Source organism: Felis catus, chromosome E1 (assembly GCF_018350175.1).
Source record: "Felis catus isolate Fca126 chromosome E1, F.catus_Fca126_mat1.0, whole genome shotgun sequence".
Lineage (NCBI taxonomy): Eukaryota > Metazoa > Chordata > Mammalia > Carnivora > Felidae > Felis > Felis catus.
Window position 1 is genome coordinate 39,963,023 of NC_058381.1, and position 104,054 is coordinate 40,067,076.

The window sequence follows — 104,054 nt, forward strand, 5'->3', positions numbered from 1 at the left end:
GTTTCTACCTTGGATCACGTCCTCTAGCCTACAACCGTGGCAGACAATTATCTGTATGGTTCCCATCACTGCCATGCTTCATGGTTCATGAAGTGTTAACCTTGGTGTCATGTATGTTTGGTTTTATTTCTCCAGATGCTCTTATCTTGTGGAAGACATTGCTTTACTTTTGTTTCTTACTCTTTTTTTAATATGAAATTTGTTGTCAAATTGGTTTCCATACAACACCCAGTGCTCATCCCAACAGGTGCCCTCCTTAATACCCATCACGAACCCACCCCTCCCTCCCATCCCCCACCCCCCCATCAACCCTCAGTTTGTTCTCAGTTTTTAAGAGTCTCTTATCTTTTGGCTCCCTCCCTCTCTAACCTTTCTTTTTCCCTTCCCCTCCCCCATGGTCTTCTGGTAAGTTTCTCAGGATCCACATAAGAGTGAAAACATATGGTATCTGTCTTTGTATGACTTATTTCACTTAGCATAACACTCTTTTCACTTCGCATAATACTCTCCAGTTCCATCCATGTTGCCACAAAAGGGCATATTTCATTTTTTCTCATTGCCACGTAGTATTCCGTTGTGTATATAAACCATAATTTCTTTATCCTTTCATCAGTTGGTGGACATTTAAAGGCTCTTTCCATAATTTGGCTATTGTTGAAAGTGCTGCTATAAACATTGGGGTACAAGTGCCCCTGTGCATCAGCACTCCTGTATCCCTTGGGTAAATTCCTAGCAGTGCTATTGCTGGGTCATAGGGTAGATCTATTTTTAATTTTCTGAGGAACCTCCACACTGTTTTCCAGAGAGGCTGCACCAGTTTGCGTTCCCACCAACAGTGCAAGAGGGTTCCCGTTTCTCCACATCCTCGCCAGCATCTATAGTTTCCCGATTTGTTCCTTTTTGCCACTCTGACTGGCGTAAGGTAGTATCTCAGTGCGGTTTTGATTGTGTTTCCCTCATGAGGAGCGACGTTGAGCATCTTTTCATGTGTCTGTTGGCCATCTGGGTGTCTTCTTTAGAGAAGTGTCTATTCATGTTTTCTGCCCATTTCTTCACTGGATTATTTGCTTTTCGGGTGTGGAGTTTGGTGAGCTCTTTATAGATTTTGGATACTAGCCGTTTGTCCGACATGTCATTTGCAAATATCTTTTCCCATTCCGTTGGTTGCCTTTTAGTTTTGTTGATTGTTTCCTTTGCAGTGCAGAAGCTTTTTATCTTCATGAGGTCCCAATAGTTCATTTTTGCTTTTAATTCCTTTGCCTTTGGGGATGTGTCAAGTAAGAAATTTCTGCGGCTGAGGTCAGAGGGGTGTTCTCCCGCTTTCTCCTCTAGGGTTTTGATGGTTTCCTGTCTCACATTCTGGTCCTTTATCCATTTTGAGTTTATTTTTGTGAATGGTGTAAGAAAGTGGTCTAGTTTCATCCTTCTGCATGTTGCTGTTGAGTTCTCCCAGCACCATTTGTTAAAGAGACCGTCTTTTTTCCGTTGGATGTTCTTTCCTGCTTTGTCAAAGGTTAGTTGGCCATACTTTTGTGGGTCTAATTCTGGGGTTTCTATTCTATTCCATTGGTCTATGTGTCTGTTTTTGTGCCCATACCGTGCTGTCTTGATGATTATAGCTTTGTAGTAGAGGCTAAAGTCTGGGATTGTGATGGCTCCCGCTTTGGTCTTCTTCTTCAAAATTACTTTGGCTATTCGGGGCCTTTTGTGGTTCCATACACATTTTAGGATTGCTTGTTCTAGCTTCGGGAAGAATGCTGGTGCAATTTTGATTGGGATTCCATTGAATGTGTACATAGCTTTGGGTAGTATTGACATTTTAACAATATTTATTCTTTCAATCCATGAGCAAGGAATGTTTTTCCATTTCTTGATATCTTCTTCAATTTTCTTCATAAGCTTTCTATAGTTTTCAGCAGACAGATCTTTTACATCTTTGTGTAGGTTTATTCCTAGGTATTTTATGCTTCTTGGTGCAGTTGTGAATGGGATCAGTTTGTTTATTTGTCTTTCTGTTGCTTCATTATTAGTGTATAAGAATGCAACTGATTTCTGTACATTGAGTTTGTATCCTGCGACTTTGCTGAATTCATGTATCAGTTCTAGCAGACTTTTGGTGGAGTCTTTCGTGTTTTCCATGTATAATATCGTGTCATTGCAAAAAGTGAAGGCTTGACTTCATCGTTGCCAGTTTTGATGTTTGATGTTTCCTTTTGTTGTCTGATTGCTGATGCTAGCACTTCCAACACTATGTTAAACAACAGCGGTGAGAGTGGACATCCCTGTCGTGTTCCTGATCACAGGGGGAAAGCTCTCAGTGTTTCCCCATTGAGGATGATATTAGCTGTGGGCTTTTCATAGATGGCTTTTATGATGTTTAGGTATGTTCCTTCTATCCCGACTTTCTCGAGGGTTTTTAATTAAGAAAGGATGCTGAATTTTGTCAAATCCCTTTTCTGCATCGATGCACAGGATCATATGGTTCTTGTCTTTTATTAATGGGATGTATCACATTGATTGATTTGCAAATGTTAAATCAGCCCTGCAGCCCAGGAATGAATCCCACTTGATCATGGTGAATAATTCTTTTTATGTGCTGTTGAATTCGATTTGCTAGTATCTTATTGACAATTTTTGCATCCATATTCATCAGGGATATTGGCCTGTAGTTTTCTTTTTTTTTTTTTTTGCTGGGTCTCTGTCTGGTTTAGGAATCAGAGTAATGCTGGAAGTTTCCCTTCCCTTTCTATTTTTTGGAATAGGTTGAGAAGGACAGGTATTATCTCTGCTTTGAATGTCTGGTAGAATTCCCCTGGGTAGGCATCTGGTCCTGGACTCTTATTTGTTGGGAGATTTTTGATAGCTGATTCAATTTCTTTGCTGGTTATGGGTCTGTTCAAGTTTTCTATTTCTTCCTGTTTGAGTTTGGGAAGTGTGTGGGTGCTTAGGAATTTGTCCATTTCCTCCAGGTTGTCCAGTGTGTTGGCAGGACATAGTATTTTTCATAGTATTCCCTGATAATTGCTTGTATTTCTGAGGGATTGGTTGTAATAATTCCATTTTCATTCACGATTTTGTCTATTTGGATGATCTCCCTTTTCTTTTTGAGAAGCCTGGCTGGAGGTTTATCAATTTTGTTTATTTTTTCAAGAAACCAACACTTGGTTTCATTGATCTGCTGTACAGTCTTTTTAGATTCTATATTGTTTATTTCTGCTGTGCTCTTTATTATTTCTCTTCTTCTGCTGGGTTTGGGGTGTCTTTGCTGTTCTGCTTCTGTTTCCTTTAGGTGTGCTGTTAGATTTTGTATTTGGGATTTTTCTTGTTTCTTGAGATAGGCCTGGATTGTGATGTATTTTCCTCTCAGGACTGCCTTCGCTGTGTCCCAAAGCGTTTGTATTGTTATATTTTCATTTTCGTTTGTTTCCGTATAGTTTTTAATTTCTTCTCTGATTGCCTGGTTGACCCATTCATTCTTTAGTAAGGTGTTCTTTAACCCCTATGCTTTTGGAGGTTTTCCAGACTTTTTCCTGTGGTTGATTTCAAGATTCATAGCATTGTGGTCTGAAAGTGTGCACGGTATGATCTCAAGTCTTTTATACTTATGAAGGGCTGTTTTGTGAGCCAGTATGTGATCTATCTTGGAGAATGTTCCACGTGCATTCGAGAAGAAAGTATATTCTGTTGCTTTGGGATGCAGAGTTCTAAATATATCTGTTAAGTCCGTCTGATCCAATGTATCATTCAGGGCCCTTGTTTCTTTTCTGGTCCTGTGTCTAGATGATCTATCCGTTACTGTAAGTGGAGTGTTAAAGTCCCCTGCAATGACCACATTCTTATCAATAAAGTTGCTTATGTTTGTGATTAATTGTTTTATATATTTGGGGGCTCCCATATTCAGTGCATAGACATTTATAATTGTTGGCTCTTCCTGATGGATAGACCCTGAAATTATTACATAATGCCCTTCTTCATCTCTTGTTACGGCCTTTAATTTAAAGTCTAGTTTGTCTGATGTAAGTATGGCTACTCCAGCTTTCTTTTGACTTCCAGTAGCATGATAGATAGTTCTCCATCCCCTCACTTTCAATCTGAAGATCTTCTCAGGTTTAAAATGAGTCTCTTCTAGACAGCAAATAGATGGGTCTTGTTTTGTTTTGTTTTGTTTTGTTTTGTTTTGTTTTGTTTTGTTTTGTTGTTTTTATCCATTCTGATACCCTATGTCTTCTGGTTGGAGCATTTAGTCCATTGACATTTAGTGTTATTATAGAAAGACATGGGTTTAGGGTCATCATGATGTCTGTAGGTTTCATGCTTGTAGTGATATCTCTGGTACTTTGTGGTCCTTGAACATTTCACTCACAGAATCCCCTTTAGGATCTCTTGTAGGGCTGGTTTAGTGGTGATGAATTCCTTCAGTTTTTGTTTGTTTGGGAAGACGTTTATTTCTCCTTCTATTCCAAAGGACAGACTTGCCGGATAAAGGATTCTCGGCTGCATATTTTTTCCGTTCATCACATTGAAGATTTCCTGCCATTCCTTTCTGGCCTGCCAAGTTTCAGTAGACAGGTCTGTCACTAGTCTTATCGGTCTCCCTTTATATGTTAGAGCGTGTTTATCCCTAGCTGCTTTCAGAATTTTCTCTTTCTCCTTGTGTTTTGCCAGTTTCACTATGATACGTCGTGCAGAAGATCGATTCAAGTTACGTCTGAAGTGAGTTCTCTGTGCCTCTTGGATTTCAGTGCCTTTTTCCTTCCCCAGATCAGGGAAGTTCTCAGCTATGATTTCTTCAATTACACCTTCAGCCCCTTTCTCTCTGTCTTCCTCTTCTGGAATTCCTAGTATACGGATATTGTTGCGTTTTATTGCATCACTTAGTTCTCTAATTCTCCCCTCATACTCCTGGACTTTTTTATCTCTTTTTCTCAGCTTCCTCTTTTTCCATAATTTTATCTTCTAATTCACCTGTTCTCTCCTCTGCCTATTCAATCCGAGCTGTGGTCGCCTCCCTTTTATTTTGCACCTCATTTATAGCATTATTTAGCTCCTCCTGACTATTTCTTAGTCCCTTGATCTCTGTAGCAATAGATTCTCTGCTGTCCTCTACACTTTTTTCAAGCCCAGCGATGAGTTTTAGGACTATTATTCTAAATTCTCTTTCCGCTATATTGCTTAAATCGTTTTTGATCAATTCGTTAGCTGTTGCTACTTCCTGGAGTTTCTTTTGAGGAGAATTCTTCCGTTTCGTCATTTTGGATAGTCCCTGGGGTGGTGCGGAACTGCAGGGCACTTCCCCTGTGCTGTCTGGAGTAACTTGTGTTGGTGGGCGGGGCCGCAGTCAGACCAGATGTCTGTCCCCAGCCCACCGCTGGGGCCACAGTCAGACTGGTGTGTACCTTATCTTCCCCTCGCCCAGGGGCAGGACTCACTGTGGAGTGGAGTGGCCCCTGTGTGGGCTACTTGCACACTGCCAGGCTTGTGGTGCTGCTTTCATGGGATCTGGCGTATTAACCGGGGTGGATCCGCAAGGTGCACAGGGGCGGGAGGGGCGGGCTCAGCTCGCTTTGCTGTCGGTGGTCCCCTGAGGGAGGGGCCCTGAAGCACCAGGGAGGGAGGGTGACCCGTCCGAGGGATGGATCCACAGAAGCACAGCGCTGGGTGTTTGTGCGGTGCAAGCAAGTTCGGTGAACTGGTTCCCTTTGGGGTTTTGGCTGGGGGATGGGAGAGGGAGATGGCGCTGGCCAGCGCCTTGGTTCACCGCGGAGCTGAGCTCTTGTCTTCCAGGGCTCAACACCTCTCCCTCCCGGTGTCCTCTCGCCCTCCCTCTCTCCGAGCAGAGCTGTTGACTTATAACATGCCGGATGTTCAGTCCCGCTGGCTGTCAGAACTCATGCAGTCCGGCCCCTCCGCTTTTGCAAGCCAGACTCGGGGGCTCTGCCTTGCCGGGCGGGCTTCCCCTCCACCACCCCGGCTACCTCTCGCCAGTCCGTGCAGCCCGTCCCGCCTCTCCGCCCTTCCTACCCTCTTCCGTGGGCCTCTTGTCTATGCTTGGCTCCAGAGAGTCCATTCTGCTAGTCTTCTGGTGGTTTGCTGGGTTATTTAGGCAGGTGTGGGTGGAATCTAAGTGATCAGCCGGACGAGGTGAGCCCAGCGTACTCCTACGCCTCCATCTTCTCCCTGTTTCTTATCTTATTCTTAATAAAATTATTCTGCATCAATTCTGGAAAAAAACAGACAAGTTTGAATATTCAGCAAGTTCCTCTCCTGAGGATTTACCTTTTGCTGGCAAATCTACAGCAAACAGTTTTTGGATCTATTTCAAATGTGAATGGAATGTAGTCAATTCGGGTTCTTTTAGTTACTATTTCTGCTTATTCTCCATTTTGTGATAGTCCAACATAGCACACAGCAAGTCTTTTGAAAGACTTATTACATATGGTTGAGACACATCCGGGAAGACCACACATAGAGACCTACTACTTTGTTCTGTTCATTTTAGCATTGGGGAAGTGCCTCTCTCAAATTACTGCCAGGTTTTAAAGCATGTATGTTGAGTGGATTTGTTGAGATAGACACATTGACAGTTACTGGCATTACAGATGTGATGTGGAGTCTCCTACCCAGGTATTTACAGTTAACTGAAAAGATTAAACACACACACACACACACACACACACACACACACACACACACACAACTTTAATAAAATTTGAAACAGTTACATCAAAGGTGGGAATAGTAGTGTAATTTAAGTAAAGAGTTGTGTTTTAGGCAAATTAGCCAAGATGACAGTTTAGTAAAGACAGAGATTTTATTCATAAATAATTGTAGTCACCATTTCTCACTTACTTTTACGATTTAGTATAAATTTTAGATGAAATTTACACACATTGGAATGCACAAATCCTAACTGTATTCATCCAGTGTATTACGTTTTCAAAAACTGATGCACATCCATGTAATCCCCACATTTATCAAGAAGAAGAACATGCCCTTAGACCAAAAGGTCCCCACTTGTCATTTAGTAAACTCCCTGATGCCAGAGGCAATTGCCGTCTCAATACATTTCTCACCGTCACATTGTTTTGATCTAGAACTCCAAACAAATGATAATATAGTATAATTTCTGTTCTGTCCTCCACTTAGCTTGGCACATGCTAATGTTGATGCAGGTGTCACTAGATCAGACCTGTCCTAACAAAGTACCAAGGTTTGTGATAGCTATTACCAATTACTTTCATGGTAGGGTAACCAACTTTCATTTAAGCTCATCATTTTTAATAACATAAACAGAGTAAGAAATTGAGTTCCTCCTGGTTTTCAAAAAAATTTCATATTGTGGAAAACATACATATACTAAAACGTGTAAAACATATAAATACAAAAATCATTATGGAGCAAATCGTCTCTATACACAACACTTGAGTCGAGAAATAGAACACTGCTCTCAAGATGGCTCTTCCTATGTCTTTTCTTGGTCATAATTCTCCTTCTATCTTATAGATGGCTACTATGCTGATTCCTCAAGTAACTATTTCATCTATTTTCTTTACAGTTTTATAACCTAGGTATGACCCCGAAACAATAGAGTTTGCTTTTAAATGTTTTCACATTTTATATAAGGAAATCTTAGTATATATGTGTTTGGATTCTTTCACTCAATTATGGTGGCCCAATAATTTCAGCCTCTTGGTGTTCAGAGTCTCATGTAATTTCCTCCCCTTGAGTAACTTGCTTCTACCCACAGGATAGGACAACATCGAGTGACTGAGTTACAAATGATTGTGATTTTCATTTTAATGCCAACTCTTTCTCCCTCTCTCACTGGCTTTGATGAAGCCAGGCGCTATGTGGGAGAGATCCTTGCAGCAGAGACCTGAGCGCAGTCTCATTCGACGACCAGCAAGGAAGTGAGGTCCTCCCTCCTGTGGACTGCGAGGAATTGAATCCTGCCAATGACCACATAAGTGACCTTGGAAGTGGATTCTTCCCCAGACCATACCTAGATGAAACCCTGGTGCCAGCCAGCACTTTGAGTGCAGACTTGTGAAACCCTACGAAATGGAGAGTCTGGGTGGGCCGTACCTGGATTTTGGATCCACAGAAAGAGAGAAAATAAATTTGAGTGTCACTCTGAGCTACTAAATTTTTAGGTAATGTTACATAACAGTAGGTAACTGGTATAGATTTATCTAGGGCCACGGCCCACACAGGTGAGAAGGGAGGGATCAGAAGGTGCAGAGAGAAATAGAAATGCTAAAATGGGTATAGTCATAAGGTCACAAAGCCCACGTAGCCATTCCCTAGGAGGGTCTGGGGCACTCTCTTTATCACGCTATTAGGGACTCATGAAGTACCGGTGTCAGCAGCATCTTGGGAGAGGAGTGCCTATTGTCTAAAGTTGGAGGTTGTGGTAGGGAATACTGTGACCAAACTGTGCTCCCTGGGAAGAATGGGGATGGTCATAGCTCTGAATGACTGAGTCATGTGCAGGACTTAATTGTAGGAAGTAATGTGGGTATCATTATGTGATTGCCAACACGGTTGGAATGACAAAGGGGGCAGAATGATATGTGACCCTCAGGGATCTATCAATATGGATAATAGAGCATGGTTTCCCTCATAATAGGATATAGGCAACGAACTCAGTTTCACCCTCATGTACCCAAAAGCCTACACGCACGTGCGCACGTGCGCACACACACACACACATACAAACACACACAGACATGTACACCTACCCCTGGTTCTGCCCATGTCTGTGCATTTCTGTCATTAACCTTGCTCCAGGTGGTTTGTCACAGTTTCTATAAAAACCTACAAGTAGAGAGTTAATGGTCAGCTTCTCTGCTCCTTAGCTGACTTGCCTGGCACAGTGACCAAGGTCTTCATTCCTTATATTTCTTATATTCCTTATTCCTTATATAGGGGTGTGTGTGTGTGTGTGTGTGTGTGTGTGTGTGTGTGTGTGTGGAATTAAAAGAAGATAAGAATAAAGAACAAAGGCTGAGGTCATTGATCCAATGGAAAGTCATGTTCCCTGACACAGTTGGCAGAGTCAGGCTATTAGCAGACCTAGAAGCCATTAACCTACAAATGGAGAGGCCAGTCCTCTGGGTTGAAGGGCTGCACGAGTACATATCGTAGAAATTCTTTCATCCTTCTTCCAGAAGTCTATGGCCATTGGTTCAGCGGAAGCTAGAATACTCATGGGTTTGCAGGCTGTTGGACATGGGATCTCAGTTGAACTCACTGCTGGATACCCACGATCCTTTATGTCCCCTATTTAAATACCTTGATCTAGGTGTGAGAGTTAAAGGAGAACTTTCCCCATTACCTTCATCTGAATGGTCCACTAGGGGGAATTTGTGCCTCCTCCTACGATAATTGTAGGCTGTGTGCCTCTAGAGGTCTCAGGTCTGAGACAGGAAAGCTCATTGGAAGGCACGTGGGTAGTTCTGATTGGAAGTAAAATTCTGGCTGCCACCTCATCCCTTTGGGTTTCTAGTGCCAGGAAGGCAGCGGTCAACGTTAGGAGCTACAGGGGCCACAGGGAATATTTTTAGCATTCAGGTGATCTGCAGGGACATTTGTGGCGTTCCTATTCCCGGCATTCACTGCAGATGGGCCAGTAGTGTAGCCTGAAGAGGACATAGGACCCATGGGTTCAGAACTCTCAGGGATGGGGACCTTGGTCACAACACCAGGCAAGGAAGCTAAAGGAAGAGAGGACCTGCCCTCTAACCCTCATGTTGTAGGTTTTTACAGAAACTGGGACAAACCACATGGCGCAAGGTTAATGAGAGAAATCCACAGACATGAGCAGAACCAGGGGTAGGTATACAATATCCCATCCTGATGCTCTTTGCCATATGTGCCCTCATCCACAAGGTAGTGTGAGTATGGACTATGAGTGGCTCACACTGATCACACACTGTAGGTAAGGGTCTCAGCCTCTGGGGTGGGGGACACCTGGAGTTCTTCCTCTCCATCCTTTCCACCCATCAGAGGATGTCAAAACGTAGTGAAAGTGATGTAGGAGTACCATGGCCTAACCCCTTAGCCCCTGTGACGAGCAAGTCCATGGCCCAGTACACACCCCTCATCTGTGGGTCAGAATACGGGGGTGGAGTTGAAACGAAAGCACCCTTTGTCTTAGCTTCTTTTACTACCCTGTGCTGACTCCGCTTTGCACTGGGTCTCCTGAGAGCACCTCCTTCCTTATGCAGTACTTATGCAGGAATACCCGTTGTAGGCTCTGGTGTTTTGAATGCAACGTGAGAATCGCAGTTTGGTGCGGTCCACCTCAAGCATAGCCTCCTTGAGAGAGACACTTCCTAACATGGTGAGCTGTTTTATTCGTGGGAGTGTCTCCTGTCCCTCGGGATACATGATCTTTCAGGAATTGGACACAGGAAGTCTAAAACCAAGTGTGTACAAGCTGTGAGAAGCAACAGCATCCTATGAAAAGATTCAGTGGTTCAGCGGAGAATAAGGTCGAGAGCCCACGGTGTCACCCAGTGACCGTTCATATCATAGGGAAATGTTTGAAGGCACTGTTACTGAGACTTGGAACACTGGTGTCAGGTCGACCTCAGGGTCGGAGCTCAAAACAGGCTTGAGACCAAGTAGATTGTCTGGGAGGTGGTCCCAAGTAGTGCTCTAGGGATACTGTGAAGTGATCCAGGGAAGGGTGGAAACCAATCCAGGTTGATTTCAAGAGCAGGTGAGTCTTGTGGGCATCAGGGGTTCGTTCAGTGCTACTGAGGCCCTCTGGTCTCACATGTCCCACTAGAGGGGATAGAGGCTAGAGCACTTATCCACCAACTACTGGCTACCTTTCGAACGCTCCTCCCAGGCACGTGCCTTCCATATTGCGTCCTTCGCGATCTGCTCCTTCATGTAGACCGAGCCCTCCGCAGAGAGTTCCAGGTGCTTGCTGCAAGCCACCGTCCTACACTGTTAGCATGGGAAGGACTGAGGTGATAGAAGTGAAAATCCTGAAATCGCCTGCTATGATCTCCTCGTTGTGCAGGTCTTCTATTGAAGACCTGGCAGCTAAGGGTGACCACTCACGAAGGAAAAAAGAATGAGACACGATTCTTTACATTTAATGCCTGGAAAGTTAAGATTTATTTGGTATATAGAAACATCTCCATATAGAACATTTGGCAGTAACAGATACATCAGGTAGGATGATATGTTATTGTATATCAGGGAAAATACAACCTTTGTACTGAATTGGGATGGACATCATAAGAAAGAGGTGGGAGGGAATTGGGCGGTGGGGTGGTATATTCCAAGGCCAACCAGTTGAAAAATCATTGGGAACTGAGGATTTACAGTTGGCCTCACATGATTCAGCTGCCAGTTGGACGACATGAAGGAGATTGGCTGATGAAAACAGCAGGGTGCAGGTGAGGGCACTCAGCAGCAGCAAGAGCCACTAGAGCAGGTTGGGTGGTGGCAGGGGGTCTAGCAACAGCTGGGGCGGCAGCAGCTGGACACACAGCAGGTGGGGCGGCAGCAGGTGGTCCGGCAGCAGGTGGTCTGGCAGCAGGTGGGGCGGCAGCAAGGCTGGCAGCAGCTGGAGCCACAGCAATTAGAGCCACAGCAGCTGGAGCCCCCACAGCAGGGGCGGCAGCAGCTGGACACACAGCAGGTGGGGCGGCAGCAGGTGGTCCTGCAGCAGGTGGTCTGGCAGCAAGGCTGGCAGCAGCTGGAGCCACAGCAGCTGGAACCCCCACAGCAGGGGCGGCAGCAGGTGGTCCTGCAGCAGGTGGTCTGGCAGCAGGTGGGGCGGCAGCAGCTAGAGATGCAGCAGCTGGGCCTGCAGCAGCTGGAGCCACAGCAATTAGAGCCACAACAGCTGGAGCCACAGCAGGAGGGGCGGCAGCAGCTGGACACACAGCAGGTGGGCCGGCAGCAGGTGGTCCTGCAGCACGTTGTCTGGCAGCAGGTGGGGCGGCAGCAAGGCTGGCAGCAGCTGGAGCCACAGCAGCTGGAGCCACAACAGGAGTTGACCATGGTATCAGAGGGTGGAGGTTCTGGGCTGGTTTCCAGGAGAGTGAGGGGCTGGACTTTGGAAGTCTCCTTGTGCCCTGGCCTCTTATATACTGCTCGTACCGGGTGATTTGTCAACACATCTTCCTTGTGTTTGTTTACCTAATATTTAAGTAATTGTCAGATTACAGAATAATGTGTGTCTATGTACTGGTTGAAACTGATGGCAAAGAGGTTTTCTTGTTGGATGTGAGAAACTCTGCGTGGTCTGCTTTTCCTCCTGACCTACACCCACTGGCATCCTCTGGACCACTCTCCTCTTCTTCCTCCACAGCAGGCTGTCATGTGGTAGGTGGCATTTGCAATTACATTTCTTGTTTTCCTCTCCTACACCCCTAGCAGCAAGGGGTTAAGGCAAACCTGTTTTGGATTGTGCATTTCTTCCAATGGTCAGTGGGAGGGAACCCCATCTGCATAGTGTGGAGGTGGCATGGGACAAGAGGAAAAGGTCCTATTTTATGGGTCAGTTTTAATGAGGAAGGGAGTCAGTGTCTATGAACACGTGATGTTGGTAACCTCTGCCACTGGAATGGGTTTTCTTGTTTCTAACTTTAATGTTTCTGCCTTTGGATCACGTTCTCTACCCCAAAGCCACGGCAGACAATTGGGTGCATGGTTCCCATCACTGCCACGATTTGTAGTTCATTGAGTGTTATCATTGCCGTCATGTATCTTTGCATTACATTTCTCTGGAAGGTCTTTAGACTGTGGAAGACACCGCCTTTACAAATTCTTATCTCATTCTTAATAAAGCATATTCTTCAATGGAGGAGAAAAAAAAAGTTGAATAATCAGAATGCACTCTCCTCTGATCTTATCTCCATAGCTGGGAATTCTAGAGTGCACATTTGTTTGGATCCATTTAAAATGTGAATGGATTTTAGTGTAGTCAGGTTACATAGTTGGTCTTTATACTTATTCCCCATTTACTAATAGTCCAACTTGAGGATGCAGCAAGTATCTGAAGGGCTCATAAGATATGGTGCGACAAATCTCAGAAGTTCTGAATATGGCGCTAGGGGTGTGGGCTGAAATTTGGCATTTCTGCCAAGTACCCAGATGATGCTGAAGGCCCCAGGATGACACTTAGAGGCCTGTTCCTTTGTCCTGATCCTTTAAGCTCTGAGAGGTGCCTCTGTGTAGTTCCTGTGTGCTTTTAAAGCCGACTTGTTGAATGGCTTTAAAGAGATACACACATTGCCAGTTGTTGATGTTCTATGTACCGTTTAGGGTCTCCTCCCCGGAAATGCACAGGCTACTGAGAAGCCCCACCATGAACACACTTACAGATAACTGCAATGTAGTATTGAAAGAACCGTCAAAGGAGTTCGTAGTAGTATGATTTAACTAGAAGAATTGTGTTTGAGGCAAATCAGCCAAGAAGACAGTTTGGTAAAACCATAGAGTTACTCATAAATAAACTACTTAGTGTTTCTTGTTTACATTTTGTGATTTATTTCGCAACGTAGAAGGGATTTACACACAGTTGAATCTATTTATCCTAAGTGTACTCATCCATAGTGATGAGTTATGATACACAGAAGCAGGTCCATGTAATCCCCCCATCTCTCAGTAGAACATTTCCATTATGGCAGAAAGTCCCCACTTGTCCCTTACTAAAGTCTGAACTACCATAGAGGCAATCACTGTTTTCATGTATTTTTCACTGTAGAATAGTTTTGATCTAGACCTTTGAATAGATGATATGTAGTATATATCTCTAGCATATATACTGTTTCTAGAGAATATGTTATTTCTCCTCTGTTTTGCACCATTAACATGCCTATGCCTATGCGAATCACTAACACTGGTGCATATATTAGTGGTTCATTTTGTGCTATATGAGAGAAGTATCAAGACTTATCCTAACTGTTTCCAATGTATGTTATGGTAGGGTAACCAGGCATTCCTTAAGCCCATCTTTCATTTTTAATCTTAAATAGAGATGCATTTCAGTTCACCCTAAATTTTTTGAAAAAGTCTTTCATATTATTTAAAATGCACATATGCAGTGTGTGCAGCATGGTCTTGGCTTTGGGAGTTGATTCCCTTGGTTTGTCACTTGCATGCAGCACTTGGTGCTTGTCCCATTGGGTGCCTCCTCTGTGCCCATCACCCATTTTCCCCACCCCACTGACCCTCAGTTTGTTCTCTGTATTTAGGACTCTGTTGGGCTTTGCCTCCCTCTCTAGAGACAGAGGCTGTTAAGTGCAGAGAACTAACTAAGGTCCCTGGAGGGGCTTGAGTGGGGGGATGGGCTAAGTGGGTGATGGCATTGGGGAGGGCACTTGTTTGGAAGGGCACTGGGTGTTGTATGTAAGTGAGGAATAACTAAATTCTATTGCTGAAACCATTACTACCCTGTATGTTCACTAACTTGGATGAAAGAAAAGAAAGGAAAGGAAAGGAAAGGAAAGGAAAGGAAAGGAAAGGAAAGGAAAGGAGGAAGGAAGGAAGGAAGGAAGGAAGGAAGGAAGGAAGGAAGGAAGGAAGGAAGGAAAAGAAAGGGAGAGAGAAGAAAGGGAGGAAGGAAGAAAGGAAGGAAGGAAGGAAGGAAGGAAGGAAGGAAGGAAGGAAGGAAGGAAGGAGGAAATCTGAGACTCGGCAATGAGTGGGTGGCCCCTCGCTGTTTCCATTGCAGATCCTAGATCTATAGAAACTATACAATTCATCTACAGAGGGAAAAGAAACAAAAAACCAGTATGATCCCTGATGTCACAATATAGGTCTACATGTCACTAGTTTGTAGACAACCAGCCTTGATTTCCATTTCTGGCTGCACTCTGAAAGCTGGGTTCCTGGCCATGTAAGAGGAAGTGCTTAAGGAGGCCAAGACATGGCCAAGTAAGTACTGGGAATTCATCTGCGCATGGCAAACAGAATAAACCCATTATAAAAGGCATTATTTTAGCTTAAGAGCAATATATTCCCATGTGTTTAAGTAAGAGTAGGTGGTATTTTTACTTTACATTTTGGCAGATTTGTTGTGAAAAAATTCAGGCCATACCACATCATCTGAAGAGCAGAGAATACGTCCGATAGTTGGGCGAGGATCTGTCCCTTGGTACTGAGCTAGAGTTAGAAGGAAAGCATAGACATTGAAGAGCCCATCAAGAAATAGAAAATTTGAACAGACCCATAACCAGTAAAGAAATCGAATTAGTAGTCAAAAATGTCCCAAAACACAAGAGTCCAGAGCCAGATGGCTTTCCAGGGGACTTCTACCAAACATTTAAGGAAGAGTTCATACCTATTCTCTTGAAGCTGTTCCAAAAAATAGAAATGAAAGGAAAACTTTCATACCCTTTCTATGAAGCCAGCATTACCTTGATTCCAAAACCAACCCCATTAAAAAGGGGAACTATAGACCAATTTCCCTGATGAACATGGATGCAAAAATCCTCAAGATATTAGCCAACTGGATCCAACAATACTTAAAAAAAAAAAATTATTCACCTCGCCCAAGTGGGATTTATACCTGGGATGCAGGGCTGGTTCAATATCTGCAAAACAATTGACGTGATTCATCACATCAATGGAAGAAAGTTCAAGAACCCTATGATCCTCTCAATAGATGCAGAGAAAGCATTTGACAAGATACAGCGTCCTTTCTTGATAAAAACCCTCAAGAAAGTAGGGGCAGAAGGATCATACCTCGAGGTCATAAAAGCCATATATGAACAACCCAACACTAATATCATCCTTAATGGGGAAACACTGAGAGCTGTCCCCCTCCGGTCAGGAACACGACAGGGATGTCCACTCTCACTACTGTTATTCAACATGGTATTGGAAGTCTTAGCCTCAGCAGTCAGACAACACAAAGAAATAAAGGGCATCCAAATGGGCCAGGAGGGAGTCAAACTTTCACTCTTTGCAGATGACTGATACTCTATATGGAAAACCCAAAAGATTCCACTAAAAAACTGCTAGAACTGATTCATGAATTCAGCAAGGTTGCAGTATATAAAATCAATGCACAGAAATCGGTTGCATTCCTACACACCGACAATGAAGCAACAGAAAGAGAAGTCAATGAATCGATCCTGTTTACAACTGCACGCAAAACCATAAGATACCCAGGAATAAATCTAACCAAAGAAGTGAAAAATCTATACACTGAAAACTATAGAAAGCTTATGAAAGAAATTGGAGAAGACAAACCCCAAAAAGGAAAAATATTCCATGCTCCTGGATAGGAAGAACAAATATTGTTAAAAGGTCAATACTACCGAAAGCAACCTACATATTCAATGCAATCCCTATCAAAATAACACCAGCGTTCTTCACAGAGGTAGAACAAACAATCCTAAAATTTGTGTAGAACCAGAAAAGACCCCGAATAGCCAAAGCATTCTTGAAGAAGAAACCCAATGCAGGAGACATCACAATTCTGGACATCAAGCTGTATTACATAGCTGTAATCATCAAGACAGTATGGCACAAAAACAGACACTCAGGTCAGTGAAGCACAATAGAGAACCCAGAAAGGGATCCACAAACTTATGACCAACTAATCTTTGACAAAGCAGGAAAGAATATCCAATGGAATAAAGACAGTCTCTTCAGCAAGTGGTGCTGAGAAAACTGGGCAGCGACATGCAGAAAAACGAACCTGGACCACTTTCTTACACCATCCACAACAATAAACTCAAAATGGATGAAAGGCCTGAATGTAAGACAGGAAGCCATCAAAATCCCCAAAGAGAAAGCAGGCAAAAACCTCTTTGACCTTGGCCACAGCAGCTTCTTACTCAGCATGTCTCTGGAGGCAAGGGAGACAAAAGCAAAAATGAACTACTGGGACCTCATCAAAATAAAAGTTTCTGCACAGCAAAGAAAACAATCAGCAAAACTAACAGGCAACGCACGGAATGGGAGAAGATATTTGCAAATGACATATCAGATAAAGGGTTAGTATCCAAAATCTCTAAAGAAGTTATCAAACTCAACACCCCCAAAACAAATAATCCAGTGAAGACATGGGCAAAAGGCATGAACAGACACTTCTCCAAAGGAGACATCTGGGAAATACAAATCAAAGCCACCATGAGATACCACCTCACACCTATCAGAACGGCTAACATTAACGACTCAGCTATAAACAGATGTTGGCGAGGATGTGGAGAAAGAGGATCTCTTTTGCACTGCTGGTGGGAATGCAAACTGGTGCAGCCACTCTGGAAACCAGTATGGAGGTTCCTCAACAAATTAAAAGTAGAACTACCCCACGACCCAGCAATTGCACTACTAGGTATTTACCCAAGGGATACAGGTGGGCTGTTTCGAAGGGACGTATGCACCCTAACGTTTGTATATATGTATATGTGTGTGTGTGTGTGTGTGTGTGTGTGTGTGTACATATATATACACACACACACATCCACAATGGAGTATTACTCGGCAATCAAAAAGAATGGAATCTTGCCATTTGCAACTATGTGGATGGAACTAGAGGATATTATGCTAAGCAGAACTAGCAAGTCAGAGAAAGACAAATATTACATGACTTCACTCATATGAGGACTTTAAGATACAAACCAGATGAACATAAGGGAAGGGAAGAAAAATATAAAAACAGGGAGGGGGACAAAAACATAAGAGACTCATAAATATGGAGAACACAGAGAGGGTTACTGGAGGGGTTGAGGGAGGGGGGATGGGCTAAATGGGTAAGGGACATTAAGGAATCTACTCCTGAAATCACTGTTACACTATCTGCTAACTAACTTGGATGTAAATAAAAAAAAATAAATTAAATAAAAATTGTTTTTTAAAAAAGAGCCCATCTGTGACCCACTGGCAAATGCAATCTCTTTCTAAGCCTTTCTAAATCTCTTACCCACTGGTAAATGTCAGTGGATCTTACCATGAAAAATGAGAAATAGAAGAAAGCTTACCACTTCTCAAATCCTATTAGAAAAAACAACTGTTGTATATTGTATTTTTCCACGGAGGAGCCAGCTCACATATTAACATATGAATTCTTTTTCTTGCGAAGACGCCATGGAAGCATTCATTTGACTAACAACACCCTAATATTGCATTTTTACAATGAAAAAAAATGCACATACGGTGTAAAGCATACAAAGTACATGTACGTGATAAAAAATAGTTATAGGGGCGCCTGGGTGGCTCAGTTGGTTGAGCGTCCAGCTTCAGCTCAGGTCATGATCTCGCTTTCTGTGGGTTCGAGCCCCATGTCGGCCTCTGTGCTGACAGCTCAGAGCCTGGAGCCTGCATCCGATTCTGTGTCTCCCTCTCCGGCCCCTCCCCCGCTCGTGCCCTGTCTCTCTCTCGCTCCCTCAAAAATAAGTAAACATTAAAAAAATAGTTATAGAGCAAACATCCACGTATCAAAACCTGGAGTCAAGAAATAGAACCTTGTTACTACTAAGAAGGCTCTTCTATGCCCTTTCTTGACCACGAACACTTTTCCACCCTCCAGATGATTATTATGCTGATTTTTCAAGTAATCTTTTCATTTATTTTTCTTGCAGTTTCATTACCTATGTAGGCATCCCTATATGATACAGTTTTATTTCGCATCTTTCTGAATTTTTATAGGAATGAAATCTCACTGTAAGTGTAACTTTTTTACTCAATGTTATGGAAGAGTTTGGGTAGGTAGCTTCCAAGAAGGTCCAATGTTTTCCACCTCTTGGAGTTCATGGTCTCATGTAATTCCCACCCCTCAAGTAAACTGCCTATCAACAGGATATGACAACATCAAGTGATTGAGTTACAAAGGATTGTGACTTTCATCTTAATGCCGACTCTTTCTGTCTCTCACTGGCTTTGATGAAGCCAGGTCCTATGTGAGAGATCCTTGCAGCAAAGAACTGAGCATAGTCTCCATTCAACAACCAGCAAGGAAGCGAGGGCCTCCCACCTGTGGCCCTAAAGGATCTGAACCCTGCCGCATAAATGTAGTTGGAAGTAGAGTCTTCCCCAGGCGAGACCTCAGATGAGACCCCAGTGCTAGCCAGCACCTTGAGTGCAGCCATGTGAAACCCTATGAAATGGAGAGTCTGGGTGGGCCATACCTGGATTTGGATCCACAGAAGTAGAGAAAATAAATGTCACTATAAGCTGCTAAATTTGGGGGTAATGTTACATAACAGTAGGTAACCAGTATAGATTTATCTAGGACCACGGCACACACAGGTGAGAAGGGAGGCATCGAAAGGTGCCAAGAAATAGAAATGCTAAAATGGATATAGCCATAAGGTCACAAAGCCCACGTAGCCATTCCCTGGGAGGGTCTGGGGCACTCTCTTTACCACACTATTAGGGACTCATCAAGTACCGGTGTCAGCAGCATCTTGGGAGAGGAGTGCCTATTGTCTAAAGTTGGAGGTTGTGGTAGGGAATACTGTGACCAAACTGTGCTCCCTAGGAAGAATGGGGATGGTCATAGCTCTGAATGACTGAGTCATGTGCAGGACTTAATTGTAGGAAGTAGTGTGGGTATCATTATGTGATTGCCAACAAGGTTGGAATGACAAAGGGGGCAGAATGATATGTGACCCTCAGGGATCTATCAATATGGATAATAAAGCATGATGTCCCTCATATAGGATATAGGCAGCCAACTCAGATACACCTTAATAGGAGAGAGAGAGAGAGAGAGAGAGAGAGAGAGAGAGAGAGAGAGAGAGTATAGGTGTGTGCGTGCATTTAAAGGAACAAGAATAAAAGAACAAAGGCTGAGACCATGAACCAATGGAAAGTCATGATCCCTGGCAGAGTTTGCAGAGTCAGGCTATTAAGTAGACCTAGAAACCATTAACCTAGAAATGAAGAGGCCAGTCGTCTAGGATGAAGGGCTGCACAAGTATATATCATAGAATTTCTTTCATCCTTACTCAAGGAATCTATGGCCATTGGTTCAGCAGAAACAGGAATACTCATGTGTTTGCAGGCTGTCGGATGAGATCTGAGCTGAACTCACTACTGGATACGTACAATCGTTCATGGTTCCTATTTAAACACCTTGATCTAATGTCAGAGTTGAAGGAGAAGGTTCCTCACTACCTTCACCCCAGTGATCCACTGGGGAGAATTTATGCCACCTTCTACCATAATCGTAGGCTGTGAACATCTAGAGGTCTCGGCTCTAAGACAGGAAAGCTACCTGGAAGGGACATGGTAAAGTTCTGTGTGGCATTAACCTCCGGCTGCCACCTTATCCTTTTGGACTTCTAGTGCCTAGACATAGGAGCTATGGGAGCCACAAGGAATATGTTTAGCATATTACATGTTTAGGCGATCTACAGGGACATTCGTGGTATTCCTATTCCTGACATTCACTGCAGATGGACAAGTAGTTGTAGTCTGAGGAGGACACAGGAACCATGGGTTCAGAACTCTCAGGAAGGGAGACCATGGTCACTATACCAGGCAAGTCAGCTAAAGGAGCGCAGAAGCTGCCCATTAACTCTCATCTTCTAGGTTTTTATAGAAACTGTGGCAAACGACCTGGAGCAAGGTTACTGAGAGAAATGCATAGATATGGGCAGAACCAGGAGTAGGTTCTGATATCCCATTCTGATTCTCTTTGCCATACATGCCGTCATCCACAAGGTAGTGCGAGTGTGGGCTACGCGTGGTTCACACTGATCATGCACTATCTGCAGGTAACTGTCTCAGGCTCTGGGGTGGGGGACACCTGGAGTTCTTGCTCTCCATCCTTTCCACTCACCAAAGGATGTTGACGTAGGAGCACAAAGGCCCAGGCGCTTTTTCCACTAAGATGAGCAAGCCTGTGGCCCAGTACACACCCCTCATGTGTGGGTCAGAATACGGGGGCGGAGTTGAACTGAAAGCACCCTTTGTCTTAGCTTCTTTTACTACCCTGTGCTGACTCCGCTTTGCACTGGGTCTCCTGAGAGCACCTCCTTCCTTATGCAGTACTTATGCAGGAATACCCGTTGTAGGCTCTGGTGTTTTAAATGCAACGTGAGAATCGCAGTTTGGTGCGGTCCACCTCAAGCATAGCCTCCTTGAGAGAGACACTTCCTAACATGGTGAGCTGTTTTATTCGTGGGCGTGTCGGCGGTCCTTTGGGATATATGATCTTCCAAGAATTGGACACAGGAAGTCTAAAACCAAGTGTGCACAAACTGTGAGAAGAAACAACATCCTATGAAAAGATTCAGTGGTTCAGCGGAGAATAAGGTCGAGAGCCCACGGTGTCACCCAGTGACCGTTCATATCATAGGGAAATGTTTGAAGGCACTGTTACTGAGACTTGGAACCCTGGTGTCAGGTCGGCCTCAGGGTCGGAGCTCAAAACAGAGGCTTGAGACCAAGTAGATTGTCTGGGAGGTGGTCCCAAGTAGTGCTCTAGGGATACTGTGAAGTGATCCAGGGAGGGGGGAAATCAATCCAGGTTGATTTCAAGAGCAGGTGAGTCCTGTGGGCATCGGGGGTTCGTTCAGTGCTACTGAGGCCCTCTGGTCTCACACGCCCACTCAAGGGGAAAGAGGCTAGAGCACTTATCCACCAACTACTGGCCACCTTTCGAACGCTTCTCCCAGGCACTTGCCTTCCCTGCTCTGCCCTGTGATATATGTTCCTTCACGTAGACCGAGCCCTCCACAGAGAGTTCCAGGTGCTTGCTGCAAGCCACCATCCTACACTGTTAGCGTGGGAAGCGCCGAGGTGATAGAAGTGAAAATCCTGAAATCACCTGCTATGACCTGCTCGTTGTGCAGAGAATAGTAGAAGACCTGACAGCTAAGGGTGACCATTGAAGAAGGAAAAAGAATGAGACACGATTTCTTATATTTATGCCTGGAAAATCAAGATTTATTTGACGTACAGAAACATCTCCATATCAGAAAATCTGGCAGTAGCTGATACATCAATCAGAGTGGCACGTTAACCTATATCAGATAATACAATCTTTGTAGTGATTTGCGGTGGAGTTAGTAACAAGGAGGTGAGGAGGGAGTGGGCGGTAGGGAGGTATATTCCAAGGCCAACCAGTTGAAAAATCACTGGGAACTGAGGTTTTACAGTTGGCCTCACATGATTCAGCTCCCAGTTGGACGACATGAAGGAGGTTGGCTGACGAAAACAGCAGGGTGCAGGTCAGGGCACTCAGCAGCAGCAAGAGCCACTAGAGCAGGTTGGTGGGTGGTGGCAGGGGGTCTAGCAACAGCTGGGGCGGCAGCAGCTGGACACACAGCAGGTGGGGCGGCAGCAGGTGGTCCGGCAGCAGGTGGTCTGGCAGCAGGTGGGGCGGCAGCAAGGCTGGCAGCAGCTGGAGCCACAGCAATTCGAGCCACAGCCGCTGGAACCCCCACAGCAGGGGCGGCAGCAGCTGGACACACAGCAGGTGGGGCGGCAGCAGGTGGTCCGGCAGCAGGTGGTCTGGCAGCAGGTGGGGCGGCAGCAAGGCTGGCAGCAGCTGGAGCCACAGCAGCTGGAACCCCCACAGCAGGGCCGGCAGCAGCTAGAGATGCAGCAGCTGGGCCTGCAGCAGCTGGAACCACAGCAGCTGGGGCGGCAGCAAGTGGTCCTGCAGCAGGTGGTCTGGCAGCAGGTGGGGCGGCAGCAAGGCTGGCAGCAGCTGGAGCCACAGCAGCTGGAACCCCCACAGCAGGGGCGGCAGCAGCTGGAGCCACAGCAGCTGGGGCGACAGCAGGTGGTCCTGCAGCAGGTGGTCTGGCAGCAGCTGGGGCGGCAACAAGTCTCCTGGCCACAGCCCTGGTCAGAGCAGACGGAGCCACAACACGAGTTGACCATGGTGTCAGAGGGTGGAGGTTCTGGGATGGTTTCCAGGAGAGTGAGGAGCTTGAATTTCACGTCTCCTTGCGTCTTGTCCTCTTATATAGTGCCCGTCCATGGTGAGTTGTCAACACATCTTCCTTGTGTTTGTTTACCTGATATTTAAGTAATTATGATATTTCACTTTAATGTTTGTCTATGTAATGGTTTAAACTTGAGGGAAACAATATTTTCTTTTCTAGTTTGACGAATTCTATCTGGTCTGCTTTTCCTTCTGACTTATACCCTCTGGCATCTCTGGACCAGTCTTTCCTCATCTTTCTCCCAGAGGGCTTCATGTGATAGGTGGCACTTGCAATTACATCTTTCTGTTCCCTGCTACATCCCCCAGCAGGATGGGATGAAGGCAATCGTGTTTTTGGTTGTGCATTTCTTCCAGTGATCAGTGGGGAGGAAATCACATCCGCGGAGGATGGAGTAGGCATGCAAGAAGAGGAAAAGTTCCAATTTTGTGGGTCATTGTTGATCAGTGAGGAAGGGAGCAGCTGCCTATGAGCATGTGATGTTGCTGACCTCTACCCCTGGAATGGGTTTTCTTGGATGTTTCTAACTGGATCATGCTGTCTACCCCCAATTATGGCAGACAGTTACCTTTATGGTTCCCGTCACTGTCATGATTTGTAATTCATTGAGCATTAATGTTGCCATCATGTATTTTGTGTTGCATTTCTCTGGATGGTGTTTAGATTCTGGAAGACACAGCCTCTTTTTTATTCTTATCTCATTCTTTATTTAAAATATTCTTCAATGGAGCAAAGCAGATGTTGAATAATCAGAATGTGCCTATCCTCAGAACTTATCTGTGTAGTTAGGAAATCTGTAGCACACTTTTGTTTGGATACATTCAAAATGTTCGTGGATTTTAGTCAATTCAAGTTCATTTAGTTAGTGTTTCTAATTATTCTCCATTTAGTGATAATCCAACTTGAGCATGCAGCAAATCATCTGAAGGGCTTATTAAATATGGTTGGGACAAATCCCAGAGGATCTGAAGACAGGTGGAGCCTGAGGTTCAGCATTTCTAACCAGTACCCAGATGGTGTTGATCCTGAATGCCCAAGGACAACACATAGAGACCTACTCCTTTCTTCTGTTTGTTGAAGCTTTGAGGACGTGCCTCTATCAAGTTCATTCCTTTTTATGAAGCCACCTTGTTGAGTGGATTATCTGAGATACACACATTGCAGTTATTGATGTCACAAATATGATTTGGGTCTCTTCCCCAGGAATTTACAGACTACTGAGAAGCCCCACTGCACACACACATATAGATAACTGCAACATAATATGGAGAGATACATCAAAGGAGTTCACAGTTGTATAATTTAAAAGAATTGTGTTTAAGGCAAATCAGCCAGGATAACGGTTTGCTAAAGACTTAGATTTATTCATAAATTAATAAGTCACAGTTTCTTGTTTACCTTTTATGATGTATTTTACAAATTAAGTGGAGTTTACACAGATTGAAATACACAAATTCTAAGTTTAGTCATCCGTAGTGTTAAGTTTTGATACACAGAAGCAGGACCTTGGAATCCCCACATCTTTCAAATGAACATTTCCATTATATCAGAAAGTTCCATATTAAAGTCCCCAATACCATAGAGGCAATCAGTGTTTTAATATATTTTTCATTATAGATTTGTCTTGATACAGACTTTCCAATAATATGTAGTATATACAGCAAAACCTTGGACTGCTAGTAACTTGTTCTGCAAAAGTTCTGCAAAATGAGCAAACATTTCTAATAAATTTTAACTTGATAAAGGAGCGATGTCTTGCAACACAAGTAGTATGTGATGCCAAATTTCACATACTCACAACTGAGCCCAATGGTTCTTGAAATTCACTTTGATACAGGAGTACTTTGGATTACATGCATGTTTCCAGAATGAATTATGCTCGCAATCCAAGGTTTTACTGTATACTAGTACTATAGTGTATGTAATATCTCTTCTTTTTGATACTGTTAACTTGTCTTATACCTGTGAGAATCATAAACGTTGATGCATATATCACTAGTTCATTCAGTGTTGTACTAGAGAAGTACCAAGACTTACCTTAACTATTACCAATAAAATTCATGGTAGAGAAACCAGCATTCCTTAGGCTTGTCTTTCATTTTATTAAAAAACAAGTTTTTTTAATGTTTATTTATTTTTGAGAGAGAGAGAGACAGAGTGTGAGCAGAGGAGGGGCAGAGAGGGAAGGAGACACAGAATTGAAAGCAGGCTCCAGGCTCCGAGCTGTCAGCATAGGGTCCGGTGTGGGGCTCGAAGCCATGAACTGTGAGATCGTGACCTGAGCTGAAGTCCGACGCTCAACTGACTGAGCCACCCAGGCACCCCACGCTTGTTTTTCATTTTAAATCTTCAACAGAGTATGCATTTCAGTTCACCCTAAATTTTTCAAAAAACGATTTCATGTTATGTAAAATGAACATAAACTGAAAAACATACAAAATATAAGCATGAATGATAAAAAATAGTTATGGAGCAAACATCTATGCACCCATAGCTTGACTCAAGAAATAGAACATTGTTACAACTAAGAAGACTTTTGAAATGCCTTCTCTTAACCACAGTCCTTTTTCTACCCCACAGATGAGTACTGTGCTGACTTTTCAAGTAACCCTTTAATGTATTTTCCTTACAGTTTTATGACCTAGGTATACACACCTAAAAATATAGTTTCATTTCCCATGTTTCTGAATTTTGTTTTTAATTTTTTTTCAACGTTTATTTATTTTTTGGGGGGACAGAGAGAGAGCATGAACGGGGGAGGGGCAGAGAGAGAGGGAGACACAGAATCGGAAACAGGCTCCAGGCTCTGAGCCATCAGCCCAGAGCCTGACGCGGGGCTCGAACTCACGGACCGCGAGATCGTGACCTGGCTGAAGTCGGACGCTTAACCGACTGCACCACCCAGGCGCCCCCCATGTTTCTGAATTTTTATATGAATGAAATCTTACTGTAAATGTGTTTTAATTCTTTCACTCAGTATTATGTAAGAGTTCTGATAGGCAGACTCCAAAAAGACCCAATGATTTCTACCTCTTGGTGTTCAGGGTCTCATGTAACTCCCTCCCCTTAAGTAACTGGCTTCTAAGCCACAAGATATGACAGCATCATCAAGTGATTGAGTTACAAAAGATTGTGACTTTCATCTTAATGCGAACTCTTTCTCTCTCTGTCACTGGCTTTGATGAAGCCAGGTCCAATGTGGGAGAGATCCTTGCAGCAAAGAACTGAGCACAGTCTCCATTCAACAACGAGCAAGGAATTGAAGTCCTCCCTCCTATAGCCTGTGAGGAAATGAATTCTGCTGATGACCAGATAAGTGAACTTGGAAGTGGATTCTTCCCCAGGCAAGGCTTCAGATGAGACCCCAGCGCCAGCCAGCACCTTGAGTGCAGCCTTGTGAAATCCTATGAAATAGAGAGTCTGGGTAGGCCATACCTGGATTTTGGATCCACAGAAACAGAGAAAATAAATGAGTGTTACTCTAAGCTGCTAAATTTTGAGGTAATGTTACATAACAATAGATAACCAGTACAGATTTACCTAGGACCACGGCACACACAGTTGAGAAGGGAGGGATCAAAAGGTACAGAGAGAAATAGAAATGCTAAAATGGATATAGTCATAAGGTCACAAAGCCCACATAGCCATTCCCTAGGAGGGTCTGGGGTACTCTGTTTACCATGCTACTAAGGAATCATCAAGTACCAATGTCAGCAGCATCTTTGGGAAAGGAGTGCCTATTCTCTAAAGTTAGAGGTTGTGGTAGGGAATACTGTGACCAAAGTATGCTCCCTAAGAGTAATGGGGATGGTCATACCTCTGAATGACAGAGTCCATGCGGCAGCACTTAATTGTAGGAAGTAATGTGGGTATAATTATGTGCTTGCCAACAAGGTTGGAATGACAAAGGGGGCAGAATGATATGTGACTCTCAGCGATCTATCAATATGGATAATAGAGCATGGTGTCTCTTATAATAGGATATAGACAGCCAAATCAGGTATGACTTTATATAAGTGTGTGTGTGTGTGTGTGTGTGTGTGTGTGTGTGTGTGTGTGTGTGTAATTAAAAGAACATAAAAATAAAAGAACAAAGGCTGAGGTCATTGATCCCATGGAAAGTCATGATTCGTGACACAGTTTGCAGACCTTAAGTTACACTTTTCACAGACCTGGAAACCATTAACACAAAGATAGAGATGGCTAAGATGAGGTCCTCTCTAGACTGAAGACCATAGGAAGTGTACATCATAGAATTTTTAGTCCTTGCCCAAGGAATCTACAGCCATTGTCTCAGAACAAGCTGAAATACTCATGTTTGCAGGCTGTTGGACATGGGATCTGAGTTGAACTCATTGCTGGATACCCAGAATCCTTCATGACCCCTATTTGAATACACTGATCTAGATGTTAAAGGAGAAGTTTCCCCACTACCTTCATCCCAATGATCCCCTGGGAGAGGGGGGGATTTGTGCCTCCTTCTACGATAATGGTAGGCTGTGTGCCTCTAGAGGTCTCAGGTCTAAGACAGGAAAGCTCATTGGAAGGCACGTGGGTAGTTCTGATTGGAAGTAAAATTCTGGCTGCCACCTCATCCCTTTGGGTTTCTAGTGCCAGGAAGGCAGCAGTCAACGTTAGGAGCTACAGGGGCCACAGGGAATATTTTTAGCATTCAGGTGATCTGCAGGGACATTTGTGGCATTCCTATTCCCGGCATTCACTGCAGATGGGCAAATAGTATAGCCTAAAGAGGACACACGAACCAGGGGTTCAAGACTCTCAGGAATGGGGAACTTGGTACTGAACCGGGCAAGTCAGCTAAAGGAGCGCTGAAGCTGCCCATTAACTCTCATCTTCTAGGTTTTTATAGAAACTGTGGCAAACTACCTGGAGCAAGGTTACTGAGAGAAATGCATAGATATGGGCAGAACCAGGAGTAGGTTCTGATATCCCATTCTGATTCTCTTTGCCATACATGCCCTCACCCACAAGGTAGTTGAGTGTGGGCTATGCATGGTTCACACTGATCATGCACTATCTGCAGGTAACTGTCTCAGGCTCTGGGGTGGGGGACACCAGGAGTTCTTGCTCTCCATCCTTTCCACTCACCAAAGGATGTTGACGTAGGAGCACAAAGGCCCAGGCGCTTTTTCCACTAAGATGAGCAAGCCTGTGGCCCAGTACACACCCCTCATGTGTGGGTCAGAATACAGGGGCGGAGTTGAACTGAAAGCACCCTTTGTCTTAGCTTCTTTTACTACCCTGTGCTGACTCCGCTTTGCACTGGGTCTCCTGAGAGCACCTCCTTCCTTATGCAGTACTTATGCAGGAATACCCGTTGTAGGCTCTGGTGTTTTGAATGCAACGTGAGAATCGCATTTTGGTGTGGTCCGTCTCAAGCATAGCCTCCTTGAGAGAGACACTTCCTAACATGGTGAGCTGTTTTATTCGTGGGCGTGTCTGCGGTCCTTTGGAATATATGATCTTCCAAGAATTGGACACAGGAAGTCTAAAACCAAGTGTGCACAAACTGTGAGAAGAAACAACATCCTATGAAAAGATTCAGTGGTTCAGCGGAGAATGAGGTCGAGAGCCCACAGTGTCACCCAGTGACCGTTCATATCATAGGGAAATGTTTGAAGGCACTGTTACTGAGACTTGGAACCCTGGTGTCAGGTCGGCCTCAGGGTCGGAGCTCAAAACAGAGGCTTGAGACCAAGTAGATTGTCCGGGAGGTGGTCCCAAGTAGTGCTCTAGGGATACTGTGAAGTGATCCAGGGAAGGGTGGAAACCAATCCAGGTTGATTTCAAGAGCAGGTGAGTCCTGTGGGCATCGGGGGTTCGTTCAGTGCTACTGAGGCCCTCTGGTCTCACATGTCCCACTAGAGGGGATAGAGGCTAGAGCACTTATCCACCAACTACTGGCCACCTTGAACGCTTCTCCCAGGCACTTGCCTTCCCTGCTCTGTCCTGTGATATACGTTCCTTCACGTAGACCGAGCCCTCCACAGAGAGTTCCAGGTGCTTGCTGCAAGCCACCATCCTACACTGTTAGCGTGGGAAGCGCCGAGGTGATAGAAGTGAAAGTCCTGAAATCGCCTGCTATGATCTGCTCGTTGTGCAGAGAATAGTAGAAGACCTGACAGCTAAGGGTGACCATTGAAGAAGGAAAAAGAATGAGACACGATTTCTTATATTTATGCCTGGAAAATCAAGATTTATTTGACGTACAGAAACATCTCCATATCAGAAAATCTGGCAGTAGCTGATACATCAATCAGAGTGGCACGTTAACCTATATCAGATAATACAATCTTTGTAGTGATTTGCGGTGGAGTTAGTAACAAGGAGGTGAGGAGGGAGTGGGCGGTAGGGAGGTATATTCCAAGGCCAACCAGTTGAAAAATCACTGGGAACTGAGGTTTTACAGTTGGCCTCACATGATTCAGCTCCCAGTTGGATGACATGAAGGAGATTGGCTGATGAAAGCAGGTCAGGGCACTCAGCAGCAGCAAGAGCCACCAGAGCAGGTTGGTGGGTGGTGGCAGGGGGTCTAGCAACAGCTGGGGCGGCAGCAGCTGGACACACAGCAGGTGGGGCGGCAGCAGGTGGTCCGGCAGCAGGTGGTCTGGCAGCAGGTGGGGCGGCAGCAAGGCTGGCAGCAGCTGGAGCCACAGCAATTCGAGCCACAGCCGCTGGAACCCCCACAGCAGGGGCGGCAGCAGCTGGACACACAGCAGGTGGGGCGGCAGCAGGTGGTCCGGCAGCAGGTGGTCTGGCAGCAGGTGGGGCGGCAGCAGGGCTGGCAGCAGCTGGAGCCACAGCAGCTGGAACCCCCACAGCAAGGCCGGCAGCAGCTAGAGATGCAGCAGCTGGGCCTGCAGCAGCTGGAACCACAGCAGCTGGGGCGGCAGCAAGTGGTCCTGCAGCAGGTGGTCTGGCAGCAGGTGGGGCGGCAGCAAGGCTGGCAGCAGCTGGAGCCACAGCAGCTGGAACCCCCACAGCAGGGGCGGCAGCAGCTGGAGCCACAGCAGCTGGGGCGACAGCAGGTGGTCCTGCAGCAGGTGGTCTGGCAGCAGCTGGGGCGGCAACAAGTCTCCTGGCCACAGCCCTGGTCAGAGCAGACGGAGCCACAACACGAGTTGACCATGGTGTCAGAGGGAGGTTTTGGGTGGGTTTCCAGGAAGGTGGGTTTGGAAGTTTTGAACTTCTGCTTCCCCAAGGTCACCTTTTATACCTTGCTTGGTGGCCAGTGTCTCACATGCAACACTCTTTTCTTTTCATTGTTTGTCCTAATAGTAGCCAATTATCTAATTAGCCAGTTTTCATTTTCAGGTTAAGGTTTTCAAGATAGATGGATAACATGATTTAATTTTCCTGATACATGACTCATCCCATCTGCTTTTCCTGAATCATCTTTAATGTGTTTGTCTTGCTTTAGCTACCTAAAAGAAAGCTGTCACCTGATTTCTGTCTAGAGGTATATGTGTTTATCTAATTGTGCTTAGCAAATCATATGTACTCTTGGGAGATAATGGTTCTTAGACGCCCACATTTGTTTTGGTGACCTGGGAATATCAGGGTGCATTTCGGTCTGATGACCCATTCATAGTGGGTCATTTATGCTGGGAACTTTTGAGTGTGGATTAGGGGATCACTGTCATGAGGATAAGAATCTTAGGACACACCTCCTCCCCATTGTGATCATGCCCCATTATCTAGACTTCCTGCTTGGAAATAAATAACTTTTCTAAAAAGTAAAACAAGGTCACAAATTTTGATATATCTTGTTTTCCCTCAGGTCTATCAAGGCATACTTAAAATACAAAAAATTCCACATGGTCAATGTTTCCATTTTGTTGAGTTTGGATATATGCCTAGACCCATAATACCAACACCACAATTGAGGTAATAAATATTTTCTGTCATTGCCCAAAGATTTATTTGTCATCATGCTCTGCATGTTATGTGTGGTAAGAACACTTAGCATGAGATCTACCCTCTTAACAAGTTTGTCAGTGCACCCTGTTGTATTGTGAGCTATATGTACATTGTTGTTCTGTAAATCTCTAAAGCTTACTCATCCTGTATAAGTATAATTTTATATTCATTAAACAACTACCTATTTCCTCTTCCTCCCTGGAAACCACCATTGTACTCTCTGCTCCTATGGACTTGATGATTTTATGTGTAATCATGCAGTATTTACTTGTCCTTCTGTGACTTACTTCACTTAGCCTAATGTCTTCTAGGTCCATCCATATTGCTGCAAATAATGGGATTTCCTTATTTTTATAAGGGTGATGATATTCCATTATGTGGCTATTTCATATTTTTTAAATCCATTTGTCTGTCAGTGGACATATGGGTTATTTCCATATCTTCACTATTGTAAATAATGCTGTAATAAACATGGGAGTGCAGATACCTCCTCAAGATCCTGATTTCACTTCTTTCAGATATATACCCAAAAGTAGGGTTGCTGATTTATACAGTAGTTCTATTTTTCATTTTTTAGGAACCTCTATACTGTTTCCCTTAGTGGCTGCGCCATTTTACATCCCAACAGCATTAAAGCGTTCTAATTTCTCCACATCCTCACCAATACTTGCTATCTTTGGTGGGGTGTTACAGATGTGAGGTGGTATTTCATTTTTCTCCACAAACAAACCTCCAGAACTCAGCTTTAGGGCTTCTTAGGGGAAGACAGCTGCAGAGATAGAAGCCCTCTATCTACCTGTATCATAAGGTTCAAGTACCTTAACTTCTGCTTTGTTGGGCTGACCTTTCTTCTGACTTTGACTTCTTGTTTTTCTGTCTTTGTCAGGGTATGTTGACTTATCTCTGTTTCCAAGATTTACTTGTCAATACAAGTTAGGTTGCCCAGTGTCCTTGCCTTTTACTGTAATTCATATCTTACCATCTTGCTGTCTCTTTAAATTGCTGGGCTCTGAAGATACCCTATATTTTTCTGCTTCATTACTTAAATTGTTGATCAGATTTCACTTTCTAGGTCTTTATTTCCAAGAAAGGAGACATAAAATGAATATCCAGGTCAGACAACACCAACCTATTTATTCATAGTGGGATGGAGTAAAAGCTTAAAGGTTACAAAATTCCCAACCAAATGACTAGCAGACTAGTGTTTCAAAAACAATAGGGGCACTGCCAGTTCATCAGCTGGCTCTTCAAATACATTTTCCCCATGGAGAACAAGGGAACCCAGAGAATGAGGAGAACACTGGAAAACCTTGTCTTTGAATTACATTCTTCCAAATATATGTCATTTTCAACTTTAGGATGGTTTTTGAGTAGTCATTCCATTCTTGGACTGGTCTTTCTGAAAACAGAACCATGGACATCTCAACTTTGTTGAGTCTTTCCGTAAAATATGTTTATCAAATCATGAAGTTGGGAAAGATTGAATATATTGAATGCCAGAATCATGATTCCAAGTGACTTGGACGTCCTAGCATAAGAAGCAAAATCTAGCACAAGGAAATCTCCGAGCCTTTCTTAGATCTAAAAGAGTAGTTACCAATGCAACATGGCACATGGGATCGAGGAGGAGTAAATACATCTAAACTTCTTGGGAGAATTTATTTGAACTGCCTACATATTCTAAGGTTGTATGTACCCTTAGCAGCTCTTCCTTGGGTATAATATTATTACCAGAATGAGCCATGTTACTAGTGGTATTGGGTAGCAAAAGAGATTCAGAATTGCTGCTCTTCAGATAACCACTGGACATCTATAAGCATAGCTTGAAGCAGTTTGTAATGAAAAAGACATAGGTGTTTACATGATATTGTAACCTCAGTAGAAGTCCACATTTAGTGCCATTAAACGCTGAATGCAGACATTAATACATTAACGCAAGTGTGGTATTTTAAAAGGAAGAAGACACAGTTCTACTCCTTTCTGAGCATTCAGAACACATCTGAAAATGTGTTCAGTTCTTGCCTACATTTAGAATAATAGAGATAAATTGCGGTATATTAAAAGCAAAATTGCTAAGATGGTGACATCGTGATCAATGAAGAGCAGGTGAAAAAACTTGGGAAAATTAACCTAAAGAAAAGAAAAGTGGAGCAAAGGCATGGGTGTGCAGCATGGAGGAGCTGTATGTGAGAGATTGGACTTGCCCCAAATGGATGTCATGGGCTGATACAGGATAAGTGGGTGGCTCATAGAGAAAAAAAAATTATACTCACCATAAAGTTTTATGGAATGGCTTCCTCCATACATAGCAGGGGGGCTTAAGTGTAAGCTGGTGTTGCAGAGGAAGACTCGTGAACCAGATGGAGGAGATTGGGTGAAATGACTTTGAGGATTCCTTTCTACCATAAGGGACCTATAAGTCTAATCAATCAAATTTTTTACGGTGCTTCTTTTTTTTTTTTTTCGTGGCCATTATGCCCTGGCCCTAATTTCCAAGTTGACACAACCAAGCTAAAAACCTAGGCTCACACATACAAGTGCACCTAAAACTGGTAAAATCTGAACAAGTTCTGTAGATTGTGCTAATGTTCGTTTCTGAGTTTTGGTGTGTACTATAATTCTATAAGAAGTGACCATTGGGGGAAATTGGATAGAGAGTACCCAGAATTTTGCTGTACTGTTTTCCAACTTATTGTGAACCTATAGTTATTTCAAAATAAAATGTAAAATAAAGCTCAGCGGGGGTTAAAGGGAGCATACTTTTATTTGTCTACCATGTACCTTTATTTCATTCATTAAATCTTTGTCACAACTGTCTTTTTTCCTTCAATCAATAAAATATATATTTGAGAAATGAAGAGATTCTTGTAGGTATGAGATAAAATTTGAAAATTCTAGTTTGCTGCCTTGAAGTCAGACACATAGAGTTTTAAAAAATGTTTTAAAAAATTTTAAAACAAGTGTAAGAACACTTAAGTGTATCTTAAGTGTAAGAACACTTAAGATATACCTTCTTAGAAAATTTTAAGTATATAAGACAGTATTGTCAGCTGTCAGCACTATGCTATATAGTAGATATCCAGAAGTTACTTATCTTGCATAACTGAAACTTTGTACTCTGACCAGCATCTTCCCATTTATTCCTTTCCTCAGCCCCTGGCATCACCATTCTGCTCCCTGCTTCTATTTGATTATTGAGTTTGATTATTTTATGCATGTAAGATCATGCAGTATTTGTCTTTCTGTATTTGACTTATTTCATTTAGCATAATGTCCTCCAAGTCCACCCATGTTGCAAATGGCAGGATTTCCTCCTTTTAAAGCTGAATAATACTCCATTCTATATATACACTTTCTGTTCATCTGTAGGTGAATGCTTAGGTTGTTTCCATATCTTGGCTATTGTGAATATTATTGCCATAAACATTGGAGTACAGGTATTCCTCTGAGGTTCTGATTTCAATTACTTTGGATACATACTCAGAAATGGGATTGCTGGATTGTATGGTAGTTCTGTTTTTTAATTTTTTAATTTTTTAATGTTTATTTATTTTTGAGAGAGAGAGCAGAGGAGGGGCAAAGAGAGAGGGAGACACAGAATCTGAAGCAGGCTCTAGACTCTTAGCTGTCAGCACAGAGACCAATGAGGGGCTCAAACTCACAAACCACAAGATCATGACCTGAGCTGAAGTCAGATGCCTGACCAACTGAGCCACCTAGGAGCCCCTGTTTTTTAATTTTTGAGGAACCTCCATATTGTTTTCCATTATAGCTGTACCAACTTAACATTTTCACCTACAGTGTACCAGAATTCCCTTTTCTCAACATCCCTATCAACACTTGTCTTTTTTTTTTTTTTAATAATAGTCATCCTAATAGGTATCAGGTGATATCTCATTGTGATTTTGATTTGCATTTCCCTGGTGATTAATGGTGTGTGACAATTTTATAGGTGTGTATCATCATCCTTTCTTTGGAGAAAAGCAGTCCTAAATTGAGAGTTTAAGTAACATGTCCAAGGCCACAGTTAGTATGTGGTACAGTCAAAATTCAGACCTAAGTCTAATTCCCAAGTCCGTGGGCTATCTACACTGAGCTGCCTCTGTTTAAATTGGTTTAAATAAATTCATGGATTATAGTTTTCTAAGGACTCTTTTTTGTTGGCAGTTGTAATCCATAGCTCTCATGTTATATGTATTAGGCTCAAAGATGCCTCCCTTTAAACCTTTTCTTGTTTCTGCTAACACTTAATTGTGACCTGGATAAAAATCTCATTGGTGAGTACCAGTTTAATTTTTCTGTTGTAGGGTCCCCTGAGAATATGTGCTCCTATGTCACATGAAAAAGAGTAATATGCATTGAACATTTCATTAATAAGAAATAATGAGAGATGAGCAATATCAGTGCCTTCCAATACTAAAAAGTTTTATTTGGGAGCCTCAAGAAATTCCACATGAACATAGATTCCATTGAGAAACATTGGAAAGAAAAAAAACCTAGAAGAGGAACATTTAAAGACTTTTATATTTAGAATCAGAATTAGAAATTCTGAAAAATCAGCTGCATAATCTGACCATAAATTCTGATTCATTTGGCAATAAGGTATTTCTACATAAGAGAATAAGTGACATAGAGACCAGAGGTTTCCAGATCAGTCCATGGGTCTGTTTGTAAGTTCATGACATCAGGAAGTGCCATGTGTTTTGTTAAATTAGATGCTTTCTTCCTGGACTGAAGGATGGGGGCAAGGAGGTTCCAGTCCAGAGCAGGATGTTCAGCAGCAAGAACTGCCATAGCAGCTGGGGCGGCAGCAGGTGCAGGTGGTCTGGCAGCAAGAGGGGTGGCAACAGCTGGACACACAGCAGCTGGGGCAACAGTAGGTGGTCCTGCAGTGTGTGGTCTGACAGCAGCTGGGGCAGCAACAAGTCTCCTGGCAGAGGCCTTGGCCACAGCTCTGGTCAGAGCAGATGGAGCCACAACAGGAGTTGACCATGGTGTCAGAGGGCAGAGGCTCTGGTTGGGTTTCCAGAAGAGTGTATTCCTTGAATCTAGAAGACTTCTTGCTCCAGGCCCCCTTTTACACCCTTTTACACCCCTTTTACATCCATGGACCTCTTTCCATGTTACTGTTTACCCTAACAAGTAAGCAATCATTTAATTAGGTAATTACATTTTCCAAGTTGGATGGAAAACATTGTTTCTTTTGCCTGATTAGGATTTATCCCATTATCTCCTCCCCTGTCACATCTTGGCTGTCTTCCTTTGTATGAATCATCTTGGCTCAGATTCTAAGCTGAATATGTTGACTCTCTCTCCATCTGCTCTTTCCTCCTGAATCATCCCTGGTAATTCTGTCCTTGTAGGCACCATCTATGTTTACAGATAGAGAAGCTTCTTCCAGAGAGCAGTTGTCATGGTGAACCTTGACATGGAGTAGTCCAGGTTTCGCTCTTCCTCATCTGTGGGTCTTATCATGCCTGCAATTTTTGCAGCATTTCTTATGGAAAAAAGATTTAATCATAGGTTAAATCCAGATGTAAGAAAATCTCAGAAGAATGGAATCTTAACCTGAGAAGTCAAAGTAAAATCCATCAGTGTGGTCAGTTGTTAGCAAAAACAGTTGTGGGCACATGCAGAATTCTCAAGATACTCAGACTGTGTTCTAATCCCATTTCCTGGACTTGCTGTTTTTATTTTTTTCAACTTTTTTTTTTTTTTTTTTTTTTTGGGACAGAGAGAGACAGAGCATGAACGGGGGAGGGGCAGAGAGAGAGGGAGACACAGAATCGGAAACAGGCTCCAGGCTCCGAGCCATCAGCCCAGAGCCTGACGCGGGGCTCGAACTCACGGACCGTGAGATCGTGACCTGGCTGAAGTCGGACGCTTAACCGACTGCGCCACCCAGGCGCCCCATGGACTTGCTGTTTTTAAAGAACAAATATGTATCTGGAATGGACATATAGCCCTTCAGGAATCACCACCACTAGAATTGATAACAGAACCTAATATATGCAAAAAAATTTATATTTATATACAAAATAGAATATACAGTATAGCCCCAATTATGTAAAAACATAGAGAAATATTGAAATTATTACAAATATTAATTTTATTAACATTTAATTACAGAAATTAAAAATGATATTAACAGTATTTCTGGTTGGTGGACTTACGGAAACTGTTAATTTTCTCCTTGACACTTTTATCTTCTACTTTGATGACTTTTCTTTTGAAAAGAAAAGAAATGAAAAGAAAAGAAAAGAAAAGAAAAGAAAAGAAAAGAAAAGAAAAGAAAAGAAAAGAAAGAAGGAAGAAAAGAAGAAAGAAAGAAAAAAGAAAGAAAGAAAGAAAGAAAGAAAGAAAGAAAGAAAGAAAGAAAGAAAGAAAGAAAAGAAAGAAAAAGAAAAAGAAAACCTTGTCGTGCAATTACATCACTATTTAGAGATCTCTAATGTGACCCTCTAGGACTGGGGGTTGGAAGATACCAGATCAGGATGATGCTGTCAGGGAGGAAGAATTTCCTTTTCCCCTCAAGGTCCTTCTAGCTGGACTAAGAAACAAGTTGACAGAGGCACCTGGGTGGCTCATTCGGTTAAGCTTCTCACTCTTGGTTTCAGCTCAGGTCATGATCTTACACTTTCATGTGTTCGAGCCCCAACATGGGCTCTGCACTGGCAGTGCAGAGCCAACTTGAGATTCAGTATCCCTCTCTCTCTGCCCCTCCCCCACTTGTGTTGTCTCTGTCTCTCTCAAAATAAAAATTAAAAAAAAAATTTGTTTGAAAAGAAACAAGTTGACATGAAACAGATTAACAGGAGAAAATTAATTTTAACAGCATACATCTGGGGACACTGAAATTCCAAAGATCATGAGGCAGCATGATGCTTCTATGAGCTAAGGAGAAGGGTGGGAGTCTGAGGATACAAATGGGGAAAAGACCATTATCTGGAAGGTGAGAGATGTTTAAAAAGCAAAGTTGCCCTATTATGTTGATAAGCTTCTTAGCTATCTTCGTTAATAATTCTCTTCCTGATAAAAGCAGGCAGTTGAGGGGAGGTAAAGAGTGTTTCCTGAATCTGCTGGTTTTTGATTGGTTTTAACTCAAGGTTCATGCCAAAGTGGCCCCTTTGGGGGCAGTCTGCCCTCAGCACCTATACTTCTCAATATCATCCAGGTCTCAGCTCAAATCATCCCCTTCACAAGAGAAACCACCTCTGACCTCACAATCGCAAGGATTTCTCAGTCCCTTTCATCATATTGTACTCTTTGTGTTTCACTTGTCTTCCTAGAACTTACCTTTATTTGAAAGCACAATCATGTGCTTATTGTCATGTGTTGCCCTCTAGAATATCAACTCTTGGTATTACATTCTCAGTAGCTTGAATATTGCTCTGATATATAGTAAGCATTCAGTAAGTATTTGCTGAATGAATGAATAAATATAGCACATGATTCCACTGGGCAGGGTCATGGCATGTGTGTATACATATTTAAACATAGAAATATTTATATAAACATGGGAAAAGGTCAGGAATGATATCTATCAATCTAGGGATGGGAAGAAAGTCATTAGGGAGACTTTTACTTTATACTTTATGAATTTTCTTCATGTTGGGTTATTAGAAATACTTTTGCCTTCTTTTCAGTGTTTTCAAATAAAGTCAAGTTTTTTAAAACAAACAGGATATTTGGCTTAGCCAAGAAACACATCTCATGAACTATGGATTCTTGTTATAACCTCTTCCAGATTCTGTGTGACCCTACCAGGCATGGGGCAAGGCCTCATGATAACAGGCTATTGACTCTCTGGTGCCCTTAGGATGTATTCCAAACTTCTCAACACCCTTCACACACCTACTTTCCAACCCCATCTACAGTCACTCTCTCATCTTCCTCATTGCCCTAAGCTCTAGTCCACACTTCTCAGATTCAACCCTTTGCAATTCTGTCCAATGCCCTAGAAAACCTATTCCTTATTTTCTACCTCACAAGAACATAGCTCAAATGCCACTCTCTGATAGCTTCTCTTACTCCCTCAAACAGTTATTTGGTGTTATTTCTTTGATATTCCCATAGAGTTCAATTCATCTTGGCTACAGAGCTGCAACCATGTTGTTCTTGTTTGAATCCTCCACATCTAGCAAAGTCCTTGGCTCATAGTATATTCTCAATAAAAGGTTTTGGAGCTTGAGAAAACATTAAAATAACTTTAAAGATCTTTTAAGTTGTATTATGATACTAAGTTATAAAATGTCTGCATAGAAACAATATAATGAAATTTCACTAATTGAAAAATAAGAGAGCAGACTGGCCTAATTTAGCTGGCTAGAACTTTTTAAAATATTGCCTTTAGGGGCACTTTTAGGTGGCATCTTTAGGGATTTAGTTGGTTAAGTGTCTGATTCTTGATTTCAGCTCAGGTCATGATCTCATGGTTCGTAAGATCGAGCCCTGCACTGGGCTCTGCACTGACAGTGTGGAGCCTGCTTGGGATTCTCTGTCTCTCTCTCTCTCTGTCCCTCCTCTACTCACACTCTATCTCTCTCTCAAAATAAATAAGTAAATAAATAAACTTAAAAAAATACTACCTTTTAGTTTCTTTCCAATACATTTAAAGTGTAATTAAGAATCATAGCTAAAGAATGCTTCTAAGTGATAGGATCAAGGCATAGGTACAGAATGATATGATTCACTTGCAGTTAGCATTAAGTAAGTCCACACTGTGTTAAATATATCTTCTGTAATTAAATTCACTGTCTCAGTTTGCCTTACAAACAATCATTTTACGGAAGATGCCAAGTTTCAGGTGGGCGCAGGCCAGGAAAAATTAGCCTGCACATGTCACTGATGGAATGTGTCCAAATTAGTGATATTTTATTGTGTGGATGTCATAGCAAGAGATTTAAAGGGTGTAGGAGACATTTAGGACATTGTTCTAATCCTTTTCTCATGGTTCTGGTAATGTGTCAGCCACATAATGGATAATTGCCCCAATACATGACACTCCCAGGAATGTATAATGTCCTTAGAATAGAATTACTTTCCTGAGAGTGAAAGCGAATCACTGGTCCCATAGTCTTTAATGTTTAGGATGTGCACAGGATCATGTAGGGATTGTGTTGGGGCCTACAAAGCCCCAAGTGACTCACAGTTCAAATCACAAGAGCAGGCCCATGTTTGCAGACAAGCTACATGTTGGTTAGAAATGTTCTCCTTGGGGTGCCTGGGTGGCTCAGCTGGTTAAGCATCCAACTCTTGGTTTTGGCTCAGGTCACAATCTCACAGTTTGTGGGTTCAAGCCCTGCATTGGGCTGTACTCTGCCGGTGACGAGTCTGCTTGGAATTCTCCCTCTCTCTCTCTCTCTCTCTCTGCCCCTCCCTTGCTTGCTCTGTCTCTTTCTCTCTCTGTCTCAAAACAAATAAATAAATAAAACTAAAAAAAATGTTCTTCTGGAAAGGTCTTTGTTGGGTTTGGTAGAATCATAAAACTAGAGTCTTGTAGAGCTGTAGATTGTCACTCACTGATGTATGTAGCAAACAGCAGTTGAAAGCTTCCCTATTCTGTTCCAGGCACTAGGCATGAATGTCCGTACTACTTGTTCTTTAAGACTCAAGTGTCATTACCTCATCCAACAAACTCTGCTTGATACTCTCCACTCAAACTGCCTTTCCCTCTTCTAATATCCTGGAGGTATCTTTAAAAAAAATTTTTTTTAATTTACACTTACTTATTTTTGAGAGACAGAATGAGACAGAGCATGAGTGTGGGGGGGGGGGGGGCGGGGAAGAGAGAAGAGACACAGAATCTGAAGCAGCCTCCAGGTTCTGAGCAAGCATTCAGCACAGAGCCTGATGTGGGGCTCAAACCCAAGAACTGTGAGATCATGACCTGAGCCGAAGTCAGACACTTAACTGACTGCGCCAGGCACCCCTGGAGGTATCTTTTAGCCCCCATGCCTAGCTTGCAGCATGGCCAAGAGCTAGTTCCATATACACGTTTGTTAAATAAATCATATAGTCTCCACCTTTGAGAAACTCAGTGTGGACAGAGAAAGAGATGAATAAAGAGACAGTTCTAGTCCAAAGAAAAATTCTTTATGGAGAACCAAGTGCTCCTGTAGACTGTCTCAGGATAGGAGAAATAACTGTCTAAAAGTGATGCAGAAAAGGGACATTAGATTTAGACCTCAAAGAGCAAAAGGGGACAGATGGAGAATGAATTTGAGACAGAAATGCTGACGTGTACAAAGGCGCAGAGACATGGGAGAGCATGGTGTGTTCATGGAGTGGGAAGTGATTTTGGAGAGCTAGAGTTACAGAGGTACTCTAGCATTCCTGTACTTTAAAATAACCTTAGGATGTGGGGAGCTGACTTTGGCTCAGGTCATGATCTTGTGGTCCGTGGGTTCAAGCCCCATGTCGGGCTTTGTGCTGACAGCTCGGGGCCTGGAACCTGGTTCAGATTCTGTGTCTCCCTTTCTCTCTGCCCCTTCCCACCCCCCCTCTCTCTCAAAAATAAATAAACATTTTTAAAAATTTTTAAAAAACATTAAAATAACCTTAGGACGTGATGTATACTTTGGAGGATGTTGGAATGTCACAGAGCAACACTGATGGGGCAGGAGACATAGATTTTTCTCTTTAGCTTGAATCATGTAAGGGTAAGAAACTGAAGCATGAATGAAATCTGCATATGGTGTATGAATGGCGAATAACTCTTGCCAAAAATTTTCTTCACCCAGTGGCCATTCTCTTGAAGCTAGGGTGAGTAGAAAAAAATGAAGCATTGCTGGTTCATTAAAGACTCAAAGAGATGAGTTTTCTTTGTGTTATCTGATGCTTTTTTGTTGTTAAAATAAGTTTAGAAATTCTGTTATGTAGTGATCCAGGTCTAAATTCTTGTCTGTATCTGTATACAAAATCAGTTATTCAGGAGCTAGTTATAAACACAGGAGAAGTAAGTCCGTCTTATTTCTGTGATGAGAAAAGTGAATATAGAATTAAAAAATGGGATAATCAATAGAAGAGAAAAATCTAAGAAAATGTCATCAGTAAAAACTGAGAATTAAGATGATCTACTCAGAGTCATATAACCTTGGCCAATAACATCTTTCTTACTGAGTGATGGGAGATAGTGTTGAATGCCTGGTAGTCACTTACAGAGTGCCTCATGCAGAGTGATGGTCTTAGGGAAAATGTGGGAGAGAAATCAGAAACTAGACACACAGCCATCGCAACTAATTTGAGTAACATCACCCAGGACTCTGTGTCCTGGTGCCTTGCATAAAAGAAGCTTTTGATTCTGTAATGATGTTGATGGGGAAGGTGCAAGTGTGGGATAGGGCATTCAGCAACAAGAGGATCCATAGCAGCGAGGGCAGCAGCAGGTGGTATGGAAACAAGTGATCTGGTGGCGTCTGGGTATCCAGCAGCTAGGGTGGTAGCGACTGGACATATCACATTTAGGGTGGCAGTAGCTGGGGCACCAAGAGGTCCCCTGGCAGAGGCTGTGCCACAGCCCCGGTCAGAGCAGATGGAACCAGAATAGGAGCTGACCGTGGTGTCAAATGGTGGAGGTTCTGGGTAGGTTTCCAGATGAGTGAGTTCCTGAGTTTGGTTATCTCCTTCCACAGTGTCCTCTTTGTACTCAGCTGAGATGCTGCTCCTCAAAAATAAAACTCAACCAGAATCTCCAACCTAACTTTCCTTACTCTCTTTCCCATAAATACATTTCACCCACCATACTAACTTATTTCCTATGGCATTTGTTGTTTCACCCAGGAATCTCTGGCTCTTGTCTCCTCATTGTCCCAATCCATGAATTAATATTGATATACTTCTACTCCTTAACTGGTTATACTGTTTTCCTGATACTTTTAAAGTAAAGATTGCCTTCATAAGAATACAGACACTCTGCTTTTACCCAGTTCTCTCCTTCACTTTGTCTTGTCTTACGTGTTTGTGAGCTGTATGCCTTCTCCTGAGTTTTCAAACTTGACACATTTTATTTCTAGGAATCAATCCTTATTTATTGTTCTTCTCCAGTATCACCAACACACTCTACTGGCACGTATCTTCCTATTAAATTCAAGATTCCATTGTGAGTTCCATGAGGGGTGAGAACTGGGTCTCATCCCACATGTGTACTTCCCAGAACCCAATAGCACAAGGACCTTGCTAGGTGGCCTAAAATTCAATTATAGTAAAAAGGACATTCTTGTTTTCTCTTGATAAACTTGATGGGAGAGAGGTGGACAGTCCGGTTTGGGGAAAATTTAATTATTTGCATTTTCTCTAATGTAGGCTTTGATTGATATGTGCAAAATCAGTTTTCTTTGTAGGGCAGAAACCCAAACTTATCTTCAGTTCATAATCAACATTAAAAAATAATTAAGGACCACAAATGTTTCTGACACAGAGTAAGCATTTATTGAGACATAATTATTCTATCTCACATAATTCGTTGCAAAGGCCAAGCATGCACAACAATCATAAGATTAGGAACCTGTCCCCATGAAGTAAGGTAGATATTTGACTGAATGTCAAGGTAATAGGCATAGAACTTGGAGGGTTTGCATGGTATTTAGTTGCTTGGTGGCATGACCAATAAGATAAATAAATACAGTGACAGATCAGAACATGGCCAGATGCTGTGGACAAAAGAAATGAGAATAAGATGAGTACATTGGCATGATGGTGCTCAACTCAGGGCTGGTGGTGAGGAGCAAAGTCAACAATAAGAGGATCCACAGCAAACAGGGCAACAGCAGGTCATATGGCCCCAGGGGGCCCCAGGGAGTCTGACAGCCTGCTGAGTGGAAGCAGCTGGAGTCATAGCAGGAAAGGTGGCAGCAGCTGGACACATAGCAGCTGGGTCAGCAGCAGGTCTCCTGGTAGAGGCCATGGCCAAAGCCCTTGTCAGAGCAGACAGAGCTACAACAGGAGCTGACCCTGGTATGAAACGGTGGATGTTCTGTGTGGGCCTCCAGGACAATGAGATTCTCAAGTGGAAATCTTCTTCTCCCAACTCTACTGAAGAGCTGTCATCATCACGTCCAGGGTTATTTTCTTGCTATTGTTTATCATGTTTTTTATGTTTATTTATTTATTTTTGAGAGAGAGAGAGAGAGAGCACAAGCATGGGAGGAGCAGAGAGAGAGAGAGGGAGGGAGAGAAAGAGAGAGAGGGAGGGAGGGAGAGAGGGGGGGAGGGAGGGAGGGAGAGAGAGAGAGAGAGAGAGAGAAGAGAGAGAAGAGAGAGAGAGAGAGAGAGAGAGAGAGAATCTGAAACAGGTTTAAGGCTTTGAGCTGTGGTCAGCTGAGAGCCTGATGCTGGGCTCGAACCCATGCACCATGAGATCATGACCTGAGCTGGAGTCAGATGCTTACCTGACTGAGCCACCCAGGTACCCCTTGTTTACCATGTTTAAAGAGAACTTATCAGACATTGTGATTGTGGCATGACTCTCATGCAGAGGTCACTTTGCATTTAAAATGGATGCTTATGGGGAGCTTAGGTGGCTCAGTCAGTTGAACGACTGACTCTTGATCTCAGCTCAGGTCATGATCCCAGGGTTGTGGGATCAAGCCCTGCATTGGGCTCCACACCGAGAGTGGAGCCTGCTTAAGATTCTCTCTCTTCCTCTGTCCCTCTTCCCTGCCCACTCTCTTAAAAACAATAATAATAAATTTTAAAAAGTAGAATGGATGCTTACACAGTTTTCATGTAATTTATCCCTAAAAGCATCACTTGCCTTTTTTTTCTGTTTCAGCATCATCTCATCTGTTTGTCTTATCCTTTTAATATGTATCATTGGATATTCTGAGCATACTTGGAGTCACTCTTTGGCCTTCCAATCATTTAACCTCTTATATCCAAAAGAGACACAGAACCACATTTCCTCCTATCAGGACAACACTTAAAACAGACACAAACATGGATATGCTATTGCACAAAAAAAAAAAGGAAAAGGAAAAAGAAAAAGAAAATGAGACCCCACTCCATTGTAGCACCATGGCTGGTGGTAAAACCAGCCCAGCACACCTGTAACTTAGTGAAGAAGCTAAGAAATACAACTGGGTTTAAGGCATGTGGCTTCAAGTTTATCTCATTCAAAATTGAATTGGTCATTCTCTCACTTTTTCTAAACCAACACCCCAATTATCCAGTCCTATTACAAATTACTTATTTTTGGTCCAAGTTTTCAAGCTAATAAAGTTACTAGAGTTCTCCTTTCTTCAAATGATCGTGTATTGATTCTCTCTATGCTGGAGCCATTCTCAGGACATAGACACAGAAGCAAATAATATCCACCCCATCCTTTTGCCACTAGGACTCCATTCTGACTTGCTGAACAACAGCAGATTATTTGACAGGGTGGATTGGTAAGGCCATTACCCATATGCTGGGTCTGCAAACAGGAGGTTTATACACCTTCATCCACATTTATCCACCTTTATCCGCTTCAGCAACATATGCCAGCAACAGAGGCACCTGCAGATGCATCCAAAATACTAGCCTTGGTTAAGTCAGAGCAAATGAAGCTGCATCAAGAGCCACATTGTTGCCACTGAAAGGAAAAGTCTCTTTTCTTTAAAAGGTTACAAGTGTAGAAATTGCGAAGTGTCCAAAATATTGTGCGCTTACTCTGCTTTGCTCCATTTATACACAGGATGGAGTAATTGTCCCTTTTGTTCCTGCATGAATACATCTTATGTTTATTTTAATTTTTTATTGAAGTATGATTAACATACATTGTTATATTAGTCTCAAGTGTACAATATGATGTTTCAACAATTCTATACATTATTCAGTGCTAATCACGGTAAATGTACTCTTTTTAATTTTTAAAAAAATTTTATTATTTTTTGTTTTTAGAGAGAGTGCAAGCTGGGGAGAGGCGCAATGGGAGAGAGAGAATCTTAAGCAGGCTCCACCCTCAGCACAGAGCCCAACATGACCCTGGGATCATGACCTGAGCTGAAGTTGAGTTGGATGCTCAACCCAACTGAGCCACCCAGGCACCCCACGGTAAATTTACTCTTAATCCACTTTATCTATTTCACCCACATCCCCATCCACTTCCCCTCTGGAAAGTGCCACTTTGTTCTCTGTATTTAAGGGTCTGTTTTTTCATTTGTCTCTTTTTTTCCTTTATTCATTTGTTTGTATCTTTTATTCCATATGTCAGTGAAATCATATGGTTTTTGTCTTTCTCTATCTGATTTACTTCATTTACCATTACATCCTCTAAATCCATCCATGTCGTTGAAGATGGCAAGATCTTGTTCTTTTTTCTGGCTGAGTAATATTCCATGTTTTAAACATACCACATCTTCCTTATTCATTCATCTATTGGCGGACACTTGGGATGCCTCCATATTTTGGCTGTTGTAAATAATGGTGCGATAAGTATAAGGGTGCATATATCTTCTCAAGTTAGTGTTTTCATATTCTCTGGGTAAATACTCAGTAGTGGAATTACTAGATCATATGGTAATTCTATTTTTAATTTTTTTGATGAGCCTCCATACTGTTTTCCACGGGGGTTGCACCAATTTGCATTCCCACCAGTAGTGCATGAGGGTTCTTTTTCTCCACATCCTCACCATCACTTGTTATATATTTTCTTTTTGGTTCTAGCCATTCTGATAGGTGTAAGGTGATATCTCATTGTGGTTTTGATTTCCATTTCTCTGATGATTAGTGATGTTGAGCATCTTTTCTTGTGTCCATTGGCCATTTGTATGTCTTCTTGGAAAAATATTTATTGGCATTTGTTCTTTTAAACTGCACTTCAAAGCAAATATTATAGTTGTCAAAGTTCTTTGAAACCTTTCTCTTTACCATTAAATGTAAATATACTATCTGCAGAGAAAGCTTTTTTATCAGCTCTGTCAACAGATTTGCAGCTCAGCATGTAAAAGACTGTCAGTTATACTCAATTCAGTCCCCTGATGCAGGAAACAAGATACCTAATGAAGTTGCTTGCTACTAATACATTTATCAATTACTGAATTTTGTGACACAGATGTACATCTTGTGAAAATATGGCTTTAGTTAAAAATGTGTTAAAGTATGTTTTGAAATCATCACCTTTGTTTCATCTATTATCAGAAGTATATCCCTAAATAGTTAGTGCCAAAGGAAAAAAAGTAGGTGGTGACAGTGGTTCTGACTTCTCCACATTAGCTTGAATTGTCAGGTGACCAGAGGATGTATTCTGTCTTAAAAAATAGTGATTCATAATTAAATGATGCTGTTATTGCCTACTGCCTCTTCCACTTCTGAAAATAAGTTCCTAAGGATTATCAATTAACTAGGGGAACAGTCCTACCCTTTACATTCAGAAGTTCATAATCTTTAAGGGACTCTTTCTCCTTGGGTAATTCTCCATGTATCTAGAAAAATATATTATAAATGATACCAGGAAAATTCTGATCATTGGTTCCAAATTTGGAACCAGTGTATGAAAGGCCTAGTGGAGAAGATAATTTCAGTGGCTTAAAAATTTATCTCTGCTCAGAAACCCAACTCTGCACATCTGAGACCATGATCTACTCTGGCTGCAGCTCCTGCTGCCAGCCTTTGTGCTACAGGACCACCTTCTGTTGGACCAGTGGCTGCAGACAAACTGTTGCGGGGCCAGCTGCAGTGGACAAATCCACAGTGGGGCCAGCTGCCATGGAGCCAGCTGCTGCCAGCCTTGTTGCCACCCGACCTGCTGCAACACCACCTTCTATAGGACCTCCTGCTGTCACATATGCTGTGTGTCCAAACCTACTGCCAGCCTTCCTGCTGCTAATTGCTTTGCCAAGAGGCACCATCTGCATAAAACACCAATTTGTCATTTGGGAAACAAAGTCACTGCCAATATTGCTGAAAGCCTGTGCACAGTCAACAACATTACAGGCTTGTGAATCACCTTGAGGAAGTGTGGACCATTTCTAGCTGAGTCTCATCTTCCTTCATCTTTGGATCATGTGCCAGCTTCATGCATACTGATATGGAGTCATGACCTCTGCCTTGACTCCACAGTCAAGATTGTCACCCTCTCCCTTTCAATAACATAGAGAAAGAAATTCTAGTGACTCACACATAGGTGTCTACAACTACTCAAAGTCTTCAAATCATGTTTCCTTTTTCAGTGTACTCATGGTTCTTATATCCTTCTTTCTTCTTCTCGTGATCCATGTAAATGTCTCCTGAGACACAGGGAGTCTCACCTTTATTTCTCAATAAAGCCTGTACCATTTGCGTCCCATATGATGTTCATTTCTTTGTACAGTGTTCCCAGTGTAGGTATTTGTACACAGGATACATACCAAATGCAGTACCCATTTGGAGCCTCATACAGTGTCTCACAAATTATTATCTTCATTTTCATATGAATAAACTTCCAGTGGCCTGTCTTAAGCTGATATACACAGACTCAGAACCCAGACTGTGTCTCCTGCCCTTGATGAAGCGCACATATGTTCATTCTCTCCAGATGAGTTAGAAAGCACCCTGAGTCTCAAGAGTAGCAAGATGTTCATTTGAGTGTCTTCTTTGGCCAAGGAAGTAATATTCTCTTGTGTATGCAAGTGACATCTGGGAATAACTTGTGGATATCAATGTCCAACAATTCAGCTGACAGTAGCCACATGTGGGAGCAGCAGGACCTGCCCTTTGAAGCTCTTGTGAACGTAGGAGTTTTGTTACTTTAGACTCCTAGCTCCTCAGCACTCCTCTGCATCAGACACAGGCGACATGCAGTGTTCCCACAAGAAACACATGGAGCTGACCACATTGTATTTGGTTCTTGGGAATCACATTCTTGCTTGGCTTCCTGGTCCTCGGCGCATATTAGCAGAGTAAAAAAGAGTCGGGTAGTTTTGCCAAACCTATTTATCTCCCCAACTGTAAGGTGGTTTGTCATCATGATCAAAGTGTTACCAAGGCAATTAAAGAAGAATGATGTCAGGGACTGAGAGATCATGCAATGGGCATGTATGACTTTGAGTAATTCATAACTTCTGAACCATCAAAGGCAAAGGAACTCCCTCCGGATTTTGTGAAGGAACTGTGAACAACAGAGGGGGAAAAATGCTGCCTGCTCTGTGGGGGTGAGGAGAATGTGAGGAAAAAAAAAGAGACAACAACGTGGGCATTCCTATGAGTCAAGAACGAAGCCTGCTGCTTCTGGTCCTGAACTACTGGTGCCAACTCAGCATTCAGGGCTATGAGGCCGATTCAGGCTCTGAGAGGAATAGGAGACAGGGCCCAGGGTCCCTTCCTGGGAGCAGTGGAGGGACCTCTGATGAGCTTCGAAGGCCCCTATGCAGGACACATGCCACCATTGGAGACTAGGTACCCAGGATGCTCTGGAGAGACTGCCAAGGCCAAACGTGCCTACCGCTGCTGGTTCTCAAGAGCGCCGTGTTGGCAAACTGAGATGAAAACCTGACGCGACCCATGTTTCCGAATATTTGCTGGATGTTGACTAAATCCTTCATGAGCATTCCCTTCAATTCTTGGAGGGATTTGCAAAGTAGGTATTAAGGTTCCCATTGTAGAGGTGAGGAAATTGAGACTGAGTGGGGTAAAGGAAGGTCAGAGTTTTGTTTCTTTCAGAAGCTACTTGGAAGAAAAATGTCTAGGAATGTGGTTTTGCAGGGAGGTCATATTGCACTGGTCTGAGTGTAGGTAAGTGTCAAGGGAAAAAGCACTTTGAAGCCAGAATCACAGGTTGCAACTAAAGCTTTAACCGGAAAGATATATCAGAAATGATGTCTCACACATATACAGACACAGACACAGATACTGAGACTCTCCTATATCAGCAATCAGAGAGCTGGAATCTTTATAAACCAGGTCTCCAGAAGCACAGATGGAGGGTTCTTTCTCTGAGTGGCATACTCAGGCAGCTTGACATTCTGCTATGCATGAAGAGCCCTTAGGCAAGGATTAGGAGTCAGGGCATACCTAGGGCTGGTGAATTCAAGACATCATTGACAATCCATGGTTATTAACGTTCAACCCAATATTTTATAAACTGGCTTGGTGGATAGACAAAGTAATTGGAAGAAACAGAAGAAGATGGTGGAATATGAATGGGGGGATGAGAGGAAGTAGGAATAAAAGGAGAAGGGAGGGAGGAAAAAGAAAGCATAGAAGGAAGGGGGGAGGGAGGAAGAGAGGGAGACAGGGGAAGAGAAGAAAGAAACTAAGGAATGAAGGGAAGGAAGGAAGGCAAGAAGGCACGGTGCGAGGAAGGGATGGACAGGCATGCAGGGAGGAAGGGAGAAAGGCAGAAAAAGAAAGACAGCCTGACAGAAAAAAGAAAGAGCAACCATAAATAAAGATGTAATGAGCTACGTGAGGACACTGATGAGGCTAGCTAACAAGGTTAGGACTAGAGTCCCCAACTCACCTGGTTTTGCCCATCCTTCCCCCTTACTGCCCCTGAAAGCCCCACATCCTGTGAAAGCATTCGATCCTAGGTAAATAGAGAGTACTGGTCAATCCCCCACCTGCTTTGCTTCTGCCTGGCCATGTAGCAGAGAAAACCCCAGATATCGGCTATACAAGGGTCTTTGATTGAACTGAGATACACAGGTGGGGTTGGGTGCTTCAGGCGACCTATATGCCTATGGGAGTCTTGAATCCGAATTCTGTCGGGAAAACTACCTGGGCCCTGGGATCTACCACATTTGTCCCAAGGACATATCAGCATCATGCCCGTCACCTCAGAGATACTCGCAATCCACATACACTCTAAGGGCAAAGACTGGGGAGGGAAAACTGCTGTGACCCTAGCCACCCCAGCAGAACGTGATCACACGATGGATGCCATGATCACTGAAACAAGAACGATGCTGCTGATGGGCCCACCTTCCTCTCGTTGGAAAATGTTGCTGTGAGTTATTCTCAAATAGGAAACCATTAATCACATATTTGTAACGATTCCTAACATTTAGGAAACAACTTCCTCATTTATGATTCCCCAGTGACTACAGAAAATGATGTAAACACCAACAAGGAAAGTCCTGCCCATTGGTCTAAACTCCGGGGGTCCAGCGCATAAAAGCCCCAGAACCGAAGGAAGCACCAGAATCTGACAACCTCACCTCCGGACAGGACCTGCCCACCCTCCACCCCAGACACCATGACCCACTCGTGCTGCTCCTCTTGCTGCCAGCCTACGTGCTGCAGGACCACCTGCTGCCGGACCACCTGCTGCCAGCCCACATGCTGTGGGTCCAGCGGCTGTGGGTCGAGCTGCTGCCAGCCTTGCTGCCGCCCAACTTGCTGTCACACCACCTGCTGCAGGACCACCTGCTGTAGGACCACCTGCTGCCAGCCCAGCTGCTGTGGGTCCAGCGGCTGTGGACACAACTGCGGTGGGTCTAGCGGCTGTGGGTCGAGCTGCTGCCAGCCTTGCTGCCGCCCAACTTGCTGTCACACCACCTGCTGCCGGACCACCTGCTGCCAACCCAGCTGTTGTGGGTCCAGCGGCTGTGGGTCCAGCAGCTGTGGACAAAACTGCTGTGGGTCCCACTGCTGCCAGCCAGTTTGCTGTACCCCCGTGTACTGCACGAGAACCTGCTACCACCCCACCTGCTGCTGCCTGCCTGGGTGCCTAGCCCAGGGCTCTGGATCCTGCTGCCAGCCTTCCTGCTGCTGATTGCCTCGCCAAGAACCACCATCTGACTTGCCACTTGGGAATTGGTCACCGCCAAGCGTTGCGGAAAGCCAGCCCGCAATCCCCAACATCTCGGTTAGTCGCCTGCCTGTCTACCATCTCGTGAACCGGCCCGATGAAGTTGTGGACCGCTTCTCCCTGATTCGCTTCTTCTTTCCTTCCTCTGGGTCATGTGCCAGCTTCACCCATCCTGATACAGAGTGAGGATCTCTGTTTGGTCTCCATAGTCAAGAACTTTATCCTGTCCCTCTAAATACGTCAGCGAAACAACTCCTCAGGAATGACCTATAACTCGTGGAAACTGCTGAAAGCCCACACGGGTATGTTTCCTTTCTCGGTGTACTCATGAAGCTTGTACGCCTCTTGCTGCCTGTCATGTTCCCTTTCAATGTCTCCCTAGACGCGGGGAGTCTCACCTGTATCTCTTAATAAATCCTAGTCATTTGGAATCCCGTACTGTCTTTGTGTTTTTGTACCCTGTTTCCAATGCGAGGTTTTGTACGTACATTTTACATCACGTGCAGTGTCCGTGTGGAGCCATACACGGTCCTCCACAAGTCATTATGCGCATTTTCAGCTGAGGAGATTTCACGGTGGAATGTCGCACAGCTGGCATGGACACACTCGGATCCAAGACTGTGGTTCGGGCGCTTGCTGAAGCGCACTTACGTTCAGATCTCCAGACGTGGTAGCAGACACCCTTAGTCTCAGCACCAGCAACGTGTCCATCCGAGGCCTGCTTTGACCGCACAAGTGTTACTCTCCTGTCCAGGCGGGCCATCACTGGCACTACATTGTAGACATCAGTGTCCTACAACTCAGCCACAGCAGCCATATGTGAGGACGGCGGGACCTGCCCTTTAGAGCCCTGGGGAACACGGGATGCTCCTGTTGCCTTGGGTGGCATCCGGCCCCTCAGCACTCTTCTGCCTCACATACAGGTGAGCCTGCGGTGTCCTCGTGAGCAACAGAGGCCGCTGAACACGCTTGTGTTTGGGTCGTGCATATCACATTCTTGTTTGGCCTCCTCGTCCCCAGGACCTAATGGTATAGTAAAATGGCATCATGTGATTTTCTGCCAAACCTATGTATCTCCCCTCCCGTAAGGCAGTTTGTCATGGTGATCAAAATGTTGCCCAGAGAGTTGATGAAGCATGGTGTCAGGGCCAGAGAGATCGTGCAATGGGCACGTAGGACTTTGAGTACTCCATGAGCTCTGAACCATCTAAGGAAACAGAATAAGCTCTGGTGTATTGTGGAGGAAGTGTGAGCAACCGAGGGGGGAAAAAACGATGCCTGCTCCGTGGGGGTGAGGAGAATGTGAGGAAGAGAAAAGAGACAACAACGTGTGCATTCCTAGGAGTCGAGGGCGAAGGCTGGTGCTCCTGGTCCAGAGCCACTGGTGCCGCATCAGCACTCAGGGCTGTGAGGCCGATTCAGGCTCTGAGAGGAATAGGAGACAGGGCCCCGGGTCCCTTCCTGGGAGCAGTGGAGGGACCTCTGATGAGCTTCGAAGGCCCCTATGCAGGACACATGCCACCATTGGAGACTAGGTACCCAGGATGCTCTGGAGAGACTGCCAAGGCCAAACGTGCCTACCGCTGCTGGTTCTCAAGAGCGCCATGTTGGCAAACTGAGACGAAAACCTGACGCGACCCATGTTTCCGAATATTTGCTGGATGTTGACTAAATGCTTCATAAGCATTCACTTTAATTCTTGGAGGAACTTACAAAGTAGGTATTAAGGTTCCCATTGTAGAGGTGAGGAAATTGAGACTGAGTGGGGTAAAGGAATGTCAGAGTTTGGTTTTCCAGAAGCTCCTCTTAAGTAAAGAGTCCAGGAATGTGGATTCGTTGGGGAGATCATATCAAACTGGTCAGGGTGTAGGGAAGTTTCGCAGGGGAGAAACACTTTGAGGACAGCATCATAGTTTCCAATAAAAGCATTAACATGAAAAGTGTCCCTGAAACAATACAGCACGCAAACACACGCACACGCACACACAAACACACACAGATGTTGAGATCCACTTATTTCACCCATGAGGGACCTGGAGTCTTTGTAAACCAACTGTCCAGAAGCAAGGGTCGAGTGTATTTTCTCCGTGTGGCATGCTCAGGCAGCCTGACTTTCTGCTGTGCGTGAAAAGAGCACGTACGCATTGAGGTGCAGAGCTGGTAGGCAGAAGTTGTCCCAAACACACCAGTACCCAAGAGATAGGTTTGGTGGCTTCAGACATCTTTGGCAGACTATGGTTTTCGCCACTCATTGCACTATGTTCTTTATTTGCCAGGCGGATGGACAAAATAATTGCAAGAAACAGGAGAAGATGGTGGAATATGAAGGAGGGATGAGGAGGAGTAGGGAGAAAAGGAGAAGGGGGGGAGGAAGAAAGGAAGCATAGAAGGAAGGGGGGAATGATGAGGAGAGGAAGAAAGGGAGTAGAAGAAAGAAAGAAAATAAAGAATGAAGGGAAGGAAGGAAGGAAGGAAGGAAGGAAGGAAGGAAGGAAGGAAGGAAGGAAGGAAAGAAGGGACGGTAGGAGGAAGGGATGGACAGGCATGCAGGGAGGAAGGGAGAAAGGCAGAAAAAGAAAGACAGCCTGACAGAAAAAAGAAACAGCAACCATAAATAAAGATGTAATGAGCTACTTGAGGACACAGACGAGGCTATCTAACAAGTTTAGGACTAGAGTCCCCAACTCACCTGGTTTTGCCCATAATGCCCCCGCTTTCTGCCCCTGAAAGCTCCAAATCCTGTGAAAGCATTCGATCCTAGGTAAATCAGGGCTACTGGTCAATCCCCCACCTGCTTTGCTTCTGTCTGGCCATGTGGCAGAGAAAACACCAGACATTGGCTACGCAAGGGTCTTTGATTGAACTGAGATACGCAAGTGGGGTTGGGTGCTACAGGCGACCGATATGCCTATGGGAGTCTTCAATCCGAGTTGTGTCGGGAAACCTACCTGGACTCTGGGACCTACCACATTTGTCCCAAGGACATATCAGCATCATGCCCGTCACCTCAGAGATACTCGCAATCCACATACCTTCTAAGGACAAAGACTGGGGAGGGAAAACTGCTGTGACCCTAGCCACCCCAGCAGAACGTGATCACACGATGGATGCCATGATCACTGAAACAAGAACGATGCTGCTGATGGGCCCACCTTCCTCTCGTTGGAAAATGTTGCTGTGAGTTATTCTCAAATAGGAAACCATTAATCACATATTTGTAACGATTCCTAACATTTAGGAAACAACTTCCTCATTTATGATTCCCCAGTGACTACAGAAAACGATGTAAACACCAACAAGGAAAGTCCTGCCCATTGGTCTAAACTCCGGGGGTCCAGCGCATAAAAGCCCCAGAACCGAAGGAAGCACCAGAATCTGACAACCTCACCTCCGGACAGGACCTGCCCACCCTCCACCCCAGACACCATGACCCACTCGTGCTGCTCCTCTTGCTGCCAGCCTACGTGCTGCAGGACCACCTGCTGCCGGACCACCTGCTGCCAGCCCACATGCTGTGGGTCCAGCGGCTGTGGGTCGAGCTGCTGCCAGCCTTGCTGCCGCCCAACTTGCTGTCACACCACCTGCTGCAGGACCACCTGCTGTAGGACCACCTGCTGCCAGCCCAGCTGCTGTGGGTCCAGCGGCTGTGGACACAACTGCGGTGGGTCTAGCGGCTGTGGGTCGAGCTGCTGCCAGCCTTGCTGCCGCCCAACTTGCTGTCACACCACCTGCTGCCGGACCACCTGCTGCCAACCCAGCTGTTGTGGGTCCAGCGGCTGTGGGTCCAGCAGCTGTGGACAAAACTGCTGTGGGTCCCACTGCTGCCAGCCAGTTTGCTGTACCCCCGTGTACTGCACGAGAACCTGCTACCACCCCACCTGCTGCTGCCTGCCTGGGTGCCTAGCCCAGGGCTCTGGATCCTGCTGCCAGCCTTCCTGCTGCTGATTGCCTCGCCAAGAACCACCATCTGACTTGCCACTTGGGAATTGGTCACCGCCAAGCGTTGCGGAAAGCCAGCCCGCAATCCCCAACATCTCGGTTAGTCGCCTGCCTGTCTACCATCTCGTGAACCGGCCCGATGAAGTTGTGGACCGCTTCTCCCTGATTCGCTTCTTCTTTCCTTCCTCTGGGTCATGTGCCAGCTTCACCCATCCTGATACAGAGTGAGGATCTCTGTTTGGTCTCCATAGTCAAGAACTTTATCCTGTCCCTCTAAATACGTCAGCGAAACAACTCCTCAGGAATGACCTATAACTCGTGGAAACTGCTGAAAGCCCACACGGGTATGTTTCCTTTCTCGGTGTACTCATGAAGCTTGTACGCCTCTTGCTGCCTGTCATGTTCCCTTTCAATGTCTCCCTAGACGCGGGGAGTCTCACCTGTATCTCTTAATAAATCCTAGTCATTTGGAATCCCGTACTGTCTTTGTGTTTTTGTACCCTGTTTCCAATGCGAGGTTTTGTACGTACATTTTACATCACGTGCAGTGTCCGTGTGGAGCCATACACGGTCCTCCACAAGTCATTATGCGCATTTTCAGCTGAGGAGATTTCACGGTGGAATGTCGCACAGCTGGCATGGACACACTCGGATCCAAGACTGTGGTTCGGGCGCTTGCTGAAGCGCACTTACGTTCAGATCTCCAGACGTGGTAGCAGACACCCTTAGTCTCAGCACCAGCAACGTGTCCATCCGAGGCCTGCTTTGACCGCACAAGTGTTACTCTCCTGTCCAGGCGGGCCATCACTGGCACTACATTGTAGACATCAGTGTCCTACAACTCAGCCACAGCAGCCATATGTGAGGACGGCGGGACCTGCCCTTTAGAGCCCTGGGGAACACGGGATGCTCCTGTTGCCTTGGGTGGCATCCGGCCCCTCAGCACTCTTCTGCCTCACATACAGGTGAGCCTGCGGTGTCCTCGTGAGCAACAGAGGCCGCTGAACACGCTTGTGTTTGGGTCGTGCATATCACATTCTTGTTTGGCCTCCTCGTCCCCAGGACCTAATGGTATAGTAAAATGGCATCATGTGATTTTCTGCCAAACCTATGTATCTCCCCTCCCGTAAGGCAGTTTGTCATGGTGATCAAAATGTTGCCCAGAGAGTTGATGAAGCATGGTGTCAGGGCCAGAGAGATCGTGCAATGGGCACGTAGGACTTTGAGTACTCCATGAGCTCTGAACCATCTAAGGAAACAGAATAAGCTCTGGTGTATTGTGGAGGAAGTGTGAGCAACCGAGGGGGGAAAAAACGATGCCTGCTCCGTGGGGGTGAGGAGAATGTGAGGAAGAGAAAAGAGACAACAACGTGTGCATTCCTAGGAGTCGAGGGCGAAGGCTGGTGCTCCTGGTCCAGAGCCACTGGTGCCGCATCAGCACTCAGGGCTGTGAGGCCGATTCAGGCTCTGAGAGGAATAGGAGACAGGGCCCCGGGTCCCTTCCTGGGAGCAGTGGAGGGACCTCTGATGAGCTTCGAAGGCCCCTATGCAGGACACATGCCACCATTGGAGACTAGGTACCCAGGATGCTCTGGAGAGACTGCCAAGGCCAAACGTGCCTACCGCTGCTGGTTCTCAAGAGCGCCATGTTGGCAAACTGAGACGAAAACCTGACGCGACCCATGTTTCCGAATATTTGCTGGATGTTGACTAAATGCTTCATAAGCATTCACTTTAATTCTTGGAGGAACTTACAAAGTAGGTATTAAGGTTCCCATTGTAGAGGTGAGGAAATTGAGACTGAGTGGGGTAAAGGAATGTCAGAGTTTGGTTTTCCAGAAGCTCCTCTTAAGTAAAGAGTCCAGGAATGTGGATTCGTTGGGGAGATCATATCAAACTGGTCAGGGTGTAGGGAAGTTTCGCAGGGGAGAAACACTTTGAGGACAGCATCATAGTTTCCAATAAAAGCATTAACATGAAAAGTGTCCCTGAAACAATACAGCACGCAAACACACGCACACGCACACACAAACACACACAGATGTTGAGATCCACTTATTTCACCCATGAGGGACCTGGAGTCTTTGTAAACCAACTGTCCAGAAGCAAGGGTCGAGTGTATTTTCTCCGTGTGGCATGCTCAGGCAGCCTGACTTTCTGCTGTGCGTGAAAAGAGCACGTACGCATTGAGGTGCAGAGCTGGTAGGCAGAAGTTGTCCCAAACACACCAGTACCCAAGAGATAGGTTTGGTGGCTTCAGACATCTTTGGCAGACTATGGTTTTCGCCACTCATTGCACTATGTTCTTTATTTGCCAGGCGGATGGACAAAATAATTGCAAGAAACAGGAGAAGATGGTGGAATATGAAGGAGGGATGAGGAGGAGTAGGGAGAAAAGGAGAAGGGGGGGAGGAAGAAAGGAAGCATAGAAGGAAGGGGGGAATGATGAGGAGAGGAAGAAAGGGAGTAGAAGAAAGAAAGAAAATAAAGAATGAAGGGAAGGAAGGAAGGAAGGAAGGAAGGAAGGAAGGAAGGAAGGAAGGAAAGAAGGGACGGTAGGAGGAAGGGATGGACAGGCATGCAGGGAGGAAGGGAGAAAGGCAGAAAAAGAAAGACAGCCTGACAGAAAAAAGAAACAGCAACCATAAATAAAGATGTAATGAGCTACTTGAGGACACAGACGAGGCTATCTAACAAGTTTAGGACTAGAGTCCCCAACTCACCTGGTTTTGCCCATAATGCCCCCGCTTTCTGCCCCTGAAAGCTCCAAATCCTGTGAAAGCATTCGATCCTAGGTAAATCAGGGCTACTGGTCAATCCCCCACCTGCTTTGCTTCTGTCTGGCCATGTGGCAGAGAAAACACCAGACATTGGCTACGCAAGGGTCTTTGATTGAACTGAGATACGCAAGTGGGGTTGGGTGCTACAGGCGACCGATATGCCTATGGGAGTCTTCAATCCGAGTTGTGTCGGGAAACCTACCTGGACTCTGGGACCTACCACATTTGTCCCAAGGACATATCAGCATCATGCCCGTCACCTCAGAGATACTCGCAATCCACATACCTTCTAAGGACAAAGACTGGGGAGGGAAAACTGCTGTGACCCTAGCCACCCCAGCAGAACGTGATCACACGATGGATGCCATGATCACTGAAACAAGAACGATGCTGCTGATGGGCCCACCTTCCTCTCGTTGGAAAATGTTGCTGTGAGTTATTCTCAAATAGGAAACCATTAATCACATATTTGTAACGATTCCTAACATTTAGGAAACAACTTCCTCATTTATGATTCCCCAGTGACTACAGAAAACGATGTAAACACCAACAAGGAAAGTCCTGCCCATTGGTCTAAACTCCGGGGGTCCAGCGCATAAAAGCCCCAGAACCGAAGGAAGCACCAGAATCTGACAACCTCACCTCCGGACAGGACCTGCCCACCCTCCACCCCAGACACCATGACCCACTCGTGCTGCTCCTCTTGCTGCCAGCCTACGTGCTGCAGGACCACCTGCTGCCGGACCACCTGCTGCCAGCCCACATGCTGTGGGTCCAGCGGCTGTGGGTCGAGCTGCTGCCAGCCTTGCTGCCGCCCAACTTGCTGTCACACCACCTGCTGCAGGACCACCTGCTGTAGGACCACCTGCTGCCAGCCCAGCTGCTGTGGGTCCAGCGGCTGCGGGCACAACTGCGGTGGGTCTAGCGGCTGTGGGTCGAGCTGCTGCCAGCCTTGCTGCCGCCCAACTTGCTGTCACACCACCTGCTGCCGGACCACCTGCTGCCAACCCAGCTGTTGTGGGTCCAGCGGCTGTGGGTCCAGCGGCTGTGGACAAAACTGCTGTGGGTCCCACTGCTGCCAGCCAGTTTGCTGTACCCCCGTGTACTGCACGAGAACCTGCTACCACCCCACCTGCTGCTGCCTGCCTGGGTGCCTAACCCAGGGCTCTGGATCCTGCTGCCAGCCTTCCTGCTGCTGATTGCCTCGCCAAGAACCACCATCTGACTTGCCACTTGGGAATTGGTCACCGCCAAGCGTTGCGGAAAGCCAGCCCGCAATCCCCAACATCTCGGTTAGTCGCCTGCCTGTCTACCATCTTGTGAACCGGCCCGGATCAAGTTGTGGACCGCTTCTCCCTGATTCGCTTCCTCTTTCCTTCCTCTGGGTCATGTGCCAGCTTCACCCATCCTGATACAGAGTGAGGATCTCTGTTTGGTCTCCATAGTCAAGAACTTTATCCTGTCCCTCTAAATACGTCAGCGAAACAACTCCTCAGGAATGACCTATAACTCGTGGAAACTGCTGAAAGCCCACACGGGTATGTTTCCTTTCTCAGTGTACTCATGAAGCTTGTACGCCTCTTGCTGCCTGTCATGTTCCCTTTCAATGTCTCCCTAGACGCGGGGAGTCTCACCTGCATCTCTTAATAAATCCTAGTCATTTGGAATCCCGTACTGTCTATGTGTTTTTGTACCCTGCTTCCAATGCGAGGTTTTGTATGTACATTTTACATCACATGCAGTGTCCGTGTGGAGCCATACACGGTCCTCCACAAGTCATTATGCGCATTTTCAGCTGAGGAGATTTCACGGTGGAATGTCCCACAGCTGGCATGGACACACTCGGATCCAAGACTGTGGTTCGGGCGCTTGCTGAAGCGCACTTACGTTCAGATCTCCAGACGTGGTAGCAGACACCCTTAGTCTCAGCACCAGCAACGTGTCCATCCGAGGCCTGCTTTGACCGCACAAGTGTTACTCTCCTGTCCAGGCGGGCCATCACTGGCACTACATTGTAGACATCAGTGTCCTACAACTCAGCCACAGCAGCCATATGTGAGGACGGCGGGACCTGCCCTTTAGAGCCCTGGGGAACACGGGATGCTCCTGTTGCCTTGGGTGGCATCCGGCCCCTCAGCACTCTTCTGCCTCACATACAGGTGAGCCTGCGGTGTCCTCGTGAGCCACAGAGGCAGCTGAACACGCTTGTGTTTGGGTCGTGCATATCACATTCTTGTTTGGCCTCCTCGTCCCCAGGACCTAATGGTATAGTAAAATGGCATCATGTGATTTTCTGCCAAACCTATGCATCTCCCCTCCCGTAAGGCAGTTTGTCATGGTGATCAAAATGTTGCCCAGAGAGTTGATGAAGCATGGTGTCAGGGCCAGAGAGATCGTGCAATGGGCACGTAGGACTTTGAGTACTCCATGAGCTCTGAACCATCTAAGGAAACAGAATAAGCTCTGGTATATTGTGGAGGAAGTGTGAGCAACCGAGGGGGGAAAAAACGATGCCTGCTCCGTGGGGGTGAGGAGAATGTGAGGAAGCAAAAAGAGACAACAACGTGTGCATTCCTAGGAGTCGAGGACGAAGGCTGGTGCTCCTGGTCCAGAGCCACTGGTGCCGCGTCAGCACTCAGGGCTGTGAGGCCGATTCAGGCTCTGAGAGGAATAGGAGACAGGGCCCCGGGTCCCTTCCTGGGAGCAGTGGAGGGACCTCTGATGAGCTTCGAAGGCCCCTATGCAGGACACATGCCACCATTGGAGACTAGGTACCCAGGATGCTCTGGAGAGACTGCCAAGGCCAAACGTGCCTACCGCTGCTGGTTCTCAAGAGCGCCGTGTTGGCAAACTGAGATGAAAACCTGACGCGACCCATGTTTCCGAATATTTGCTGGATGTTGACTAAATCCTTCATGAGCATTCCCTTCAATTCTTGGAGGGATTTGCAAAGTAGGTATTAAGGTTCCCATTGTAGAGGTGAGGAAATTGAGACTGAGTGGGGTAAAGGAATGTCAGAGTTTGGTTTTCCAGAAGCTCCTCTTAAGTAAAGAGTCCAGGAATGTGGATTCTTTGGGGAGGTCATATCACACTGGTCCGAGTGTGGGGAAGTGTCACAGGGAAGAAACACTTTGAGGCCAGCCTCACAGTTTGCAACCAAAGCTTTAACCTGGAAGGTATCTCAGAAACGGTACAACTCCAAACACGCACACGCGCGCGCGCACGCGATCGCGCACACACACGCAGACGCGCGCGCGCACGCACACACACACACACACACACACACACACACAGGTTGAGATTCTCTTATTTCAGCCATGAGGGAGCTGGAGTCTTTATAAACCCACTCTCCAGAAGCAAGGGTTGAGTGTGTTTTCTCCGTGTGGCATGCTCAGGCAGCCTGACATTCTGCTGCGCGTGAAAAGGGCACTTAGGCATTGAGGTGCAGAGCTGGTAGGCAGAAGTTGTCCCAAACACACCAGTACCCAAGAGATAGGGTTGGTGGCTTCAGACGTCTTTGGCAGACTATGGTTGTCACCATTCATTCCACTATGTTCTGAATTAGCCGGGCGGATGGAGAAAATCATTGGAAGAAACAGAAGAAGATGGTGGAATATGAATGGGGGGATGAGGAGAGGAGTAGGGAGAAAAGGAGAAGGGAGGGAGGAAGAAAGGAAGCATAGAAGGAAGGGGGCAGGGAGGAAGCGAGGGAGAAAGGGAGGAGAAGAAAGAGAGAAACTAAAGAATGAAGGGAAGGAAGGAAGGCAAGAAGGCACGGTGTGAGGAAGGGATGGGCAGGCATGCAGGGAGGAAGGGAGAAAGGCAGAAAAAGAAAGACAGCCTGACAGAAAAAAGAAAGAGCAACCATAAATAAAGATGTAATGAGCTACGTGAGGACACTGACGAGGCTAGCTAACAAGGTTAGGACTAGAGTCCCCAACTCACCTGGTTTTGCCCAAACTGCCCCCGCCTTTATGGCCCTGAAAGCCCCCCCTCCGGTGAAAGCGTTCGACCCGAGGAAAATCAGGGGTCCTGGTCAACAAGGACGTACATTGACTGATGGTTGCTTAGTCCCAGGGTACTGCTGCTGCTTCTCCCCACCTGCTTTGCTTCTGCCTCGCCATGTGGCAGAGAAAACCCCAGACATCGGCTACGCAAGGGTCTTTGATTGAACTGAGATACGCAGGTGGGGTTGGGTGCTACAGGAGACAGATAACGCCTGTGGGAGTCTTGAATCCGGCTTCTGTGGGGAAACGGAACTGGGCTCAGGGAACTACCACATCTGTCCCAGTGAACATATCAGCATCGTGCCCCTCACCTCAGAGATACTCGCAATCCACTTACAGTCTAAGGGCAAAGACTGGGGAGGGAACACTGCTGTGAGCCTAGCCACCCCAGCAGAACGTGATCACACGATGGATGCCATGATCACTGAAACAAGAACGATGCTGCTGATGTGCCCACCTTCCTCGCGTTGGAAAATGTTGCTGTGAGTTATTGTCAAATAGGAAACCATTAGACACTTATTTTGTAACGATTCCTAACATTTAGGAAACAGCTTCCTCGTTTATGATTCCCCCAGTGACTACGGAAAACGATGTAAACACCAACAAGGAAAGTCCTGCCCATTGGCCTAACCTTCGGGGGTCCAGCGCATAAAAGCCCCAGAACCGGAGGAGGCACCAGAATCTGACAACCTCACCTCCGGACAGGACCCGCCCACCCTCCACCCCAGACACCATGACCCACTCGTGCTGCTCCTCTTGCTGCCAGCCTACGTGCTGCAGGACCACCTGCTGCCGGACCACCTGCTGCCAGCCCAGCGGCTGTGGGTCCAGCGGCTATGGGTCGAGCTGCTGCCAGCCTTGCTGCCGCCCAACTTGCTGTCACACCACCTGCTGCCGGACCACCTGCTGCCAGCCCAGCTGCTGTGGGTGTAGCGGCTGTGGACACAACTGCGGTGGGTCTAGCGGCTGTGGTTCCAGCTGCTGCCAGCCTTGCTGCCGCCCAGCTTGCTGTCACACCACCTGCTGCCGGACCACCTGCTGCCAGCCCAGCTGCTGTGGGTCCAGCGGCTGCGGACACAACTGCGGTGGGTCTAGCGGCTGTGGGTCGAGCTGCTGCCAGCCTTGCTGCTGCCCAACTTGCTGTCATACCACCTGCTGCCGGACCACCTGCTGCCAGCCCAGCTGTTGTGGGTCCAGCGGCTGTGGACAAAACTGATGTGGGTCCCGCTGCTGCCAGCCAGGTTGCTGAACCCCCGTGTACTGCACGAGAACCTGCTACCACCCCACCTGCTGCGGCCTGCCTGGGTGCCTAGCCCAGGGCTCTGGATCCTGCTGCCAGCCTTCCTGCTGCTGATTGCCTCGCCAAGAACCACCATCTGACTTGCCACTTGGGAATTGGTCACCGCCAAGCGTTGCGGAAAGCCAGCCCGCAATCCCCAACATCTCGGTTAGTCGCCTGCCTGTCTACCATCTTGTGAACCGGCCCGATGAAGTTGTGGACCGCTTCTCCCTGATTCGCTTCTTCTTTCCTTCCTCTGCGTCATGTGCCAGCTTCACCCATCCTGATACAGAGTGAGGATCTCTGTTTGGTCTCCATAGTCAAGAACTTTATCCTGTCCCTCTAAATACGTCAGCGAAACAACTCCTCAGGAATGACCTATAACTCGTGGAAACTGCTGAAAGCCCACACGGGTATGTTTCCTTTCTCGGTGTACTCATGAAGCTTGTACGCCTCTTGCTGCCTGTCATGTTCCCTTTCAATGTCTCCCTAGACGCGGGGAGTCTCACCTGCATCTCTTAATAAATCCTAATCATTTGGAATCCCGTACTGTCTATGTGTTTTTGTACCCTGTTTCCAATGCGAGGTTTTGTACGTACATTTTACATCACATGCAGTGTCCGTGTGGAGCCATACACGGTCCTCCACAAGTCATTATGCGCATTTTCAGCTGAGGAGATTTCACGGTGGAATGTCCCACAGCTGGCATGGACACACTCGGATCCAAGACTGTGGTTCGGGCGCTTGCTGAAGCGCACTTACGTTCAGATCTCCAGACGTGGTAGCAGACACCCTTAGTCTCAGCACCAGCAACGTGTCCATCCGAGGCCTGCTTTGACCGCACAAGTGTTACTCTCCTGTCCAGGCGGGCCATCACTGGCACTACGTTGTAGACATCAGTGTCCTACAACTCAGCCACAGCAGCCATATGTGAGGACGGCGGGACCTGCCCTTTAGAGCCCTGGGGAACACGGGATGCTCCTGTTGCCTTGGGTGGCATCCGGCCCCTCAGCACTCTTCTGCCTCACATACAGGTGAGCCTGCGGTGTCCTCGTGAGCCACAGAGGCAGCTGAACACGCTTGTGTTTGGGTCGTGCATATCACATTCTTGTTTGGCCTCCTCGTCCCCAGGACCTAATGGTATAGTAAAATGGCATCATGTGATTTTCTGCCAAACCTATGCATCTCCCCTCCCGTAAGGCAGTTTGTCATGGTGATCAAAATGTTGCCCAGAGAGTTGATGAAGCATGGTGTCAGGGCCAGAGAGATCGTGCAATGGGCACGTAGGACTTTGAGTACTCCATGAGCTCTGAACCATCTAAGGAAACAGAATAAGCTCTGGTATATTGTGGAGGAAGTGTGAGCAACCGAGGGGGGAAAAAACGATGCCTGCTCCGTGGGGGTGAGGAGAATGTGAGGAAGCAAAAAGAGACAACAACGTGTGCATTCCTAGGAGTCGAGGACGAAGGCTGGTGCTCCTGGTCCAGAGCCACTGGTGCCGCGTCAGCACTCAGGGCTGTGAGGCCGATTCAGGCTCTGAGAGGAATAGGAGACAGGGCCCCGGGTCCCTTCCTGGGAGCAGTGGAGGGACCTCTGATGAGCTTCGAAGGCCCCTATGCAGGACACATGCCACCATTGGAGACTAGGTACCCAGGATGCTCTGGAGAGACTGCCAAGGCCAAACGTGCCTACCGCTGCTGGTTCTCAAGAGCGCCGTGTTGGCAAACTGAGATGAAAACCTGACGCGACCCATGTTTCCGAATATTTGCTGGATGTTGACTAAATCCTTCATGAGCATTCCCTTCAATTCTTGGAGGGATTTGCAAAGTAGGTATTAAGGTTCCCATTGTAGAGGTGAGGAAATTGAGACTGAGTGGGGTAAAGGAATGTCAGAGTTTGGTTTTCCAGAAGCTCCTCTTAAGTAAAGAGTCCAGGAATGTGGATTCTTTGGGGAGGTCATATCACACTGGTCCGAGTGTGGGGAAGTGTCACAGGGAAGAAACACTTTGAGGCCAGCCTCACAGTTTGCAACCAAAGCTTTAACCTGGAAGGTATCTCAGAAACGGTACAACTCCAAACACGCACACGCGCGCGCGCACGCGATCGCGCACACACACGCAGACGCGCGCGCACGCACACACACACACACACACACACACACACACAGGTTGAGATTCTCTTATTTCAGCCATGAGGGAGCTGGAGTCTTTATAAACCCACTCTCCAGAAGCAAGGGTTGAGTGTGTTTTCTCCGTGTGGCATGCTCAGGCAGCCTGACATTCTGCTGCGCGTGAAAAGGGCACTTAGGCATTGAGGTGCAGAGCTGGTAGGCAGAAGTTGTCCCAAACACACCAGTACCCAAGAGATAGGGTTGGTGGCTTCAGACGTCTTTGGCAGACTATGGTTGTCACCATTCATTCCACTATGTTCTGAATTAGCCGGGCGGATGGAGAAAATCATTGGAAGAAACAGAAGAAGATGGTGGAATATGAATGGGGGGATGAGGAGAGGAGTAGGGAGAAAAGGAGAAGGGAGGGAGGAAGAAAGGAAGCATAGAAGGAAGGGGGCAGGGAGGAAGCGAGGGAGAAAGGGAGGAGAAGAAAGAGAGAAACTAAAGAATGAAGGGAAGGAAGGAAGGCAAGAAGGCACGGTGTGAGGAAGGGATGGGCAGGCATGCAGGGAGGAAGGGAGAAAGGCAGAAAAAGAAAGACAGCCTGACAGAAAAAAGAAAGAGCAACCATAAATAAAGATGTAATGAGCTACGTGAGGACACTGACGAGGCTAGCTAACAAGGTTAGGACTAGAGTCCCCAACTCACCTGGTTTTGCCCAAACTGCCCCCGCCTTTATGGCCCTGAAAGCCCCCGCCTCCGGTGAAAGCGTTCGACCCGAGGAAAATCAGGGGTCCTGGTCAACAAGGACGTACATTGACTGATGGTTGCTTAGTCCCAGGGTACTGCTGCTGCTTCTCCCCACCTGCTTTGCTTCTGCCTCGCCATGTGGCAGAGAAAACCCCAGACATCGGCTACGCAAGGGTCTTTGATTGAACTGAGATACGCAGGTGGGGTTGGGTGCTACAGGAGACAGATAACGCCTGTGGGAGTCTTGAATCCGGCTTCTGTGGGGAAACGGAACTGGGCTCAGGGAACTACCACATCTGTCCCAGTGAACATATCAGCATCGTGCCCCTCACCTCAGAGATACTCGCAATCCACTTACAGTCTAAGGGCAAAGACTGGGGAGGGAACACTGCTGTGAGCCTAGCCACCCCAGCAGAACGTGATCACACGATGGATGCCATGATCACTGAAACAAGAACGATGCTGCTGATGTGCCCACCTTCCTCGCGTTGGAAAATGTTGCTGTGAGTTATTGTCAAATAGGAAACCATTAGACACTTATTTTGTAACGATTCCTAACATTTAGGAAACAGCTTCCTCGTTTATGATTCCCCCAGTGACTACGGAAAACGATGTAAACACCAACAAGGAAAGTCCTGCCCATTGGCCTAACCTTCGGGGGTCCAGCGCATAAAAGCCCCAGAACCGGAGGAGGCACCAGAATCTGACAACCTCACCTCCGGACAGGACCCGCCCACCCTCCACCCCAGACACCATGACCCACTCGTGCTGCTCCTCTTGCTGCCAGCCTACGTGCTGCAGGACCACCTGCTGCCGGACCACCTGCTGCCAGCCCAGCGGCTGTGGGTCCAGCGGCTATGGGTCGAGCTGCTGCCAGCCTTGCTGCCGCCCAACTTGCTGTCACACCACCTGCTGCCGGACCACCTGCTGCCAGCCCAGCTGCTGTGGGTGTAGCGGCTGTGGACACAACTGCGGTGGGTCTAGCGGCTGTGGTTCCAGCTGCTGCCAGCCTTGCTGCCGCCCAGCTTGCTGTCACACCACCTGCTGCCGGACCACCTGCTGCCAGCCCAGCTGCTGTGGGTCCAGCGGCTGCGGACACAACTGCGGTGGGTCTAGCGGCTGTGGGTCGAGCTGCTGCCAGCCTTGCTGCTGCCCAACTTGCTGTCATACCACCTGCTGCCGGACCACCTGCTGCCAGCCCAGCTGTTGTGGGTCCAGCGGCTGTGGACAAAACTGATGTGGGTCCCGCTGCTGCCAGCCAGGTTGCTGAACCCCCGTGTACTGCACGAGAACCTGCTACCACCCCACCTGCTGCGGCCTGCCTGGGTGCCTAGCCCAGGGCTCTGGATCCTGCTGCCAGCCTTCCTGCTGCTGATTGCCTCGCCAAGAACCACCATCTGACTTGCCACTTGGGAATTGGTCACCGCCAAGCGTTGCGGAAAGCCAGCCCGCAATCCCCAACATCTCGGTTAGTCGCCTGCCTGTCTACCATCTTGTGAACCGGCCCGATGAAGTTGTGGACCGCTTCTCCCTGATTCGCTTCTTCTTTCCTTCCTCTGCGTCATGTGCCAGCTTCACCCATCCTGATACAGAGTGAGGATCTCTGTTTGGTCTCCATAGTCAAGAACTTTATCCTGTCCCTCTAAATACGTCAGCGAAACAACTCCTCAGGAATGACCTATAACTCGTGGAAACTGCTGAAAGCCCACACGGGTATGTTTCCTTTCTCGGTGTACTCATGAAGCTTGTACGCCTCTTGCTGCCTGTCATGTTCCCTTTCAATGTCTCCCTAGACGCGGGGAGTCTCACCTGCATCTCTTAATAAATCCTAATCATTTGGAATCCCGTACTGTCTATGTGTTTTTGTACCCTGTTTCCAATGCGAGGTTTTGTACGTACATTTTACATCACATGCAGTGTCCGTGTGGAGCCATACACGGTCCTCCACAAGTCATTATGCGCATTTTCAGCTGAGGAGATTTCACGGTGGAATGTCCCACAGCTGGCATGGACACACTCGGATCCAAGACTGTGGTTCGGGCGCTTGCTGAAGCGCACTTACGTTCAGATCTCCAGACGTGGTAGCAGACACCCTTAGTCTCAGCACCAGCAACGTGTCCATCCGAGGCCTGCTTTGACCGCACAAGTGTTACTCTCCTGTCCAGGCGGGCCATCACTGGCACTACGTTGTAGACATCAGTGTCCTACAACTCAGCCACAGCAGCCATATGTGAGGACGGCGGGACCTGCCCTTTAGAGCCCTGGGGAACACGGGATGCTCCTGTTGCCTTGGGTGGCATCCGGCCCCTCAGCACTCTTCTGCCTCACATACAGGTGAGCCTGCGGTGTCCTCGTGAGCCACAGAGGCAGCTGAACACGCTTGTGTTTGGGTCGTGCATATCACATTCTTGTTTGGCCTCCTCGTCCCCAGGACCTAATGGTATAGTAAAATGGCATCATGTGATTTTCTGCCAAACCTATGCATCTCCCCTCCCGTAAGGCAGTTTGTCATGGTGATCAAAATGTTGCCCAGAGAGTTGATGAAGCATGGTGTCAGGGCCAGAGAGATCGTGCAATGGGCACGTAGGACTTTGAGTACTCCATGAGCTCTGAACCATCTAAGGAAACAGAATAAGCTCTGGTATATTGTGGAGGAAGTGTGAGCAACCGAGGGGGGAAAAAACGATGCCTGCTCCGTGGGGGTGAGGAGAATGTGAGGAAGCAAAAAGAGACAACAACGTGTGCATTCCTAGGAGTCGAGGACGAAGGCTGGTGCTCCTGGTCCAGAGCCACTGGTGCCGCGTCAGCACTCAGGGCTGTGAGGCCGATTCAGGCTCTGAGAGGAATAGGAGACAGGGCCCCGGGTCCCTTCCTGGGAGCAGTGGAGGGACCTCTGATGAGCTTCGAAGGCCCCTATGCAGGACACATGCCACCATTGGAGACTAGGTACCCAGGATGCTCTGGAGAGACTGCCAAGGCCAAACGTGCCTACCGCTGCTGGTTCTCAAGAGCGCCGTGTTGGCAAACTGAGATGAAAACCTGACGCGACCCATGTTTCCGAATATTTGCTGGATGTTGACTAAATCCTTCATGAGCATTCCCTTCAATTCTTGGAGGGATTTGCAAAGTAGGTATTAAGGTTCCCATTGTAGAGGTGAGGAAATTGAGACTGAGTGGGGTAAAGGAATGTCAGAGTTTGGTTTTCCAGAAGCTCCTCTTAAGTAAAGAGTCCAGGAATGTGGATTCTTTGGGGAGGTCATATCACACTGGTCCGAGTGTGGGGAAGTGTCACAGGGAAGAAACACTTTGAGGCCAGCCTCACAGTTTGCAACCAAAGCTTTAACCTGGAAGGTATCTCAGAAACGGTACAACTCCAAACACGCACACGCGCGCGCGCACGCGATCGCGCACACACACGCAGACGCGCGCGCACGCACACACACACACACACACACACACACACACAGGTTGAGATTCTCTTATTTCAGCCATGAGGGAGCTGGAGTCTTTATAAACCCACTCTCCAGAAGCAAGGGTTGAGTGTGTTTTCTCCGTGTGGCATGCTCAGGCAGCCTGACATTCTGCTGCGCGTGAAAAGGGCACTTAGGCATTGAGGTGCAGAGCTGGTAGGCAGAAGTTGTCCCAAACACACCAGTACCCAAGAGATAGGGTTGGTGGCTTCAGACGTCTTTGGCAGACTATGGTTGTCACCATTCATTCCACTATGTTCTGAATTAGCCGGGCGGATGGAGAAAATCATTGGAAGAAACAGAAGAAGATGGTGGAATATGAATGGGGGGATGAGGAGAGGAGTAGGGAGAAAAGGAGAAGGGAGGGAGGAAGAAAGGAAGCATAGAAGGAAGGGGGCAGGGAGGAAGCGAGGGAGAAAGGGAGGAGAAGAAAGAGAGAAACTAAAGAATGAAGGGAAGGAAGGAAGGCAAGAAGGCACGGTGTGAGGAAGGGATGGGCAGGCATGCAGGGAGGAAGGGAGAAAGGCAGAAAAAGAAAGACAGCCTGACAGAAAAAAGAAAGAGCAACCATAAATAAAGATGTAATGAGCTACGTGAGGACACTGACGAGGCTAGCTAACAAGGTTAGGACTAGAGTCCCCAACTCACCTGGTTTTGCCCAAACTGCCCCCGCCTTTATGGCCCTGAAAGCCCCCCCTCCGGTGAAAGCGTTCGACCCGAGGAAAATCAGGGGTCCTGGTCAACAAGGACGTACATTGACTGATGGTTGCTTAGTCCCAGGGTACTGCTGCTGCTTCTCCCCACCTGCTTTGCTTCTGCCTCGCCATGTGGCAGAGAAAACCCCAGACATCGGCTACGCAAGGGTCTTTGATTGAACTGAGATACGCAGGTGGGGTTGGGTGCTACAGGAGACAGATAACGCCTGTGGGAGTCTTGAATCCGGCTTCTGTGGGGAAACGGAACTGGGCTCAGGGAACTACCACATCTGTCCCAGTGAACATATCAGCATCGTGCCCCTCACCTCAGAGATACTCGCAATCCACTTACAGTCTAAGGGCAAAGACTGGGGAGGGAACACTGCTGTGAGCCTAGCCACCCCAGCAGAACGTGATCACACGATGGATGCCATGATCACTGAAACAAGAACGATGCTGCTGATGTGCCCACCTTCCTCGCGTTGGAAAATGTTGCTGTGAGTTATTGTCAAATAGGAAACCATTAGACACTTATTTTGTAACGATTCCTAACATTTAGGAAACAGCTTCCTCGTTTATGATTCCCCCAGTGACTACGGAAAACGATGTAAACACCAACAAGGAAAGTCCTGCCCATTGGCCTAACCTTCGGGGGTCCAGCGCATAAAAGCCCCAGAACCGGAGGAGGCACCAGAATCTGACAACCTCACCTCCGGACAGGACCCGCCCACCCTCCACCCCAGACACCATGACCCACTCGTGCTGCTCCTCTTGCTGCCAGCCTACGTGCTGCAGGACCACCTGCTGCCGGACCACCTGCTGCCAGCCCAGCGGCTGTGGGTCCAGCGGCTATGGGTCGAGCTGCTGCCAGCCTTGCTGCCGCCCAACTTGCTGTCACACCACCTGCTGCCGGACCACCTGCTGCCAGCCCAGCTGCTGTGGGTGTAGCGGCTGTGGACACAACTGCGGTGGGTCTAGCGGCTGTGGTTCCAGCTGCTGCCAGCCTTGCTGCCGCCCAGCTTGCTGTCACACCACCTGCTGCCGGACCACCTGCTGCCAGCCCAGCTGCTGTGGGTCCAGCGGCTGCGGACACAACTGCGGTGGGTCTAGCGGCTGTGGGTCGAGCTGCTGCCAGCCTTGCTGCTGCCCAACTTGCTGTCATACCACCTGCTGCCGGACCACCTGCTGCCAGCCCAGCTGTTGTGGGTCCAGCGGCTGTGGACAAAACTGATGTGGGTCCCGCTGCTGCCAGCCAGGTTGCTGAACCCCCGTGTACTGCACGAGAACCTGCTACCACCCCACCTGCTGCGGCCTGCCTGGGTGCCTAGCCCAGGGCTCTGGATCCTGCTGCCAGCCTTCCTGCTGCTGATTGCCTCGCCAAGAACCACCATCTGACTTGCCACTTGGGAATTGGTCACCGCCAAGCGTTGCGGAAAGCCAGCCCGCAATCCCCAACATCTCGGTTAGTCGCCTGCCTGTCTACCATCTTGTGAACCGGCCCGATGAAGTTGTGGACCGCTTCTCCCTGATTCGCTTCTTCTTTCCTTCCTCTGCGTCATGTGCCAGCTTCACCCATCCTGATACAGAGTGAGGATCTCTGTTTGGTCTCCATAGTCAAGAACTTTATCCTGTCCCTCTAAATACGTCAGCGAAACAACTCCTCAGGAATGACCTATAACTCGTGGAAACTGCTGAAAGCCCACACGGGTATGTTTCCTTTCTCGGTGTACTCATGAAGCTTGTACGCCTCTTGCTGCCTGTCATGTTCCCTTTCAATGTCTCCCTAGACGCGGGGAGTCTCACCTGCATCTCTTAATAAATCCTAATCATTTGGAATCCCGTACTGTCTATGTGTTTTTGTACCCTGTTTCCAATGCGAGGTTTTGTACGTACATTTTACATCACATGCAGTGTCCGTGTGGAGCCATACACGGTCCTCCACAAGTCATTATGCGCATTTTCAGCTGAGGAGATTTCACGGTGGAATGTCCCACAGCTGGCATGGACACACTCGGATCCAAGACTGTGGTTCGGGCGCTTGCTGAAGCGCACTTACGTTCAGATCTCCAGACGTGGTAGCAGACACCCTTAGTCTCAGCACCAGCAACGTGTCCATCCGAGGCCTGCTTTGACCGCACAAGTGTTACTCTCCTGTCCAGGCGGGCCATCACTGGCACTACGTTGTAGACATCAGTGTCCTACAACTCAGCCACAGCAGCCATATGTGAGGACGGCGGGACCTGCCCTTTAGAGCCCTGGGGAACACGGGATGCTCCTGTTGCCTTGGGTGGCATCCGGCCCCTCAGCACTCTTCTGCCTCACATACAGGTGAGCCTGCGGTGTCCTCGTGAGCCACAGAGGCAGCTGAACACGCTTGTGTTTGGGTCGTGCATATCACATTCTTGTTTGGCCTCCTCGTCCCCAGGACCTAATGGTATAGTAAAATGGCATCATGTGATTTTCTGCCAAACCTATGCATCTCCCCTCCCGTAAGGCAGTTTGTCATGGTGATCAAAATGTTGCCCAGAGAGTTGATGAAGCATGGTGTCAGGGCCAGAGAGATCGTGCAATGGGCACGTAGGACTTTGAGTACTCCATGAGCTCTGAACCATCTAAGGAAACAGAATAAGCTCTGGTATATTGTGGAGGAAGTGTGAGCAACCGAGGGGGGAAAAAACGATGCCTGCTCCGTGGGGGTGAGGAGAATGTGAGGAAGCAAAAAGAGACAACAACGTGTGCATTCCTAGGAGTCGAGGACGAAGGCTGGTGCTCCTGGTCCAGAGCCACTGGTGCCGCGTCAGCACTCAGGGCTGTGAGGCCGATTCAGGCTCTGAGAGGAATAGGAGACAGGGCCCCGGGTCCCTTCCTGGGAGCAGTGGAGGGACCTCTGATGAGCTTCGAAGGCCCCTATGCAGGACACATGCCACCATTGGAGACTAGGTACCCAGGATGCTCTGGAGAGACTGCCAAGGCCAAACGTGCCTACCGCTGCTGGTTCTCAAGAGCGCCGTGTTGGCAAACTGAGATGAAAACCTGACGCGACCCATGTTTCCGAATATTTGCTGGATGTTGACTAAATCCTTCATGAGCATTCCCTTCAATTCTTGGAGGGATTTGCAAAGTAGGTATTAAGGTTCCCATTGTAGAGGTGAGGAAATTGAGACTGAGTGGGGTAAAGGAATGTCAGAGTTTGGTTTTCCAGAAGCTCCTCTTAAGTAAAGAGTCCAGGAATGTGGATTCTTTGGGGAGGTCATATCACACTGGTCCGAGTGTGGGGAAGTGTCACAGGGAAGAAACACTTTGAGGCCAGCCTCACAGTTTGCAACCAAAGCTTTAACCTGGAAGGTATCTCAGAAACGGTACAACTCCAAACACGCACACGCGCGCGCGCACGCGATCGCGCACACACACGCAGACGCGCGCGCACGCACACACACACACACACACACACACACAGGTTGAGATTCTCTTATTTCAGCCATGAGGGAGCTGGAGTCTTTATAAACCCACTCTCCAGAAGCAAGGGTTGAGTGTGTTTTCTCCGTGTGGCATGCTCAGGCAGCCTGACATTCTGCTGCGCGTGAAAAGGGCACTTAGGCATTGAGGTGCAGAGCTGGTAGGCAGAAGTTGTCCCAAACACACCAGTACCCAAGAGATAGGGTTGGTGGCTTCAGACGTCTTTGGCAGACTATGGTTGTCACCATTCATTCCACTATGTTCTGAATTAGCCGGGCGGATGGAGAAAATCATTGGAAGAAACAGAAGAAGATGGTGGAATATGAATGGGGGGATGAGGAGAGGAGTAGGGAGAAAAGGAGAAGGGAGGGAGGAAGAAAGGAAGCATAGAAGGAAGGGGGCAGGGAGGAAGCGAGGGAGAAAGGGAGGAGAAGAAAGAGAGAAACTAAAGAATGAAGGGAAGGAAGGAAGGCAAGAAGGCACGGTGTGAGGAAGGGATGGGCAGGCATGCAGGGAGGAAGGGAGAAAGGCAGAAAAAGAAAGACAGCCTGACAGAAAAAAGAAAGAGCAACCATAAATAAAGATGTAATGAGCTACGTGAGGACACTGACGAGGCTAGCTAACAAGGTTAGGACTAGAGTCCCCAACTCACCTGGTTTTGCCCAAACTGCCCCCGCCTTTATGGCCCTGAAAGCCCCCCCCTCCGGTGAAAGCGTTCGACCCGAGGAAAATCAGGGGTCCTGGTCAACAAGGACGTACATTGACTGATGGTTGCTTAGTCCCAGGGTACTGCTGCTGCTTCTCCCCACCTGCTTTGCTTCTGCCTCGCCATGTGGCAGAGAAAACCCCAGACATCGGCTACGCAAGGGTCTTTGATTGAACTGAGATACGCAGGTGGGGTTGGGTGCTACAGGAGACAGATAACGCCTGTGGGAGTCTTGAATCCGGCTTCTGTGGGGAAACGGAACTGGGCTCAGGGAACTACCACATCTGTCCCAGTGAACATATCAGCATCGTGCCCCTCACCTCAGAGATACTCGCAATCCACTTACAGTCTAAGGGCAAAGACTGGGGAGGGAACACTGCTGTGAGCCTAGCCACCCCAGCAGAACGTGATCACACGATGGATGCCATGATCACTGAAACAAGAACGATGCTGCTGATGTGCCCACCTTCCTCGCGTTGGAAAATGTTGCTGTGAGTTATTGTCAAATAGGAAACCATTAGACACTTATTTTGTAACGATTCCTAACATTTAGGAAACAGCTTCCTCGTTTATGATTCCCCCAGTGACTACGGAAAACGATGTAAACACCAACAAGGAAAGTCCTGCCCATTGGCCTAACCTTCGGGGGTCCAGCGCATAAAAGCCCCAGAACCGGAGGAGGCACCAGAATCTGACAACCTCACCTCCGGACAGGACCCGCCCACCCTCCACCCCAGACACCATGACCCACTCGTGCTGCTCCTCTTGCTGCCAGCCTACGTGCTGCAGGACCACCTGCTGCCGGACCACCTGCTGCCAGCCCAGCGGCTGTGGGTCCAGCGGCTATGGGTCGAGCTGCTGCCAGCCTTGCTGCCGCCCAACTTGCTGTCACACCACCTGCTGCCGGACCACCTGCTGCCAGCCCAGCTGCTGTGGGTGTAGCGGCTGTGGACACAACTGCGGTGGGTCTAGCGGCTGTGGTTCCAGCTGCTGCCAGCCTTGCTGCCGCCCAGCTTGCTGTCACACCACCTGCTGCCGGACCACCTGCTGCCAGCCCAGCTGCTGTGGGTCCAGCGGCTGCGGACACAACTGCGGTGGGTCTAGCGGCTGTGGGTCGAGCTGCTGCCAGCCTTGCTGCTGCCCAACTTGCTGTCATACCACCTGCTGCCGGACCACCTGCTGCCAGCCCAGCTGTTGTGGGTCCAGCGGCTGTGGACAAAACTGATGTGGGTCCCGCTGCTGCCAGCCAGGTTGCTGAACCCCCGTGTACTGCACGAGAACCTGCTACCACCCCACCTGCTGCGGCCTGCCTGGGTGCCTAGCCCAGGGCTCTGGATCCTGCTGCCAGCCTTCCTGCTGCTGATTGCCTCGCCAAGAACCACCATCTGACTTGCCACTTGGGAATTGGTCACCGCCAAGCGTTGCGGAAAGCCAGCCCGCAATCCCCAACATCTCGGTTAGTCGCCTGCCTGTCTACCATCTTGTGAACCGGCCCGATGAAGTTGTGGACCGCTTCTCCCTGATTCGCTTCTTCTTTCCTTCCTCTGCGTCATGTGCCAGCTTCACCCATCCTGATACAGAGTGAGGATCTCTGTTTGGTCTCCATAGTCAAGAACTTTATCCTGTCCCTCTAAATACGTCAGCGAAACAACTCCTCAGGAATGACCTATAACTCGTGGAAACTGCTGAAAGCCCACACGGGTATGTTTCCTTTCTCGGTGTACTCATGAAGCTTGTACGCCTCTTGCTGCCTGTCATGTTCCCTTTCAATGTCTCCCTAGACGCGGGGAGTCTCACCTGCATCTCTTAATAAATCCTAATCATTTGGAATCCCGTACTGTCTATGTGTTTTTGTACCCTGTTTCCAATGCGAGGTTTTGTACGTACATTTTACATCACATGCAGTGTCCGTGTGGAGCCATACACGGTCCTCCACAAGTCATTATGCGCATTTTCAGCTGAGGAGATTTCACGGTGGAATGTCCCACAGCTGGCATGGACACACTCGGATCCAAGACTGTGGTTCGGGCGCTTGCTGAAGCGCACTTACGTTCAGATCTCCAGACGTGGTAGCAGACACCCTTAGTCTCAGCACCAGCAACGTGTCCATCCGAGGCCTGCTTTGACCGCACAAGTGTTACTCTCCTGTCCAGGCGGGCCATCACTGGCACTACGTTGTAGACATCAGTGTCCTACAACTCAGCCACAGCAGCCATATGTGAGGACGGCGGGACCTGCCCTTTAGAGCCCTGGGGAACACGGGATGCTCCTGTTGCCTTGGGTGGCATCCGGCCCCTCAGCACTCTTCTGCCTCACATACAGGTGAGCCTGCGGTGTCCTCGTGAGCCACAGAGGCAGCTGAACACGCTTGTGTTTGGGTCGTGCATATCACATTCTTGTTTGGCCTCCTCGTCCCCAGGACCTAATGGTATAGTAAAATGGCATCATGTGATTTTCTGCCAAACCTATGCATCTCCCCTCCCGTAAGGCAGTTTGTCATGGTGATCAAAATGTTGCCCAGAGAGTTGATGAAGCATGGTGTCAGGGCCAGAGAGATCGTGCAATGGGCACGTAGGACTTTGAGTACTCCATGAGCTCTGAACCATCTAAGGAAACAGAATAAGCTCTGGTATATTGTGGAGGAAGTGTGAGCAACCGAGGGGGGAAAAAACGATGCCTGCTCCGTGGGGGTGAGGAGAATGTGAGGAAGCAAAAAGAGACAACAACGTGTGCATTCCTAGGAGTCGAGGACGAAGGCTGGTGCTCCTGGTCCAGAGCCACTGGTGCCGCGTCAGCACTCAGGGCTGTGAGGCCGATTCAGGCTCTGAGAGGAATAGGAGACAGGGCCCCGGGTCCCTTCCTGGGAGCAGTGGAGGGACCTCTGATGAGCTTCGAAGGCCCCTATGCAGGACACATGCCACCATTGGAGACTAGGTACCCAGGATGCTCTGGAGAGACTGCCAAGGCCAAACGTGCCTACCGCTGCTGGTTCTCAAGAGCGCCGTGTTGGCAAACTGAGATGAAAACCTGACGCGACCCATGTTTCCGAATATTTGCTGGATGTTGACTAAATCCTTCATGAGCATTCCCTTCAATTCTTGGAGGGATTTGCAAAGTAGGTATTAAGGTTCCCATTGTAGAGGTGAGGAAATTGAGACTGAGTGGGGTAAAGGAATGTCAGAGTTTGGTTTTCCAGAAGCTCCTCTTAAGTAAAGAGTCCAGGAATGTGGATTCTTTGGGGAGGTCATATCACACTGGTCCGAGTGTGGGGAAGTGTCACAGGGAAGAAACACTTTGAGGCCAGCCTCACAGTTTGCAACCAAAGCTTTAACCTGGAAGGTATCTCAGAAACGGTACAACTCCAAACACGCACACGCGCGCGCGCACGCGATCGCGCACACACACGCAGACGCGCGCGCACGCACACACACACACACACACACACACACACACAGGTTGAGATTCTCTTATTTCAGCCATGAGGGAGCTGGAGTCTTTATAAACCCACTCTCCAGAAGCAAGGGTTGAGTGTGTTTTCTCCGTGTGGCATGCTCAGGCAGCCTGACATTCTGCTGCGCGTGAAAAGGGCACTTAGGCATTGAGGTGCAGAGCTGGTAGGCAGAAGTTGTCCCAAACACACCAGTACCCAAGAGATAGGGTTGGTGGCTTCAGACGTCTTTGGCAGACTATGGTTGTCACCATTCATTCCACTATGTTCTGAATTAGCCGGGCGGATGGAGAAAATCATTGGAAGAAACAGAAGAAGATGGTGGAATATGAATGGGGGGATGAGGAGAGGAGTAGGGAGAAAAGGAGAAGGGAGGGAGGAAGAAAGGAAGCATAGAAGGAAGGGGGCAGGGAGGAAGCGAGGGAGAAAGGGAGGAGAAGAAAGAGAGAAACTAAAGAATGAAGGGAAGGAAGGAAGGCAAGAAGGCACGGTGTGAGGAAGGGATGGGCAGGCATGCAGGGAGGAAGGGAGAAAGGCAGAAAAAGAAAGACAGCCTGACAGAAAAAAGAAAGAGCAACCATAAATAAAGATGTAATGAGCTACGTGAGGACACTGACGAGGCTAGCTAACAAGGTTAGGACTAGAGTCCCCAACTCACCTGGTTTTGCCCAAACTGCCCCCGCCTTTATGGCCCTGAAAGCCCCCGCCTCCGGTGAAAGCGTTCGACCCGAGGAAAATCAGGGGTCCTGGTCAACAAGGACGTACATTGACTGATGGTTGCTTAGTCCCAGGGTACTGCTGCTGCTTCTCCCCACCTGCTTTGCTTCTGCCTCGCCATGTGGCAGAGAAAACCCCAGACATCGGCTACGCAAGGGTCTTTGATTGAACTGAGATACGCAGGTGGGGTTGGGTGCTACAGGAGACAGATAACGCCTGTGGGAGTCTTGAATCCGGCTTCTGTGGGGAAACGGAACTGGGCTCAGGGAACTACCACATCTGTCCCAGTGAACATATCAGCATCGTGCCCCTCACCTCAGAGATACTCGCAATCCACTTACAGTCTAAGGGCAAAGACTGGGGAGGGAACACTGCTGTGAGCCTAGCCACCCCAGCAGAACGTGATCACACGATGGATGCCATGATCACTGAAACAAGAACGATGCTGCTGATGTGCCCACCTTCCTCGCGTTGGAAAATGTTGCTGTGAGTTATTGTCAAATAGGAAACCATTAGACACTTATTTTGTAACGATTCCTAACATTTAGGAAACAGCTTCCTCGTTTATGATTCCCCCAGTGACTACGGAAAACGATGTAAACACCAACAAGGAAAGTCCTGCCCATTGGCCTAACCTTCGGGGGTCCAGCGCATAAAAGCCCCAGAACCGGAGGAGGCACCAGAATCTGACAACCTCACCTCCGGACAGGACCCGCCCACCCTCCACCCCAGACACCATGACCCACTCGTGCTGCTCCTCTTGCTGCCAGCCTACGTGCTGCAGGACCACCTGCTGCCGGACCACCTGCTGCCAGCCCAGCGGCTGTGGGTCCAGCGGCTATGGGTCGAGCTGCTGCCAGCCTTGCTGCCGCCCAACTTGCTGTCACACCACCTGCTGCCGGACCACCTGCTGCCAGCCCAGCTGCTGTGGGTGTAGCGGCTGTGGACACAACTGCGGTGGGTCTAGCGGCTGTGGTTCCAGCTGCTGCCAGCCTTGCTGCCGCCCAGCTTGCTGTCACACCACCTGCTGCCGGACCACCTGCTGCCAGCCCAGCTGCTGTGGGTCCAGCGGCTGCGGACACAACTGCGGTGGGTCTAGCGGCTGTGGGTCGAGCTGCTGCCAGCCTTGCTGCTGCCCAACTTGCTGTCATACCACCTGCTGCCGGACCACCTGCTGCCAGCCCAGCTGTTGTGGGTCCAGCGGCTGTGGACAAAACTGATGTGGGTCCCGCTGCTGCCAGCCAGGTTGCTGAACCCCCGTGTACTGCACGAGAACCTGCTACCACCCCACCTGCTGCGGCCTGCCTGGGTGCCTAGCCCAGGGCTCTGGATCCTGCTGCCAGCCTTCCTGCTGCTGATTGCCTCGCCAAGAACCACCATCTGACTTGCCACTTGGGAATTGGTCACCGCCAAGCGTTGCGGAAAGCCAGCCCGCAATCCCCAACATCTCGGTTAGTCGCCTGCCTGTCTACCATCTTGTGAACCGGCCCGATGAAGTTGTGGACCGCTTCTCCCTGATTCGCTTCTTCTTTCCTTCCTCTGCGTCATGTGCCAGCTTCACCCATCCTGATACAGAGTGAGGATCTCTGTTTGGTCTCCATAGTCAAGAACTTTATCCTGTCCCTCTAAATACGTCAGCGAAACAACTCCTCAGGAATGACCTATAACTCGTGGAAACTGCTGAAAGCCCACACGGGTATGTTTCCTTTCTCGGTGTACTCATGAAGCTTGTACGCCTCTTGCTGCCTGTCATGTTCCCTTTCAATGTCTCCCTAGACGCGGGGAGTCTCACCTGCATCTCTTAATAAATCCTAATCATTTGGAATCCCGTACTGTCTATGTGTTTTTGTACCCTGTTTCCAATGCGAGGTTTTGTACGTACATTTTACATCACATGCAGTGTCCGTGTGGAGCCATACACGGTCCTCCACAAGTCATTATGCGCATTTTCAGCTGAGGAGATTTCACGGTGGAATGTCCCACAGCTGGCATGGACACACTCGGATCCAAGACTGTGGTTCGGGCGCTTGCTGAAGCGCACTTACGTTCAGATCTCCAGACGTGGTAGCAGACACCCTTAGTCTCAGCACCAGCAACGTGTCCATCCGAGGCCTGCTTTGACCGCACAAGTGTTACTCTCCTGTCCAGGCGGGCCATCACTGGCACTACGTTGTAGACATCAGTGTCCTACAACTCAGCCACAGCAGCCATATGTGAGGACGGCGGGACCTGCCCTTTAGAGCCCTGGGGAACACGGGATGCTCCTGTTGCCTTGGGTGGCATCCGGCCCCTCAGCACTCTTCTGCCTCACATACAGGTGAGCCTGCGGTGTCCTCGTGAGCCACAGAGGCAGCTGAACACGCTTGTGTTTGGGTCGTGCATATCACATTCTTGTTTGGCCTCCTCGTCCCCAGGACCTAATGGTATAGTAAAATGGCATCATGTGATTTTCTGCCAAACCTATGCATCTCCCCTCCCGTAAGGCAGTTTGTCATGGTGATCAAAATGTTGCCCAGAGAGTTGATGAAGCATGGTGTCAGGGCCAGAGAGATCGTGCAATGGGCACGTAGGACTTTGAGTACTCCATGAGCTCTGAACCATCTAAGGAAACAGAATAAGCTCTGGTATATTGTGGAGGAAGTGTGAGCAACCGAGGGGGGAAAAAACGATGCCTGCTCCGTGGGGGTGAGGAGAATGTGAGGAAGCAAAAAGAGACAACAACGTGTGCATTCCTAGGAGTCGAGGACGAAGGCTGGTGCTCCTGGTCCAGAGCCACTGGTGCCGCGTCAGCACTCAGGGCTGTGAGGCCGATTCAGGCTCTGAGAGGAATAGGAGACAGGGCCCCGGGTCCCTTCCTGGGAGCAGTGGAGGGACCTCTGATGAGCTTCGAAGGCCCCTATGCAGGACACATGCCACCATTGGAGACTAGGTACCCAGGATGCTCTGGAGAGACTGCCAAGGCCAAACGTGCCTACCGCTGCTGGTTCTCAAGAGCGCCGTGTTGGCAAACTGAGATGAAAACCTGACGCGACCCATGTTTCCGAATATTTGCTGGATGTTGACTAAATCCTTCATGAGCATTCCCTTCAATTCTTGGAGGGATTTGCAAAGTAGGTATTAAGGTTCCCATTGTAGAGGTGAGGAAATTGAGACTGAGTGGGGTAAAGGAATGTCAGAGTTTGGTTTTCCAGAAGCTCCTCTTAAGTAAAGAGTCCAGGAATGTGGATTCTTTGGGGAGGTCATATCACACTGGTCCGAGTGTGGGGAAGTGTCACAGGGAAGAAACACTTTGAGGCCAGCCTCACAGTTTGCAACCAAAGCTTTAACCTGGAAGGTATCTCAGAAACGGTACAACTCCAAACACGCACACGCGCGCGCGCACGCGATCGCGCACACACACGCAGACGCGCGCGCACGCACACACACACACACACACACACACACACAGGTTGAGATTCTCTTATTTCAGCCATGAGGGAGCTGGAGTCTTTATAAACCCACTCTCCAGAAGCAAGGGTTGAGTGTGTTTTCTCCGTGTGGCATGCTCAGGCAGCCTGACATTCTGCTGCGCGTGAAAAGGGCACTTAGGCATTGAGGTGCAGAGCTGGTAGGCAGAAGTTGTCCCAAACACACCAGTACCCAAGAGATAGGGTTGGTGGCTTCAGACGTCTTTGGCAGACTATGGTTGTCACCATTCATTCCACTATGTTCTGAATTAGCCGGGCGGATGGAGAAAATCATTGGAAGAAACAGAAGAAGATGGTGGAATATGAATGGGGGGATGAGGAGAGGAGTAGGGAGAAAAGGAGAAGGGAGGGAGGAAGAAAGGAAGCATAGAAGGAAGGGGGCAGGGAGGAAGCGAGGGAGAAAGGGAGGAGAAGAAAGAGAGAAACTAAAGAATGAAGGGAAGGAAGGAAGGCAAGAAGGCACGGTGTGAGGAAGGGATGGGCAGGCATGCAGGGAGGAAGGGAGAAAGGCAGAAAAAGAAAGACAGCCTGACAGAAAAAAGAAAGAGCAACCATAAATAAAGATGTAATGAGCTACGTGAGGACACTGACGAGGCTAGCTAACAAGGTTAGGACTAGAGTCCCCAACTCACCTGGTTTTGCCCAAACTGCCCCCGCCTTTATGGCCCTGAAAGCCCCCCCCTCCGGTGAAAGCGTTCGACCCGAGGAAAATCAGGGGTCCTGGTCAACAAGGACGTACATTGACTGATGGTTGCTTAGTCCCAGGGTACTGCTGCTGCTTCTCCCCACCTGCTTTGCTTCTGCCTCGCCATGTGGCAGAGAAAACCCCAGACATCGGCTACGCAAGGGTCTTTGATTGAACTGAGATACGCAGGTGGGGTTGGGTGCTACAGGAGACAGATAACGCCTGTGGGAGTCTTGAATCCGGCTTCTGTGGGGAAACGGAACTGGGCTCAGGGAACTACCACATCTGTCCCAGTGAACATATCAGCATCGTGCCCCTCACCTCAGAGATACTCGCAATCCACTTACAGTCTAAGGGCAAAGACTGGGGAGGGAACACTGCTGTGAGCCTAGCCACCCCAGCAGAACGTGATCACACGATGGATGCCATGATCACTGAAACAAGAACGATGCTGCTGATGTGCCCACCTTCCTCGCGTTGGAAAATGTTGCTGTGAGTTATTGTCAAATAGGAAACCATTAGACACTTATTTTGTAACGATTCCTAACATTTAGGAAACAGCTTCCTCGTTTATGATTCCCCCAGTGACTACGGAAAACGATGTAAACACCAACAAGGAAAGTCCTGCCCATTGGCCTAACCTTCGGGGGTCCAGCGCATAAAAGCCCCAGAACCGGAGGAGGCACCAGAATCTGACAACCTCACCTCCGGACAGGACCCGCCCACCCTCCACCCCAGACACCATGACCCACTCGTGCTGCTCCTCTTGCTGCCAGCCTACGTGCTGCAGGACCACCTGCTGCCGGACCACCTGCTGCCAGCCCAGCGGCTGTGGGTCCAGCGGCTATGGGTCGAGCTGCTGCCAGCCTTGCTGCCGCCCAACTTGCTGTCACACCACCTGCTGCCGGACCACCTGCTGCCAGCCCAGCTGCTGTGGGTGTAGCGGCTGTGGACACAACTGCGGTGGGTCTAGCGGCTGTGGTTCCAGCTGCTGCCAGCCTTGCTGCCGCCCAGCTTGCTGTCACACCACCTGCTGCCGGACCACCTGCTGCCAGCCCAGCTGCTGTGGGTCCAGCGGCTGCGGACACAACTGCGGTGGGTCTAGCGGCTGTGGGTCGAGCTGCTGCCAGCCTTGCTGCTGCCCAACTTGCTGTCATACCACCTGCTGCCGGACCACCTGCTGCCAGCCCAGCTGTTGTGGGTCCAGCGGCTGTGGACAAAACTGATGTGGGTCCCGCTGCTGCCAGCCAGGTTGCTGAACCCCCGTGTACTGCACGAGAACCTGCTACCACCCCACCTGCTGCGGCCTGCCTGGGTGCCTAGCCCAGGGCTCTGGATCCTGCTGCCAGCCTTCCTGCTGCTGATTGCCTCGCCAAGAACCACCATCTGACTTGCCACTTGGGAATTGGTCACCGCCAAGCGTTGCGGAAAGCCAGCCCGCAATCCCCAACATCTCGGTTAGTCGCCTGCCTGTCTACCATCTTGTGAACCGGCCCGATGAAGTTGTGGACCGCTTCTCCCTGATTCGCTTCTTCTTTCCTTCCTCTGCGTCATGTGCCAGCTTCACCCATCCTGATACAGAGTGAGGATCTCTGTTTGGTCTCCATAGTCAAGAACTTTATCCTGTCCCTCTAAATACGTCAGCGAAACAACTCCTCAGGAATGACCTATAACTCGTGGAAACTGCTGAAAGCCCACACGGGTATGTTTCCTTTCTCGGTGTACTCATGAAGCTTGTACGCCTCTTGCTGCCTGTCATGTTCCCTTTCAATGTCTCCCTAGACGCGGGGAGTCTCACCTGCATCTCTTAATAAATCCTAATCATTTGGAATCCCGTACTGTCTATGTGTTTTTGTACCCTGTTTCCAATGCGAGGTTTTGTACGTACATTTTACATCACATGCAGTGTCCGTGTGGAGCCATACACGGTCCTCCACAAGTCATTATGCGCATTTTCAGCTGAGGAGATTTCACGGTGGAATGTCCCACAGCTGGCATGGACACACTCGGATCCAAGACTGTGGTTCGGGCGCTTGCTGAAGCGCACTTACGTTCAGATCTCCAGACGTGGTAGCAGACACCCTTAGTCTCAGCACCAGCAACGTGTCCATCCGAGGCCTGCTTTGACCGCACAAGTGTTACTCTCCTGTCCAGGCGGGCCATCACTGGCACTACGTTGTAGACATCAGTGTCCTACAACTCAGCCACAGCAGCCATATGTGAGGACGGCGGGACCTGCCCTTTAGAGCCCTGGGGAACACGGGATGCTCCTGTTGCCTTGGGTGGCATCCGGCCCCTCAGCACTCTTCTGCCTCACATACAGGTGAGCCTGCGGTGTCCTCGTGAGCCACAGAGGCAGCTGAACACGCTTGTGTTTGGGTCGTGCATATCACATTCTTGTTTGGCCTCCTCGTCCCCAGGACCTAATGGTATAGTAAAATGGCATCATGTGATTTTCTGCCAAACCTATGCATCTCCCCTCCCGTAAGGCAGTTTGTCATGGTGATCAAAATGTTGCCCAGAGAGTTGATGAAGCATGGTGTCAGGGCCAGAGAGATCGTGCAATGGGCACGTAGGACTTTGAGTACTCCATGAGCTCTGAACCATCTAAGGAAACAGAATAAGCTCTGGTATATTGTGGAGGAAGTGTGAGCAACCGAGGGGGGAAAAAACGATGCCTGCTCCGTGGGGGTGAGGAGAATGTGAGGAAGCAAAAAGAGACAACAACGTGTGCATTCCTAGGAGTCGAGGACGAAGGCTGGTGCTCCTGGTCCAGAGCCACTGGTGCCGCGTCAGCACTCAGGGCTGTGAGGCCGATTCAGGCTCTGAGAGGAATAGGAGACAGGGCCCCGGGTCCCTTCCTGGGAGCAGTGGAGGGACCTCTGATGAGCTTCGAAGGCCCCTATGCAGGACACATGCCACCATTGGAGACTAGGTACCCAGGATGCTCTGGAGAGACTGCCAAGGCCAAACGTGCCTACCGCTGCTGGTTCTCAAGAGCGCCGTGTTGGCAAACTGAGATGAAAACCTGACGCGACCCATGTTTCCGAATATTTGCTGGATGTTGACTAAATCCTTCATGAGCATTCCCTTCAATTCTTGGAGGGATTTGCAAAGTAGGTATTAAGGTTCCCATTGTAGAGGTGAGGAAATTGAGACTGAGTGGGGTAAAGGAATGTCAGAGTTTGGTTTTCCAGAAGCTCCTCTTAAGTAAAGAGTCCAGGAATGTGGATTCTTTGGGGAGGTCATATCACACTGGTCCGAGTGTGGGGAAGTGTCACAGGGAAGAAACACTTTGAGGCCAGCCTCACAGTTTGCAACCAAAGCTTTAACCTGGAAGGTATCTCAGAAACGGTACAACTCCAAACACGCACACGCGCGCGCGCACGCGATCGCGCACACACACGCAGACGCGCGCGCACGCACACACACACACACACACACACACACACAGGTTGAGATTCTCTTATTTCAGCCATGAGGGAGCTGGAGTCTTTATAAACCCACTCTCCAGAAGCAAGGGTTGAGTGTGTTTTCTCCGTGTGGCATGCTCAGGCAGCCTGACATTCTGCTGCGCGTGAAAAGGGCACTTAGGCATTGAGGTGCAGAGCTGGTAGGCAGAAGTTGTCCCAAACACACCAGTACCCAAGAGATAGGGTTGGTGGCTTCAGACGTCTTTGGCAGACTATGGTTGTCACCATTCATTCCACTATGTTCTGAATTAGCCGGGCGGATGGAGAAAATCATTGGAAGAAACAGAAGAAGATGGTGGAATATGAATGGGGGGATGAGGAGAGGAGTAGGGAGAAAAGGAGAAGGGAGGGAGGAAGAAAGGAAGCATAGAAGGAAGGGGGCAGGGAGGAAGCGAGGGAGAAAGGGAGGAGAAGAAAGAGAGAAACTAAAGAATGAAGGGAAGGAAGGAAGGCAAGAAGGCACGGTGTGAGGAAGGGATGGGCAGGCATGCAGGGAGGAAGGGAGAAAGGCAGAAAAAGAAAGACAGCCTGACAGAAAAAAGAAAGAGCAACCATAAATAAAGATGTAATGAGCTACGTGAGGACACTGACGAGGCTAGCTAACAAGGTTAGGACTAGAGTCCCCAACTCACCTGGTTTTGCCCAAACTGCCCCCGCCTTTATGGCCCTGAAAGCCCCCGCCTCCGGTGAAAGCGTTCGACCCGAGGAAAATCAGGGGTCCTGGTCAACAAGGACGTACATTGACTGATGGTTGCTTAGTCCCAGGGTACTGCTGCTGCTTCTCCCCACCTGCTTTGCTTCTGCCTCGCCATGTGGCAGAGAAAACCCCAGACATCGGCTACGCAAGGGTCTTTGATTGAACTGAGATACGCAGGTGGGGTTGGGTGCTACAGGAGACAGATAACGCCTGTGGGAGTCTTGAATCCGGCTTCTGTGGGGAAACGGAACTGGGCTCAGGGAACTACCACATCTGTCCCAGTGAACATATCAGCATCGTGCCCCTCACCTCAGAGATACTCGCAATCCACTTACAGTCTAAGGGCAAAGACTGGGGAGGGAACACTGCTGTGAGCCTAGCCACCCCAGCAGAACGTGATCACACGATGGATGCCATGATCACTGAAACAAGAACGATGCTGCTGATGTGCCCACCTTCCTCGCGTTGGAAAATGTTGCTGTGAGTTATTGTCAAATAGGAAACCATTAGACACTTATTTTGTAACGATTCCTAACATTTAGGAAACAGCTTCCTCGTTTATGATTCCCCCAGTGACTACGGAAAACGATGTAAACACCAACAAGGAAAGTCCTGCCCATTGGCCTAACCTTCGGGGGTCCAGCGCATAAAAGCCCCAGAACCGGAGGAGGCACCAGAATCTGACAACCTCACCTCCGGACAGGACCCGCCCACCCTCCACCCCAGACACCATGACCCACTCGTGCTGCTCCTCTTGCTGCCAGCCTACGTGCTGCAGGACCACCTGCTGCCGGACCACCTGCTGCCAGCCCAGCGGCTGTGGGTCCAGCGGCTATGGGTCGAGCTGCTGCCAGCCTTGCTGCCGCCCAACTTGCTGTCACACCACCTGCTGCCGGACCACCTGCTGCCAGCCCAGCTGCTGTGGGTGTAGCGGCTGTGGACACAACTGCGGTGGGTCTAGCGGCTGTGGTTCCAGCTGCTGCCAGCCTTGCTGCCGCCCAGCTTGCTGTCACACCACCTGCTGCCGGACCACCTGCTGCCAGCCCAGCTGCTGTGGGTCCAGCGGCTGCGGACACAACTGCGGTGGGTCTAGCGGCTGTGGGTCGAGCTGCTGCCAGCCTTGCTGCTGCCCAACTTGCTGTCATACCACCTGCTGCCGGACCACCTGCTGCCAGCCCAGCTGTTGTGGGTCCAGCGGCTGTGGACAAAACTGATGTGGGTCCCGCTGCTGCCAGCCAGGTTGCTGAACCCCCGTGTACTGCACGAGAACCTGCTACCACCCCACCTGCTGCGGCCTGCCTGGGTGCCTAGCCCAGGGCTCTGGATCCTGCTGCCAGCCTTCCTGCTGCTGATTGCCTCGCCAAGAACCACCATCTGACTTGCCACTTGGGAATTGGTCACCGCCAAGCGTTGCGGAAAGCCAGCCCGCAATCCCCAACATCTCGGTTAGTCGCCTGCCTGTCTACCATCTTGTGAACCGGCCCGATGAAGTTGTGGACCGCTTCTCCCTGATTCGCTTCTTCTTTCCTTCCTCTGCGTCATGTGCCAGCTTCACCCATCCTGATACAGAGTGAGGATCTCTGTTTGGTCTCCATAGTCAAGAACTTTATCCTGTCCCTCTAAATACGTCAGCGAAACAACTCCTCAGGAATGACCTATAACTCGTGGAAACTGCTGAAAGCCCACACGGGTATGTTTCCTTTCTCGGTGTACTCATGAAGCTTGTACGCCTCTTGCTGCCTGTCATGTTCCCTTTCAATGTCTCCCTAGACGCGGGGAGTCTCACCTGCATCTCTTAATAAATCCTAATCATTTGGAATCCCGTACTGTCTATGTGTTTTTGTACCCTGTTTCCAATGCGAGGTTTTGTACGTACATTTTACATCACATGCAGTGTCCGTGTGGAGCCATGCACGGTCCTCCACAAGTCATTATGCGCATTTTCAGCTGAGGAGATTTCACGGTGGAATGTCCCACAGCTGGCATGGACACACTCGGATCCAAGACTGTGGTTCGGGCGCTTGCTGAAGCGCACTTACGTTCAGATCTCCAGACGTGGTAGCAGACACCCTTAGTCTCAGCACCAGCAACGTGTCCATCCGAGGCCTGCTTTGACCGCACAAGTGTTACTCTCCTGTCCAGGCGGGCCATCACTGGCACTACGTTGTAGACATCAGTGTCCTACAACTCAGCCACAGCAGCCATATGTGAGGACGGCGGGACCTGCCCTTTAGAGCCCTGGGGAACACGGGATGCTCCTGTTGCCTTGGGTGGCATCCGGCCCCTCAGCACTCTTCTGCCTCACATACAGGTGAGCCTGCGGTGTCCTCGTGAGCCACAGAGGCAGCTGAACACGCTTGTGTTTGGGTCGTGCATATCACATTCTTGTTTGGCCTCCTCGTCCCCAGGACCTAATGGTATAGTAAAATGGCATCATGTGATTTTCTGCCAAACCTATGCATCTCCCCTCCCGTAAGGCAGTTTGTCATGGTGATCAAAATGTTGCCCAGAGAGTTGATGAAGCATGGTGTCAGGGCCAGAGAGATCGTGCAATGGGCACGTAGGACTTTGAGTACTCCATGAGCTCTGAACCATCTAAGGAAACAGAATAAGCTCTGGTATATTGTGGAGGAAGTGTGAGCAACCGAGGGGGGAAAAAACGATGCCTGCTCCGTGGGGGTGAGGAGAATGTGAGGAAGCAAAAAGAGACAACAACGTGTGCATTCCTAGGAGTCGAGGACGAAGGCTGGTGCTCCTGGTCCAGAGCCACTGGTGCCGCGTCAGCACTCAGGGCTGTGAGGCCGATTCAGGCTCTGAGAGGAATAGGAGACAGGGCCCCGGGTCCCTTCCTGGGAGCAGTGGAGGGACCTCTGATGAGCTTCGAAGGCCCCTATGCAGGACACATGCCACCATTGGAGACTAGGTACCCAGGATGCTCTGGAGAGACTGCCAAGGCCAAACGTGCCTACCGCTGCTGGTTCTCAAGAGCGCCGTGTTGGCAAACTGAGATGAAAACCTGACGCGACCCATGTTTCCGAATATTTGCTGGATGTTGACTAAATCCTTCATGAGCATTCCCTTCAATTCTTGGAGGGATTTGCAAAGTAGGTATTAAGGTTCCCATTGTAGAGGTGAGGAAATTGAGACTGAGTGGGGTAAAGGAATGTCAGAGTTTGGTTTTCCAGAAGCTCCTCTTAAGTAAAGAGTCCAGGAATGTGGATTCTTTGGGGAGGTCATATCACACTGGTCCGAGTGTGGGGAAGTGTCACAGGGAAGAAACACTTTGAGGCCAGCCTCACAGTTTGCAACCAAAGCTTTAACCTGGAAGGTATCTCAGAAACGGTACAACTCCAAACACGCACACGCGCGCGCGCACGCGATCGCGCACACACACGCAGACGCGCGCGCACGCACACACACACACACACACACACACACACAGGTTGAGATTCTCTTATTTCAGCCATGAGGGAGCTGGAGTCTTTATAAACCCACTCTCCAGAAGCAAGGGTTGAGTGTGTTTTCTCCGTGTGGCATGCTCAGGCAGCCTGACATTCTGCTGCGCGTGAAAAGGGCACTTAGGCATTGAGGTGCAGAGCTGGTAGGCAGAAGTTGTCCCAAACACACCAGTACCCAAGAGATAGGGTTGGTGGCTTCAGACGTCTTTGGCAGACTATGGTTGTCACCATTCATTCCACTATGTTCTGAATTAGCCGGGCGGATGGAGAAAATCATTGGAAGAAACAGAAGAAGATGGTGGAATATGAATGGGGGGATGAGGAGAGGAGTAGGGAGAAAAGGAGAAGGGAGGGAGGAAGAAAGGAAGCATAGAAGGAAGGGGGCAGGGAGGAAGCGAGGGAGAAAGGGAGGAGAAGAAAGAGAGAAACTAAAGAATGAAGGGAAGGAAGGAAGGCAAGAAGGCACGGTGTGAGGAAGGGATGGGCAGGCATGCAGGGAGGAAGGGAGAAAGGCAGAAAAAGAAAGACAGCCTGACAGAAAAAAGAAAGAGCAACCATAAATAAAGATGTAATGAGCTACGTGAGGACACTGACGAGGCTAGCTAACAAGGTTAGGACTAGAGTCCCCAACTCACCTGGTTTTGCCCAAACTGCCCCCGCCTTTATGGCCCTGAAAGCCCCCGCCTCCGGTGAAAGCGTTCGACCCGAGGAAAATCAGGGGTCCTGGTCAACAAGGACGTACATTGACTGATGGTTGCTTAGTCCCAGGGTACTGCTGCTGCTTCTCCCCACCTGCTTTGCTTCTGCCTCGCCATGTGGCAGAGAAAACCCCAGACATCGGCTACGCAAGGGTCTTTGATTGAACTGAGATACGCAGGTGGGGTTGGGTGCTACAGGAGACAGATAACGCCTGTGGGAGTCTTGAATCCGGCTTCTGTGGGGAAACGGAACTGGGCTCAGGGAACTACCACATCTGTCCCAGTGAACATATCAGCATCGTGCCCCTCACCTCAGAGATACTCGCAATCCACTTACAGTCTAAGGGCAAAGACTGGGGAGGGAACACTGCTGTGAGCCTAGCCACCCCAGCAGAACGTGATCACACGATGGATGCCATGATCACTGAAACAAGAACGATGCTGCTGATGTGCCCACCTTCCTCGCGTTGGAAAATGTTGCTGTGAGTTATTGTCAAATAGGAAACCATTAGACACTTATTTTGTAACGATTCCTAACATTTAGGAAACAGCTTCCTCGTTTATGATTCCCCCAGTGACTACGGAAAACGATGTAAACACCAACAAGGAAAGTCCTGCCCATTGGCCTAACCTTCGGGGGTCCAGCGCATAAAAGCCCCAGAACCGGAGGAGGCACCAGAATCTGACAACCTCACCTCCGGACAGGACCCGCCCACCCTCCACCCCAGACACCATGACCCACTCGTGCTGCTCCTCTTGCTGCCAGCCTACGTGCTGCAGGACCACCTGCTGCCGGACCACCTGCTGCCAGCCCAGCGGCTGTGGGTCCAGCGGCTATGGGTCGAGCTGCTGCCAGCCTTGCTGCCGCCCAACTTGCTGTCACACCACCTGCTGCCGGACCACCTGCTGCCAGCCCAGCTGCTGTGGGTGTAGCGGCTGTGGACACAACTGCGGTGGGTCTAGCGGCTGTGGTTCCAGCTGCTGCCAGCCTTGCTGCCGCCCAGCTTGCTGTCACACCACCTGCTGCCGGACCACCTGCTGCCAGCCCAGCTGCTGTGGGTCCAGCGGCTGCGGACACAACTGCGGTGGGTCTAGCGGCTGTGGGTCGAGCTGCTGCCAGCCTTGCTGCTGCCCAACTTGCTGTCATACCACCTGCTGCCGGACCACCTGCTGCCAGCCCAGCTGTTGTGGGTCCAGCGGCTGTGGACAAAACTGATGTGGGTCCCGCTGCTGCCAGCCAGGTTGCTGAACCCCCGTGTACTGCACGAGAACCTGCTACCACCCCACCTGCTGCGGCCTGCCTGGGTGCCTAGCCCAGGGCTCTGGATCCTGCTGCCAGCCTTCCTGCTGCTGATTGCCTCGCCAAGAACCACCATCTGACTTGCCACTTGGGAATTGGTCACCGCCAAGCGTTGCGGAAAGCCAGCCCGCAATCCCCAACATCTCGGTTAGTCGCCTGCCTGTCTACCATCTTGTGAACCGGCCCGATGAAGTTGTGGACCGCTTCTCCCTGATTCGCTTCTTCTTTCCTTCCTCTGGGTCATGTGCCAGCTTCACCCATCCTGATACAGAGTGAGGATCTCTGTTTGGTCTCCATAGTCAAGAACTTTATCCTGTCCCTCTAAATACGTCAGCGAAACAACTCCTCAGGAATGACCTATAACTCGTGGAAACTGCTGAAAGCCCACACGGGTATGTTTCCTTTCTCGGTGTACTCATGAAGCTTGTACGCCTCTTGCTGCCTGTCATGTTCCCTTTCAATGTCTCCCTAGACGCGGGGAGTCTCACCTGCATCTCTTAATAAATCCTAATCATTTGGAATCCCGTACTGTCTATGTGTTTTTGTACCCTGTTTCCAATGCGAGGTTTTGTACGTACATTTTACATCACATGCAGTGTCCGTGTGGAGCCATACACGGTCCTCCACAAGTCATTATGCGCATTTTCAGCTGAGGAGATTTCACGGTGGAATGTCCCACAGCTGGCATGGACACACTCGGATCCAAGACTGTGGTTCGGGCGCTTGCTGAAGCGCACTTACGTTCAGATCTCCAGACGTGGTAGCAGACACCCTTAGTCTCAGCACCAGCAACGTGTCCATCCGAGGCCTGCTTTGACCGCACAAGTGTTACTCTCCTGTCCAGGCGGGCCATCACTGGCACTACGTTGTAGACATCAGTGTCCTACAACTCAGCCACAGCAGCCATATGTGAGGACGGCGGGACCTGCCCTTTAGAGCCCTGGGGAACACGGGATGCTCCTGTTGCCTTGGGTGGCATCCGGCCCCTCAGCACTCTTCTGCCTCACATACAGGTGAGCCTGCGGTGTCCTCGTGAGCCACAGAGGCAGCTGAACACGCTTGTGTTTGGGTCGTGCATATCACATTCTTGTTTGGCCTCCTTTTCCCCAGGACCTAATGGTATAGTAAAATGGCATCATGTGATTTTCTGCCAAACCTATGTATGTCCCCATCCCGTAAGGCAGTTTTTCAGTTCTTCATAAATCTTGACCAATGGTTATCCAGTAAGTATATTTATTGATGATTTCTTAGTCTCAGTGTTCTCCGTGGCTTCTATCTTCCTCTTTGTTTCTGCTTTCACATTTGAAAAAGTTGTTGTCAGACATCCTCCACTCATATGTCTTTGATTGAAATGGGATACAAGATGGACTAGGGTGGTACAAGAGACAGATGACTGTGGAAGTGTTCAATCAGGCTTTTTTGAGTAAACAGACTTCGTCTCAGGCATGATTTTAATTCATTACTGTGAACATATCAATATCATGTCCTTCACTTCAGGAACATCCCAATCTGTGTTCAACCTATGGAGCAACCTGCGGATATCTACTGACCTCACCTACCAACCACACCCCAGGCTAGTAGGAACAATATCACATGATGAAATTATTGTAGCAAGAGTGTTGCTCCTGATGTGACCACCTTGCTTTTATCTGGGTATTTATTTTCTTTCCTTCTCTCTTCTTTTTATTTTTTATCATAGGCATTGTGCCCAACATGGAGCCTAATGTAGGTCTTGAGCTCATCTTCCTGAGATTAAGACCTTAGCTGGGATCAAGAGTTGGACATTTTTCCAATTAAGCCAACCTGTAACCCTATATCTGAAAAATTTGCTATGAGTCATTCTCAAATAGAAAACACATTAAACACTTATTTTCTGAAAATCATAACATTTAGGGAACAGCTTCCTCATTTTTTCCACACCTCCCCCAGTGATCTTCGAAATCAATGTAAACAATAACAACAACAAGAAAAGCCGTTCCCACGATCCAAACTTGAGGGGTCTAGGGCACAAAAGCCTCAGAACAGGAAGGGGCACTACAATCTGAGAAACTCGCCTCTGAACAGGACCTGCCCACCCTCTACCCCTGACACCATGACCCACTCATGTTCCTTCTCTTGCTCCCAGCCTACCTTCTGCAGGACCACCTGCTGTGGATCCAGTGGCTGTGTGTCCAGCTGCTGCCAGCCTTGCTGCTGCCCCAGTTGCTGCTGTACAGCTTGCTCCCAGCCAGATTGCTCTATCCCTGTGTACTTGAAGAGAACCTACTACCACCCCACGTGCTCCTGCCTGCCTGGGTGCCTAGCTCAAGGTTGTGCATTCAGCTGTTGTCAGCCTACTGCTGCCCAACCTGCTACCACAGCCCCTGCTGCAGGACTACCTGCTGCTGCACTGTGTGTGTGTCCAGCTCTTTCTAGCCTTCCTGCTGCTGATCGACTTGTTGTAGACCCACCACTGACCGAAGATATATTTCTAGACCAGTTTACCAAAGTTGCTGTTCCTGTAAGAACTTTCTCCCTAAACTTTACTGGGAACACATGCTTATTCTTCACTTTCATCATCTTTTACTACAATGCTTGTGATTCTATTAAGGGAATGAAGTCTACTTAAATTTGATCTTATTCTTATTTTCTCTTGATCACTGTAAGAATTGCTGATCTACTTCATCTGGTCAACTCCAGATGCTGGTCAACATCTGTTGATTCGTAGTTTCAGCCTTGGAAAAGTGACCATCACTTTTCACTTCTATGGCACTTAAATTGTATTTTTATTTTATTTTTTGTTTAAATTTTATTTAGTTAACATATAGTGAAATATTGGTTTCAAGAATAGAATTCAATGATTCACCACTTACATACAACATCCAGTGCCCATCACAGCAAGTGCCCTCCTTAATACCTATTACCCATCAAGCCTATCTCCCTCCTGCCTCCCTCTGTCAGACCATAGTTTGTTCTCTATCATTAAGAGTCTCTTGTGGTTTATTTCTCTCTCTCTTCTCTTTTTTACCCTCCTCAATGTTCATGTGTTTTATTTCTTAAATTCCACATGAGTGAAATTATATGGTATTTGTCTTCCTCTGAATATTTCACTTAGCAGAGTACATTCTAGATCCATCCACATCATTGCAGATGGCAAGATTTCATTCTTTTTGGTGGCTGAGAAATATTCTATTGTATATATATACCACATCTTCTTTTTCCATTCATCAATCGATGGACTTTTGGGTTCTCTCCATAGTTTGGCTATTGCTGATAATGCTGCTATAAACATTAGGGTGCATGTACCCCTTCAAATTTGTATTTTTGTGTCCTTTGGGTAAATACCTAATAGTGCACTTGCTGGGTCATAGGGTAGTTCTATGTTCAGTTTTTTAAGGAACCTCCATACTACTTTCCAGAATGGCAGCATCAGTTTGCATTCCCACAAGCACCTGTTGTTTCTTGTGTTGTTAAGTCTAGCCATTCTGACAGGTGTGAGGTAATATCTCATTGTGGTTTTGATTTGTATTCCCCTGATGGTGAGTAATGTTGAGCATCTTTTCATGTGTCTGTTAGCCATCTGGATGTCTTTTTTTTTTTTTTTGAGAGACAGAGACAGAGACAGAGAGACAGAGAGACGGAGCACAAGCAGGAGACGGGCAGAGAGAGAGGGAGACACAGAATCCGAAGCAGGCTCCAGGCTCTGAGCTATCAGCACAGAGCCCAACGTGGGCCTCAAACTCATAAACCGCGAGATCATGACCTGAGCTGAAGTCAGTAGCTTAACTGACTGAGCCACCCTAGCACCCCAGATGTCTTTTTTAGAAAAGTGTCTCTTCATGTTTTCTGCCCATTTCTTATCCGGATTATTTGCTTTTTGGTGTTGAGTTTGCTAAGTTCTTTATGGATTTTGGATACTAACCCTTTATCAGATATATCATTTGCAAATATCGTCTCCATTCTGTAGTCTGCCTTTTAGTTTTGTTGGTTGCTTCCTTCACTGTGCAGAAGGTTTTTATCTTGATGAAGTCCCAATAGTTCGTGTTTGCTTTTGTTTCTCTTGCCTTTGGTAACGTGTCTAGTAAGAAATTGCTCTGACTGAGGTCACAGAGGTTGCTGCCTGTGTTCTCCTCTAGGATTTTGATGGTTTCCTATATCATAGGCCAGTATCCCTGATGAACATGGATGCAAAAATTCTCAACAAGATACTAGAGAATCTAGTTCAATAGTACATTAAAAGAATTATTCACCATGGTCAAGTGGGATTTGTTCCTTGTTTGCAGGACTGGTTCAGTATTCACAAATCAATGTGACACACCACATTAGTAAAAGAAAGGATAAGAATCATAAGAATCATCTATCATCGATAGATGCATAAAAAGCATTTGACAAAATACATCCATTCTTTATAAAAACCCTCAAAAAGTAGGGTTAGATGACATATACCTCAATGTCATAAAGGCCGTATATAAACTACCCACAGCTAATACCATCCTAAGTGAGGAAAAACTGAGAGCCTTTCCCCTATGGTCAGAAACAAGACAAGGATGTCCACTCTCACCATTACTATTTAACGTAGTGCTGGAAGTCTTAGCCTTAGAAATCAGACACAAAAAGAAATAAAAAGCATCCAAATCAGCAAGGAGGACATCAAACTTCCACTGTCACAGATGACATGATACTTTATGTAGAAAACCCAAAAAACTCCACCAAAAAATTGCTAGAACTAATATGTGAATTCAGCAAAGTCACAGGATATAAAATCAACATGCAAAAATCTGTTGTATTTCTATACACCAATAAATAAGCAGCAGAAAAAGAAATCAAGGAATCGATTCTATTTGCAATTGCACCAAAAACAATAAGATATCTAGGAATAAACCTAACCAAAGAGGTAAAAAATCTGTATTCTGAAAACTATAGAACACTTATGAAAGAAATTGAGGACACAAAGAAAGGGAAAAGCATTCATTGCTCACATATTGGAAAGACAAACACTGTTAAAATGTCTATACTACCAAAAGCAATCTACACATTTAATGCAATCCCTATCAAAATACCACCAGCATTTTTCAAGGAGCCAGAACAAACAATCCAAAAATTTGTATGGAACCACAGAAGACCCTAAATAGCCAAAGCAATCCTGAAAAAGAAAAACAAAACTAGAAGCATCACTATTCCAGATTTCAAGCTATATTACGAAGTTGTAGTCATCAAGATAGTATGGCACTGGTACAAAAACAGACACATAATGCAACAGAATAGAAAACCCAGAAATGGACCCACAACTATATGGTCAACTAATCTTTGACAAAGCAGGAAAGAATATCCAATGGAAAAAAAAGACAGTCTTTTCAACAAAAAGTGTTGGGAAAACAGGATGAGGACATGCAGAAGAATGAAACTGGACCACTTTCTTACACCATACACAAAAATAAATTCAAAATGGATGAAAAACATAAATGTGAGACCAGAAACCATTAAACAAATTTTTTTAAGTTTGTTTTTGGTTGGGGGAGGGAAAGAGAGACAGAGAGAGAGAAAATGTGAGTGGGGAGGAGCAGAGAGAGAGGGAGAGAAACCCAAGCAGATTCCATGCTCTCAGGGCAGAGCCCAATGTGGGCTCAAACTCGCAAACCATGAGATCATGACGTGAGTCAAAATCAAGAGTTGGAGCTTAACTGACTGAGCCAGCCAGGTGCCCCTAAACAACCTCTTACATGTGTATATTTAGCTCTCCACAGTGATCATTATTGATCATCTTTTTAGATATATGCATTATATTTAGTAGCTTCTGCCAGGTTACTAAACTCTTCACTATGACTGAATTTTCTTCTTTCCATTCTTTCATAATAAAATCTGTATTATCCTGCATCCAATGTTTGTGTGTTTGTGTGTTTGTGTGCATTTCCTTTATGAATTCCTTTTTGAAGCTTTCCTTTGGGTTTCATTCTTTTTTTGGGGGGGGGTCATTCTATATTTAATATCTCATTCAGTTATCACTATAGTCCTACAAATTAGGCAGAGCCAAGATTATAATTCCATTATCATTCTCAGTTCAAGGATCAGGAAATTATTTGCCATACAGCTATTAATTGACATAAGCAAGTCCTTTTATTTCAGGTCAAAGATATTTTTATTTACCTTTCCGTAAGTAGAAATAACACTAGTGATGGGGCATGGGGAAGACGTACATTTTGAATTATTTCTCTAACAATGGAAATAAAACTACTTCAGTCTACAAAGACCTTCCTAAATATTCTTCCCACCTTTATTACCAGTAAAGACTGCCTTTAAGAGTTTTAGTTAATGAAGGGAGGCTTTACATCTCTGGGTTCTAATCTGCCACTAGTGCAATCTGTCACCAAAAGTAACCTGAGTATCATTGGCCCCAAAAGTGTTCCTGGCCTTATTCTTATTCATCAAAGAAGGACCCTCTTCTTTGATGTTATGGATTGGCATACTGGTATCATTTCATTCATCCTAACAGAAATTGGGATGAAGGGGGCGCCTGGGTGGCGCAGTCGGTTAAGCGTCCGACTTCAGCCAGGTCACGATCTCGCGGTCTGTGAGTTCGAGCCCCGCGTCAGGCTCTGGGCTGATGGCTCAGAGCCTGGAGCCTGTTTCCGATTCTGTGTCTCCCTCTCTCTCTGCCCCTCCCCCGTTCGTGCTCTGTCTCTCTCTGTCCCCAAAATAAATAAACGTTGAAAAAAAAATTAAAAAAAAAAAAAGAAAAGAAATTGGGATGAAGAATTACACTTGGAAAGAACACAAGCTCAGGCCACAATTCCTGGTCTCCCAAACTTTGAGGCAATTTGGTCTCCTCACCTGGACATTGTTAACAGAAGATAAGTTTGTAGAGGCCTGAGAACTGAAGTACCCTGAAATATGCATATAACCCTTTTATCCCATCATAATATTTGAGCTGTAAATGGAAAGAGAACAATTTATTGTGTTCTATGAGATAAAGACACATAAGCTAAAGGAAATCAAAATCAGAATTTTCAGGAAAAAGAGGAAAAAAGAGAAATGAAAAAAAAGGAGAAGAAAGAATGCACTATTCAAACCCAAGATGGACATTAAGTTAGTTCCCAAGTGGAAGAAACCTGGATTTTTGTATTAAAAGCTGAATAATAAAGACAATAGCTAAGGCACCCAGCAGTACAAGGGTTAATATGGCTCTGTACAGAAAATAAGCAATTTTAATTATAACCATCTTCTTAAGAGATATAAAAATTCCTTGGATTAGTTAACACACTAGATGTGACAGTGTGATCTTCCTAGAGGGTATATTGAATATTTTGCCAGATTACTAAACTTTACAATGTGGAGAATGGATGGGAAGAATTAGTAACATTTCCTGAGGGCCTACCACACACTGGCTACTGAGATAGATGCTTTATCTGCACTATCTTTCGTTCTCACACAACCCTGAAAAATGGGTATTATTGCCCCCCATATTAGAGCTGAGGAAATCAGTGTTGAATAATGTAACTTGTAGGAAATTACATGAACATCAAAACCATCTTGGCTTCAAAAACAAAGTTTTTCTGTGGGGTACAGATGAAATCATAAAGATATAAATCAGTGGAACCCAATTGAGAGTCCAGAAAGAGACACACACTTATTATGCATTGATTTTTGAAGAAAGGTGCCAAGTTTATATGCAGAGCAAGTGTGCTCTTTTAAACAAATGGTGCTGGAACAATTAAACATCCATGGGCAAAAAAAAAAAAAAAAAAAAAGAATTTCAACCTGTAGCTTGTATCATATACAAAAGCCTATTCAAATGGATTGTAGACCTAAATTTAAAGCCCCGAACTACAAAACTTCTGGACAGAAACAGGAAAAAATTCTGTAGAGCTTCTAGCTTCCACCCCCACCCCATTAAGGAGCCTGCTTTTGTCATGTCACTTGTAAGATGCTTCTAGTTTGCATTATCCATTTGCTGTACTAAGATCCCTTGACAATTGTGCAACTATTCATCTCCAATTTTATCTTCAACTGTAAGTTCTTTATCATGGAATAGAAGATGATAGATCTTGATTATGAGAATTAGAATCATATAGAAGAGTATTCAAATTCCGGTTCTGCTACTCACTAGCTATGTGTTTTGGGGAAAATATAGACTATGTTTATGCCCCTTTATGAAAGTTTCTCCTGTATTTTGTGTCATCTGTCCTTTATGTATCTTTCTTTTTCCCACTTCCACCTTAAATAGTATGTGCACCCATGGATTAGTCTGGAATCATTTGTTTCTCTTTTTTCCCCTCCTTTATTTTTTAAACATTTTTTAATGTTTATTTGTTTTTGAGAGAGAGAGAGAAACAGAGTTGAGCAGTGGAGGGGCAGAGAGAGGGAGACACAGAATCTGAAGCAGTTCCAGGCTCTGAGCTGTCAGCACAGAGCCCAATGCGGGGCTTGAACCCACAAGCCATAAGATCATGACCTGAGCGGAAGTTGGACGCTTAATCAACTGAGCCACCCAGACGCCTCTTTTTCCTTTCCTTTATTATGTCAGCCAGTCTTTAGGCAGATATCTCTATAAGAGATCACAATTCTTATGTTTTCAAGGAATACAGCAAAAATAAATCTTATTCAAAATCCTTAATAACATAGAATGTATCTTTCTTTCCCTCAATAACCTTGGTTCTGCCTCCTTTATTTATCCTTGTGGCCATGACTTAGCATAAACTATACCTCAAATTTATAAATTAAACCTCCAGATCAAGGCACTATCAAGAAACAATATCACATCCAGAGTTTGGTGCTGACTTCAGTGATACATGACTAAAGGGTACATGATTTGTTTACAAGCACATTTGATTCCTGTGGAAACCTAAAGTAATATGACATATGATCATGGAATACCTTGAATTTTATCAACTGATAGACTTGGTAGCAGCTATTATGCCACATACAGAATTTTTACTACAACAGATCAACAATTTCTGGCCTGAAAAGGCAGTGGAGAGTGGATATACTCCCAGTGAAAAGAACTGTGAGCAGCACACATGGCTATGCATTTTGTTTGAAGGAAAATGGACTGAGGGAATGGTGTTCATGGCCTGTTGGCAAGTGGTAAAAAGCTTGATTGCTTGGTCTGAGATCTGAAAGCAGCAAGGTTGAAAGATTAGAGAATCACTGGACAGAGTTGGGTGTGTGGACATAAAGTGTTCCCTCTCTATGTCCCCAAATCACTGCCCACCAGAGAGTATCCGTCTCTTGAGAGGCTTTGGATGAGTCTGGGGTAATGTGCCCCATTTCTCTCCTCAGATGCTCCAGTACTTACACAGGAAACCATGAACTGAGTAGCCACATTGGCATGAATAGAGGCTTTGCATGGAACCAACAGCATGTGCTCTCTGTTGCCATGACTGTCTCTGCTGAATGTGCTGTTTTTCAGCAGCAGAGACTGATGTCAAGCCCTTAATTGGATAACATCCCTCCTGAAAATGAACCATACCACATTGAAGCAAGTTGGTTTAAAGTTTAAAGGATGCTACAGGATCTGTGTTTTGCAGGGAATTACTTAATTCTTTTTTGCTCTAAAAATGTACTCAGGAGAAGGAAGCCTTACAAGAATTTGATTTACATGATACCAAAGGACAAATCCAATAAATGAGTCTCTCTCTCATGAGGACACAATGGATGCTCAAAATTATTTGATGCAGAAGAATTACCCAAGGGGCTGGTCAAGCCTGAGACAGAAGATTTCCCTGAATGCATGAGAGCTCTTAAAGGCAACCACTGCTTGTCGACTGAAACATCTGCTCATTGATGCACACTGAGGTATGGGGCACTGATTTGGGAAGAACTTGGTAAACACAAATATTATCTGCATACATAAGGGAATATTCCTTCCATTGTTAGGAATCAGTTGAAATGCATACCTTGCTGGTATTCAGTCCCAGTTTCACCTCAACTTGTCCTGATAGGTAAATGTATGTGCCCTTGAATAGGAGCAGAAAAGCCAGTCTTTAACTTGAATCTGTTCATTTTTACCTACATACCATCACACAGTGAAATTTTCTCTTCTGAAAAATGGAAAATCTTACTTGAGGGATGCTGTCATAGGGCCCAGAATAAACAATGCATGAGATATGCAATATGTATATAGGTCTCTATGTCAGGAATGCTGCACAGTAGAACGAAACACAACTTGGGATGAAAATGGCACAGATTATTTAAGAAATATAGGAAAGAGTTCCTGTGTCTATGAAGAAAATTCCAAGTGATCATGGAAAGAATAAAGTGGATTATATAAATCATAAATACATTAAAATGAAACATGATAAGATGATTATTATGAAGATAGTTGCAGAAACCTAAGAAAAACTCATGAGATTTGTTTGAGTTACATGGAGGGGGAAGATGAAGATCGTGATTCAGTGTCAAAGCAGAGACCAATGCTTCATATTGAGGATTCACCAAAGTGGCACATGATTCATCTACACAGGAGGAAGAGAACTGGAGAAAGTACTCTGCACTCTATCACGCTGATTCACAAGTTCTAAAACAGACATATGAGTAACAGGAATTAAGGTGATAGTGTGCTGGTTCTCAGCAAAGTCTAGGAAGTGAATTTGTTCTCCAGAGCAAAGTTGGTTAACAAAGGTTCTGTGCAGAGGAGAGTGGTTTGTGAGGAGGCAGTCAGTGGCAGGAAGGCTGGCAGCAGTTAGACACACAACAAGGATGCCAGCAGGTGGTCCTATGGCAAGTGGTCTGACAGCAAGTTGGGCAGCAGCAAGGCTGGCAGCAGCTCGACCCCCAGCATGTGGGCTGGCAGCAGGTGGTCCTGCAGCACGTAGGCTGGCAGCAAGAGGAGCAGCACGAGTGGTTCATGGTGTCAGGGGTGGAGGGTGGGCAGGTCCTGTCCAGATGTGAGTTTCTCTGATTCTGGTGCCTCCTCCTGATCTGCGGCTTTTATGCATTGGATCCCCCAGAGTTAGAACAATAAGTAGGATTTACCTTGCTGTTGTTCATGCTGTTTTCAATAGTCACTGGGGGGATAATAAAAGAGGAAGCTATTCCCTAAATGTTATTATGATCTTCAGAGAATACATGTTTAATGTGTTTCCTATTTGAGAATAACTCATGGAAACATTTTCAGATGAAAGCAAGATGGTCACATCAGCAGCAACACTCTTGCTACAATAATTTCATTATATGATATAGTTCCCACTAGCCTGGGATGTGGTTAGTGGGTCAGTTCAGTGGTCTTTCCCCAGTGCTGGTCCTTACATTGCATGTAGATTGGGAATATTTCTGAGGTGAGGAGTGTGATGTTGATGCGCTCACACTCATGAATTAAAATCATGCCTGAGACCAAGTCTGTTTCCTCACAAAAGCTTGATTCAATATTTTCACAGGCATCTGTCTCTTGTAGCCCCCTAGTCCATCTTGGTATCC

The 104,054-nt window shown here is 47.2% G+C and overlaps 13 protein-coding genes, 1 long non-coding RNA gene and 1 pseudogene across 14 annotated transcripts; 12 read left to right on the forward strand and 3 right to left on the reverse strand.

Moving 5' to 3' along the window:
* Window positions 1-11,475: 11,475 nt before the first annotated feature.
* LOC123381906 (keratin-associated protein 4-2-like) lies at window positions 11,476-12,036 on the reverse strand. The gene has a single exon (XM_045044469.1). It carries the CDS (start codon window positions 12,025-12,027, stop codon window positions 11,476-11,478), a length of 552 nt encoding a protein of 183 aa, XP_044900404.1. The 5' UTR covers window positions 12,028-12,036.
* A 10,102-nt stretch (window positions 12,037-22,138) lies between these two features.
* Window positions 22,139-30,033, reverse strand: LOC105260091 (keratin-associated protein 4-9-like). Its single transcript, XM_045044479.1, has 2 exons — window positions 29,595-30,033; window positions 22,139-22,601 (listed from the first exon to the last, which is right to left on the reverse strand). Exons 1-2 carry the CDS (start codon window positions 30,031-30,033, stop codon window positions 22,222-22,224), a joined length of 819 nt encoding a protein of 272 aa, XP_044900414.1. The 3' UTR covers window positions 22,139-22,221.
* A 5,565-nt stretch (window positions 30,034-35,598) lies between these two features.
* LOC123381839 lies at window positions 35,599-44,271 on the reverse strand (annotated as a pseudogene).
* A 1,523-nt stretch (window positions 44,272-45,794) lies between these two features.
* On the forward strand, window positions 45,795-48,087 carry LOC123381890. Its single transcript, XR_006589439.1, has 2 exons — window positions 45,795-45,854; window positions 47,350-48,087. It is a non-coding gene; the product is annotated as an uncharacterized LOC123381890 (long non-coding RNA).
* Window positions 48,088-50,059: 1,972 nt separating this feature from the next.
* Window positions 50,060-51,959, forward strand: LOC123381879 (keratin-associated protein 9-9-like). Its single transcript, XM_045044364.1, has one exon. It carries the CDS (start codon window positions 50,974-50,976, stop codon window positions 51,490-51,492), a length of 519 nt encoding a protein of 172 aa, XP_044900299.1. The 5' UTR covers window positions 50,060-50,973; the 3' UTR covers window positions 51,493-51,959.
* A 2,083-nt stretch (window positions 51,960-54,042) lies between these two features.
* LOC123381880 (keratin-associated protein 9-9-like) lies at window positions 54,043-55,940 on the forward strand. Its single transcript, XM_045044365.1, has one exon. The coding sequence runs from the start codon at window positions 54,955-54,957 to the stop codon at window positions 55,471-55,473; it is 519 nt and encodes a 172-aa protein (XP_044900300.1). The 5' UTR covers window positions 54,043-54,954; the 3' UTR covers window positions 55,474-55,940.
* A 2,076-nt stretch (window positions 55,941-58,016) lies between these two features.
* Window positions 58,017-59,918, forward strand: LOC123381881 (keratin-associated protein 9-9-like). Its single transcript, XM_045044366.1, has one exon. It carries the CDS (start codon window positions 58,928-58,930, stop codon window positions 59,444-59,446), a length of 519 nt encoding a protein of 172 aa, XP_044900301.1. The 5' UTR covers window positions 58,017-58,927; the 3' UTR covers window positions 59,447-59,918.
* Window positions 59,919-60,012: 94 nt separating this feature from the next.
* LOC123381889 (keratin-associated protein 9-1-like) lies at window positions 60,013-64,075 on the forward strand. The gene has a single exon (XM_045044374.1). It carries the CDS (start codon window positions 62,988-62,990, stop codon window positions 63,468-63,470), a length of 483 nt encoding a protein of 160 aa, XP_044900309.1. The 5' UTR covers window positions 60,013-62,987; the 3' UTR covers window positions 63,471-64,075.
* Window positions 64,076-64,230: 155 nt separating this feature from the next.
* Window positions 64,231-68,235, forward strand: LOC123381884 (keratin-associated protein 9-1-like). Its single transcript, XM_045044369.1, has one exon. It carries the CDS (start codon window positions 67,148-67,150, stop codon window positions 67,628-67,630), a length of 483 nt encoding a protein of 160 aa, XP_044900304.1. The 5' UTR covers window positions 64,231-67,147; the 3' UTR covers window positions 67,631-68,235.
* A 155-nt stretch (window positions 68,236-68,390) lies between these two features.
* Window positions 68,391-72,394, forward strand: LOC123381883 (keratin-associated protein 9-1-like). The gene has a single exon (XM_045044368.1). The coding sequence runs from the start codon at window positions 71,307-71,309 to the stop codon at window positions 71,787-71,789; it is 483 nt and encodes a 160-aa protein (XP_044900303.1). The 5' UTR covers window positions 68,391-71,306; the 3' UTR covers window positions 71,790-72,394.
* A 155-nt stretch (window positions 72,395-72,549) lies between these two features.
* LOC123381887 (keratin-associated protein 9-1-like) lies at window positions 72,550-76,550 on the forward strand. Its single transcript, XM_045044372.1, has one exon. The coding sequence runs from the start codon at window positions 75,463-75,465 to the stop codon at window positions 75,943-75,945; it is 483 nt and encodes a 160-aa protein (XP_044900307.1). The 5' UTR covers window positions 72,550-75,462; the 3' UTR covers window positions 75,946-76,550.
* Window positions 76,551-76,705: 155 nt separating this feature from the next.
* LOC123381886 (keratin-associated protein 9-1-like) lies at window positions 76,706-80,710 on the forward strand. Its single transcript, XM_045044371.1, has one exon. It carries the CDS (start codon window positions 79,623-79,625, stop codon window positions 80,103-80,105), a length of 483 nt encoding a protein of 160 aa, XP_044900306.1. The 5' UTR covers window positions 76,706-79,622; the 3' UTR covers window positions 80,106-80,710.
* A 155-nt stretch (window positions 80,711-80,865) lies between these two features.
* LOC123381888 (keratin-associated protein 9-1-like) lies at window positions 80,866-84,868 on the forward strand. Its single transcript, XM_045044373.1, has one exon. It carries the CDS (start codon window positions 83,781-83,783, stop codon window positions 84,261-84,263), a length of 483 nt encoding a protein of 160 aa, XP_044900308.1. The 5' UTR covers window positions 80,866-83,780; the 3' UTR covers window positions 84,264-84,868.
* A 155-nt stretch (window positions 84,869-85,023) lies between these two features.
* LOC123381885 (keratin-associated protein 9-1-like) lies at window positions 85,024-89,026 on the forward strand. Its single transcript, XM_045044370.1, has one exon. The coding sequence runs from the start codon at window positions 87,939-87,941 to the stop codon at window positions 88,419-88,421; it is 483 nt and encodes a 160-aa protein (XP_044900305.1). The 5' UTR covers window positions 85,024-87,938; the 3' UTR covers window positions 88,422-89,026.
* Window positions 89,027-89,138: 112 nt separating this feature from the next.
* LOC123381882 (keratin-associated protein 9-1-like) lies at window positions 89,139-93,184 on the forward strand. Its single transcript, XM_045044367.1, has one exon. The coding sequence runs from the start codon at window positions 92,097-92,099 to the stop codon at window positions 92,577-92,579; it is 483 nt and encodes a 160-aa protein (XP_044900302.1). The 5' UTR covers window positions 89,139-92,096; the 3' UTR covers window positions 92,580-93,184.
* The last annotated feature ends 10,870 nt before the right edge of the window (window positions 93,185-104,054 follow it).

Coding starts and splice junctions, on each gene's coding strand:
- LOC123381885 (XM_045044370.1), top strand. CDS start 87,939: ATGACCCACTCGTGCTGCTCCTCTTGCTGCCAGCCTACGTGCTGCAGG.
- LOC123381883 (XM_045044368.1), top strand. CDS start 71,307: ATGACCCACTCGTGCTGCTCCTCTTGCTGCCAGCCTACGTGCTGCAGG.
- LOC123381884 (XM_045044369.1), top strand. CDS start 67,148: ATGACCCACTCGTGCTGCTCCTCTTGCTGCCAGCCTACGTGCTGCAGG.
- LOC123381886 (XM_045044371.1), top strand. CDS start 79,623: ATGACCCACTCGTGCTGCTCCTCTTGCTGCCAGCCTACGTGCTGCAGG.
- LOC123381887 (XM_045044372.1), top strand. CDS start 75,463: ATGACCCACTCGTGCTGCTCCTCTTGCTGCCAGCCTACGTGCTGCAGG.
- LOC123381882 (XM_045044367.1), top strand. CDS start 92,097: ATGACCCACTCGTGCTGCTCCTCTTGCTGCCAGCCTACGTGCTGCAGG.
- LOC123381888 (XM_045044373.1), top strand. CDS start 83,781: ATGACCCACTCGTGCTGCTCCTCTTGCTGCCAGCCTACGTGCTGCAGG.
- LOC123381881 (XM_045044366.1), top strand. CDS start 58,928: ATGACCCACTCGTGCTGCTCCTCTTGCTGCCAGCCTACGTGCTGCAGG.
- LOC123381880 (XM_045044365.1), top strand. CDS start 54,955: ATGACCCACTCGTGCTGCTCCTCTTGCTGCCAGCCTACGTGCTGCAGG.
- LOC123381906 (XM_045044469.1), bottom strand. CDS start 12,027: ATGGTCAACTCCTGTTGTGGCTCCAGCTGCTGTGGCTCCAGCTGCTGC.
- LOC123381879 (XM_045044364.1), top strand. CDS start 50,974: ATGACCCACTCGTGCTGCTCCTCTTGCTGCCAGCCTACGTGCTGCAGG.
- LOC123381889 (XM_045044374.1), top strand. CDS start 62,988: ATGACCCACTCGTGCTGCTCCTCTTGCTGCCAGCCTACGTGCTGCAGG.
- LOC105260091 (XM_045044479.1), bottom strand. CDS start 30,033: ATGGTCAACTCGTGTTGTGGCTCCGTCTGCTCTGACCAGGGCTGTGGC. Junction 22,602..29,594: donor GTCCAGCTGCTGCCGCCCCT/GCTGTGGGGGTT, acceptor GCTGCCAGACCA/CCTGCTGCAGGACCACTTGC.